Source organism: Mytilus trossulus, chromosome 14, assembly GCF_036588685.1.
Source record: "Mytilus trossulus isolate FHL-02 chromosome 14, PNRI_Mtr1.1.1.hap1, whole genome shotgun sequence".
Taxonomy (NCBI): Eukaryota; Metazoa; Mollusca; class Bivalvia; order Mytilida; family Mytilidae; genus Mytilus; species Mytilus trossulus.
The window spans coordinates 45337768-45481946 of NC_086386.1; the positions used below are offsets into that span (position 1 = coordinate 45337768).

A 144179-nucleotide genomic window follows, 5' to 3' on the forward strand; every position below is an offset into this window, starting at 1 on the left:
TCCTTTGCTGAAAGTAATATTTTTTTTTATCCCAGTCATGTTTCTATTATAAAAAGGGGGGATTCTAACTCTAGATCCCCCACCCCGTTATCCAGTGGCCGATCCGGGGTAGGGGTTCCGCGGGTTGGACCAGATTTAAAAGATCAATGCATTGACTTATTTGAACCCCGGCCCCTTTCTTGTGAGTTGGGGACATCTTCCGCAAAAGAGAGAGTTACGAAACATAAAATCTGTATCTTTGTATGCTGAGTGTGCCTGGAAGTCGGGTCTCTATTGCAGACACACTTATCCCTTTGTAGGTTTGAGTATGAATGTTTATTCATTCTCGAGAAGAGGGGGGCCTTTTTTCTCCCGAAAATATAGTTATGATTACCTTTATTAAACTGATACTGGTTAGTACTTTGGGTTATAATATTGCCTTTATCTTTTAAATTAGTCTCATCTACCAAATCCAACGCTTGCTAAGAAATGTCGTCCGTCTCATACCCTTCCATATTGACAACTGCATACAAGGAGCATACACGATACGGTCTACCTTGACCTGCTGATCTATATCAACCCAAGGATTTATTTGGAATATGCAAAACAACCTTGACATTGGTAAAACATACCCACTTGTCAAAGTGTGAACTAAGATAACAAAAAAAGGTTACTAGTGGGTTTTCATGTAATAACAAAAAAATCTTGTAAATCATGGTTTGATATTGTCAATAAAATATTTGCTATCGTTTTTTTTTTTTCATTTGATAATCAATGTTAACAGTATAGAGTTTAGAATGGGTGTAAGTTAGTTATACACCTCGGGATACGGCATGTCTGGATAAGAAACCATACCTTTCCCTCGGTGTATAACTATTACGGAAAGATTATTTGCAGTTATTTCCCTTTATCTTTTTTTTTACAGGGAGACGGATTAATATAGGGAAAACTTTGTTTCCGAATCCCTTATTACTATTGTATCACAGTATTTATATGTGTAAATAATGTTTAAATAAAATATGTTTAAAGTAAAAGGCAGTCGTAGACTATGTTGACCATTGACCATTGACCAGCGAATACTAAATTACCTTATTGACAACCCAATGAAGGGAGACCAGGTGGACTGACATGGATGAAAAACATATTTTCTTTTTTAACTACCATAAAAGAAAATGCAACAAATCAAGACCTTTAAAGAATTTGTAACCCAAAATTGAATTTTACATAATGATACTGCACACGATGATTTTGATTGGAATGAGAGAAACAATTTTTCCTGGTAAACACACAAGTTTGAAGTGTGAATCATGTTTATTTGTATTGATGGTGCTATGTGGCTCGATAACCAACATTGCAGTGAAGGCTTGCATCTCATATATCTTAGTGAACTTGAAATGAAGGATATAACCGAAACTAGAAGATCTACTACATATATTCTTCGACCTAAACTAAGAAGGACGACTCTAAAATTGAAACTATTGCAAATGTGATAATTTCAAAGTTCTAATTGTCAACTTTAGATTTGCAATCGGTAACCCACTACCAGTTTCATTGTAAGCGATTAAATATTTCAAATAATTATATCAAACTCCAGCATGCTCACAAAAGAGAGGCAAAAGATACGGAAGGGAAATTCAAACTCATAAGGCAAAAATATACTACAACAACGCCGTGGACAAAACAAAATAGAAAAAAAAATCCAAAAGACAAAAAGACAAACAACAGCATACAAACGCAACATAAAATATCTAAGACATAGAAACACGAACCCAACCTCAAACCATGTGCTCACGAATGGCAAAAGACCCTGCTCAGCATGTGGCATCCGTTGTGTTACTTATGATAATCTAAACCCAGTGATAAGACTAAATTTGTAGGTCACATTTGGGGAAAGGAGTAATGGTATTTGGAACATATCCATGGTCATCTTTGAACGGATGTTCCTTTGTAGACCAAACGCGCGTCTGGCGTAAATATAAAATCGTAATCCTGGTATCTATGATGAGTTTATTTTATTTATAACCATCAAACTACTCGTGATCCGTCACACTTTGTTTAATAGATTAATCATGAGCAGCAGACCTCAATTAAATCATGATAGGAAATGCAAGCTCTGTAATATCGTACCAACTGATAAATATATACTCCGGGCGCTGCTGGAATGATGCTACATAGAAAAAATACAGATTTGATTATGTCGTGTTGATTTTAGTCATTCTTCCTCATAACTATACAGTATTGATTGTCATTTTGAAAAAGTTAAATAAGAAAAATACCGAACTTCAAGAATATATTAAAATTGGAAAGTCCTGTATCAAATGGCAAAATCAAAATCTAAAACACATCAAACTTAAACGAATCGAAAACATCTGACTGCTTACAGATAGACATTTTCTTAGGTAGAAAATGGTGGACTAAACCTGATTTTATAGCTAGCTAAACCTCTCACTGAGCAGAAGTTTTCTAAGTTGGAGTAAAAAATATGAAACTACAGCGAATATATTTAGATGTATTAACAATTATCGTACATTTAAAAAGTAAAATCACAAAAAATACTAAACTTAGAGGAAAATCAATTCGGAAAGTCCATAATCACATGGCAAAATCCAATAACAAAACGCATCAAAAACGAATGGACAAGAACTGTCATATTCCTGACTTGGTACAGGCATTTTCAAATGTAGAAAATAGTGGATTTAACCTGGTTCTATAGCGATAACCCTCTCACTTTAATGACAGTCTCATCAAATTCCGTTATATTTACATTGATGTGTTAAATAAACAGACATAATAAATAAAATAGTCAAAATAAGGGTACATCAGTCATTATCGTATAACAATTTTAAAAGGAACAATTTAACAGAACACAAAGCATCTACTATCTACGAACACATTCATTGATTTGAGTGTCTGACGTCAGAATTTTTTTTCGTTCAATGTGCATACAAACAATTTTAAAATTTACATAGGCAATGTTAGCATACAGGGTTAAAAAAATCAAAAGTTTGTAAAAATAAATTTCAGAAATCGACCGAGATTTAAACTTGTCCAAAAGTCATATATAGAATTTATAAGAATCCACAAATTGTTAATTCCACTACGCGATTGAATAATTTTGACGTTTGTGGTACAACGTATTTTGTAGTTCATAATAGAAATATATCATAATGACAGACATATAATAGAACAATATCATACTGACGGGATCTTTTAAGGCACAGAGTCACGTTTTAAGAACAAATGAAATACAAAAAGTCGCATATACAAAACAAACAAAAAGCCAATACAAACACATTGACGAGATGTATAAGTACCGAGCCACGTCAAGCGGATATCACATAAAACCATTCAACAGTAAAAGTAATATTTATAATAGAACAAAGACAAATGAAAGAACTATAAAACACGTTGTTAAGATGATAACAACATCAGTACGCAGAATCTATACATCAAGACCATCGTGTATTATTTGAGAAGTTGATACGGGATATTTATCAACAAGGTCTTGGTACCTTCCGATGAACTTTGTTAGAAAAAGGACGAGACGTTCTTTGACATACCCCTGGTTCATCAACTTTCTACTCAGACACTGATGACGTTTTACAAAGTCTGAGTAGGAGCTGTAAGCTCGTAAGGCATTCATTTGCATATCAAACCAGTTGAGTGGTTAATTTATTTCTGCCGAACACTGTAATTTTATATAATGGTATAAACTAAATAAACAAAACTCCCTAGAGAGTATGTGTGTTACAATGGTTTCATCTTGATAAGTTCCTTTCTTTGTAATTAGAATTCAAAAGACCGAATTCAGCGTATTCGTATAACTCAGATGTTCAAGGTTGTAGAGAAATTAACCACACAAACACCAAGTATTACAGAAGATTTATATGCTTTAAAGGGGAGACAATTAATATAAAAATGTAACTTTAAATCTTGTTGCGTTTGTTGACAAACAGCAGATAATCAACATAAAGAATTTTTTTTTAAGAATGGGTGTTGTTCCAATGGTTGTAAAAGAGAGGGCACTTTACCAGAGGGATGTTCAAACTCATAACAACGACGATCAAAGACAAACAATAACATAATACATCATAGAAAACTCAAGACTGAGCAACATCAACCCTACCAAAATGTACTAAAGTGTATAGGTATTTTTGGTTCAGAGACAAGTACATATACCTTTAGGGATAATGCTAGGATTATTTTCTTTATTCTTAAGAGGATATTATATTAAGCATAACTCAACTTAATAAAGATAAAAATCGACAAGTAAAGAGCTCTCATCTTTGATGGTGAGACCAGAAACACCGGATGACTCTTGTTTCTTTTCTTCTTTTACATATGTGTAGAAGCGCATATGATTTTCTTTAAACTTCTTGGGTGTACTTTCTATGAGCTTAACGTGTCTCTTTATGAGTGTTGGCGTTCAATCTTTTATAATTTACCCAGTCGCTAGGGTTGTTGGTACGATTACCCGTACAGTGGGCTCTTTGTTTTCTTCTTGTCTGGGTATTTATCCTTGGATGTGTGTGTGTGTTCATTGTAAGTTTTGTTGGCACGTGCATTTCGATTAGATGTTTCAAAATTGTTTTAATTGCAGATTAACAGAATGTTTGCGCCAAAGGCCTCAAGAGAACTTTTTATTGCTTTAATATATGCAACTTTATTTCCCCCAAGACAATGTTTTTCAATGTTGGCTTAACTCCATTTACTTATTCTATAGTTTTGTCATACAGTACTGGTCTATATCATGATCACTTTTTAGTTCAATAGGTGAAAGTGACTGACAACGTATCATATATAAAAGAAGGATGAATTGCAAGGTGTTGAGTCTCGTTTGATAGTTTACCATTTGTTCTAAAGCCGTATCCCGTGAGATGTCAAGATATGTTTGACTTACCCTAAGTGGAGCAATGAACGTAGTAAACAACAATATATAGGTAAATAAAACAATAATTTTATATCTAGAAAAAATGTATGCATGGATATGGCTGGTTAATATAGATGCATTTGAAAATTTTCGATGTGAGTGTTGCGCCTCTGAGAATAGAAACTGATTGTTATGAAAGTATTATGGTTGAAAATATATTGTGTTTTCTGTGAGTTTTCATAAACAATGCAATGAAAATAAAATTATCATGGAGATGATCTATTGAACTGTATGCGTGTGCTATTTTATTAAGCTATTCTAGGTTTTTAAATTGTAGTTTTGTGAAATTATCTGCTGACGATACATTCTAGTTTTTATTAACTGATGAAAGTGTGATTTTTAGCCAATGTATCTGCTAGAATGTGTTAATTATTGAAAAAGAAAAAGTATTTTTATATACTTGTAGACTAGTGTTTTAGTCTCTCCTAGCTGATTTCTAAAGTGACTGTTGTTGATTATACCAAAATGTGTGAATATATGTAAATATTGAGGCGAGACTATAGTTTTAACGTATTTGTTAATTAATTAACCCATCATAGATGAGGGGGATAGGAGGGGCCCTGATCCCGAACTTAAAAAAGCGAAATCCCGAGGTCCCGAATTTAAATAAAGTAAATCCCGACGTTCCGAAATCTAAAAAAAAGGATTCCCGATAAAGGTCCTATCCCCCCTCATAGATACCCGGACTAAATTTTATTTATACGCCAGACGCGCGTTTACGGTCTACAAAAGACTCATCACTGACGCTCGAATCCAAAAAAAGTACGAAGTTGAAGAGCATTGAGGACCAAAGTTTTTTAAAACTTTTGCCAAATACAGCTAAGGTAATATATGCCTGAGGTAGAAAAGCCTTAGTATTTCAAAAAAATTTGTAAAGTTAATTTACACATATAAAAATATCAATGATAATTCATGTCAGCACCGTTTAGCACAAACAGTGCTGACTACTGTGCTTGTGATACCCTCGGGGAAATAAATCTTTCATTGTGTGACATAGAATATTTTCAACCAATCAATGAGTCCTTCATAGTCATAAATAACGAGCGTACTTGGGTTTGGACAAAGAGAGACAACTCCATCGTCATATTTTTCTATTTCTTCCGACAATCCTTCGCCTCCTGTACCAAGTCAGGAATACGACAGTTGTTATCCATGCATTCGATATGGTTCAGCTTTAGATTTTGCCATTTTCTTAGGGAATTTCCGTTCATAATTTTCCTCGGTGTTCGTTGATTGTTTTCCTTTCAACGTATAAAACGATACGAGACTACTGTCTGATCGACATTGTGACAACGTCCTGTTTGTTTTCAATAGTTGGATCAGACATGTACTTTGTTCATAAATTAGCAACACATTCTAATGCGTGCCCATTTCATATATCCGTTCAATTTCGTCATCATGTCCAACTTATTTTGTGCATGGCATCATAGCATGTGCTAGCCTGCGGTTATCATCATTTCAGTAAAATACTGATCAAATAAGAACAAAGTGAGTAGTAGAATAACAAGAGAGAAATTATTTTAAAGTGTTGTAAGTGTGTGTGTGCGACAGAAATGAGTAAAAGTTAAGAACAGATGAGAAACGTGTTGTTGTTGAGAAAAGTTTGTACAGAAAGGAAGTCAGAGGTTGCGGATAATTAGACATACGATCAGACAGAAATTACATACCTTTAACATTAAAATGAAGTCGGTGAAAACACGTGTTTGTTTCGTATCTTAGTGAGTTTTGCATTTATTTTTATTGGCATTTTTAAAAGTACACTTCTCTGGTTTAAATCTACCTATATGATTACTTAATTATAAATTTGAAATTTCAACACCATTAATCGGTTATTTTGGGCATTTGGGATAACGAGCTTAGTTCGATTCGGACAAAGAAAGACACTATAATACATTACTACGTTATACCTGAGACTACTAAACACATATTTCTGCGTTTTTGCATCTTTTGCGCCTGTCCCAAGTCAGGAGCCTCTGGCCTTTGTTAGTCTTGTATTATTTTAGTTTTAGTTTCTTGTGTACAATTTGGAAATTAGTATGGCGTTCAGTATCACTGAACTTGTATATATTTGTTTAGGGGCCAGCTGAAGGACGCCTCCGGGTGCGGGAATTTCTCGCTACATTGAAGACCTGTTGGTGACCTTCTGCTGTTGTTGTTTTTTTATTTGGTCGGGTTGTTGTCTCTTTGACACATTCCCCATTTCCATTCTCAATTTTACATGTGTATATATGTCTCTGGTTATACCAGAGATATATGTCTCTGGTTATACCAGAGATATATGTCTCTGGTTATACATAAAGTAAGTGTAAGTTGTTCGAGAGGTTGTTTTGGCTATTCAAAATGTATCGGTTTAAGACGTTTTGGCAACATACTGGACATGGTTATTATTGGTATGATGAGAGGGAAATATTTCTTTTTACCTAGAAAATATCGAAAATACCAGATATAACATAAGGAAGAATGTGTCATTCGTAGACGAAAGAAAGACCCATTCGAAAAAAAAACTATATATATACGATCATGTTACTGTTTATTCTAGGCAGATTGGGTTACTTTTTAGATGCAAGGTCGGTACTTTGAATGGCTATCCAATCAGCATGTTTGTCTGACACTACTATATATAACAGTAGTCTCAGGTTATAAATCATATGGAAATGTTATTAATGTGTAAATCCATGATATGCTGTAAGAAAGTATATATATATTATGTCCTCTTGTTTCAAAAATGAATGTATATAAATAATATATTAATATTTAGAACATTATAAACAAGAACTATGTGACATCATATGGACCAGAGTGATACCGTATTTTTGTTAATGTCCACTACGAAACGGTTCAAATCTCCTTTAGTATCTGGTTTTAAAATTTATGAAAAGAATATCAGTGCACAGCTTCGTACGTGCTTTGATTAATAGAATCATTTTTGTTACTTTTGCAATTTAGGGATTGTGGGGAAAAAATAAAACATGTGAAAATGTCCACTACAAAACGGTCACTTACGAAACAAGTATTGGAGATTTTGTATTTGTTCAAATATATTCGTGCAAAACAAATAACAAGGGTTAGTTTCATGTAATTTTCAGTATGTTATCAACATAGAATATGACCAAACTGTCTCTGGTGAATACTTAAGGTGGTATGGGAGTCTAAAATAAAAATGATAGAATTTGTTCATACTTTGCGAAAACGTAGTATCTATTGATACATGTAAAAAATAAAATAAAAATGATAGATCAATGCGCATTTTCTCAATCTACAGAACGGGACAAAATGACACTAAAGAAACGATACGTTTTTTCCGGTTAAAATACAAAATAGGAAAATCCCTTGTAGAATCCTTCAGAAAGTGCACTGTTTTAGAGTTACCTCCCCTTAAAATGCCAATTTAAAAAAAAAAAAAAGTTAACATTTGCAAAAATATTAATATTTATAAGTTATATTCTATTAAATTGGTTCTTATAAATGAAAATTCATATTAAATATTTGCATTCCTGCATCATTTTGCTAACTTGATGGAAAATCTTGACCTTTGGTTCTCTGTTTTTTACAATCCAAGATGGAGGAGACACCCATACCACAAGTTAACGTTATTTTTACTTCATTGTGGCATAATAGGGTATGGGCTAGAATTGAATCAGCAGTGGCTTCCCGGTGGAGAAATATCACATATAGCCACCTGCAATAAATGATTTAAAACAATATTATCTACATTTACTATGTTTTGTTCAGGATAAATCAATGTTTTTAACAGTCTTAATCACAAATCTGATGTAGGGTGACACATGCGTTTCGCCCGACAATTATTGCCATATATCATAACTTCCTTTAAAATTGCCTCTTCGCTCATTCCCATATTTTGTGAGATTCCTATTTTTTTTAGTTTTCTGTATTTTAACATAGTTTGTGTTTTTCCCATTTCCAAATTCCAAATTCCTCGAAGCTTGTTGAACCTTCCCATTTTATGATACTATAGTATGTAGCTGTTTTCATTAACTATTATTAATATATGCACAAAAAGAAATGTCATAAGATGTTGAAACGTGATTAATCCATCACCATAATTTAATCATGTGCTATCATATATACGTTTTTAGTGTCACTCACAATAAAACACTATCCAGTTACGATTATTTTCTCATTTTTCAATACCATAATTACGATCATCTTTTTTCCGAGTTACGATTATCATCCCGATTTTTTCAACGGCAATTTTCAAAGCGCCTAGACAATTCCAGTGCACCGTTACGATTCAAATATGATGTAATGGTATAGAAAAACCTTGCAGCTGAGTACCTATTGACAAAAAACATGATGCATTTGAGAAAAATGACTGTAAAGATTTTACCTATATCTGCCGTCGCCATATTGGGATAATCGTAATTGCAGTTACGACTATCTCTTTAATACCAGTGCTGTGGCACATCCAGAATATTTACATACCTGGAAGAATAGTTAGATGTACAATAAAATGTACTACAAAAATCAAACTTTTCACATGATAAAATTTCAATTTATGCTAGCATTGATCTTATAGATATAAGAACATGTGAAATGAGACAACTGTCCATCCAAGTCACAATTTTTAAAAGAAAAAAACGATTATAGGTCAAAGAAGGCTTTTCGACACGGAGCCTTGGCTCGCACCGAACAGGAAGCTATAAAGGACCATATAATTTGTCTAGTGTAAAATCATTTAAAAAGAAAACCCAACGGTCTTATCAATATAAAAAACGAGAAACGAGAATCACTTATGACTGGCCATATAAACAAACGACAACTACTGAACATCAGGTTCAAGAACACAAGGCAACAGTATTTTGACTATTAAAGAAACAAAATGCATAATTACATTTGTAGTTGTTGCCTTAGGGGACGACCATTTGATATTCTGGGGGGGGGGGGGGGGCCAGGAGGATCATTTTGAAAATAAATAACTCAGCCTTGATAATCACAAAAATAAATGGTTTGTTCTGGGGTAGTTTGAAAATAAATAACCTGACTTGCAATGTATTGAAAATAAATAACTTAGCAGGTCTATAGCTTCTTGGGCCTTCAGCGGTTCCAAAACACTTCAAATTTTTTTTTGCCTCGCTCCGCTCGGCAAAATATGTTGCACACTACTTTTCAAAAAGGCTAGGTAAACTAAATTAACTTTAATACTTTATATGTAGGCAATACATGTTTAGGCAGCCCATGTTTATTACTTTGGAATATATATAAATGATTCATTTCGTGAAGAAAATCATAAAATACTTAATCTAATTATACCAATTGTCTTTTATAATATACTTGTTACTATGTATTGGTGTTTCGTTTGTCCTGTATCGCTATGTATCATCTTAAAATGTTGTATATTAAATTGTCCTCTTGTACACAAGTATGTCTGAGGTTATGAATGAAATCTTGAATCTTAAAATTTCAGCAGGGAATTATGATCTTTTCTGATTAAATGGTACATAATGACTTGACTATACATGTATTATTCATAATTAACAAATATTTAAAAAAATTGTATGTTTTCGAATATCATAAATATAGTTGTGAAAATGAATAATCAGTCCCTTGCTTTAATGAAAATGAAAAATCTTGCTTCAATAGTGCAGAAAATGAATAATCTGTCCTCTCAGTTTACAAAAATGAATAACCGATCAAAAACAAATCCTCCTGCCACCCCCCCCCCCCCCCCCCCAGAATATCAAATGGTCGTCCCCTTATTTAAAAAAAAGTCTACAGATCATCATAAGCTGTGACCTTCTAAACTATAGTATAGACAGCTGTCCCCTGTCATAAGTACCGTGGCTGACTTGGAAATCACATATTTAACTTATACTACATTCCCCATAGCTTTTTTCCATTTTTGTTACAGTTCAGATTGATGTGTTGTTGGTAAAACTTTATTTTTATTTAAACCCCTTATTTCAAAAACCGAGAAAAAGGACATGATAAGGTTCGGCATTTCCCCATTCTGGAACGTTATATAACGTTGTTGTATTTACTTTCCACGTTGGTATTTACTAAATTTTTTTATTATTCCCGTCAAGCGTAGTTTACCGGAAGACAGCTGTACATGCGACACAGATTGAGAATTTTTTGGCGAAATATTGACACATGTTCGAGTCTGAAGCATTTATAAAACATTTCTTTGTCAAAGGAAAAAATAAGAAATGGGCAAACCAAAAAATAAAAACCGAAAAGGTCAAAATGACGACTTGTAAGTCAAAATTAAGTAAAAGATCTGATAAAAAGATGGCTTTCTGTTTTTTTAAATCACAAAAAAAATAATAAAAAAATATTAAAAAACTGTAAAGTCTCTTGGAAAAGCTTCTGTTGATGGACGGAAGGAATATTAAGATTTGTAGAGGTGTTTCAAATATAGCTAGTCATGATCTCTTGATTGTATACCACGTCTGTCACTTTGTTGTTGTGTCAGCCTTTTTTTTCGGTCAACATATTTCTACTTATCATCAATTGATTCTGGTATAAAAGAATGTTTTAATCCTTGATTTTATTTGCTAGTTATAAACATCATCTTAGTGTTTTTAAATTATATATAATTAGAAGCTAATTTCACAGAGGGAATACCACAAAACATACTTAATACACATGTATCCTACAGTGGAGTGGAGTTGTACATATGGTAGAAACTTAATAGTTGTGAAACATTAACCAGTTAACCTCTTATATTGTACATCTTAATAATATAGATGAATACAAAAAAGACTAACCCAGAAATATGATTGGGTTCTTTTTACATAAAGACTAATTATAGATTTGTGAAAGGTATAAAATTAAGTATTGCACCACTATCATGACTATTTCATCATATATCTCATACTACATCAGACTTAACAACAAACCACACACAAGCACTTGTAAGGTAATAACATCTATTTAGTTTAATTTATAAAAAAAACATAAGTTTAAAATCAGTTGTTATTCAAAATTCTTTTTAGGAGGGTGTTTTAATTTAAGCTTTTTTTTAAAGGGAACCTCATTGTCAATTTCAGAATTCCATTGTGGATTTCAGTGTGTGACAACCAGATTTTAGGATAACAATTTTTATGCAAGGTTGTTGTGTAGCAATAAGTGACTTGCCTTTTGCCATTTTGATATAAATGTGGACAAAGGAGGACATTATCTGATTCCATATAATTAAAGACAATACTAAATTGATAACCAATGTAATTTTTATGTGTCCAGTGTTTACAAATTTCTCAAAGTACATGTAGATGCCATAAATATATGTTGATAGCCATAAGAACCTTATAGGTAGATTAAAAACTAATAGTTTTTGTCTAACAATGTATAATTTGGGGTAAAAATGTGTGGCACTATTTGCACATGGCAATTGGTTTTTTTTACTATTTCTACATTTGCATGCAACCAACTTAAGAAGCTTTTTGAAATAAAAAACAAATATCTTATGGATTCATAATTCTGACTTTTTCCACCAAGGTTGAACAGGTTACGGGTCAGATTATTGCATTTTGCTGTTCCCAGGAAGACATTGATAACCCGTTTAAGGCCATTCCTTAATGTCTTTTATCATATTTATGTGTATCAAATTATTTACATGTAGATGGAGTTGTACATGTAGGCAAATGGGCATGTAATTTAAAACCAATACAAAATTTAATAATAGTCGAGATAAGTTTACATTCACACATTCACACAAATTCAACCTTCTCCCCCTTTCACAATCATAAATAATAATAAAAAACTTAATCTGGACAACATGAAGCAATCAAAGTATTTATTTGGTTGATAAGGATAAAATAATAAGTTGCAGATTGAATTTGCATCTTGTTTTAGAAGGCCATGACTTACTTTTCATAAAATTACAACTGTTTGACTTGATACATTTTATTATTTGGTGAAGAGTCTTCTTGTCATATTGACAAACCAGTTTAACTTCATAGCTGTGGATATGACTTCCTACAACACTTATGACCTCTTCAATAAAGTAATGATTGAAGGGGAAACGAAAGTTCTGCAACAATCTAAATTAATGTGCAAATTTTTTATGTTTGTTGAACATATCTTCGATATTGTAGATATACTTCTGATTAGTTTCAGATTGAAAACTTGTAACGTTACATATATTTGTATTTTAATTGATAAAATGGAAGTTTTAAACTGTGTTATCTGTTTTGTAGTGACAGTGACAACGAGGTTGATTTAGATCCTTTAGCTAACCAAGAATTAGATGAGCCAGCCACATCACAGAAACCTGCTGGAAAACATAAAAAGAAGAAGAAGAAAGACGATTGGTAAATTTATACATTATCAGATGTTTTAATAAAGCAAGACTCCAAGGTGATGGCCAGCACTTGTTCCTTTTATTTAAAGTCCTTTCTTCTCTTTCTCTTTTTTTAATTCAAATTTTGGTTTACCACAATTTCCTTTGATGGCTTAAATTTTGTGACCCCCCATGTAATAATGGGTTTTGTGGACAAAGTACTCCATTCATACCTGCCAACTGTCACTATTTGTGAGGGATTTCCCCCATGGAGGTTCCCAAATTGAAATTTTGAAAGAGCAATTTTGTACACAATTTTAAACAAAACAATTAATTTTACAATGTTTAAAGGCTTATAAAAGTATGAAGAAGCCAAAAAACAACATTAAAATGTATTTAAAGGCCCCCTTGAAGTTTTATAAAGACTATGGCAGCCATCTTGCACACAAAACCCCCATGGAGATTTTGAAAAGTTGGCAGGTATGTCCATTTTGAAAAGACAAATTAATACAAGTGGATGTGGCCGGGTACCGTACTTATAAATCCTGACACAAAAAGATACAATAAACAGATCTGAGTGATCTCACAGATATCTGACAGCTAGCTCAAAACCATTAACAACTAATAAAAAAATCATGCATCTAAGACTAAACCTGTATTTATTTATTGTAGGGAAGACGATGTTGCAGCAGAAATTGAGTCATTATCGATTGAATCAAAGAAGGGAGTTAACTCTGATACAGTTAATGAGGACGATCCACCTCCACAAAAGATAAAAGTAAAGATTGAGTTGTAGTAATTCATCACACATTTCACAGAGCATATGTATTCCATAGAGTTTGAGGTGATACCTAACACTACAGGGAGATAACTCTGTAAAATCAGCTGAACGTTTTAATGATGTTGTGTTCATAAGGGAATATTACGCTTTTCAATTATCAAAATAAGTGTTTGTTAAACTGCTATATAACCAGTGTAATTTTTCTGATAAAAGGGTTGGTTCAAATTTTTTGAAATTTTTATATATTTGTCAAAGGGTCAAAGTAAATACTTTATCAAAATTTTAAGAAAATTAAACGAGCCAAATTAATTTTTGTCAAAGTGTTAGGTTCCACCTTAAATTGACTTTTAACTTTTGACATTAAATCTACAGTGCAAAGGAAAAATATCAAATAGTGAAATACAAAATGTAACAACATAACAGAAAATTACATGTACCAATTATTAAGAAAAGGCAGAAGTTTTGTAAAAAGAGCTTATTTTAAAAAGGTCATGTTGAAATGAAATCTAAAGAGTGAAAAGTAATAAAGGATTTAGACGCAAAAATAATGAACCAAATTTATAAAATTGATACAACCAAAAACATTAATATAACTTGAGGTGATTTTGATTTGATATTTTAAAAATGTGAGTGAAACTGATTCAACTGTATATCCATACCTGCCAACTTTTCAAAATGCCCATGGGGGTTTTGCGTGCAAGATGGCTGTCATAGTCCTAAAAAATCTTCAAGGGGGCCTGCAAATACATTTTAATGTTGTTTTTGGCTTCTTCTTAAGCCTAAAGTCATTGAAAAATAATTGTTTTGTTTTAGTGCCAGTCTGCCTAAGAATCAGGCAGTGGTGAAAACATGACCAAAAAAACCCACCCAACTTGACATTGATTTCAGTTCATAATAAGTAGTTATGCACAAAAACAACATTCATTTCCATTTTCTGTTCTGGTAATAGAAGATACAATTTGGTTGAAATGCACTACAAATTAACGAATAAGGGGAGATAACTCCATAATTTGCTATCATTCTAACCAATTTTCTAACCAAGTTATTTGATATTACCAGACACACACAAACGAAAGACTAATACTTTTTAACTCAGGATGATGGTTAGTATTAAATAGCATGATTAGCTCGGTGGGTTTTTTCTTATCATGTTTTAAATTTTCCCTAAATTGCCTGATTCTTACAAAGACCGGTACTTTAAAAATTGCTATTTCAATTTGGGAGCCTCCATGGGGGAAATCCCCCGCAAATAGTGACAGTTGGCAGGTATGTATTTCCACAATTGAATTTTGTTGTGATTTACTAAGAAAGTAATGTGTAGAAATTGTCATAGAAAGTGGCATGAATTCAAAACAAGCAACGAAAACACTTTTAATTGAGGTTTACTTTTTTTAGTCAAAAAAGAAGAAAAATAAACACAAAAGTGAGTCTGAAGACGAAGGTGAGGAAATGGAAGAAGAAATAAAACAAGAGACAAAAGGAAAGAAGAAAACAAAACCAATGGCAACCTTTGATATGTTGATGATGGATGATGAGAGTGGCGATGAGATACCTTCTGATGTAAGGACATAATATTTTCATGAAAGATAACACTAGGCCACTGAAAGCTGAATTGTTAGTTCAGTCTAGGTGGCCGAGTGGTCTAGAGTGCTGGACACAGTGCAGACAGAATTGTCATAATTTTCTAACAGCAGGAGTCAAATCCCGGCGTAGGAAGAAAAAAAATTTGCTTCTGCAAATATGCAGATTTAGCATGGTTGTGTTGAAAATAAATCAAACTCAAGTCACTTCTTCATTCATACAACCATAAAGATAGTAAATTATGAAAATAAATTGTCTGAAAGTTTTGGAAAAGATCAAGAATATAAATTGTCTGAAAGTTTCTGAAAAGATCAAGAATATAAATTGTCTGAAAGTTTCTGAAAAGATCATGAATATAAATTGTCTGAAAGTTTCTGAAAAGATCATGAATATAAATTGTCTGAAAGTTTCTTAAAAGGTCTTAATAGAATCTTCTCTCAAAGAACTAAGCCAAATGTTATTAAACTTTAAGGGGATGTTTCTTGTGGGATGTAACTTGGAATTTGATCAATCCACAAAGATGTCCACCATTGCTAAAGGTGTGATGAAAAAAGGAAACTTTTTTATTTATTTTCATAGCAAAAACATAGTACACCTATACCCTTGAATTGTTTGTTCTCAATTATAAAGTTTTTTTAGGATGAAGAAGAGGAGACTCCAGTCATAGAAACCAAAAAAGAGGAAGTTGTAAAAGAAAAAGATAGTAAAAAGAAAAAGGATAAAAAGAAGAAGAAAGACCAGGCTGAGGAAGATATTGATGCACTTTTAGCAGACCTTGACAAACCTAAAGAGTCAAAAAAGAAAAAGAAGAAAAATAAAGGTAGGAATGAGTACAATATTTCAATGTTATCAATTGCAAGGAAAGGTTTCAATTGGGCTATATTTGTGCATTGAAAAATCCTACAGTGAAATACTGTGGATTTATTAATATTCATTGGATACTTATTTTCCTAGATTTTGTTGTTTAAAACAGAAGATCCACGAAATTAAATATTCAATGAATTCAGATTTCCAACAGTCTTTTATTTGGCAAAACCACGAAATCAAATATCTATTAAATTGCAAGTTTTCCTCATTCCACAAAAATTGGTTCCCACGAAGAAAAAAAATTAATCCATAGTATAATATCAACAAATTACAGAAAATAATTGGTGAAGTAGTCTTAACAAAAACTGTCATGTAAAAAATTAAAAAAAAGTAGATGTGGTATGATTGGCAATGAGACAACTATCCACAAAAGACCAAAATGACACAGACATTAACAACTACGTACGGCCTTCAACAATTAGCAAAGCCCACACCGCATAATCAGCTATAAAAGGCCCCGATAAGACAATGTAAAACAGTTCAAACGAGAAAACTAATGACTTGCCAAATAATAAAACAAATGCATCCACAGGTTAATTTAAATATCTGTTAGGTGACTTTAGCAGCCCCCAAAAAAAACCAGGACTTTGTAGTACAACCTCAATTACTTGTCCCTTAACTTAACTGACTTTCTACAAAAATCAATTGCTTTCAGATTTAGCCGGTGAAGAAAATGAGGAAGGCAATGAAATAAATGAAGAAGAAAAATTGGCAGCTGAAATTGAATCAAAGATGGCTGCTGTCAAAGTTGTCACTATAGATGACTTATATGATGATGATGAAGATGATAAAAAGAAAAAGAGAAAAAAGAAGAAAGGTAAAACTGAAGAAAAAGATGGAGAGAAGAATGAGGAACAGGAAGGAGAAGAAGGAACGAAAGAAGAAGGAGATGAGGATGATGATGAGTCAACAGTGAAAACTGCAGCACAAAAAAGAAAAGAAAAAAGAGATAGAGAAAAGCAGAAAAAATTATTAGTAAGTCACGTTGTAATAGGTATTTAGTTTTTTTCATGGAGATTAATACCTCGGAGTAAACTCTAGTTTAAATGGGAAGCAATTTTAAAAAGTTGGTTGATCTATTTTTATAAAGGTTTATGTTAAAGTTAGATTTGCATAAAGTTCCTTCCTATTATATTTATTTATCGTGGTCTCTTGAATAATAAAATAATGTTCATAATGGAGAATTTGGATTTCATTTAAACTTGCTTGCATTTAGTAAAGAAGGAGGAATGCATGAACATATTTGAAAATATGATTATTATCTTTTAAAGGATAAGAAAAAGTCCAAAGGTAAAAAGGAACCTGAGACTGGAGGGGAGACTGCTGCAGATGATGCCAAGCCAGACGGTTAGTCAGATTTTATTTAAGGTGGTACCCGACACTTTCACTAAAATTAATTTGGCTCGTTTAATTTTCATAAAATTTTGCCAAAGTATTTACTTTGACCTTTAATAAAGGTATTAAAATGTTAAAAATTTTGAATCAACCGTTTAGTCAGAAAAATTACACTGGTTATATAGCAATTTGACTAACACCAATTTTGATCATTGAGAAGCTTAATATTCCTTTTACAACACAATGTAATTAAAACGTTTAGCTGACTTTACAGAGTTATCTCCCTGTAGTGTTAGGTACCACCTCAAGTACAGTCAAAGCTGTGAAATGCATTTGTATGTGATTTCTTTATTTATAAACAAAATAATCCGCTACTTGACCTGAAAATATATTTGACAAATTTTCTTTTATTTTGAAGAAAACACATGGCCAATAAATGTCTAGTGTTTTTCTTTAATTCTAAATGCATGTCTCTGAAGTAATACAATTCAAGTTCCATGGACAAGACAATGTTCAAAGTATGAGACTAATACACTGAGGTTCTGTTAAACAAACAACTTAATTTATGCATTTATATTTAATACCAAAAGCCACAAGTCAAAAACATCAAAGGTCTTTGGAAATTTAAAGGTGTAAGTTGAATGCATATTGATTAAACAAATGTGTTTAATAAACTTTTAGAACAAATACAAATAATAGCATGCAACAAAATAGATACTGATACCAATAGTATATTCACCTGTTACCTATTACCTTATCTGTACGCTCCGCATCTAACAGGCACACCACCAAACGGTGTATTTAGAATTTTGATGTATACTGTTAAGTAAAAAATACTCCATTCCAGGCCCTTTTGTTTTCCAAATTATTAGTATTACCAATAATTGATAGGTTCCAGGTTGACGGGTTCAAACAGAAAGATTTTGAAATGAGAGAAAACTGCATCTTATAATCGGCATGACTTTATCAGATGACAATACCAATACTAAAATAAGGCATACACATAGTTATAAACTTTAATTCAGTCACCGACCTGCAATATCACGGGTGTGTTCTTGTTATATATAAAAAGCTGAACTAGTACTTTTACAATTCTATATTGCAGGAGAAAAAGGTGAAGATGAAAAACCAGCAGAGGAGGAGGAAGAAACAAAACCAGGGAAAAAGAAGAAAAAGAAAGGAGATGAGGAAAAAGATAAGAAAAAGAAAAAAGCACCAGTAAGACACTTGTTTAGATTGAGAGAAAAAAAGTTTTTAGAAAGTTTGAATTGAAACTAATGACAAAAGTAAAGTCACAAAAATATATTAAATTGATGTTTTTTTCCCATGACCTAATGATAATGGAATCAGATGAAGCAGTTATTATTAACCTAGTTTTATTTTGTAGGTTGCTATCATCAAAGCACAATTACAAGCACTGAAGGAAGAACAAGAAAGACTTCAAAAAGAAGAGGAAGAGAGAATCAGACTAGAGGAAGAACAAATAGCACAAATGGAGGAAGAGGTTAGTTACTCAGATCTACATTATAGAAGTGTTATCATTTATTACAAAAGTTACAGGTTTTTATGCCCCACCTACGATAGTAGAGGGGCATTATGTTTTCTGGTCTGTGGCTCCGTTTGTCTGTCCAGTTTCAGGTTAAAGTTTTTGGTCGAGGTAGTTTTTGATACAGTTGAAGTCCAATCAACCTGAAACTTAGTATATATGTTCCTTATGATATGATCTTTCTAATTTTAATGTCAAATTAGAGTTCTGACCCCAATTTCAGGGTCCTCTGAACATAGAAAATGATAGTGCGAGTGGGGCATCCATGTACTAAGGACACATTCTTGTTTGGTAATTGAACAGCACAGCTGTATTCGATGTTTATCCATAAGTGAAAAAGAGGCTAAAGATACTGAAGGGACATTGAAACTCTTAAGATGAAAATAAGCTGACAAAGACAAGGATTTAATGATCAATAATTCTCCCAATTGATCAACATACTGTGGGTTCATTACTATTCCCGCGATGCCTATATTGAGGGTCTCATTGGGGTGTTCCCATCCCGGATATCGCTTACTGTTTTGTCAGATTCCTGTATCCCACTTACACTATGTACGTAAGCAATTTTCATTTTTTGTCATTTCCCGGGTCCCACAAGACCTCATTTCTCGTTTTCACGCCACAATAATTTGACTTTCACGTGTCACACTTACAAAAAATAGGCAATCCCGCGTCATGCTTAGACCCCAATGAAACCCACTATATTTGTGTATTTCATGGGTACTGGTGAAACACCAATTTAAATGTTCAACACACTACACATATTCTTGAGGTGTGTATGCAGACTTTTAAAAAGTAAAACCATGACATCAAATTCATGAATAAAAAATATTTTCTTCAAAAAGAGGTACAGAAAATGTATTTAAATTTGGTTTGTTTCTGTTTTTTAAAAACTTGTTAACTCATTAGAAAAAACACAAGGGCTGTTCAAGATTTAATGCACAAGAATGGGAAGCACTTATTTTAGACTCCAACCAATCATAATATAAAATATCCATTTTACTTATTATTCTTGAAAAATATGGAAAAAAAATCTAACCACCTACAATTTGTAAATCCCCCTCCCTACACATGTTTAAATCTGGAACAGCACTAAGCACTATATACAATAGAGAATGGAAATTGGGAATAAAGCACTAAATACAATTGAGAATGGAAATTGGGAATAAAGCACTGCAGATAATGAAAAAGAAAGAAAAAAATGTGTTTAATACATGAACTACCATTGACCCCAAATAAGGAGTTGTAAAAGCAATAATTACAACTAAAAGCAAGTTTACAACCTTACTTTGTATTCATTATTGTTTAATTTACATAGAAAAAGAAAGAACAAGAGAAGAGAGAAAAGAAGAAACTGAAAGAGAAAGAGAGGAAAGAAAGATTAAGAGCTGAAGGAAAATTATTAACAGATAAACAAAAACAGGATAAAAGAAGAGCTCAGGAAATGTTGGAAGCAATGAAAGCACAAGGTTCGTATATAAAATTATTCCATCATACTACAGTTATAATCAAAAGTAACCCAACATTATTTTAGAATAAACATCAAATGGCAACTATACATCTTTTTTCAGTGAGAAGGTAAATGCACCCTTTAGCAATCTATTAATCCTAGTCTCTATTAAGTCTGAGTACACAGTTATCGTCCTTTGATTTTCGTTGTCCACGAATAAAGTCCTTAGTGTGGACAGTTTGTTACTTGCCAATTTTTGTTATACCCCTTCCAAATTTATTTATTTCTCCACGTTTTATTCCTCATATAGCAAGTAGGGGGGGGGGGGGGATGACACTGTAAAAAAAATTGGGTCATAAATATTAATGTAAAGTAGTGATTAGGTCCAGCTGAAAAAAGGTCAACAATTAGCTCTTAGGAAGCTGTCAAAAGATTTCAAGACCCCAATAACATAAAATTGTCCATATTTTGAGTTCGAGCTGATGAAGTTTTCTATATTTTGATATAATTTGTCCCAAAAGTAGTACAACACACTGAAAATATTATTGAGAAAGGGCAGATGGGATTTTTTATGCCCCACCTACAATAGTAGAGGGGCATTATGTTTTCTGGTCTGTGCGTTCGTTCGTCCGTCCCTCTGTTCGTTCGTTCGTCCTTCTGTTCGTCCGTCTGTTACACTTCAGGTTAAAGCTTTTGGTCAAGGTAGTTTTTGATGAAGTTGAAGTGCAATCAACTTGAAACTTAGTATACATGTTTCCTTTGATAAGATCATTCTAAATTTAATGCCAAATTAGAGAATTTATTCCAATTTCACTGTCCAGTAAACATAGAAAATGATGGTGCGAGTGGGGCATTCGTGTACTGTGGACACATTCTTGTTTTATTTTCATTTATTGTCTAAAAGAAATGCACTACGAAAAAACTGTTCTCGGACCTCATGTTGTAAATAAATTAACAATTGATGATCAGATCAAACTGAAGGCCTTCAGCATGCTTTCAGAATTTTATGTAAGAATGCAAGATACAAGAGCTGATTACTTTGCACATGTCGGAATAAAGATAAGCAAATTCATGGACTTCTTCATTAAAATTGTTACAGCTACTTCATCCATTTGAAAGTTTTTATAAATACTTTATTATTTTTTGTCGGTTTGTAGTGAAGACCACCTTCATCAATATAAAAATGATAAGATGTGGTATGATTGCAAATAAGATATTCAACTTTCCATCAGAGACCAAATGACATAAAAACTAACTTTAAGTCGTAACAAGTCCTCAACTTCAAATGAACCATGTACAAAAAGTCATACAAGAAAAACGAACAAACTGTTTTATGTAAAAAAACAATAAATGAAAAAGAAATATGATATACAGTATGAACAAAAGACAATCACTGAAAACTGACGACAGGCATATACTGTAGAAGCAGAAATTTTTGTGGATGATTTAATATCGTTTATTTGAATCCACGAAATTAATCCCCATGAAATCTTATTAAGACACAAAAACACGAAATTTTAACCCCACAAAAATAAGTGTTTCTACAGTATACAGAATTTGATATAAATGGTGTAACTATTTCATAGTGTCTATTAATTATTTATTATAGGATTTGAAATTCCATCTAAAGATGATGCACCTAAGAAAAGACCTGTTTATGACAACAAAAAGAAGAAAAAACAACAACAACAAAAAGCAGCAGGTAACTATATTGAAATATTTAGAGTTATCTGACTTACTTCATTCAAGCCATGATCACGTTTTGTTCTAAAACATTGTTGTTTGGTTTAGAGCAGACCAAACATTGAAAATGTATACTGTAAATTCAGAAATTAATGCGAGGTTTTTTATTATTGTGAAAAATGTGACTGAGTTGTAAACGCAATAATTTAAACTCTCGTTTTGAAATATTTTATATGAATTTAACAGGATTTTTCTCAAAATCATAAAAATTAAAATCGCATTTAAGGTCAAGGAACAGTAAATGGGCTATGTCGCAGATTTTGCTAAAAATTTGCATACAACCTTGGCTCGTTGAACTACAACTGAAAATCGAAAAAAATTATACATTAATCTCTTTTATTATCTGAAAAATTGCAGATTGATTTCTTTTAATATGGATGAACCATTTGTATAGAAAGCACATAAAATCGGCGAAAAACCTTCTAAAATTTGTCTTAAAATCGCCAAATCTCTAATTCTACTCCATAGATTTTTCTTAAAAAACTATATATTGTTGACACATACATTTCTGTTTTAATGATATAAAATAATCATAGGGTCACCGACTTTGTTTTCTGTCTAATAATCAATTTGATACCTTCTTGGTAGTGAAAAACGTCGAAAACCAATGTTTAACGGCCTGCAACGCGATAACGTTACGATTATTTCGACGTTTTGTTGGATTTTTTCACAAAGAACACAACTTTGAATGATGTATACCGTAAAAACGAAGTCGGTGACCCTATCTTTATTTTGCATCATTATAACGGAAATTTATGTATCAACAACATATGGTTTTTTAAGAAAAATCTATTGAGTAGAATTAGAGATTTGGCGATTTTAATTAATGAATGGCTATTATTTATTTTGATTTTATTGAACCATAAAACTAATTTTTGACTCTTCACATTGAATAATCCGCGAAGCGGATTATGTAAAATGTGAAAAGTCAAAAATTAGTTTTATGGTTCAATAAAATCAAAATAAATTATTGCCATTCATTATAAATAAATTTCTATAAAAAATAAGGCTCAAAGAACTTTTTATATTATTTATATTAACAATAACAACCGTACACACATGTTGGCGTATGAATACACAACGTCAGAGTGGGCGTGTCGCTATCAAAATTGACAACATTGGAAATAAAACTAATAATGTTAACCAATCAGAAGACAGTAAAAACACAAAATTTATTTATGACAAATTTAAGAAGGGTTTTAGCTGATTTTATGTGCTTTCTATACAAATGTTCACCCCTTTTGTATGAATTCAAACAGTAATATTTCAAATGATAATTGAGATAAATACATTATTTTTTCGATTTTCAGTTGAAGTAAATCGAGCCAGAGATGTATGCCAAATTTTACAGAAATCTGTGACATAGCCCATTTACTGTAACTTGACCTTAAGTCTAAAATGACAAAATCGCAATAATAAATGCATGCAATAATTTCTGAATTTACAGTATTAAATGAGATTAATTTGCAGTAAAGTTATTAGCCATTAACTTTTGGAATTCATTGGACATTGAATGTCTCAATGTCCAGCTGAAGGACGCCTCCGGGTGCGGGAATTTCTCGCTACATTGAAGACCTGTTGGTGACCTTCTGCTGTTGTTTTTTATTTGGTCGGGTTGTTGTCTCTTTGACACATTCCCCATTTCCATTCTCAATTTTATCTTTGAAAAAAACAAACTTTTCTGTTTTAAAAATACTCCTTCTCAAAAACCCTTGTGTGCAATGCATTTTAATACTATAGCTTAGCTTTATACAAAAAAAAACACCTTCTCAAAAACCCTTGTGTGCAATGCATTTTGATACCATGGTTTAGCTTTATACTATTATCTGCTTGTGTGTGTAATAGCCAATATATTGTATAAACAAAACAATCATTTTGTGCCCTTTTAACTCATGACACTGATATCATTTATCTATTCTTTATTATAGATGGGACAAGTAATTCTGGAAATTGTTGAAATTTATATAAAAAAAAGAAGATATATATAGATTATTACATTGATACAAGTGGATTATCGGATTTATCCAATCAAGATAGTTAAATTATCAATTTTAAAGTCAGAGCCTCAGCAAAGACTTTAAAATTAATAATTTAACTATCGAGATTGGATAAATCCGATAATCCATTTGTATCTATGTAATAATGATAAAAAAGATAAATTTTCCCTTTTTAGCTCACCTGGCCTTAAAGGCCATTTGAGCTTTTCTCATCACTTGGGGTCCGTCGTCGTCGTCTGTCGTCGTCTGTCGTCGTTAACAATTTTTATACGACCGCAAATTTTGAAAATATTTTCGTCGTATATTGCTATCACGTTGGCGTCGTCGTCGTCGTCGTCCGAATACTTTTAGTTTTCGCACTCTAACTTTAGTAAAAGTGAATAGAAATCTATGAAATTTTAACACAAGGTTTATGACCATAAAAGGAAGGCTGGTATTGATTTTGGGAGTTTTGGTCCCAACATTATAGGAATTAGGGGCCAAAAAGGGCCCAAATAAGCATTTTTTTGGTTTTCGCACTATAACTTTAGTTTAAGTTAATAGAAATCTATGAAATTTTGACACAAGGTTTATGACCACAAAAGAAAGGTTGGGATTGATTTTGGGAGTTTTGGTTTCAACAGTTTAGGAATTAGGGGCAAAAAAAGGGCCCAAATAAGCATTATTCTTGGTTTTCGCACAATAACTTTAGTTTAAGTAAATAGAAATCAATGAAATTTAAACACAATGTTTATGACCACAAAAGGAAGGTTGGTATTGATTTTGGGAGTTTAGGTCCAAACAGTTTAGGAAAAAGGGGCCAAAAAGGGACCCAAATAAGCATTTTTCTTGGTTTTTGCACCATAATGTTAGTATAAGTAAATAGAAATCTATGAAATTTAAACACAAAGTTTATGACTATAAAAGGAAGGTTGGTATTGATTTTTGGAGTTTTGGTCCCAACAGTTAAGGAAAAAGGGGCCCAAAGGGTCCAAAATTAAACTTTGTTTGATTTCATCAAAATTGAATAATTGGGGTTCTTTAATATGCCGAATCTAACTGTGTATGTAGATTCTTAATTTTTGGTCCCGTTTTCAAATTGGTCTACATTAAGGTCCAAAGGGTCCAAAATTAAACTTAGTTTGATTTTAACAAAAATTGAAACCTTGGGGTTCTTTGATATGCTGAATCTAGAAATGTACTTAGATTTTTTATTATTGGCCCAGTTTTCAAGTTGGCCCAAATCGAGGTCCAAAATTAAACATGGTTTGATTTCATCAAAAATTGAATAATTGGGGTTCTTTGATATGCCAAATCTAACTGTGTATGTAGATTCTAAATTTTTGGTCCAGTTTTAAAATTGGTCTAAATTAAAGTGCAAAGGGTCCAAAATTAAACTAAGTTTGATTTTCACAAAAATTAAATTCTTGGGCCTCTTTGATATGCTGAATCTAAGCATGTACTTAGATTTTTGATTATGGGCCCAGTTTTCAAGTTGGTCCAAATCAGGATCTAAAATTATTATATTAAGTATTGTGCAATAGCAAGTCTTTTCAATTGCACAGTATTGTGCAATGGCAAGAAATATCTAATTTCACAATATTGTGAAATAGCAATTTTTTTTTAATTAAGAGTTATCTTTCTTTGTCCAGTATAGTAAGCAAGAAATATCTGCAAGAATTTTTTTTAATTGGAGTTATCTTTCTTTGTCCAGAATTAACTTAAATCTTTGTTATATACAATATACAATGTATATTCACTTTTTACTACCAACTGATAAATTTAAATAATCTTTACCATTCAGTGATAACAAGCAGTTTTTTTTACATCTTAATATTTTATGATGTATTTAAATGAGTAGTAATTGTTGCAAACTCCATTAGAATATTTTAATTGAAATTAGTTTTGGAATAAGGGAAAGGGGGATGTGATTAAAAAGTTGGGTTCAATTTTTCTCATTTGAAATTTCATAAATAAAAAGAAAACTTCTTCAAACATTTTTTTGAGAGGATTAATATTCAACAGCATAGTGAATTGCTCTAAGAGAAAACAAAAATTTTAAGTTCATTTGAATACATTCATTCTGTGTCAGAAACCTATGCTGTGTCAACTATTTAATCACAATCCAAATTTAGAGCGGAATCCAGCTTGAATGTTGTGTCCATACTTGCCCCAACCGTTCAGGGTTCAACCTCTGCGGTCGTATAAAGCTACGCCCTGCGGAGCATCTGGTTCAAACATCTTCTCCTCTGAAACTATTGAATGGATTTGAATGAAACTTAGCATGATTGTTCCTTAGTATATCCTGCACAAAGTGTGTGCTTGGATTTTTGATCCGTCAAAAAACATGGCCGCTGTTACTTAAAATAGAACATAGGGGTCAAATGCAGTTTTTGGCTTATATCTCAAAAACGAAAGCATTTAGAGCAAATCTGACATGGGGTAAAAATGTTCATTAGGTCAAGATCTGTCAGCCCTGAAATTTTCAGATGAATCAAACGAACCATTGTTGGGTTGCTGCCACTTTATTGGTAATTTTAAGGAAATTTTGCAGTTTTTGGTCATTATCTTGAATATTATTATAGATAAAGATAAACTGTAAACAGCAAAAATGATCAGCAAAGTAAGATCTACAAATAAATAAATTTGACCAAAATTGTCCATTGACCCCTTAAGGGGTTATTGTCTTTTAAAGACAATTTTTCACAATTTATTCATCATATTTGCCAACTTTAAAAAATCTTCTCCTCTGAAACTACTGAATGGATTTGGATGAAACTTAGTATGATTGTTCCTTAGTATATCCTGCACAAAGTGTTTGCTTGGATTTTTGATCCGTCAAAAAACATGGCCGCCGTTACTTAAGATAGAACATTGGGGTCAAATGCAGTTTTTGGCTTATATCTTAAAACGAAAGCATTTAGAGCAAATCTGACATGGGGTAAAAATGTTCATTAGGTCAATATCTATCTGCCCTGAAATTTTCAGATGAATCAAACAATCCATTGTTGGGTTGCTGCCACTTAATTGGTAATTTTAAGGAAATTTTGCAGTTTTTGGTCAGGGCTATTCCAGAAAAAAATGTATGGGGGGGTTGGAAGGCACATTGTATTAATAATATATGGGTGATGGGTATCAGAGCAACTTTTCACACTATAATGCACTATAATTCTCAATTACAATTGTGTGGGTGGTGGGTGCTGACAAAAACTGCCTTCCAACCCCCCCATACATTTTTTTCCGGAATAGCCCTCATTATCTTGAATATTATTATAGATAAAGATAAACTGTAAACAGCAAAAATTATCAGCAAAGTAAGATCTACAAAAAAGTCAACATGACCAAAATTGTCAATTGACCCCTTAAGGGGTTATTGTCCTTTAATGACAATTTTTCACAATTTATTCATCATATTTGCTAACTTTAAAAAATCTTCTCCTCTGAAACTACTCAACCAAATTCAACCAAACTTCAACTGAATGATCAGTAGGGTGTATAAAATAAAATTTGTGCTTTATTTTCGTCAAAAAACATGGCCGTCATGACTAAAAAAGAACATAGGAGAAATTGATTTTTTTTTTGCTTTGAAGAAAATAGGACGATTCAAAGAACATTTAAATAAATTGAAAAGCCAAAATAATCATTGATGAGAGATTTAACCAAAAAAATTCAGGTGAGCGATTCAGGCTCTTGAGAGCCTCTTGTTTCTAAACCAAAATCCCCTTCTGGCAGCTTTCCACAAAGTTGTCAATTTCATTAACAGGTAGCTGAGAAAGGTTATGACCCTTTGACTCAGCCAATCATCTTCTGAGATCATCAGCAACCACACGTTGATTAAATTTTTTTATACAATAGGTTCGGAAAGGGATATATTTCCTTAGAATTAGAGAAATACTGGTATATGATATAATGAAAATATGACCCCCATAATATTTCCATTCATTTTTCTTAGAAGCACAAGAAGAAAGAACACCATCTCCTTCAGAAGAGACAACAGTAGAATCAAAGGATGAAGCAACAACACCAACTATCGAGGAGGTGGAACCAGTAGCCGATACCAGTACACAGGAGGAAGAGAAGGAAGAAGAAGGTGACGATATAAAAGATGATTGGGCGGCTGACAGTGAAGATGAAGAGGAAAAATTGAAGAAGACTGAAACAGGTATAGCTCACATGATGGTCCAAGTCAAAACATCTCTTAGGTTTGTATAGGGGTAGTGATGGTTATTCAATCATAATATTTATCTGCATTTTATATACTGTGGATTTCTTGGGTACAGGAGAACCACAAATTTAAATGTTCAATGAATTTACAAATTTTCAAATGGAAGGTATGCAGACTTTACCAAAACCACGAAACTTAATATCCACAAATATGCAAGTTTTCTTCAAACCACGAATTTTGATACCCACGAAAATAAATCAATCCACAGTATGTGTATTTTATATAGAAAATAATTCAGTTGTAATTCAGAGTGTTTTCAATTCAAGTCTTCAGAAATTACCCTATTTCACAGCTAGTTATTAACAGCAATCACACTAAAAAAAATTTGTCTAGCCCGCCAAAGCAAAATTTTGGTGTCTCAATTTCATTTGTTCATGAACACTTAGAGTTTGGGTTTACTGATACAAAAAGTGTGATAGATCATTACGGTAGTACCTAACACTACAGGGAGATAACTCTGTGAAGTCAACTGAACATTTTAATTACATTGAGTTATTAAGGGAATATTAAGCTTCTCAATGATCAAAATTTGTGTTTGTCAAACTGGTATATAACCAGTGTAATTTTTCTGACAAAACGGTTGGTTCAAAGTTTTTGAAATTTTTATATGACCGCAAATTTTGAAAAAAATTTCGTCGTATATTGCTATCACGTTGGCGTCGTCGTCGTCGTCCGAATACTTTTAGTTTTCGCACTCTAACTTTAGTAAAAGTGAATATAAATCTATAAAATTTTATCACAAGGTTTATGACCACAAAAGGAAGGTTGGTATTGATTTTGGGAGTTTCGGTCCCAACATTTTAGGAATTAGGGGCCAAAAAGGGCCCAAATAAGCATTTTCTTGGTTTTCGCACTATAACTTTAGTTTAAGTTAATAGAAATCTATGAAATTTTGACACAAGGTTTATGACCACAAAAGAAAGGTTGGGATTGATTTTGGGAGTTTTGGTTTCAACAGTGTAGGAATTAGGGGCCACACAAGGGCCCAAATAAGCATTATTCTTGGTTTTCGCACAATAACTTTAGTTTAAGTAAATAGAAAATAATGAAATTTAAACACAATGTTTATGACTACAAAAGGAAGGTTAGTATTGATTTTGGGAGTTTAGGTCACAACAGTTTAGGAATTAGGGGCCAAAAAGGGACCCAAATAAGCATTTTTCTTGGTTTTCGCACCATAACTTTAGTTTAAGTAAATAGAAATCTATGAAATTTAAACACAAGGTTTATGACCATAAAAGGAAGGTTGGTAATGATTTTGGGAGTTTTGGTCCCAACAGTTTAGGAATAAGGGGCCCAAAGGGTCCAAAATTAAACTTTGTTTGATTTCATCAAAATTGAATAATTGGGATTCTTTGATATGCCGAATCTAACTGTGTATGTAGATTTTTAACTTTTGTCCCTTTTTCAAATTGGTCTACATTAAGGTCCAAAGGGTCCAAAATTAAACTTCGTTTGAATTTGACAAAAAATTAATCGTTTGGGTTCTTTGATATGCTGAATCTAAAAATGTACTTAGATTCTTGATTATCGGCCCAGTTTTCAAGTTGGTCCAAATCGGGGTCCAAAATTAAACTTTGTTTGATTTCATCAAAAATTGAATAAATGGGGTTCTTTGATATGCCAAATCTAACTGTGTATGTAGATTCCTCATTTTTGGTCTTGTTTTCAAATTGGTCTACATTAAAGTCCAAAGGGTCCAAAATTAAACTTAGTTTGATTTTAACAAAAATTGAAATCTTGGGGTTCTTTGATATGCTGAATCCAAACATGTACTTAGATTTTTGATAATAGGCCCAGTTTTCAAGTTGGTCCAAATCAGGATCTAAAATTATTATATTAAGTTTGTGCAATAGCAAGTCTTTTCAATTGCACAGTATTGCGCAATGGCAAGAAATATCTTATTGCAAAATATTGTGAAATAGCAATTTTGTTTTTAATTAGAGTTATCTTTCTTTGTCCAGAATCAACTTAAATCTTTGTTATATGTACAATATACAATGTATATTTACTTTTTACTACCAACTGATAAATTAAAATAATCTTTACCATTCAGTGATAACAAGCAGTTTTTTTACATCTTAATATTTTATGATGTATTTTAATGAGTAGTTATTGTTGCAAACTCCATTAGAAATTTTAATTGAGATTAGTTTTGGAATAAGGGATAGGGGGATGTGATTAAAAAAAATGGGTTCAATTTTCTCATTTGAAATTTCATAAATAAAAAGAAAATTTCTTCAAACATTTTTTTGAGAGGATTAATATTCAACAGCTAGTGAATTGCTCTAAGAGAAAACAAAAATTTTAAGTTCATTAGAACACATTCATTCTGTGTCAGAAACCTATGCTGTGTCAACTATTTAATCACAATCCAAATTTAGAGCTGAATCCAGCTTGAATGTTGTGTCCATACTTGCCCCAACCGTTCAGGGTTCAACCTCTGCGGTCGTATAAAGCTTCGCCCTGCGGAGCATCTGGTTATATTTTTGTTGAAGGGATTAACTTTGACAAACTTTTATGAAAGTTAAACGAGCTAAATTAATTTTAGTCAAAGAGTTAGGTACCACCTTAAGAATAAATCAAATTGATCATTTACATTTTCTTATTTATGTCTTTGGTCAAGATTGGTTATCAGCAGTTCTTTTCTCTATATGTATTCAAGCATGCAACCCATTTCACTCAGTATTCTCTTTTTACTTCTATTTATTAGTTACATAAATTCACAGTAGAATCAAACATCATACATTTATACTTCTTTTAATCTCTAAATATTTCTATTATGAATGTTTTTACATCTCTTATTAATTTAATTTTGGATGTAACATGTCTTCTGATTGGCTGACGTTATTTTGTTATGAGCCCATAGACATAATTAAGTCAAGTGACCGTGACGTCATCAACGTTTTTTCATGGTTTTCTATGGTTTAAAATGGAATTTAGAATTAAATTGTAAGAAATGACTGTAATATTTTTTCTGTCTATTTGAAATAACATAAAAAATGTGGTGCACACGGTTAAATAACCCGCTAAGCACGTTATTTAGTGTGCACCACATTTTTAGCTATTTCGGGCCAAGTGAGCTTATGCCATCACTTGGCGTCCGTCGTCGTCTGTCGTCGTAAACTATTTCAAGAATCTTCTCTGAAACTACTGGGCCAAATACTTCCAAACTTCAACTGAATGTTCCTTAGGGTATCTTGTTTATAAATTGTATCCGAAGTTTTGATCTATCAACAAACATGGTCGCCATTACTAAAAATAGAACATAGGGGTCAAATGCAGTTTTTGGCTTATAACTCAAAAACCAAAGCATTTAGAGCAAATCTGACACGGGGGTAATATTGTTTATCAGGTCAAGATCTATCTGCCCTGAAATTTTCAGATGAATCAGACAACCTGTTGTTGGGTTGCTGCCCCTGAATTGATAATTTTAAGGAAATTTTGCTGTTTTTGGATATTATCTTGAATATTATTATAGATAGAGATAAACTGTAAATAGCAATAATGTGCAGCAAAGTAAGATTTACAAATAAGTCAACATGACCGAAATGGTCAGTTGACCCCTTTAGGAGTTATTGCCTTTTATAGTCAATTTTTAACCATTTTTCGTAAATCTTAGTAATCTTTTACAAAAATCTTCTCCTCTGAAACTACTGGGCCAAATACTTCCAAACTTTAACTGAATGTTCCTTAGGGTATCTAGTTTATAAATTGTATCCGAAGTGTTGATCTATCAACAAACATGGTCACCATTGCTAAAAATAGAACATAGGGGTCAAATGCAGTTTTTGGCTTATAACTCAAAAAACAAAGCATTTAGAGCAAATCTGACATGGGGGTGATATTGTTTATCAGGTCAAGATCTATCTGCCCTGAAATTTTCAGATGAATCAGACAACCCGTTGTTGGGTTGCTGCCCCCGAATTGGTAATTTTAAGGAAATTTTGCTGTTTTTGGTTATTATCTTGAATATTATTATAGATAGAGATAAACTGTAAATAGCAATAATGTGCAGCAAAGTAAGATTTACAAATAAGTCTACATGACCGAAATGGTCAGTTGACCCCTTTAGGAGTTATTGCCTTTTATAGTCAATTTTTAACCATTTTTCGTAAATCTTAGTAATCTTTTACAAAAATCTTCTCCTCTGAAACTGCTGGGCCAAATACTTCCAAACTTTAACTGAATGTTCCTTAGGGTATTTAGTTTATAAATTGTGTCCGAAGTTTTGATCTATCAACAAACATGGTCACCATTGCTAAAAATAGAACATAGGGGTCAAATGCAGTTTTTGGCTTATAACTCAAAAACCAAAGCATTTAGAGCAAATCTGACATGGGGTATTATTGTTTATCAGGTCAAGATCTATCTGCCCTGAAATTTTCAGATGAATCAGACAACCCGTTGTTGGGTTGCTGCCCCTGAATTGGTAATTTTAAGGAAATTTTGCTGTTTTTGGTTATTATCTTGAATATAATTATAGATAGAGATAAACTGTAAACAGCAATAATGTTCAGCAAAGTAAGATTTACAAATAAGTCAACATGACCGAAATGGTCAGTTGACCCCTTGAGAAGTTATTGCCCTTTATAGTCAATTTTTAACCATTTTTCGTAAATCTTAGTTATCTTTTACAAAAATCTTCTCCTCTGAAACTACAGGGCCAAATACTTCCAAACTTTAACTGAATGTTCCTTAGGGTATTTAGTTTATAAATTGTGTCCGAAGTTTTGATCTATCAACAAACATGGTCACCATTGCTAAAAATAGAACATAGGGGTCAAATGCAGTTTTTGGCTTATAACTCAAAAAACAAAGCATTTAGAGCAAATCTGACATGGGGGTGATATTGTTTATCAGGTCATGATCTATCTGCCCTGAAATTTTCAGATGAATCAGACAACCCGTTGTTGGGTTGCTGCCCCCGAATTGGTAATTTTAAGGAAATTTTGCTGTTTTTGGTTATTATCTTGAATATTATTATAGATAGAGATAAACTGTAAATAGCAATAATGTGCAGCAAAGTAAGATTTACAAATAAGTCTACATGACCGAAATGGTCAGTTGACCCCTTTAGGAGTTATTGCCTTTTATAGTCAATTTTTAACCATTTTTCGTAAATCTTAGTAATCTTTTACAAAAATTTTCTCCTCTGAAACTGCTGGGCCAAATACTTCCAAACTTTAACTGAATGTTCCTTAGGGTATTTAGTTTATAAATTGTGTCCGAAGTTTTGATCTATCAACAAACATGGTCACCATTGCTAAAAATAGAACATAGGGGTCAAATGCAGTTTTTGGCTTATAACTCAAAAAACAAAGCATTTAGAGCAAATCTGACATGGGGGTGATATTGTTTATCAGGTCATGATCTATCTGCCCTGAAATTTTTAGATGAATCAGACAACCCGTTGTTGGGTTGCTGCCCCCGAATTGGTAATTTTAAGGAAATTTTGCTGTTTTTGGTTATTATCTTGAATATTATTATAGATAGAGATAAACTGTAAATAGCAATAATGTGCAGCAAAGTAAGATTTACAAATAAGTCTACATGACCGAAATGGTCAGTTGACCCCTTTAGGAGTTATTGCCTTTTATAGTCAATTTTTAACCATTTTTCGTAAATCTTAGTAATCTTTTACAAAAATTTTCTCCTCTGAAACTGCTGGGCCAAATACTTCCAAACTTTAACTGAATGTTCCTTAGGGTATTTAGTTTATAAATTGTGTCCGAAGTTTTGATCTATCAACAAACATGGTCACCATTGCTAAAAATAGAACATAGGGGTCAAATGCAGTTTTTGGCTTATAACTCAAAAACCAAAGCATTTAGAGCAAATCTGACATGGGGTATTATTGTTTATCAGGTCAAGATCTATCTGCCCTGAAATTTTCAGATGAATCAGACAACCCGTTGTTGGGTTGCTGCCCCTGAATTGGTAATTTTAAGGACATTTTGCTGTTTTTGGTTATTATCTTGAATATAATTATAGATAGAGATAAACTGTAAACAGCAATAATGTTCAGCAAAGTAAGATTTACAAATAAGTCAACATGACCGAAATGGTCAGTTGACCCCTTGAGAAGTTATTGCCCTTTATAGTCAATTTTTAACCATTTTTCGTAAATCTTAGTTATCTTTTACAAAAATCTTCTCCTCTGAAACTACAGGGCCAAATACTTCCAAACTTTAACTGAATGTTCCTTAGGGTATCTAGTTTATAAATTGTATCTGAAGGTTTGATCTATCAACAAACATGGTTGCCATTACTAAAAATAGAACATAGGGGTCAAATGCAGTTTTTGGCTTATAACTCAAAAACCAAAGCATTTAGAGCAAATTTAACATGGGGTTATATTGTTAATCAGGTCAAGATCTATCTGCCCTGAAATTTTCAGATGAATCAGACAACCTGTTGTTGGGTTGCTGCCCCTGAATTGATAATTTTAAGGAAATTTTGCTGTTTTTATACGACCGCAAATTTTTTCAAAATTTTCGTCGTATATTGCTATCACGTTGGCGTCGTCGTCGTCGTCGTCCGAATACTTTTAGTTTTCGCACTCTAACTTAAGTAAAAGTGAATAGAAATCTATGAAATTTTAACACAAGGTTTATGACCATAAAAGGAAGGCTGGTATTGATTTTTGGAGTTTTGGTCCCAACATTTTAGGAATTAGGGGCCAAAAAGGGCCCAAATAAGCATTTTCTTGGTTTTCGCACTATAACTTTAGTTTAAGTTAATAGAAATCTATGAAATTTTGACACAAGGTTTATGACCACAAAAGAAAGGTTGGGATTGATTTTGGGAGTTTTGGTTTCAACAGTTTAGGAATTAGGGGCCAAAAAAGGGCCCAAATAAGCATTATTCTTGGTTTTCCCACAATAACTTTAGTTAAAGTAAATAGAAATCAATGAAATTTAAACACAATGTTAATAACCACAAAAGGAAGGTTGGTATTGATTTTGGGAGTTTTGGTCCCAACAGTTTAGGAATTAGGGGCCAAAAAGGGACCCAAATAAGCATTTTTCTTGGTTTTCGCACCATAGCGTTAGTATAAGTAAATAGAAATCTATGAAATTTAAACACAAGGTTTATGACTATAAAAGGAAGGTTGGTATTGATTTTGGGAGTTTTGGTCCCAACAGTTAAGGAAAAAGGGGCCCAAAGGGTCTAAAATTAAATTTTGTTTGATTTCATCAAAATTAAATAATTGGGGTTCTTTAATATGCCGAATCTAACTGTGTATATAGATTCTTAATTTTTGGTCCCGTTTTCAAATTGGTCTACATTAAGGTCCAAAGGGTCCAAAATTAAACTTAGTTTGATTTTAACAAAAATTGAAACCTTTGGGTTCTTTGATATGCTGAATCTAAAAATGTACTTAGATTTTTGATTATTGGCCCAGTTTTCAAGTTGGCCCAAATTGAGGTCCAAAATTAAACATTGTTTGATTTCATCAAAAATTGAATAATTGGGGTTCTTTGATATGCCAAATCTAACTGTGTATGTAGATTCTTAATTTTTGGTCCAGTTTTAAAATTGGTCTAAATTAAAGTGCAAAGGGTCCAAAATTAAACTAAGTTTGATTTTAACAAAAATTAAATTCTTGGGCCTCTTTGATATGCTGAATCTAAACATGTACTTAGATTTTTGATTATGGGCCCAGTTTTCAAGTTGGTCCAAATCAGGATCTAAAATTATTATATTAAGTATTGTGCAATAGCAAGTCTTTTCAATTGCACAGTATTGTGCAATGACAAGAAATATCTAATTTCACAATATTGTGAAATAGCAAATTTTTTTTTAATTAAGAGTTATCTTTCTTTGTCCAGTATAGTAAGCAAGAAATATCTGCAAGATTTTTTTTTAATTGGAGTTATCTTTCTTTGTCCAGAATCAACTTAAATCTTTGTTATATACAATATACAATGTATATTCCCCTTTTTACTACCAACTGATAAATTTAAATAATCTTTACCATTCAGTGATAACAAGCAGTTTTTTTACATCTTAATATTTTATGATGTATTTAAATGAGTAGTAATTGTTGCAAACTCCATTAGAATATTTTAATTGAAATTAGTTTTGGAATAAGGGAAAGGGGGATGTGATTAAAAAATTTCTTCAAACATTTTTTTGAGAGGATTAATATTCAACAGCATAGAGAATTGCTCTAAGAGAAAACAAAAATTTTAAGTTCATTTGAATACATTCATTCTGTGTCAGAAACCTATGCTGTGTCAACTATTTAATCACAATCCAAATTTAGAGCTGAATCCAGCTTGAATGTTGTGTCCATACTTGCCCCAACCGTTCAGGGTTCAACCTCTGCGGTCGTATAAAGCTACGCCCTGCGGAGCATCTGGTTTACTGATGAAATGTGCAAAGTTTATCGAGATTGAATAAAATAATATTTACTTTCAAGTATTCTAAATTTATGTATATGTCATAAATGTCATTGATTGCATTATTGAAACTGGACAACTAAAACGGGGGTTATTAATTATTTTGAACATATTGAAAAAATATTATAAATGTTTAATAAACACGAAATCACAGGCATTTTTTTAATGTGAAACATGTAATTTCTATCAATTTAGCAGATAAATTTTCTACTGAGGTAGATTAATCAATGAGTGATATATTTCTCTTAGAAGAAATTTAAAGGTCTGAGTGAATAAACTATACAGAGAACAATACCTGTTGTATTTGTTAGATGGGACAATAGAACTGCCAAAAGTTTAAATGGACAGGTAACTTGCAGGTGAATCTATAGAAAGGTTCAATAGGGTTCGCTATAAGATCAAACTAACCAAAAATATGGAAAAATTGGACTAAAATCAAAATTGAACGAATGACTCTTTTCGGCAGCGTACATCAACGGAATGTAACGAATGGACTATTTGGGTTACTTCGCACGTATATTCGACAAAAACTTGTCTGTTCGTAGTTCTCCGTGAACATGAAAATGACCGATAAGTGTCAGTGATTTGACCGATCAAATGCGGAGAATAAACTCCCATGCTAGATATTGAACCAATTAACAAGTTATTGAAAGATGGGCGGTAACGCAGATGAAACCTTTGAAGTGACGACGATGTTATTCCTTCCAATATTACTTCCATGGTTTGATTTTGACAAAAATTGAATCGGTTGGGTTCTTTGATATGCTGAATCTAAAAATGTACTTAGATTTTTGATTATTGGCTGAGTTTTCAAGTTGGTCCAAATCAGGGTCCAATATTAAACTTTGTTTGATTTCATCAAAAATTGAATAAATGGGGTTCTTTGATATGCCAAATCTAACTGTGTATGTAGATTCTTAATTTTTGGCCCTGTTTTCAAATTGGTATACATCAGAGTCCAAAGGGTCCAAAATTAAACTTAGTTTGATTTTAACAAAAAATTAATTCTTGGGGTTCTTTGATATGCCGAATCCAAACATGTACTTAGATTTTTGATTATGGACCCAGTTTTCAAGTTGGTCCAAATCAGGATCTAAAATTATTATATTAAGTATTGTTCAATAGCAAGAAAGTTTCCATTGCACAGTATTACCCCAACAGTTCAGGGTTCAACCTCTGCGGTCGTATAAAGCTGCGCCCTGCGGAGCATCTGGTTGGATATTATCTTGAATATTATTATAGATAGAGATAAACTGTAAATAGCAATAATGTGCAGCAAAGTAAGATTTACAAATAAGTCAACATGACCGAAATGGTCAGTTGACCCCTTTAGGAGTTATTGCCTTTTATAGTCAATTTTTAACCATTTTTCGTAAATCTTAGTAATCTTTTACAAAAATCTTCTCCTCTGAAACTGCTGTGCCAAATACTTCCAAACTTTAACAGAATGTTCCTTAGGGTATCTAGTTTATAAATTGTATCCGAAGTTTTGATCTATCAACAAACATGGTCACCATTGCTAAAAATAGAACATAGGGGTCAAATGCAGTTTTTGGCTTATAACTCAAAAACCAAAGCATTTAGAGCAAATCTGACATGGGGTAATATTGTTTATCAGGTCAAGATTTATCTGCCCTGAAATTTTCAGATGAATCAGACAACCTGTTGTTGGGTTACTGGCCCTGAATTAATAATCTTAAGGAAATTTTGCTGTTTTTGGTTATTATCTTGAATATTATTATAGATAGAAATAAACTGTAAAGTGAGCAATAAGGTTCAGCAAAGTAAGATCTACAAATAAGTCTATCTGACCAAAGTTGTCAATTGACCCCTTAAGGAGTTATTGCCCTTTAAAGACTTTTTTCACAATTTGTTCATCATGTTGACTAACTTTAAAAAATCTTCTCCTTTGAAACTGCTGTATCAATTTCAGCCAATCTTAGGCTAAATGAGTTTCATAGTATCTAGTATAAATTTTATATTTTATTTCCTTGTATGTCAAGAAACATAGCTTCTATGGCTAAAATAGAACATAGGAGAACATGATTTTTTTTTGCTTTTGAAGAAAATAGGTTGATCCAAAAACATTTAAATAAATTGAAAAGCCAAAATAATCATTGATGAGAGATTTAACCAAAAGAATAAAGGTGAGCGATTCAGGCTCTTGAGAGCCTCTTGTTTATGTTATTTCTTCATTGACAGAAAAAAAATATTACAGTCATTCCTTAAATATTATTTATAGTATAAAAGTTGAACCTTATATAATTTCATTCTGAATAGACGACTTTCAGAGTTTTCCTGTATATTTCCTGTGTCATAAAGCTTATGTCATTACGTAACAAAAAAAGGATTAAAAAATAAAGAATAGAAAATGTTGTCATTTATTTCAATTGACCTCAGTGTAACTCATTCATAATAAGCAACTTGAGAATGGTGTATGAAATATGACAGCTATTTTAAATCTTATCCCTTTTCTTTTCTTCAGAGAAACCCAAAGCAGCCCCAGTGACCGTGTCAGTGAAGACAGAGGAAGAATCAGAAGAAGAAGATGAAGAGGAGGAGGAAGAAGAGGAGGAGGAAAGTGGTGAGGAGGATGAATCAGAAGAAAGTGAATCTGAAAGTGAAGAAGAATCTTCTGATGATGATCTTACCCCAGTAGAGAAAGCTAGAGATAGAATTATGGTACTTATATTTGTGAACCTAAGTCTATTGTTGATTATTACAGTTTCTGTCTATCTATTAGTGTTCTGAGATATCAGGCAGAAACTTAAAAATTGGTCAAGATCTGTTATTCAAGGGCAATAACTCTAGTAATTTTGTTTAAAATATAAGTTAGGTGGATCTTATCATACTGAGTGTTTTTTAGAAAGATATAATTTTGTTTAAAATTTAAGTTAGGTGGATCTTATCATACTGAGTGTTTTTTCTAAAGATATTTTCTCTATTATGGTTTTCAAGAATAACTGCATTCACTATATCATTCTTAATGTAATGCCACTTGCATTATATTCATATTGATGAAATTCCTATTGAATTATGATATATTCAAGTACACAATTAAATTTACATGGGGCATATAGGAAAGGGTTTGGTGTTTTAAAATAATATTGCAATAGCTGATATTTTCATTTAGCTAACGACTGATTTTGGTAGAGTCTACTATACACAGAAATGTTTTTTTATAACATAGGATTTATTGGGTTGTTAAAAACATGCTTTATAAAGGAAGACACAATCACAATTCTGGAGTATTGCTTTTAACTAATGCTAGCACCATTTTTGTTGTTAAATATGCAGTTAGAAGATCATGATACACTTAATTGCATTTACGTCAACTATTTTTGAATATTTTGTATTTTAAGTAACTAGTATTCAATGTATTCAATGAATCTTACAGAAAAGAAAAGAAGAGGCAGAGAAAAATAGATCAGTTGACAATCTCAGGGCACCTGTTATCTGTGTATTGGGTCATGTAGATACAGGCAAAACTAAAATCTTGGACAAGGTATGGTTTCTTAGCTATTAAAGGGTTTATGAATTGTGTACAGGTAGTATTTTGTCTGAGTAGTTGATCATGAAAACACGTTTAGATAAAAAAAACAAAAAAAAAACATTTTTTTTTGTTCTGCCTATAATATCAAAATTTGAAGAAAGTAGTTCATCAGAACAATTTAAACTTCAGCCACATCAAACAATGATTTATTGTACAGAAAGCAACATACAGTAAAATAAGAAATTAATGGAATATTTTTATTGTTACAAAAATGTGAGTCTCAAGTTTGCCATTATAATCATTTGCATTCATAATTTTAGTCATGATTTTCCTTCACAAGTTTTGCAACCACATAGATCTCAAATTTTTGCAGAATCATGTGATTGTCAATAATATATGCATTCATTAATTTCTAGTTTTATTATGATACACAATTGCCAATGATTTCCTAGGAAGTAAATTGTTATCCAAATTAGGTAAACCGTAAATCCTTATTTAAGAATTCTATTGTTTATACTTACTTTTTAATTTTTCAGTTACGAAGAACAAATGTACAAGATGGAGAAGCAGGGGGAATAACCCAACAGATTGGTGCTACAAATGTTCCTTTTAGTGCTATTAAAGATAGTACAAAAATGTGTAAAGAGGTACAGATCATATTTTACAAATAAAAACACTATTACAAAGGATTAGAGATACACTAGACATATGTGAAACAGACTGCTACTTGTTGTGCAAATATGAAAACACTTATAGGTAGCAAAATATCAGAAAGAATTGCCTTGGTGGTCTTTGTAGTACCATTATAAATATGGGCAGTCGTAGGTTTGGCCTGCTCAAACCGATGACTTAGTATTTGCTGGAGTGAAGAGTAAAGTGTTGGGATAGTGTGACCTGTCTTCCTGTGGACTGTTACATTGTGAAATAGCATGTTAAAAATCCGAGCAGCTATCATCATCAATATCAGAAGGCATAAACTATTGTGTCATGATATAATTAACTACTATTGTAAATTCATTGATAACAGCTGTTTTGCACTAAAAATTTATTAGCCATATCAAGCAGATATTTTTGTATGCCTTATCAGTGTCTACTCCACATAAGACTTATATTTATTCATATTTATTTTGTAAAGCATTTAGTAGAATGAAATAATCATCATATCTTTTCTGCTTTAAGTCTTCTACAAACTATTCTACTTTAATTGAAAGGAGTAGGTCCGGTAAGGACCGATTTTGGCCTCAAATTTCAGTTTCATCTGACGTAAGATTTAGACCACTTTTTAAACACTTAAGTGTCTATTTCATATGATTCAATTAATTTATGTGAAAGATTTTAGCTTATTTAGTCATAAAAAACGATCCGATTCAAGCTCAAATATGAAAAATCTACCAAATATGCAAAAAAATGTCACTTTTCAGACAGTTTTTGTCGAAAACTAAAGTGGCCGCATCAGTGTTCATCCTCAATCTTTACATATGTTATGTATTATCATCAAATACAACTTCCATTTCAATATTTTGGATGAACACGAATGCGTCCACTTTCGTTTTACACGGAAAGTGTCTAAAATTTAACTAAAATGCTGGAATTGTGAAGATTTTAGTAATTTAGCATGACTTTATGGTGCTGGTACCCAATATATGTAAATTGTATTTTCAAAAAAAGCCCATATTTATGTAGCAGAACCATTCTACTATCCAATAAATAACTAAAAGTTTATATTTTAACAATTTTTTGTAAAAAAAAAAAATATTTTGGGGCCAAAAAGGGGTCTTACCGGACCTTCTCCTTTATCGTTCAGACTAAACTATTATTTGACACCATGACTTCTTTTAGTTTCAGAAAGCTGAATTGAAATTACCTGGAATGTTGATTATTGATACACCTGGCCACGAGTCTTTCAGGTAAGTAAACCAAGGTGAATCTGATTTCCTTTTAGATATATTGAGTTGACAATAGGGGTGCTAAACGACCTTGACTACCTATGAGAGTCTTGCATGGTTGGAATATATTTAAAATTGAAAATTGAAATGGGTAATGTTTCAAAGTGACAACAATCCATTCAAAGAGCAGAAAACAGCCAAAGGCTACCAATAGGTCTTTAACACAGTGAGCTGGAGGCTGTTTGCTTAACCGTAATGAGTAGAATTAAAAAAATCTGTTCAGTTAGCTTTGTTATTTCATGTCTTTAAATGATACATTTATCATACAAGAAAGCCTTTGAAGACATGAATTGGAACCTTCTAGGTAAAAAAGCCATCAAATCATTTAGTAAAATCTATTTTATAAAACACAGATGTTCAGATTTCTTAAGTTGTAGATGGTCTTTCACAGGCTTATTAATCCACATTATATGCCTGCTTCAATTTCTGTTGTTTATCTGCCAGACATTGAAAAATAATAATCTACTTATCACTAAGTGAGTTCTTCAATTAATTAGGGCCCTTTAGTGATCAGTTTGTCCGTCTGTCCGTAACAAATTGTGTCGACTCTATATCTAGAGAATTGTTATGATTTTAAATTCTATACTTGACATGTATTTTAACCAACACCAGAGCTATCATCCCACATTTATTTATGATAGCCTATAGTTTACCCTGTTATTTAATAGTAGATTTGCTAATAACGTTGGTTTTATTTTTCAGTAACTTGCGATCTAGAGGATCCTCCCTATGTGATATGGCTATTTTAGTGGTAGATATTATGCATGGGTTAGAACCTCAGACAATAGAGTCTATAAACCTACTTAAACAAAGAAAAACTCCATTTGTGATAGCTCTTAACAAGGTAAAGTATTGATATTTTTAATATATGTTGACAACTGTAAAATAAGAAATAAATGTGCACAATTAATCACTAGCTAAAATGGGAAATCTAATGCAATTGCAAAATATTTATAAAGGAAAATGACTACTAAAGTAATGAATGTCAGTTACTATGCCAACTTCTATAGAAGAGGGGCGTTATGTTTTCTGGTCTACCTCCGTGCATCCATTCCTTCGTCAGTGTGTCCGTTCATCCCACTTCAGGTTGAAGTTTTTGGTCAAGGTAGTTTTTGATGAAGTTGAAGTCCAATCCACTTGAAACTTAGTACACATGTACCCCATGATATAATCTTTCTTATTTTGTATGCCAAATTAAAGTTTTGATCCCAATTTCATGGTCCACTGAACATAGAAAATGAAAGTGCAAAGTTCAGGTTAAAGTTTTTGGTCAAGATCGTTAGATGAAGTTGAAGTCCAATCAACTTAAAATTTAGTACTCATGTTCCCCATGATATCATCTTTCTAATTTTAATGCCAAATTATAGTTTTGACCCCAATTTCATGGTCCACTGAACATAGAAAATGAAAGTGCGAAGATCAGGTTAAAATTTTTGGTCAAGGTAGTTTTTGATAAAGTTAAAGTCACATCTACTTGAAACTTAGTACACATGTTCCCTATGATATGATCTATCTAATTTTAATTCCAAATTAAAGTTTTGACTATAATTTCACGGTCCATTGAACATGGAAAATTATAGTGCGAGTGGGGCATCTGTGTACTTGGGACACATTCTTGTTTTACTCATTAATAAAAACCCTCGCAACAAATATGAATTGACAATAATGTAACTTGTAATTGTTTATCAGGGTAGTGATGAAGAGTCTTTTAAATGTGTTGAATTTGTTTATAATTTAATTGAAATTTGAACTTTAAACATTGTTTAACTTTAATTGACGTGTGTAACTAATTTAATTGATTGTTTCAATAAACCATAATTTAATTGACTTAAAATTTTAGAATTTTTAAACTTTAATTGATGTTTTTGCAATTCAGTTCAGATTGAGATTTTAAAAATGATATCATAGTGGGTTATTGTATTATCAGTCTACAAACAGTTCAAAGTAACAATAGTCAAGTATTGTTTCCTCTAGAGATCCAAAACAGATTTTTTCCATAGACTCAGAAAGGGTTGAGCACATACTTTGACTAGCTGTGATTAAAAGTCTTATTTTTGTTTGAAAGAAAATATTGATTAGAGACTTTATTCCCATAATTAATTGTAAGACATAAATGATAACATCAAAATTTTATTCCTGGTAAAATAATGCAAAATCAGCCTTCTTAACCCACCCCAAAACCACCATACATTTTAGTATTTCTTAATTAACATTATCTTTGTTTCTATTTATAGATTGACAGACTTTACCAGTGGAAACCTATGCCACAGACTGATGTGTCTAATGTCATAAAGAAACAAACTAATCAGTGTAAATCAGAATTTGATGAAAGGGCAAGAATGGTCATGACACAAATGGCGGAACAGGTAAAAACAACTTTATGGATACAAATTGATTTGTGGTATATTATCTTTGGTTTGCCTCAACCAAATATAATGAAACTTATTCACAATGCTTATTACAATCCGACACAATCAATGTTCTAGACTTATGTCTCTTTATAAATAAAATTGATGAATTTGTGGTATTTTTTCAAGCATGGGAAATTGGGATTCTGTGTCCCATGGACAGGTTCTTATTTTATTTAAAAAAAACACCACTTAGATTCATAGGTCTCATCTTAAGGCTACTCCATTAAAATGGGGGAGGGGGGAAGGAAGTGATTTTTAAGATTCCCCCACAACCAACACTTTCTTCAAATAATTTTGCATCCATGATCAAATGTTATATCAGTATACTTGCCAACCTCTGACTATGAGAAATCATGTCAAAAAGCATGTGAAAATGTGTGATGTAGAAGGGAACTTTTTGATAAGAACAATGTACATAATTTCACATTTATATACAGCCTTTGGCTATTGTTTGCTCTATGGTCGAGTTGTTGTCGCTTTGACACATTCCCCATTTCCTTTCTCAATTATATTGTTAATATAAAAAACATTTTTCTACTGTACACTTTAATTGTATTCAACAGTGGTCTGTTTCACTGCTTTTAAAGCAACACCACTAGGCACATATTCAAAACAACTGCCAGTTTGGTTAAATTTACTTGATAATAAGGCACACAATATATCATTGTCGAGTTCTGAACACAATTCAGTTTAAATTTCTTTATAATTGAATATGCTCTCTCACAGTCAGAATTAATATATATATAAAATATAGCTATTTTAATGTTTGAAAGAGTGTCATAATTTTATTTTTGCTATCTAAAATGTCATCTTTTGTCTCTGCCATTGCTCCCAACAAACTATATATGTTGTTATTGCCCAGTAAAAACTAGATAGTTCATCAGAAGACAGCTGGTACTATGAGAACTAATCCAACAGTTCCATGATATTTCCATATCCTATGGCCTGTGGAAATCTGTTTGCTAGATTTCAAACTGAAAAAGAAAAAAATATTTTGTGATTTGATAACCATTAAATGTGTTAAATGCTTAATTGAATAGCTACATTGTAGTTCTCCTCTCACATGTATTGTTACGATTGCAACATAGGGCACACAATGTGTTACTCTTCCCCTGATCATTTGAACCTGAACTTTTGAATATAATTTATAGAAATCTTGAATCTTGCTGATTCTTGTCTTTTTCGCTTAGTAGTTGCCTCTTTAGACGACAGCGCAGGTCCTGAATGCAATCTCTTTCTGTGGACATTTCCATTAAGTGAATTAGAAAGAAAGTCACAAAATTGTAAATACTAATCACAAACTTCTTACCTTAAGGGCTTTTTCTTTACGTCCATGTAGAAAAATGAACAAAGGAGACTCAACAATTGCTTTGAACTTTTTGATATTTATGGTTTAATAATGAAAAAAACAATCTAGTTATCACTAACGACCAAAATATCAAAACAAGGAAAAAGCATGTTATTGCTTGAAAAAATTATAAAATATATCCTGTTAACTAAATCCTTCTGCTGTTGTCCGTTCTTTGGTCGAGTTGTTGTCTCTTTGACACATTCCCCATTTACAGTCTCAATTTTATTGGTCTTCATATATTTATATTCATCAATTTAAGAATACATTTTCTTTTCCAGGGATTAAATACAGCTTTATTTTATGAAAATAAAAATCCCAAAGAATTTATTTCTCTGATCCCTACATCAGCCCACTCAGGAGATGGTATGGGAAATCTTATAGCATTGATCTGTTCCCTGTGCCAAACTCTGCTGGCCAAACGTTTAGCTTACTCAGAGGAATTACATGCTACTGCTATGGAGGTAAGTCAGATTTTTAATTTCATAGAAATATTCTACTGTTAAGAGAGATTGTTATAGAGTTATGATGAGGATTTATCACGATTATAGTTTTGTCATAATGGGGCATCCAAAATGATTAATATTAAGTATTCTTTTTATATATGTCCATTTCGTGTAGGAGGAGGCATTAAAAGTTTTATCTTTGTCCGTCCAAGGATTCCAAAATTGGTTTCTCTAACCGAGACCAAATGTTATGAATTAATACACAATGCTTATTACCACAAAACACTGGTCAAGTTTGAAATTTTGTAGCGACACTTTTAAAGTTCAAGAGTGATGCCCTTTACAAAAGGAAAAAAAAACTGTTCTGAAAATATAAATGTGTCTTTTAAAATCTTCTTTTAAAATTGGAGTTATCTTTCTTTGTCCAGAATGTTATTTGAATCAACTTCATCCAATGCTTCAAACAATGCAATATTCAATTTTACTTCCCACTGATAAATTAGAGCAGTCTTTACCACAGTTTGAATATTCTGGTAGCTTTTAAAAACCATATGAAGAATGACATTGACTTTGTTAAGCTCATATGACCTAGTGGAAACCTCTATAAACATTTTTTAGCAGGTTTACCACAGATAGTTGTAGGGCAATTTTCTCTTAAAGTTATATACAAAATGGCCATGACTGTATATCATATTACATTAATGGATATGCTGATATAGAACCAGTTTAATAGAAATTGTAATTGTGTCTGCCACATGTCTGTTTTCTCTTAAACCTTGACCAAGCTTAATAAAAGAAGATGTGGTATGATTGCCAATAAGACAACTATCCACAAAAGACCAAAATGACACAAACATTAACAACTATAGGTCACCCTACGGCCTTCAACAATGAGCAAGGCCCATACCGCATAGTCAGCTATAAAAGGCCCCAATAAGACAACGTAAAACAATTCAAATGAGAAAACTAACGGCCTTATTTATGTCAAAAAAATTAATAAAAAATCAATCTTCTGTAGACAGCACTCAAGCTGTAAAAAATTGAGTGAATGAGAAATATTTCAAGTTTAATGAAAACAAATTCAGTGGCATTTATACAGTAAAACTGTATATTTATACTATGTTTTGAATACTTCTTCAAAAACCGGATCAATCAATTCTGAAATTTGTGAACAGTATAAAATTTAAACATGACTTGAGCATGACTAAAGAAAAATGGATTAGTCCAACAGGTTTTAAAGGGTTATAAATTACTTCTAATTACCCTTATGATCTTTTCATTGTAATTCTATTTTTGGAAAGTTGTGAGATCATTAAGGTAATTGTTAATTAAAAAATGACAATTGCAGAGGCGGATTTAGGGGGGGGGGGGATCCCCTGTTTGGGAAAAAATTTGGTTGCTTATATAGGGAATCACTGAAGCGTGACTGGAGCGGGCCCCCTCTTAGGTCAGTCAGTGGGCCCCCACTTATGAAAATTTCTGGATCTGCCACTGAATTACAAAGTCATTATAACTTAGTGTCTTGGTAACTAGGATCTAGCATCCTAGGCATTATTGTAGAGGATCTCGGAGCAGCAAGGGCCCTAGAGATGCAGTGTGTAGGCCCATCGGCGTGTGGATACGCCCTTGCACTCATCAACCTTGTCCCAACTATGGGTAAATAGTACCACTGCCTTGTGGTAAGTTTTGGGAAAATCAAAGGCTATGGGAGCAGACCCAGAAAGAAAAGCCGGGAAGATTGAACTCGTCAGCCATGGTAGGCAATCGTCTATGGGAAGGAAAACCTAGACAACAAAACTCCATCCTACAGGTAGTAGGTTTCTCGTATGGCTAATCACCAGACAGAGTAAAAAATTGATGATTACGGAAACCCAAGATACCGTATAGCGGGTTATTTTCGCGGGGTGTAAATTTTCGCTTATTTTCGCGGATAGAACAAAATCGCCAAAATATATTCCGCCAATTTAAAAGTGTACATGCAAAGGTAATGTTAAAAATGTTGAATCCGCCAAAATAATAACCGCCAAAATTTTTCGTATACCTTATTCAATGAAAATCGCGAAATTTTACACCCGCGAAAATAACCCGCTATACGGTACATTAAGAAATCAGCATGAGGATAACACCTCTGCTGCACAACATGGTTTAAGGGACATGACGCTGGTGGATGAAAGCCCACGGGAAGTCCACAAGCTGACACCCTTGTGTACACCAAAAGATAATATACTTCTAGGCAGTTGGAATGTAAGAACTATGTATGCCACAGGTAAAACTGCAGAAGTTGAAAGGGAAATGGACAGATACAACATAGAAATATTGGCCTTAAATGAAGTCAGATGGCTAGACAGTGGAAAGCTTACACTTCAAAATGGTAAAGTCTTATTATATTCAGGCAGGCATGATGGATTACATCAGGCAGGAGTTGGAATGATGCTGTCAAACCGAGCAAAAAAGGCACTGATTGAATGGAAGCCAATCACTGAGAGATTAATGTATGCCAGATTTCACACAACAACCATCAAAATAAGTGTCATCACTGTATATGCACCAACCAACGATGCTACAGATGAAACAAAAGAAAGCTTTATAGAACAGCTAGATAGAGTCATAGCAGGAACACCTAAACATGACATCCTCTTAGTAATGGGAGACTTTAATGCAAAGGTTGGAATAAACAATGAAGGTCATGAGAACATCATGGGAAGGCATTGAATTGGAAGAAGAAATGAAAATGGAGAAAACCTCCTTGATATTTGTCAAAGGAACAACTTAGTTATTACTGGCACTACCTTTCCACATAAAGACAAACATAAGATAACATGGATATCACCAAACAAGAAAACAGAAAATCAAATAGACCATATCCTTGTTACTAGACAACACAGAACATCAATACTGGACACAAGAGCAATGAGAGGAGCAGACATTGGCAGCGATCACGAACTCCTCAAATGCAAATTAAGAATCAAACTTAAAAGACATAAAATAGTAATGGATGCTACAAGGAAGAGATTTGATACCACCAAACTGCAACGTCCAGAAGTAAGAAAAGCATTTTCAATCGAGCGTAAGAACAGGTTCCAACTCTTAGACGAACTAGAGGACATAGAAACATTCTGGGAAGGAGTAACAAAATGCTATAAAGAAACAGCAACTAAGACTTTAGGTTTCAAAGAGCGTGGGCATAAGCCCTGGATCTCCAATGAGTCATGGAAACTTGTAGACGAGAGAAGACAACTAAAGGAAAGAACAAACAACAGTAGATCAGAAAGAGTCAAGAACAGTTTAAATGCCAAGTATAGCGACAAAGACAAGGAGGTAAAGAAAAGTATGAGAAATGACAAAAGGCAATGGACAGACAACTTAATTGAAGAAGCAGAAAAAGCAGCAAGCAATGGTATGATGAAAACAGTATATGAGGTTACTAGAACAATTTGCAATGAAAAACAGAAACCACCTCAAGTCATCAAAGACAAGTCTGGAAATTTATTATCAACCCATGAAGAAAAACTTAAAAGATGGAAAGAACACTTTCAAGAAGTCTTGAATAGGCCTGAACCAGAAATAGCACTTAACATCAATTTAGACTATGAAATAGAGGAAAGAGAGATTGATACTGGCCCAATCAGAAAAGAGGAAATTACAAAAGCCTTGAAACAATTAAAAAATGGGAAGTCAGGAGGCATAGATGGCATAACAGCGGAAATACTTAAAGCAGATACAATAACAACCACAAAGTATTTGCTAAAGCTCTACAATATGATATGGATTGGAAACGAAATACCAAAGGAGTGGAATAAAGGTCTAATTGTTAAAATAGTAAAGAAAGGAGACCAGGCATGTTGCGACAACTACAGAGGCATAACACTACTCTCTGTGCCAAGTAAGGTATTCACTAAGATAATCATCCAAAGAATACAAGAAGGTATAGATGAAGAGCTAAGACAAGAGCAAGCTGGCTTCAGAAGGGGGAAAAGCACTACTGAACAACTATTTGCTTTAAGAAACATCATAGAACAATGTTCTGAATGGAATGCTCCTTTATACATCAACTTTGTAGACTTTGAAAAGGCGTTTGATTCCATACACCGGGAAAGCTTATGGTCCATCTTAAAAGCTTATCGCATCCCAGCCAAACTCATCACAGTAATAAAACTCTTTTACGATTCATTTGAGTGTGCAGTATTAGATGAAGGAATACAATCAGATTGGTTCAAAGTAAAAACAGGAGTAAAACAAGGATGCGTGATGTCTGGCTTCTTATTTCTGATAGCCATTGATTATGTCATGAAGCAAACAATAAAAGACCATGAAACAGGAATTAGATAGAAATTTACCACCAAACTAGAGGACCTTGATTTTGCGGATGACCTAGCATTACTATCTTCCAAATTCCAACATATACAGTTAAAAACAAGTAAACTTCAAGAAAATGCCAGCAAAATAGGATTAACGATAAACGTATCCAAAACAAAAGTAATGCGGATGAATACCACTAATAACAACCCGGTGAAATTAAATGAGAAAGACCTAGAGGATGTTGATACCTTCACTTACCTAGGGGGAATAGTTACAACAAAAGGTGGCTGTGACAATGATATGGACAACAGGTTCAAGAAAGCTAAAGGCCAATTCAGCAGGTTAAGAAAAATATGGAGATCATCGGTACTGTCTTTTAAAACAAAGGTCAGGTTATTTAACAGCTTAGTCATATCAGTCCTACTGTATGGATGTGAAACCTGGAAAACAACTGAACAAGACAAGAAGAAATTAAACACCTTTCAAAATAGATGTCTCAGACAGATATTGAAAATAAGATGGCCCAATACAATTTCAAATGAAAACCTCCACATAAGAGCTGGAACAAAGAAGCTAAGCGATGATGTTATAGAACGGCGTTGGAGATGGATTGGCCATGTACTTAGGATGGATGCCAACAGTATATGTTCAGTTGCACTGACATGGAAACCAGAGGGAAAAAGGAAAGTTGGACGTCCCAAAACCACCTGGAGACGGACTGTAGAGACAGAATGCACATCACTTGGATGGAACAGCTGGGCTTCAGCAAGAACTGTAGCTAAAGACCGTGTGAGATGGAAACAATGTATCAGGGCCTTAAATGCCGACCGGCATGAAGAGGATAGGTGAGGTGAGGTCAGGCCTGGGGTAATGGTAATTTGTAATTGTAATGCATTGTAATATTACATTTTTTTATGTAATGCAAAGTAATTTGTAATGCACATTTTCTGCATTACAATTACATGTAATGTAATGATTACTTTTGTTAAAAATCAATGTAATGCCTCCATTACTGTACATTACTTTTCCTTACAAATTTGTAAAATACATGAAATTGAAGAATATTGTAAAATAGAAATAAAATATTAACAAAAACACAAGAAAGTATTGAATAAAAGTATTGTCAAAGTTAATCACTGTATTTAATAAATTGCATCAAACATTAACACACATATTAAGGTAAGAAATATAAAATTGTTAAAATCATCTTGTCTTAATCTTGGTTTCTGATATTTGTATAAAAAGATATTGGGAATATTTTGATGTTTAGTGGTCTATGAAAAAATCTTCTAAAAAAAAAATTAAACAAAACTATATAGATGGATGGAAAAAATATGAAGATGAAACTTTTGTATTCTATACACACCTTACATGTATTTCAATGAAAGATTGAATATGTTAATCAATATCTTTACACCAAACTGTCTTTGTTGTTATTTACCTAATTAATATCAAAATGTTTTTATTGCAATCAAATCTTCTCAACTTATGTTTGTCTTCACAGAGCCCTTCAGCATTTAACAAGATAATCCTTTAATGACACATTTATTATATCTCTTTGAAATCCCTTTATGATGTCTTAATGATTAAGTGATTAATGATAAAAACAAAATTATATGATAATTTATTTATTTTTCACCACTGAAGAAACTTAAAAGTGACTTTTTCAGTTTCATGCCTCCTACTACTCCACTAAAGAGTAGACACAGGTTTGGTGCAGTACATGATTTTGACATTTACTTGTCAGAGCCACATGAGGAAATGTCAATCAATCCACTGGAATACTTGAAGTCAAATTCAGTGCATTTTTCTTAAGCTTATACAGCTATATCAAGTATTTAGTCATTTCCTCCACATCAGCTCCTGTTATAAGGCTTTTTAGTATTAATTGCCGGAGAGGTGTACATACCTTGTTCTCTTAATGACAGCATGTTTGAAACACTTATGATAATAAAGAGCAATGGACATGTAAATTTACCAGTATTTGATGTCTATAACACTGTATATATATGTAGTATTATGTACATTTACATGTACCCCAGTAATAATTTCTTATAAAAATCTGTTTTTGAAATGTTTTTAGTTTTTATATTGAAAAAGTAATGTGTAATGTAATGCATTACTCAGGCAAAGTAATTGTAATGTAATGCATTACATGTGAGAAAAAATGTAATTGTAATTGTAATTGTAATGGAAGAATCACAATGTAATTGTAATGTAATGCATTACATTGCAATGTAATGACCCCAGGCCTGGGTGAGGTATAACTTAGTGTCACTAGCCTTGACCAGCCTTGATCTTGGTTTTAGGAACAAGAATTGAAAATTTATAAATAAATGCAGCAAATAGCTGACTTGTATCTTTGTATCTTATGATAAAATTTTGTCTCATATAAATATAACAGGTGAACTGTCCCTATATTCCCTATTTCCCTTATGATTTACTAGTTCTGTTTGGTCACAAAGGGAGACATGCCCCTATTGTCTGAATTAGAAATTCAATATTACACCGTCTCAGAATCCTATTATATCCATCAATAGTGTTCCCATAGCCTCTAACAGTTTCTGAATATGAAATTGATGAAGTTGTAGAATTATGTTAACTTTGATGACTATTGTATTTTGATAAGGTAATTACTGTTCTTGGTGGAATACCAATTTTTGTGGGTAAATCTTAAAGTTTAATGAGGTAAACTTTAAATATTGTATACAGACAATGTGACAAAACCAAGAATTAATCCACAGTTATGCTTTTGGATGTCTATCAACCAACAAAGATATTGAAAGTATAAAATTGAATTAGAGTTGTCTCCCTTATAACATGTAATATTACATTTAGCATTTCTGAATAAACATTAAGTTTTCTGTAAATCAAAAATAGTTACAAAATTGCCTGAGTTTATATGTTAAAGAATTTAACGAAGGCATTCATATAGCCAAATACAGAAAATACCAAAAAGTGGAATGTGTCTGTGACTTATTTGACTTAAACAATACAATTTTTTTTAAAGAGAAATTTTCTGGATGTATGGATGTACAGGTATTAAAAGTTTTCTTCAGTCTGCTTATGAATTAAAATCAAATAATGCCATTTTGGTTTGCTGATTGCAAAAAAACAATTTACATGGCAGGATTTATCCTTAATAATTCTTTTTACAACCCCCTATTTTAAACATGAATGTATGCTGAAATTCCTCACCACTGAAATACTCATGTTATGATGTAACAATTGAAAATGGCTATAAGCTACTGAAAAAAAGCTTGATTAATTAAATTGTCATCATAAATGAAAAAAAACCAGTTATGTCCGAATTCATTTGGTGCTCAAATGGCATTTGTTTAGCATTACAGCTGGATACTTATGATGTCTGAACACTTTAGAACTTGCATGTAGTAGGGAAAAGTTATGTAAAATTTCTGCTCATAATGACCTTCATTCACAGAAAATATGAATAAGAATAAAAGATTATCATAAAAGCAGAGCCTCCATTTCTTACAAGTGCATTCCATATATTTTTATTGTCAAATTCAACATGTACCAGATAAAAATATTTTTTTATATCATTTACAAATTGAAGATGATTGCTGGATTTGATTTTTTCTTTTGACCAAGATTCAGTTTCCCATTTCTGTTCATCGTGTTTGTCTAGGATTTTCCACTGTACTTGTTAACATTCGGTGTCTGATAAAATCTTTCAAAAAATTTTAAATATTTTTAAGTTCTTAAAAATTCTCGATTAATTATTCCCAAATTCCCCATATTACTGCATAAACTGCATAATATTAAGGTTTAAAGAGTTTTAAGAGACTCAAGGTGCTATTTTAATTTCACAATTCAGCACTTAAAGAGGATTTTGTGCTACGTACATCAAATGTGTACTTCCTGTACGTTAAATTGATAGTTATAATTGGCCTGATTTTACATAAGTCTCTCTACTACAACAAAGAGAGTTTCCTAATCAAATTAGCACGACTATGAAAAGGTTGACATTAAAAGCCAGCTAATCAGCCAAATTTTCTCTCACTTATAGGGACCCCTCCAGGAAGTGAATGGGGAAAATTTATTGGTAAAAAGGCTTTAATCTTATTTTAAGTATCTTCAACAATATTATTTGAGTGTTAGTATTATGTTATACCTAAGAGGGGGACATCAAAGGTGGTTTTTTTAACAATATTTACAAAATGGTTGCATGAAGGTGTGAAAGGAATGAAGAAATAATCATTTCCTTACAAAATTCAATTTTATATAATGGTTGAAAGGGAGATTGATTATTCAAGTGATTTTGACAGATGAAAAATGAAAATACATAACCTTTTGACCCCTCTGACAGGTGATAATCAATAAGAGCTGAGGTGTTTATCACTTTTCCAAGGATACCTGGGTGTTTTAAATGAATTTTTCTGTTTGAATGAGTGAACCACCTTGTACACAAACAGGAAGTGGGAAGGGCTACTTGTCCTAGTTTTTATAATTTTTTTTTTAGATTCCTAACTTTTATCAAATCAATAATTGTATTTACAATGTGATCCATTGAGAATTTTACACCATAGTTAATCATGTATTAGCAAATATAAATGTACAGAATGTACAGGCTTCAATGAGAAGAATTGATTTTTATGTCTGTAAGGTGCGGTATTTAATGAATGAAAACTAGGCTCCAATCGATTAATGTAACTTATGAAATATTGAATATTAGAAAAACAGTCCAGGAGATGCTGGCAGGATCAAAATCTAGTAGTTAATTCAGTTAGGAGTGTCTGCAGGGGTACAATAGGGGTTTACAACTGTTGTAAAAGTACCGGTATAATATTTGAATTATTGAAAAATTGTAACTAGTTGATGACATCTATTAGAGAATAAATAATTCCTCTGTAATTTTATATAAGTAGTTTTTCTATTGGCTTAATTTGTTTCTATCAATTTCACTTTGATACTTTTAATACTCTGAAGTCCAATGTCATGAAAAAAAGGTGTTTTCCCTAAAATTATATACATCAAGTCCACATACAACAAAATGGTTGTAACAGATCTTGTATCTTAAGATGAATATAGAGGGGAGGATGGTGGTATCATTTCCTCAGAGGAAATTTTTTGAGAAGTACATTTGGCGTTTTTTTCTGGATTTCTTTCAATAGTACTTTTGATAGTCTGGCAATAAGTCGTAAAGTGTAAAGAGTTTATTGCTTTAACTTCATTATATATCAGACCATTTTCCAACAAATAATTTATGAGATCCAAAATTTATATCATATGTGTAATCTGGTTGCACTTTAAGGACTTCTTTCTATATAAAAAAAGATGGATACATATTACCACATTTACGCATTCTTGGAAAATTTAGGTTTCATTGGTTAAAAAAAAATTACATGAAAGAATTTGGAGAAATAAAAAATGACAAAAAATAGAAGATATATGGTAAACTGGAATCGATTTTGTCATAATTTCTAAATCAAGACATTAAAAGAGAATTCAGTGGGAGGGAGATTTATAAGATAAAACCAGATGTTGACGGTGAAAGTACATAGATCATTGGAAGGATATTTTGTCCTCAATTACACAAATATTTGCATTCTATCAAAGAAAGAGTGAAGAAATTGGTCATTGGCCGAATAGTTTTTGAGATTTCCCTTTAGGGAAGGAAATAATCTTACATTGTGATAATGTGGTATTTTGTTGTATAACATTTGTTATGTTTGCTCTTTCCCTCCATATGATTCTGAATATTAAGTCAATAACCAGGATAATAAGTTTAGGAAGTCTGCCCTGAAGTGTCATTGAAGGGGGATTTAAAATTTGGTAAATTAAACATCCTAAGTAGGTCAACTGGTGGATGATCCACTTATATTTGAATGGACGAACATTCAATTAAATACTTCACATTCTCTTCTAAGTTTTATTTATGGCCTTACTCAATCTTTCTATTTATGTAGATGGTTTGATGACATTCCGTTCAAAAATTGACAGAAAATTATTCTGTACTTTGTAGAATTTATGCACTTACTGAAAGTTTAAATTATCATATCCTTTATAAAATAAGTTAGTAAATTAAATATTATATAATGGAAATTCTCCTAGTTAAATTGGCAAGCAAATTATATCAAAATTGCTAGTAAAGTTGAAAGGCATTTAAGAATCTGCAAATTCTCGAGATGCACATTTCTGTATTGCATTCAGATTTGATCAACCATTAAAAATTCTTCTTCTTAAATTTGTTAAATCTGAAACACTTTTTCTAGATATAACTTCTTAGTAAACTCTCAAAACCAAAATATTAAGAGCTAGCTAGGAATGTAAACCTGTGCTTGAAAAACTATATATGACCAATAGAGAACAAAAAACACAAAAGTCAAAACCATCCAAGGTCAACGATGCCCATACCTGTAGCCAGGGGAGCAGCGGGTTTGGATGAACCCCTCCCCTTGCAAACAAATAAACACTGTTAAAGTCAATGTTCTGTTCCAATTGTGACTGTTAAAGTCGAGTCTCTTCAGCATTTTCAGATAAAAAAATATTGATTGATTGTTGGTTGTTAATTAACATCCAGTGGTAAGTTATATCATTACTGAAGACAGAAGATCCTGCTTTCAATTTTGTTGGGTTTTTTATTTCTGCACATATGGTTGTGTTAGCCGCCTTTGATAATCATTTATTCCAAAGTACAGATAGTCATTATTATTTCTGCACATATGGTTGTGTTAGCGGCCTTTGATAATCAGTCGTTCCAAAGTACAGGTAGTCTTTATTTAATACAGACTTTACTGTTATATAAATCTCCACCGGAAATGAAATCCAATCATTAAGGTTAGTAGCAACTCAATCTGATCTAGATTTAGATCTCTGTAGGAGTTTTTCATTAAATCAATTTACACAGCAAACCACTATTATATAAATGGTTATGATAACATTTATAACAAATATTCTGTTAACCACAGAATAGGGATATTCCCTCTGGAGTCTAGAATATTGACACAAAAGTCATGTGACTAGCATGGAAATTTTCAGAGTAAGGCCATTTGAAAGAAATTCTTTGGTTATCACATGTCAGGAACTGCTGTTTCGCTCTGGGTTTGTATAACTTAAAAAAAATTGATAAATTTCAAGATAAAATTTTGTAAGTCATTATCAAGGAGGGGAGGTTGAAGTTGGGATATTTTCAATGTTGTTGGGTTTTTTTTCCAGGAGAATCAGGGTTTAATGAAAAGAGATTTATGTTTGTAAAATAGTGAAAGGAATTGCAAACCTAAAAAATATTTAAATGACTACACTACCAATAATTTACCTATACTTTTTTGGTACATTTCTACCCTCGTGCATATCAGCACTGTTAGGAAAGACTGAAAACTTATAATGTTATACTTTCAATGAAATCAGTACTGATTTTGTCAGTACTGTTTCAGTACTGATTTTGATAGTACTGTTTTAGTACTGATTTTGACAGTACTGTTTTAGTACTGATTTTGACAGTACTGTTTCAGTTCTGATTTTGACAGTACTGTTTCAGTACTGATTTTGTCAGTACTGTTTCAGTACTGATTTTGACAGCAGTGTTTCAGTACTGATTTTGTCAGTACTGTTTCAGTACTGATGTTGACAGTACTATTTCGGTATTGTTATTTTCAGTACTGTTTCAGTAGATTTGGTGTTGTTAATCTTTTTAACTTGAATGTGTATTGTTTCAAAAAATATTTGGAACTGAAAACTTTTAAACTCGGTAAGTATAGTATGCTATATAATAATTTGTGGCATATTTTGTATCTTTTGTAGATATCTCTGATTAAGTGTTTATCATTAGAGAAGTTTTTACAATGTGCATCTCAGTACAATTGGTATCCAAATATAGGTTTGATAATTCTGTGACAATATTATTATTATCCTTTTTTAGCTGGTTACGTTTTTCTCTTAGACTATATCACCCTGCTGCGCAGATTTTTTTTAGCGACGTGAACATGACCAAGGAAAATTATCAAGTTTACTCTCGTCTATCAAAATACTATTGAAGCGAAGGAGAAAACAACAGAAATGAAGCAAGATAAGCAGTTTATCAGATTTTGCCCATTAGGAGCACCTGAATTCACTCCCGGTTTTTAATGGAGTTCGTGTTGCCTTTTATGTATTTTTCAAAGTGTTGTTGTACATGCCCTTTTGTTTTGTGATTCTTTGCTTACTTCTTGATTTTGGTTGTGACTGTCTTTCAGTGTTTATAAAAATAATACGCATTAGGAGCACCTGAATTCACTCCCGGTTTTTAATGGAGTTCGTGTTGTTTTTATATATGTAATTTTCAATGTGTTGTTGTAAATGCCCTTTCGTTTTGTGATTCTTTGCTTACTTCTTGATTTTGATTGTGACTGTCTTTCAGTGTTTATAAAAAAAAATACGCACTCGACATCAGGAAGATTCACACTGTGGTTCGAGGCTGATATTTTACAGTATCAATTGTATAATAGCGCATAATTTATATATATATCAAACAAGATTAGAATCTTCAATACTGTTCATTTTTTGGTATTTTGCTATTGCTTTAAATATGTTGTAATTAATGCAGTTATATGTTACTATGTTAGGCAATGCATTATAATCAACACAAAACAATCTCTCGATTACCTTATTTTTAATCATAACTGGAATTTCTTTTATTTATCATAACCATTTTTTAATATATAATAAAACATTCAATGTCATACCAACATGTGAAGTTTGTGGCAAAAATCTGTGCCATTTTTACGCCCCTTGGTTATTTTATGACCCTTTAAAGCTCATAAATAAAACAATCAAAGAAACAATTAATTTTGCATGTATCATGTTTCATTGCTCTCCCCCTATGTCATCTTTTCTTTGGAATGCTTTGTTGAATGTCAGTTTCCTGGCTCTTTTCCTCAATTCAGTCCCGGATATGATGTGTCTTTTTCCATGTACAGTGGTAATTCAAGAGGACACTTGAGTTCTAATATGAGCTCATTATTAGCATCCACCTTTAATGTTTTGGTACTTGACACTTGTACGAAACTCAGGATTCAATGGTTCATGATCAAATGTTGGTTTTTTTTCTGATGAGTGCCATATTGTCTAGATACATCATTTTGTTTATTATATAGGTCTTCAATTTTCACATCGAACATTCCCAGGTCTGCTCCTGTCTCCATTGCTGTTAATCATTCTGAGGAAAGAAAATGTAATGAATTTATAAATAATAAAATTGAGAATGGATATGGAGAATGTGTCAAAGAGACAACAACCCGACCAAATAAAAAACAACAGCAGAAGGTCACCAACAGGTCTAGGCTACAATAAATTATCTTATGTTAAAACTTTCCTCATTTCTGTGTTATGTAAAAATAAAAAGAATGCACAATTATGGATGGGAATGGTATGACATCAAAATTTACTTATTACTTTATATACTACCATAAGTCCAGTAATCACTAATGGACTGGACTTCTGATACTACATGTATATATAATATTATAATCAATCAAAGTTGAAATTTGTTTCTAAATAAAAAAAAAAAAAGAAGGAAAATATGATAATTTAATTCATCATCATCAAAGTATTGGTGTTTGCCAGTGGCAAGTATTTCATACACGTGTAGCTTTAACCATCGGTCTATGTATGTGCTCTTTATAATAAGATCCGTGAAACAACGACGAAAGACATTAAAATATATACTAACTACTTTATACAAAAGTACATTAATGTTTAATAGATTGAAGTGTAAATTTAATTTAATTGAAAATTTATCGTACATAGTCATATATGTAGCACCTAGCCAGAGATGTTATACATCTATCTATGGTAGCACACAGAAACGGTCAGGTTCCTAAAAATCGCGTCAATGTGACGTCAATGATTTGATAAACATGTCAAATTGCACTGGCATAACCACTTCTGCCGGACGCCGGTCGAGCAGTACCCTCATAGACATACATTTTGTAAAAAGACATTTATAGGCATCACCGGATAATATTAAAACAATAGAATTTACTTACTATTTATAAACGATGATTTAAACTTTACAAAACTTATTAAATGCAATGTTAATGATTTTTTTTTTCTAAATACGCATGACATATTTGCCACTGGACATTAAGTAATCAATAGTTAATTATGTGTTGTAAACTTAGCCTGCAGTTATGCTTGTTATGAATTACCTATGTTGAACAAACTAATGTTTATCAATGACATACAGTAAACGTGGTCAAGCACCGGGAATAAAATACAATATAAAATGTACATGATGTATTAGTTTTCTAAATTGTGAAGTACCTCTGTCTGAACTTTATAATAATAATAATCATATTGATAAAGAAAATCATAAATTAAAGCGCTTCAAATAAAAATAACTTTTTATTGTGCAATTTTTTTTTTTTAAACCAGACCTATAGTCTGTGTCTGCAAGCAGAAGAAAGCGTGCACAGTGTAGCATACCTTGGACATTTGTCTGTACGGATTACTAAACCTTTCCTCCAGATTTTTTTTTGGCACCTGCTTCGACTTTTTTTTCTTATCATTTACAATCCAACCGAACAATACGGGTTCTATCGTATCCCACACCATTAATAATGAATTGCGTTTTTACTTTAAAGCTTATCATTGGGGGTATACATGTATGAGTTTTGAAATATTCTGGCGTTTTTAACCGGACACATTCTTGAATTATCGGACACGTTTTTGAGATTGTAACAATACAAAAGAGGTTATTGTCTTAAGTCAGGAGTTTGGTATTCTGTAGTTGGTTTTCAAGTTTGAATGGTTTTACACTAGTCACTTTTGGGGCCCTTTACACCTTGCTGTTCGGTGAGAGCTCATGCCGGCACGGTGTTGAAGACCGTACTTTGACCTATAATGGTTTACTTCTACAAATTACGACTTATATGAACAGGAGACTTTTCTCATTGGCAGTTATACCACATCTTCTTATATATTAATACAACACTGAGCCAACCAACCCATCCACCCCAATTACTCGTTTGTGAGGGCTGCCTAGAGTCAGAGGTGGATTTAGGGGGGCTGGAGACCCCCCCCCCCTTTTTTGGAAAAAAATGGTTGCTTATATAGGGGAATCATTGAAGCGTGACTGGAGCGGCCCCCTCTTAGGTCAGTCAGTGGCCCCCCCACTTATGTAAATATCTGGATCCGCCACTGAAAGTGGTTACACCGGGCCAAAAATGCATCGGACTGAAACAACATACTGGTTGTGTGTACACTGACAATCAAATCAAAATTAAAATAATGCATAACATATTGTAAAAAATAATTTTTCATTTGAGTGCATTTACGTAACAATAACACAATGTAACCGTAGACATAAATATCATTGTTACACTCGTAAGTATTCTATGTAGTTCCTTAGTCAACCATAGGTCTGCATTCCGGCGATATAGCCTAAACTTCATTGTAACAATAACTTTTTTACGACTGTTAAATTTCAATGTAACCATAGCCAGTACCAAAATAAAATAGAAATTCAAATATTTCACAGACATCTTTATTTACAATATAAAAATAGGAAGACTGTTGAATGATTTTCAGTGGCGGATTCAGAGGGGGGGCGTAGAGGGCGTACGCCCCCCCCCCCCCCCTTTTGCTCGGACTTTTTTTTTTTTTTTTTTTTGTAAAATGATTAATCAGACTAGACTTCGTGAACTTTGCCATTTCCCGAGTATTTAATTTTTATACGACAATTCTTTACTTATAAAGACATTTTTCGCTGGCCGATATTTACTGATTGTCAAAGTCATGTGATTTGCTATGGTGGAGTTGACCAGTGCGTTGAAAAAACGGTACTCGGTCATTTTGAAATTCAAATGACAGAAATACACATTGCTTAGGCTAAGGTTGTCATGACAATCAGGAAACCTTCAAAGCGACACAGGATTGAACAAGAACGTATTGACTTCTATTTCATTATTCCACTAAACAGAAAGTAATGGTAAATACTCTATAGACTATTACACTCTCATGAAAAAAAGTTCCACAATATTATTTACCTACGAAAACATGTTTAACAAATTGAATAATGATCCCCAGTCAGTATAAGCTCTAGAAAGATTTCAAGTCTCAGGTACGAACCATTTGATTTGAGGAGGCAGTCTGAGATATTTGAGAGAAAAAAAAATGACTCTGAAACTTGCCTTAAACAAAAATTTTGGCCGTATCTGGATTGAAAACAATAGTCTTGTCCACTTTTTTGCTATTAAAAACTAAAATTTCCAACAAAAATATTTAGCATGAAATGAACATGATGAATAAAAACGGGCGTATTTTTTTGTGGCCGGGGTTTGCATGTCTGACTGGAATGTCTGTTTTGCCGGACTTATATATATTGAATACTTTTTTCAAGACCAGACTGCATGCAACCTGCCTACTAGGTGTGACTTTTATGTCTCCATTTTTTGACCGTCATTCATAACTTCGTTGTCATTTCAGACACGTTCGTAGTCTTTGTTGGATTTGGAACCCCTCACTTCGGTTCCCTAAGTTATGTTGGGTGAAACATATCAATCAAACATTTTGATAAAAACTGCTTGTTTGTCTTTTTTAACTCGTGTCGGTCGTATTGTAAATTTCATCTAATTTCCATGTCTATATTTACTGACAAGTCCTACATCAAATATATCAGTACATAGCTTTGGATCAATACTATCATTTTATGATAGACAATTAATAGGGAGAATACAGCATAAAAAATGTCCAACCCTTACACTTTACAGCAACTATACGTCGCATTCGGCTTAAATTCGTTTTTATACTGATATTTCCAATTTTTTTTTTGGCACATTGATAGTAAAAAGAAAATATCAGAACAGCAAATAGAAAAAGTAAATAATGCCCCTGAGGTCATATGCACAGAGTGGTCATATGTTATAGGACTAGGATAGAAACAAGTGCCTGTGGTTCCAAACACTCTGGATAAAAGGAAAAAGGGGGGTTCCAACTCAGTCCCCTAAAGATTTCATAATTATAGCGAAAAAAATGGGGGAAATAAAATATTTTAAGTAGTATTATATAGAATAATGCTTTGATTGTCCAAAATAATTTGGTGTTCCCACCCCCGGAACCCCAGGGGTCAACCACTGTGTAACGCGTATTCTGCTTTTTTAACTAACGTAATATGTTTTGAATTAGCTATATGCTACACTTTTCTCAGTTTTAAAATATTCAATGTACTACCATACCTTGATCTACCTTCAATCCCATTGTGGCATTCAATCCAGAAGAAGTTTGAACTGTTGAACTGTTGAAATGTCAGTGCGAGTGCAAAAATAACGTTTGTAAACAATGAATGACGTCATGTGTAAATCCAATCACATAAACGTTTTACAAAAGGCAATTGTATGTTCCATATTGACGCGCTTTTGTGATGACGATAATAACATCAACGGCAAAATTTGAGACAACAGCAGTAGATCAGCCGGGAAGGATAGGATACAGAAATACAGTAGAGAAAATATCGGTTTACCAGCCACTTGCAGAAATTCTTAAAGTTACAGAAAGAGACGATTGTTACGACAAGTCAGAGATGGCGGATCCTTTTCGAATCATTTCCGGATTGCTATTGTTCATGTATGTTTTACAAGTCAAATGTAGGCTATGTCTTCTTCCATCACAAGTTTTATTCCGTGAGCATCCTGTCAGATCATATATTTTGCCGGAATCAGCATTCTGTATACTGTGTCAACAGAATACAGAATGTTGATTCTGTATTCTGTTGACACAACATTCTATATTCTGTTGACATTTATACAAAAACAATGTCTTTCCCTTCAAGAATTTAGTTCAAATTTATGTGGTTCATAAGGGAACAGAACATTCGATTTAATAAACAAAGATGTCGTATTATTGCCAACGACACAACAACAACAGCAACAACATATATTTTATTTGCCAATCATGGCACCCAACATGAGCGGAATAATCACAACTCTCAACAACAGATCAGATGACCAGAAATTAACAAATATAGGTCACCATACGGCCATCAATAATGAGCAAAGCCATATCGCATAGTCAGTTAAAAAAGGCAACAAAATGACAAATGTCAACGAATTCAAACAAGAAAACTAACGTTCTTATTCATGTACAAAAATGAACGAACAACGAATATGTAACACACCAACAAACAACAACCACTGAATTACAGGCTCCTGACTTCGGACAGGAACATATATACAGAATGTGGTGAGGTTAAACATGCTAGGGTCTTCCCCTAAACCTGGAACAGAGTTGTAACAGTACTACATAACAACAAACTATAAAATTCAGTGGAAAAAGGCTTATTTTAATTTAAATAACAGATGAATGCAAATAGAAATACATCTCAGTAACAAAAAAATAATGGACGTTACCGTTACTCAACAAAAAAGGTCACTAAATACAGATCTGAGAGTACTTGCAGTTACTGACAGCTAGTTCAAAGCCACTCACAACTAATAACAAAAATCATGCATCTAACTTCAAAGACTTAGTTCATAGTTTTTTTTTATACTTCTGTTGATTATATTTAATCTTAGTTTTTTCCTTCTGTTAAAAAGAGATTAAATAACAGACGCAATGTTCAACAAATTTGTTTAAAGATGGCAAATTTGTGTTACATTCGTTTAATTTATAATAATACACACAAGCTAAAGAGACAGAAAGACAAAGTTTGTCTCCAACGACAAGCAAGAATAAACCAAGAAACAGAAAACAGACAATTTTCCAATGTCCTATTTGCCTGGCTTTCATATTATTCCCATTGTTGTTATAAAGTAGACAGAAGCAATGAAGAATCGATAATAGTGTGGTGCTTGAATATGAAGAAAAGAGAATAACAGGCAAAATTAATAATAAAAAGTGAAAAATGATATAGAATATTACAGAATACAGAAATGAAGAAACCACTTCCAGACCAGACCCTTTTATAAGTTGCACATTTTTTTTATTTTTTTTTTGCCTTTTAAATCTTTCTGTTCGGACACCATATTGGTCCGACACCCCAATAGCCTGACGCCCTATTTGTCCGACGACCCATTGGACCGACACACGAATACTAGTAATCCGACACATAATTATTGAGCAATACTTTGTATGAATAATATTTATATTTTAAGAGGATAATCCCCATAGTTTAAAATGATCCTACTGAGATTCCTCAAAATAATTACATATTAGAGTACATATATTAAAAATTTGCTTAATGTTCAGTGGCAAATATTACCTGCATGTTCAAAACAATTGTTAAATAAGTTCAATAGGTAAGTCCTGTAAAAGATGTCATCTGGGGTGAAAGAAGGTCAATGAAACTTGGACTGCCACTGGACAACGAAAGTATATTGAAGGTGGACAGGAATTTGCCCTGCTGCATATTCAGACAAAAGGCCACCGACGGCCTCTCAAAGAGTTGTTGCAATAGTTATTAACCTGCAGAGATCATGGCACTCTCTTTCTATACATGCTATATGAGGCATCCGATTAAAGGTGACCAATCTTACATTTGTTGAAAATTAAACATCCCGCACAATTTTACTACCAATGGTTTTATTGTTTTTACTGTATCACATAAACATTATTCGTTGTGATGACTGACTTGCACTTCTGGTGACATTTTCTTAGTGAGAATGTGTTCACATATGGAACATATCTTGTCCTTATGTCCCACGTAAGTGTCATCAATAACTCCTGAACCACTTTACAGAATTTTGTAAATCTTCGATACAAACTTTATCTCATGATGTATTTTTTCAAAGGACTATTTACAAAGTGTTACGTCCATAATTAATACCATAACATGCATGTTGGGAAAAACAACTTTTTATAAATGCATGCAAAGTATTGGATGCAGTATGATCTATTGTTATAGGTATCTAAAAATGGATCCCACCAGAACACAAAGACTAAGTCTATGAGGAAAATAAAGCTTTAGATCAACGACTAAAAATTGTCATGAACAGATAAAATATGAGATAGAGATAGAACTGGTATGAAAGGTGACAGTAGAACATTGAAATAATTTGAAAGGTAGGTATATATATAGTTTTACACTCAATTATGATTTTTTTAAAGTAAGTATTTGCAGTTATTCCTATAATTTTATTTCAATATCATGAAATGTTGTAGTGTGTTCATATGACAACAAACCAACAACGAGCAAGTTCAAAAAAATAAAGAGTAGAAATACAATTCTTCAACAATTGAAATATATCATTAAAGTTAACAAAGAAGTCTACGGGAAGTACATATCCGTACACACAACTTCTCATTTAACTGTTTCACAGATTGCATTGATATTGTGCTCGAATAATCAGATTATATTAATACATATGTGTTTTGTTGCCGATCCAAAGATGTCAGAGTGTTACAGCAGGACATAGTTGAACTTAGGAACCTAAAGGAAATATAAACAAAGATCTCCTTCTCTGTAACCGAATAACAGATTTAAAAGATAGTAATTTATTATAATGAGAATTTCCACTGGTACTAATAATGAAAAAATTCACAAAAAGAATACTTTTATTTAATTTTTAAACGATTGCATATGTATAAAATGATAACAAGTTGTAGGATTGTCACTAAGACAACTATCCACCAAATTTGAGACGATGTGAATGTGAACAATAATATACAACTGTGCAGACTTCAACAATGAGAAAACCCATACCGTATTGTCGGCTACAAAAGACCATGACATAAACAATATATGAAACAATTTAATTCAGAAAAATTAACCATGAACCCAGACTTGGGACGCTAAAATTCTTCTCCAAATCGTTTAAAATCAGGCCCTGAAGTCATACAAAATTTTCTCAGTGCCCGGAGAAAAAAAATCGTGGTCGAAAATTGAAATCCAGCATTTTGATTGGTTTATTTGTTGATTTTGGAGTTTGCGTAAATAACTGACTCGAAAGTTTAATGACTTCAAGGCCAGTTTTCAAGTAGGTAAATCACATTGTTCCATTTTCTTTCTTTCATTTTTCTCCCTGTATAATATAAACCTTGTATAATTAACGTTATACCACCTTTAGCAATACATGTACACTGATTCACATTATGTCATGGTTGACCTATGTTTAATCTTATTATTGGACTTTAACAAAATGATAAATGTTATAATCCACTTTTTCCTTTCCAGAAACAAGTTGGCAAAGATATATATCACATGCATAGGAAGAGCAGTGGAAAATAACATTGAAGCAGAATTATGAAACAGTTATTAAAAAAACCCATTAAATTGAGAGAGAGAAAAACACATTTTTTTACTTTTTAATGCTGTTCATTCTAATAAGATTACTGTTTATTGTATTTCGATGGAAGTTATTGCAGTTGATAAGAAGATAGAACAAAAATTTGAGTTCTTCAGCTTGTTTTATTCAGTCAATAAAAATTAATTTTGAAAAGCAAACCATATATGTTCAAAAATCAAAAAGGTTAATTATGTACCAAATGACCTCCGTCAGACATTAATCAGTCTGTTGGAAATCTTTCTTTAAATTTTTATGCTTATTTTACAAAATGTACCTTTGTTTGTATGTCTATAAGATTCAAATCAATCAGAGATTTCTGAGGAACTACAAACCAAGAGTTTCTGAAAGTCACCAGTCCTCATGTGAACATGCTATACTGAGTAATGTAGTTCTTACCCTTTCAACTCCCCGTTAACGGGATGCCTAAATATTGTAGCACTAAATTTCATATATTCTTTTCGTAAAATACACTCTGCAGTTTTATAGGAAAGAGTACAAGAGTTATGCATACATGTATTTAAGTTACTATTCACAATACACTCATTACAAGTGAATGAAATTGCAGCATGATTAATGCATACAAAAAAAAAAGAAATCTGTCAATAAATGTATTTAACCATTTAAAATCTTACATTGAGCATGTGATTGGAAATTTATTTATGAGAAGTTAGACTAAAAAAAGTGGTCGTATTCTGAATATTCGCGCAGCTCACAGTAAAAGGAGAAAAACATACACTGTTCAGTCTGAAAGTACCTGTTCATGTAGGGGGACATGTCTTATAGCAGATTCTCTCCTTGTGGTGAACTAGCATGTTAAAAAGGAGCTCAGTGCATTATTGGTCTAGTTCTGTACAAAATATGTTAATTACTAGTACATTGTATTTATATATGAGTATCATGTCCTCTTCCTGCACTTAACTTGCCACTGGATCACATAACATCAATCCATCCACCCATATTCTCAAAAGTAATATATCGAGTTCCAATGTTCAATATGTTCTGATTTGTCTCAAGCAAGATATAAATACATGTAATATGGTATTGTCAAATAGAAGTATTAATAAGTATTAAAAACATAAACCTTGTAGACCACACAAGATGCAATTCTGACAATAAATATGACATAAAGCCAGAATATTTAAAAAAAAAAAGCTAAAGTAACTGTCGAAGAGCTGGATCTAAAGCTGAACCACTTCAGGACAACAAAAATCAGAGAAATGAAAAAAACCATAACGAAAAAATTAACATGTCATAAAGAAAATGAATGGAAATGGGGTAAGTGTCAAAGAGAACAATTAACCCATCCCAAATATACAAAACAACTAGGCATCACTATACAGATACAGTCTGATTTAAAAAGTGTTATAATGAAACAGTACTGAAGAAATTAGTAACGAAACACTACTTACGAAATCAGTACTGAATCATTACTGACGAAATCAGTACTGTCAAAATTAGTACTGAAACAGTACTGTCAACATCAGTACTGAAACAGTACTGTCAAAATCAGTACTAAAACAGTACTGTCAAAATCAGTACTAAAACAGTACTGTCAAAATCAGTACTGAAACAGTACTGACAAAATCAGTGCTGATTTCATTGAAAGTATAACATTATAAGTTTTCAGTCTTTCCTTACAGTACTGATATGCACGAGGGTAGAAATGTACCAAAAAAGTGTGGGTAAATTATTGGTAGTGTACAAGGTCTAAATTTAAAGAAATGAGAACCTAAATTGTCAATAAAATTGGGTGGAAATAAGTTTCAATATTGCAAAATATGTGATTCCATCTTCTGGACCCTCTTTTGTGGTTTATTATATAATGTGATGCCAACGATTAGGCAGGTCTAGTATTAAACTGCTCCACTTTGTCCATCCATCTGTCTGCCCTCCTCTCCCAAAGACCTTGGGTAGAAAACTTCCAGAAAGATTTTTTTTACTTCTATGGAAGGGAAATTTATATTTGGTCTGAAGCTGCATAATGTTGTACTATGTTAACAATTTAACAATTTTTATATCAACTGTGCATTCACTTCAAGTTTTCTAAATGTTTGAAATATATCAACAAAATTTTCATCAAGCTTTTCTTGGTTTCTATATGGAAGGGAATTATTTTATGTTTGATCTGGAGCTCCATAATGTTTAGTTATAGTGTGTCAGCAATTTTCACATTTCCTGTGCAACCTTTTCCTGACTTGTACAATGTACATTTATAAAAATAATTAATCATTTTCAACTTCAACTTTAACTGCAGAAAATTACATAATGGGTATTATTTAAAAAAAATCAAAGAATGTGCAGAATTTTGAAAAAAAACACAAAACAAAGATTTTCTGTGGATTTGAAGTTGAAGTAATTACATACCGGTATTTTTTAATTTTTATTTGTTGAATTCTGACTTTAATTTTACCAATGACCTTAGCTGTTTTCCAGGTCATTTTTTTCTACTTCTGTCGATAAAACATTCTTCAAATATTTTATAAGGTTAATTTGTTTGTTTGAAACATAAAAAAAAAATCTGATATAAATTTTCAGCATTTTTAAAATGATATACATAAAAATATCCTCAGATGAAACCAGATGTTTTTATTCACAGCTTGAACTTGCATAATTTCAATGATGAGCCTTGGAAAGATTTTTTTGTGATATATTTATGTCATTTTTAATGATATTTGAATCTAACTGACAAGATGTTACAAAGAATTTCTATGTTGTTGAGTACAAAATTAATGAGCATCTTTCATTTCCCTAATGTTATGGAATTTTGTTTGATGAATTTATGCCATTTCAAAGAAATGAAAATAATTTTATTGATATTTACTATGGTATGCTTTTATACAATTTGTTACAAATCGGGTCATGTACGTACATGTATTCTTATTCACTCTATTTCTAATTTGTCCTTGGCATCAAGAAAACTTTACAATTAAATCCACGGTTGGTTTTATGAAAAAATGTAATAAAATGTTTTTAATGTACCGAAGTTAGGTGATTGTTGCATTTTAATGCTAATAAATTACAAACTTAGTACTTTTTATGCCAACCACCACTGTTGCTCCTGTTAGTCTACTTATCTGGAATGTTAAGGGTCACAGGTTCCATCCCTAGCTGTGAAACAAAAGACTTGGAATTTACTACATCTCTGCTTACATTGCAGTATGTATTAGGGGCATTATGTTTTTGGGGTCTGTGTGTCCTTTCTTTTGTACCTTTGTCCATTTGGCAGGTCAACATTTTGGCCAAAGTATGTTTTTATGAAGTCCAATCAACTTGAAACTTAATACACATGTTTTCTATGATATAACTTTCTAACTTTTATGTCAAATTAGAGTTTTTACAACTATGTCACAGTCCACTGAACATAGAATATGATTGTGCGGGTAGGGCATCTGTGTACTATGGAAACATTCTTGTTCTCAATTGCAATGAACATCATCTAGTTTTTAGTCTAGATGTGGCAGCAGCATCTATTATTTGTAGAAAGTTGACTATAAGGAAGCTAAGTACTGTGGATTCATTTTTAACCGGATTTTTGTGACAAAAATGTCGGTTATTGATTTGGGGATGCTTTCGGCAATCAAATGTTGTCCGTGCATTAACTCATGAACCGTATAACCAAAGCTTTTAAAATTTTAATATGTTGTTACTGACAACTAAATGAAGGTCAAGTTCAATAATGGCGATTTTGACTTTTACTGTTCAGGAGTTATGGTTCTTGAAAGATTGAAAAATGGCGTTTCCAGTCGTGTCCGTGCATTTTCGCATGAACTATTCTACCAAAGCTTCCCAAATTTTTATATGTTGTTACTGGTGACAAAATGGAGGTCAAGTTCAATAATGACGATTTTGACTTTTACCGTTCAGGAGTTATGGTTCTTAAAAGATTGAAAAATGGTGTTTCCTGTCGTGTCCGTGCATTTTCTCATGAACCATTCAACCAAAGCTTTTCAAATTCTAATATGTTGTTACTGATGACAAAATAGAGGTCAAGTTCAATAATGGTGATTTTGACTTTTACCGTTCAGTAGTTATGGTTCTTGAAAGATCGTAAAATGGTGTTTCCATTCACGTTGTTGCATTTACTCATAAACCATTCAATCTAAGCTTTTCAAATTTTAATATGTTGATACTGATGACAAAATAGAGGTCAAATTTGATATAGACGATTTTCACTTTCACCAATCATCAGTTATGGTTCTTCTGATATTGCCAGGACACAAATAAATGCTAATAATTCCGGTTTGCTGTCGTTGTGACAGCCTCTTGTTATTCGTTGGATACCAATTTTCATGGTTTTCGTGGGTACAGTTGAACCACGAATTATAATGTTCAACGAATTACACATTTTATATAGGATATGTATGCAGTGATTACTAAAACCACGAAATCAAATACCCACGAAAATGCAAGTTTTCTTCAATCCACGAAAATTTATGCCCACGAAAATAAATGAATCCACAGTAATCAATTTCTTGCAAATAAACCTCCTTTGCTGAACTTACTATCTAGCTTAATATTTTCAGTTGTACTTGACCTCATTTTGATGGTTCATTAACTCATTAAAATCTTAAGGTCAGCTTCTAGGTTACTATAAGTTAAAGGACAACTATACTTAGTCTTATAAATCAATGTATGTTGTACACATCTGTCTAACATGAGTAATAGGTCAATTATATTAGTTCTATATAAGCTTTTTCAGATGTACAAATCTGTATGACATCAGTTTCATGTTCTTGACATCATTCAATAGTTCATTGATCAAGATTGATATTTTAGAAGTATGTCAGTTTCTAAGATGCTTTATAGATTGATTGTGAATATGAGCCATTTTAAAAGGGGGTAGGGGGACTTCCTTTACAAGAAAACCAAAAACATTTACATAATTAACAGAAAAGGAAACAAAAAGGAAGAAAAGGAAGGGTTCCTACCCTCAGAACTCCTCCCCCCAAGTAATTGTGATTTAAAGTCCAATTGCATATTCAAATATTTCATGGGTATATCTAGCGTTTATGTATCCAGTATTTCTAAAGATTGTTTTTCTATTTTTCAGGTAAAATCCTTGCCTGGTTTAGGAACTACCGTAGATGTGATATTGGTGAATGGTATACTGAAAGAAGGTGATACAGTTATTGTACCTGGTACTCAGGGTCCTATCGTTACTCAAATCAGGGGACTTCTCATGCCACAGCCTATGAAAGAGTTGCGAGTTAAGGTAAAATTAAGCTTTAATTGACCTTCAAATGATATTGTAAAATCAGCAGTATTAAAATAAGAGCAGATTGAAAAATACCAATTTTTGTAGTTTACATGGCTGTAGATTATACACATTTAGATGTCCAATATTAAACGTAATAGTTTTTATAGGCTTGTATGCATAGTTTGGCAAAACAACAAATTCAATTATCCACCAAAAAAACTAAGACTTTTCCTGAATCTAAGAAAATTGGTAACCCCAAATATAAATGAATTCAAAATATTCTTACAGCTAATTTCCTAATGCATGTAAAGCAAAACTTTGGTTGGCTTGCTTGCTTCGCTTGTATAATTGTTTATACAAGCTTTATAAATAAGATTACATCTTTAAACAATATATATAGGCAAAGTTTAAACTGTATATTTAATATTTGAATTTAATTGGGTGTTATCCTAATGATTGTACAATATAAAAACAAAGCAAGCAAGCTAACTAAAGTCTTGATCTACATGCTGTTGGAAATTAGCTGTAATTTTCATATAAAATAATAACTGAAGATAGCTGTAATGAAAACAAACTCTTGATTAATTTGATAATCATAGTAATAGTGATGTTTTTTGTTATTTGTAGTCTCAGTGGGAACATCACAAAGAAGTGAAGGCTGCCCAAGGTGTTAAGATCATTGCCAAGGACTTAGACCATGCCTTGGCTGGATTACCAGTGTATTCATCTAATAAAGAGGATGAGATAGAATATTATAAGGTATAGAGGTGTCTTGAAAAGTTTTGAATAGGGGGGACTTGTTCTTGGGGGAAATCAAAGTTTACAATATTATAAGGTATAGAAGTGTCTTGGAAAGTTTTGGATAGGGAGGGGACTGGTTCTTCGGGGAAATCAAAGTTTACAATATTATAAGGTATAGAGGTGTCTTGGAAAGTTTTGGATAGGGAGGGGACTGGTTCTTGGGGGAAATCAAAGTTTACAAAATTATAAAGTATAGAGGTGTCTTGGAAAGTTTTGGATAGGGAGGGGACTGGTTCTTGGGGGAAATCAAAGTTTACAATATTATAAGGTATAGAGGTGTCTTGGAAAGTTTTGGATGGGGGGGGACTGGTTCTTGGGGGAATTCAAAGTTTACAATATTATAAGGTATAGAGGTGTCTTGGAAAGTTTTGGATAGGGAGGGGACTGGTTCTTTGGGGAACTCAAAGTTTACAATATTATAAGGTATAGAGGTGTCTTGGAAAGTTTTGGATAGGGAGGGGACTGGTTCTTGGGGGGGAATCAAAGTTTACAATATTATAAGGTATAGATGTGTCTTGGAAAGTTTTGGATAGGGAGGGGACTGGTTCTTGGGGGAAATCAAAGTTTACAATATTATAAGGTATAGAGGTGTCTTGGAAAGTTTTGGATAGGTAGGGGACTGGTTCTTAGGGGAAATCAAAGTTTACAATATTATAAGGTATAGAGGTGTCTTGGAAAGTTGGGGAATGGGAGGGGACTGGTTCTTGGGGGGGAATCAAAGTTTACAATATTATAAGTATTGAGGAGGTAAATTGGATATAGAAAGCAAAACATCCATGTAAGACGAATTCAACATGTAGTTAAGTGGACATATATGAGAAGTGATGCCCTGGAATTTATTGATGCAAATTGGATTACCTTATATATGAGCCTTAATTGGGTTTAAAGACAACAGAAAAATGGACCCCAAAAAATGAAAAGAGAAAAATTGGGTGCTTAAATTTAAAAAATGGAGAATAATGCACAAAAGAATAGAGAAAAAATAAAGAAATTGAAGAATGTCTATACACTCTTATCAAAACCTAAAATAAAAATAAAGAACAGTGTGATTATTGGTGCTGTTCTTTCCCTAACTATAAGTTTTGTATCATAACTGAAAACATGAAAACTTGTCTAGAACTTTGTAGCAAAAGTTTTCAGTCAATTTTGGCTGTATGTTGAAAATGTGACTTAATATGACAGTCAGGTTCAAAGTACAATACATTCATTCCTCATTCAAATGTTCTCAATCCAAACATGCATGCAATCTTTTCTACTTGACACAAAAAGACCATCATTTAATTCAACTTTATCTTCTTTTTATTTACAGGAAGAATTATCAGTGGCTTTGAAAGAAGTTTTAGGATCTATAAGATTAGCAGAACGAGGAGTATTTGTCCAGGCTTCAACTCTGGGGTCCATGGAAGCTTTACTGGAGTTCCTAAGAACTTCTAAAATTCCTGTAAGTCATTTAAATTAAGAACTGACATTTATGGAGTATATAAATAAAATATTAACTGATTTGGGGTATAATAAATTTCACACATGAGAAGAAATGTGTCACATATATTTTAAAGCACCTGCTTCTACTTGTTATCATGTGCCTTGAAGTATGCTTTATTTTGTCAAGTATATAGATGGTCTGTTGAAAATCTCTGAATTGTGAAGGACCACTTAAATTAACTTAAAATATTTTAAAATCTTGACATTTAGAATGGGGCAATAAAAGTTCAGATTCAATTTTTTTTTATAAGTGAATATGCTTTTGTACTCATACTTCATTTTTTGAAAGTTAAAAAAAAGTATTTTCACACTGAATATGCGTAAATTTATTTCTTGTAAAAATTTACTAATAGTTAGCTTCTCTGCAATGTTACTGATATTGGAAACAACTATAGCAAGAGAAAACAATTCTGAAAATACTTGTTAAATTAAGCCCAATGTATATGTCCTTACTAAAGCAATATTAACATTGACAGATCTATTAATAATGGCATCAAATTGGTTAAGTTATATAACTGTTTTATAGATTGTATTCATATAATTACAAAAGAATGGACCTTGTAATTCTTGTAGATTGTTAATTGGTAAAAGAAAACTTTACCATTTCCATGGAACTTAATTTCGAACATGTAACTGGAAAAAAAATGCATTCAAATCCACAATTTTTTCTACCAATGAAATCCATAAAAGTTGGTATCCTACATCAATGAATCCACAGTATGCAAAAAGTGTACAAATAAAATGTTATTTTAATGATACATGATATTGTAATATTTCAGTATGCTGGAATTAATATAGGACCTGTACATAAAAAAGATATAATGAAAGCATCTGTAATGTTAGAGCATGATAGTCAGTAAGTATGGATTTTATATAAAAAAAAAAAAAGTCATAATAAAGAGTCCTTCATTTCAAAAAACAAATTAGGACAAACATTAATAGCACACCATGAATTTTTATTCAGTATACAATCAATTGTTGATTCGATGCACAAATCTTTGACTTACTTTTACTTTTACAAATTGTGACTTTAATGGAGAGATGTCTCATTGGCATTCATACCACATCTTCATATATCTTTTTAATATGAATGTAACAAGAAAACTAACTTGCTGACCAATGAGTACAAAATGTCATATATGGTAAGGGATATAGTTGTAATTAATATTAGGAGGAAATGATATAAAAAAACAAGATGTGGTATGATTGCCAATGAGACAACTATCCACAAAAGACCAAAATGACACAAACATTAACAACTATAGGTCACCGTAGAGCCTACAACAATGAGCAAAGCCCATACCGCATAGTCAGCTATAAAAGGCCCTGATAAGACAATGTAAAACAATTCAAACGACAAAACTTACGGCCTCATTTATGTAAAATAAAATGAACGAAAAACAAATATGTAACACATAAACAAACGACAACCACTCTCACATATACATATATGTATATATATATGTTCATTCCTTTTGTAGATATGCTGTAATTCTGGCATTTGATGTAAAAGTGGAGCGTGAAGCACAAGATTTAGCAGATAGTTTAAATGTGACAATTTTCACTGCGGACATAATATATCATTTATTTGACAAATTCATTGCCTATCGTGATGAACTTAAAAAGAAGAGACAAGAAGAATTCAAACACATAGCAGTATTCCCCTGCAAATTACGTGTGTTACCCAACTGTATATTTAATTCTCGTGACCCCATTGTGTGTGGTGTTAGTGTGGAAAGTGGATTCGTTAAAGTAGGAACACCAATCTGTGTACCATCACAACAGGTGAGTGGTTGTAAAGTTAATACGATATAAGATGCTGGATGTATGAAAAGAGATATTTGTTCTAACCTTTAAAAGTTAAAATGACTTATGTTTAGTTGCATGGTATGATTTTCAGTATAGATAATTTTAAGTACGGTAGTTATCACGAAATGGGTGTACTTTCAAAATAATTGTTTTCCATATAAGCACTGAATTGTCTTATGAAGAAACCTGGGTAGCCTAACAAGTTCTCTCCTTTTCATTTGTGACATGAAAAGAGAGTCAAAAGATACCAAAGGGATATATTCAAACTCTTATGTAATAAGTAGTAACAAACTGACAATACTGTGGATTCATTTATTTTCGTGGGTACCAATTTTCATGGATTGATAAAAACTTGCATTTTTGAGGACATGTAAATTCGTTGATTTGGCAAATTCTGCATACATTCCTGTAGAAAATCAGTATTTTGTTGAACATTTATATTTGTGGTTGCCCTGTACCCACGAAATCCACGAAAATTGGTATCCAACGAATATTGATGATTCAACAGTACTTTTGCAAAATAATGAAAAATTGACCGAAAGACACAACAGTACATAAAACACAATAGAGGAAAATAAACCATATTCATTTAGAAGAACCTTTTAATGGTAAGCTTTTGAACGTTACCTGGGTTATATATGCAAAAATAATACAATACTTAGATAGTGTTTGTTTTGAAATTTCAACACAAGAATAACAAAAAGTCAGGTAAAATCTGTCACTGAAAATCCCTTTTTCTCTGTAGAGTAGTTCTTTGGTATAGGCTTCTACCTAATCCAATTTAAAATTGTCTTTTTAACATTGCATGGAAGCAGAATAGTTAATTTTGAAAATATGGGAAAGTCTGAAAATCAGGCCTTTCTTTGCAAATAGGTTTCTACCCAATCCAATCCTAGAATTGTCTTTTTGACAGTCGATGGAAGCAGCATAATTATGTTTACATTTTACAAATAATAGCGGATGTTTTGTAAACAAGTTATCTTACTGATCTATACTTGGATCCATCTAGTCACACAGGTGATCGTTACTATAGAGATAGATAAACAATTATGTATATACAAATGATTATTATTAGAAAATTGGTCAAGGGTGTTTGCATAATTATCGAACTTTTTAAGTTTTGAAGATTTCCTGTACTTCTGGTAAAATGGTATTGTTGGTTTATGCTGAATCTACAATATATCAGTTTAACGTCAGTCATCGAACTTGGTCAAGGATGGCTGTTAAAAAAAGTTTGAAATTTTTGTTACTAAAAATAGAAATTAACAGATGGTTGTGAAGCAAAAAAAATAATATAGAGTTTCTAACAAAATAGTGATGTCAGTGGGATTTAACAAAAGAAAACAATAGAAATAGACAGAAGGTCAAAGAAATTTGCAAAAAATGTATGATATCTTCTAAATGCACTTTCACATGTTAGACATATGTAAAAGATAAGGTAGATAAATCAGACATTATTGTTTCATTTCAAATTTTTAAAGTTGAAAGATACAAATTGAGCAAAATGTTATACATGTTACATATTGAAAATCAAAGAAAATGGGGATATGTTCTATAAGTTTATTTAAGAATTGAATGCTTCTTTTTGTAAATTTATTGGGGTGTAAAAGCGCTGACCGAAGTACATTTTGTATGAAGCGCGGAATCACTTCATTCTAAAAATGTATGCACGGTCAACACTTTTACAACCCTATAAAGTTACAAAAAGAAGCATTCAATACTTATAATTACATTTTTTAGCTAGGATTATAAAAACACGATTTTCATGAAGTGTAATTTTTAAATTCACCTGTGCACTTTATTGTGGGACCTCGTGTCATTATGAATGAAATGTTATTGTCTCATGCAATTGCTTATGGAATAACATGTGATGTGCACTTAGCCAATCAGAATAACGTCTTATGATGAAACATACATCTTATGTAATTAATTATAAGTGGAAAAAAATTGTAAATTTCTGATTTTCCATAGTTTGTTATCTGGATAATTCTATTAACAAAGATTTGTATATTCATGCCAGATTTTTAGTGCCAACTTTTAAATATACATTGGTAGAGATATTTGTCTATTGTTAAAAGACCATATGTTGCCTTCCAAAACTCTTTTTCATGTTGAATAGTAGTTCCTTTTGTTGAAAGAAGAAGTATCTACCTTACATTTTTTGAATTCAAAACATACTACTTACACATTATTTGCAATGATAGCTTCCATATCTTTCCGGTAAATTTCTGAAGTTTTTTCAAAGTTTTAATCAACAATATTAATTACAAAAATTAATTAAAAAAACTTCCAATTTTGTTTAGAACAGTTATTTGGTTGAGAATGTAATGGTTAGAAAAGGGGTGGGAGTAAATTCAGATAAAATGGAAAATTTTCACTTTTTTTTGTGCCATAATATTGAATAACTTTTTTTTTGCAATGGGGGTATGAAAGGGAGGTAACTTCAGATCTAATGCACCATTTTCACTTGGTTGTACCAAAATAATGGCTAATATTTTCAAGATTTTATGAACAGGGACAAGTTGTTTAAGATTATATCAGCCATAAATAAATGAGGCTTCCTTATTTATTGGTGAAGTTACAAGTACTGACATGAAAAAAAAATGATAAAATGTGAAAATACTTTCATAAATTGTGATGATGTAGGTACTGACTTATCATCAGACTAAGATGAAGATCCCCGTCCACAGGTGGCAGAGATTTTAGTTTATTGCAGACAAGATAATTTGTCACAGGTGGAAAAACCATTCCAACGGAAGTTCTTTGATGTTTTCACACAAAATATAATCCACATTAAATCTTCATTCTGCAAAATTGTCTATCGCTCAATCAGTAGCTGATGGTTGACCTCCGGTGCATCTAAAGTGAGGCATTTTGGGTAATTAATTGCGTTTATTGATGAGGAAAACAGCCAAGATAGGATTGGCACATCCTCTTATGATGAAGCGATAGTTTTTTGTATAGATATATGTACGTTAATGACAGGATCAACAGCCTTTGATTGGTGAATGAATTCGTTTCTGATTCATTAGAATGGGGAGGGTTCTTTTGTATAATTAAACCCATATTTTTAATTGCTGTCTTATCAAGCAAATCTTGTACATGGAAATATTGGTATATTAAAACTTGGCACATTTGCATGTATATTCTCTTATCTGCTTGAGATAGAGGATGAAAACTAGTCTGTGAGAACAATTGCTTGTCTGTGCATACTTTAGGTTTTTTGAATGAATTATGTTATTCTTATTCTGCAAAATATAAACATGTACACAATGTAATCATACTCTAGCTAGTGATAAAGTTAAGGTATATAAAGTGCAGGGTTTGAGTGTTTGTTTATCCCCAAATCGTATACTGTGGATTCATTAATATTTGTTGGATGCCAATTTTTCGTGGATTTTGTTGGAACAGGTGAACCACAAATTCAAATGTTCAACGAATAACATATTTTCAATAGGCCTGGTATACAGAGATTGGCAAAACCTTGAAATCAAATATCCATGAATATGCAAGTTTTCAGCATTCCACGAAAATTGATACCCACGAAAATAAATGAATCCACAGTATCCTAGATTCCTACTCTCCCATATGCATACAAAACTCATTTCAACCAATGAAACTTTTACAGATCTCCTGCAGTAACCTAATACCAATGTCTATTATTTTTTAAAAATTTTTTAAGTATGAATAATGGCATTTTCAATAGTAAGGCTGGTACTTTGACATTTTTTAAGCCCCTGTGTTTGGTCAGTAATAGATCAGATACTATAAGCAACAGGTCAACTGTATGTGTTGTATGGAATGATTGTGAAAAGAAAAAGTCTCTCAGGTCAGGTTCATCTAGCCTTGACCTCATTTACATGGTTCATTGATAATGTTATTTTGGTAAAACCGTTATTTTCAAGATGAAATCAATCATGATTTGTTAAGCATGCATGATATTTCAGTGTGTGTACTCTCATGTTATCATATCAAAACATGAGCATACTTTTATAAGATGTACTATCTAAAATCTCCTATTTTTGTAGTTAAGCCCCATGTTAGGCACCAAATATAACCTAGAGCATGATTCTTACTAAAACTAAAATATGACATTATAACCTCTGGAAATTAAACCTGGGACTTCTGTGTTTAAAGTCTGCTCTCTTAATTACTGTGTTAAAAAAGTACAAACTGTTTATTTTGCTTTTGTCCTTATCTATCAAAATAATATTAAAGATTGTTTTGTTTTCTACAGTGAAACCTTGTTTGGATTTACCTTCATGCATTGTATATGTATAAAGGAACTATTCAAATTGATATTCTTCTATTAAAATGCATGTTTACATCTTTATAGACATTCATTGCTGGTATAAATGGACTGCAGAGAAACTGGTAAAAGCAATTTTTTCTGTCCGTGCAAGGGCTGTATAGCCAGTCAAGGTCGTTAAAAACTTCCATTTGTTGGTACAAGCAAATAGTAAAAGTATCAACCCTATTGCTAATAGGAATATAAAGATTATTCTATATTTGGATAAATAAACTCATCGTAGATACAGATTGTGGACATTATTGTTTTGAAATGTTGGGCTTTAACTCAAATTCATTTTCGTAATTTACTTGTTTCTCATTTTCTTTTTTATGAATGATTGTTGAGCGTCGTACCAAAATGAACCCAAGTAGCCCTGCCTAAAATACTTGTGTAATGGCTTCAATCAGCAGCTGTTACACTTCATAGGTTCTGACGTCAAACAGCTGAGTTCTGTGCCAAACTGCATCAGTACAATTGGCACATTCCATCTTACAAACTAAGGGGAGAAAATCTTCGTTTTTTGAAAAAATACAGTAGCTGGAAATAATCAAACTCATCCGTCAAAGTTTTTTTTATTTTGTAATCAGCATTTTTTTTTATCATCAGAAAGTAATAAATGATTAGATATGATCTAAATTAATATTTCCTTGGAATTTTTAATTCATCTTTTCTATCAAATTTGTTATCCCAGTTTTTAGGACATTAATATTTGTCAGGTTAATGCAATGATATGTAATGTGTATTTGGAACATGGTGTTATCTTTGAAATAATGATCAATTGCCATTGATTACATTCTCACATGTCAGTTTTCACTGATCACAGAATTCAACTTTTCTGTGCTTCGAAGACTTTGTATTTGACATCTCTGCACTGTTTTGGTTTTTTTTAGAATTTGAATTTTAAGGTATTTGAAACTAATTTGTAAATACATTGAAGGCTAAGTTTAGATCAGTTAATTCATATTTAATTTTTGACTACAAATTTATAATTACTTTTGAAAGAGGCAGTTATGAGGAGAAAAATCACAAACTTAAGTACACATGCACCAATTTAGCAGTAAACTAAACTTGATATCCTGAAAATTTCATCAATGATTCAGATTCTCAGTAGAGATCTTTTACTTTTACATTTTATTGACAATTTTTTACCCCAAGATGGTACTCAGAATAAAATCTCAGGCGCGGATCCAGGGGGGGAGGGTTCCGGGGGTTGGTAACCCCCCTTTTTTTGGACGATCAATGCATTTGAATGGGGACATGTAGTTGGAAACCCCCTTTTTAAAATGGCTGGATCCGCCCCTGAATCTTGTGCTGATTTGATTGGATGATATACTGTCTGAAATGCCCTTTTCCATCGTAGCCTAAAATTATTTTTTTTTTCAACTGAATTTTAGGATAACATTTATCATTTGACCATATGTATATTTTTGACTGTTATTAAATTCTGACTTTTCTAGTAACTGGACCTGCCATTTTGTTCTAGTTTAGTGTGTTTTCTTCAAAAAATAAATTATTGAGCAGTGAATGAGCACTACTGTCACCCTATTGGAAAAAAAGTAAAATCACAAAAATACTGAAATCCGAGGAAAATTCTAAACTTAAAGGCCCTTATCAAATGATAAAACACATAAAAAAAATGGACAACAACTGTCATATTCCTGACTTGGAATAACTTTATGAATAATCGCTGTCTTGTAACCTTCAAAAAGTATTTTTCACATATCTAATACAGTAGTCATTGTATATCAGTAGAAACACATTTTGCACTGATGATATATTATGTAAAACAAATGAACCAGCATGTATTTGCCTATTGCCCGAGTTTTAGGAGGAGATAGTCAGTGTTCTTTGATAGATGAGGATATTTCTGCACTTGCAGCATTATCTCGTGTAAAAATAATAAACAGATGCATCCTAAGAGGTAAACACTGACTTCCTACTATGACTGGTTAATAGTGTGTTTGGCACTGATATAAGGTATTGATAGGCTCAATTAAAACAAGAAATCAGACTTAGGCATTGTATCAAGATTTCCATGCATTTCTTTATCTAATAAATCGCTGAAAATATGAGAATTTCTCCTCTTTTTTTTGTCCTTGGGAAGATTTGGAAACAGTTTCAGTCATTAATTAGTACAGGATAGACATATGTCATGCATTTTAGTTCACATACTAGACATGCCAGCCATAGTAAGATATAACAACTTATAGTCTTCATTCTAGATTTTGGCTCTGGAAAATTTATGTCAAGAACAAAAGTCTGAATTGGTTTTTGTTTGAAAAGAAACTAGAAAAAGTGGTAATAATCATTCATCTTTTGTGGGGGAGACAATGGTTTCCCCCTCCCTGTGATGTAAAATAAATTTCCCACTTAAACAGAGAGAAACTATTTGTTTCATCAACATGCAGAAATAAGAAAACAGTTTTGAGTTATGTTGCATTATGCATATTCCTAAATATATGCTTTGCCTACGTGCAGTTTGTTGGGGAAAAGGGAATTCTTTTTATTTTCAGCCTAAATAGTTGCTTTGCCTACGTGCAGTTTGTTGGGGAAAAGGGAATTCTTTTTATTTTCAGCCTAAATAGTTGCTTTGCCTACGTGCAGTTTGTTGGGGAAAAGGGAATTCTTTTTATTTTCAGCCTAAATAGTTGCTTTGCCTATGTGCAGTTTGTTGGGGAAAAGGGAATTCTTTTTATTTTCAGCCTAAATAGTTGCTTTGCCTACGTGCAGTTTGTTGGGGAAAAGGGAATTCTTTTTATTTTCAGCCTAAATAGTTGCTTTGCCTACGTGCAGTTTGTTGGGGAAAAGGGAATTCTTTTTATTTTCAGCCTAAATAGTTGCTTTGCCTATGTGCAGTTTGTTGGGGAAAGGGGATTAATTTTTATTTTCAGCGTAAATATATGCTTTGCCTATGTGCAGTTTGTTGGGGAAAGGGGATTACTTTTTGTATTTTCAGCATAAATAGTTGCTTTGCCTACGTGCAGTGTGTTGAGGAAAGGGGATTACTTTTATTATCGTTTTTAATTGAAGGAAATGCATGATGCAATGACAATTTAATTATACAAGTGGTTGCTATAGTAAGGTATGATAATAATTATTGCATTCATGTTATGACATTGACACATGAAAGATATTTTATGGTAATTTGAGGAGTACTTTACTGTATAAAGGGTAGGGGAGGGGTTTTACAAAAGAAGAGTTATTTAATAGGACAGTCACATGATAATTAAAGTATGATGGCATCCAATTAACGAAGAACTTAGAATGAAAAGTACTTATTACAGATAGAAATTAGTTACTATGATAATAGTATATCACTTCATTAAGACTTACATTAGTACCACAGTATTAGGGAGCTACCATTTGATTTTTATGGGGGGGCTAGGATAAAATTTGAAAAAAATAGGCAGGACAGGAGTTTTGAATAAAAAAAAAGGCAGGATGAGACACTTGCAAAAAAAAAAAGTCAGGATGACAATTACTGTAAAAAAAGTCAGGATAAACTAAAAAAAAAAAGCAGGACCGGATAGAGTGAAAAATAAAAAGGCAGGACAGAGATTACAACTAAAAAAAAATGCAGGACAAAATTTTTCATCCTAGCGCCCCCATAAAAATCAAATGGTAGCTCCCTTATGTAAAATGACTGAAGCATTCTACTGACTGATGTCTTCTGTACAATACCACAAGTTATTGCCTACTTGTATGATGGTAAAGTACCCCTTACCCCTCTATTGTGGAAGTGCCAATCTCAATACAAATGTCTTTTATTCCTGCAAGTGATTCTATATACCATTTCATTGACAGATTTATTGCATTCATTGTGTTTTGATGCATTATGCATTATGTATCCAAACAAAAAACATCAGACACTGAACAGAAGAGTCAAGGTCAAAAGCTATTATGAATGTGTCTCTATCTAAAAGAAGTTTCTGGTTATGTAATATTGCACCATCAATACCCTTAGTACCCCCATAAACTATATACACTCATGAATGACAGTGTTTTAGTATTGGTATTTTGTGTTGAGAAAGACTACTAAACTACCTTCATTGACCTCTAAAAGCTTTTAGGTTTTCTATGTGGTTGGGTTGCTATTCAGGGGCTGATCCAGCCATTTTAAAAAGGGGGAGGGGGGCAACCCAGGACAAAGGGGGGTTCCAACAATGTGTCCCCTTTCAAATGCATTGATCGTCCAATAAAAAGGGGGTTCTGACCCCTGGAACCCTCCCCCTGGATCCGCCACTACTGCCTCATTGGTATTTGCTTAAATGTCCACTTTAATACATAATGAAATGTTACAAGAAAAGTGTGGCTGTTAAAAATCTGAAATCAAATCTTATTAGAACAGAACAAGAACCCAAATATACAATTCCAGCAAACAGCTTAATCTCAAAAGAAATATATATAGAATGTTGACTTTAAGAAATGGAAATGAAGAGGGTAAGATCAATGAAACAACAATAAAATTTAATTTTGAAAGAGCCAAAAGACATGAATAAGGCAACATATAGTCTTCAACTATCAATAAATAAATTTGGTGTATTTACCGTCTTCTGATTGGTTAAATTATTAGTTTTATTTTTAATGTTGTCAATTTTTATGGCGCCACGCCCACTCTAACGTTGTATATTCATACGCCAATTTGTGTGTACGTTGTTATTGTTAATATAAATAATATAAAAAGTTCTTTGAGACTTATTTTTGATAGAAATTTATTTATAATGAATGGCAATCATTTATTTTGATTTTATTGAACCATAAAACTAATTTTTGACTCTTCACATTTTACATAATGTGAAGAGTCAAAAATTAGTTTTATGGTTCAATAAATTCAAAATAAATAATAGCCATTCATTAAATATATCAAGATATATAGAAAAGTGGTGAATAGATATAACAGAAACTATCAAAGATGTCCTTATTATACCCTTGCTTTAAAAAAGGGGGGGTAAACTGTTTTACCTCTGTCTGTCAGTCCGTCCGTCCCATGAATATTTTTCGTCGCATTTTTCTCAGGAACTACAATACAAGGATTTCTGAAATTTGGTTTCAGGGTTTTCAAAGTCAGCTATACCGTGTGATGCGTTTTCAGATTGATCAATTTGACAACTTCCTGTTTACCGAAACACTTGTATGATTTTACACATGATAGCCAAGTTGAAAATTTTCGTCACATTTTTCTCAGGAACTTCAATACAAGGATTTCTGAAATTTGGTTTCAGGATTTATATAAGTCAGCTATACCGTGTGATGTGTTTTTCAGATTCATCACTCGACAACTTCCTGTTTACCAAACACTTGCATATTTTTACACTATTAATATTATTTACTTCCGGCGGGGTATCATCAGTGAGCAGTAGCTCGCAGTTTCACTTGTTTAAAATAGTTTTGCATTATTTCTGTGACTACACAAATATACAGACATGCATAACTAAGATCCTGTTTACACTGACAAAAAAGATCGATCTTAGTTAAAAAAAGATCGATCTTTGGTCCAGTATAAACTGGTAAGATCGATTTTCAATCGCACTTAAAAAGTCTACCTCTAGAGGTGGCTTTAAAAAAATGGGGATTCCATATATCGTCAGATTATTGGAATTCCAATGGGGACTAACTGTGCACCACTTATTGCGGACCTGTTTTTTTATTGTTATGAGTTACAATTTATGACAAAAATAAGCAAAGACCCATCAAACAACATCTGATAAACAAATTTAATAATACTTTTAGATATTTGGATGATATTTTGGCTCTCAATAATGACTACTTCAGTATGTATATTAAAGAAATTTATCCTGTTGAACTTACTTTAAATAAAGCTAATACTAACAATGACCACTGCCCTTTCCTCGATCTTGATATCTATATCACTAATGGAAAGCTGAATACTAAAATTTATGATAAAAGAGATGATTTTTCATTTCCTATCGTTAATTATCCATTTTTAGATGGTGACGTTCCCTTGTCACCATCTTACGGTGTTTATATATCTCAACTTGTACGATTTGCTCGTGTATGTTACAATGTTTTAGATTTTAACGAGAGAAATTTATATATTACTGAAAAATTATTACACCAGGGTTTTTCGATATCACAAACTAGTCAAAACATTTACTAAATTTAATCATCGGTATAAGGACATCATTTGTAAATATAGCTCAATATGCAGACTTCTTATACGTTCAGGTATTTCACATCCAAATTGTTAGTCTTGTATTATTTTAGTTTTGGTTTCTTGTGTACAATTTGGAAATTAGTATGGCTTTCATTATCACTGAACTAGTATATATTTGTTTAGGGGCCAGCTGAAGGACGCCTCTGGGTGCGGGAATTCCTCACTACATTGAAGACCTGTTGGTGACCTTCTGCTGTTGTATTTTTCTTTGGTTGGGTTATTGTCCCTTTGACACATTCCCCATTTACATTCTCATTTTTATCTGATTTGAATCGATCTTTATTTTTAGTGTAAACGCTAAAATAGATCGTGATCGATCTTTTTTCAGGTGTGTGTTATATTTAGATAGGAAAATAAAGGTCAGACCAGTTCTTTTTAAGTTGTAGTGTAAACGCACTGGATTTAATAAGATCGATCTCTATCAGTCTTGCTTGTGCAATGTAAACACGAACTGGTCTTTTTAAGATCAATTCAAATAAAGACGATCCAATTTCATTGCCAGTGAAATGGGGGTCTAATTTGATTAAAAGTACAGAGTTGTATTTTCTTTTACTTTTAGTGGGACTTACCCACAGTACTTTTGTGCAAAAGAAATAATACACTGACCACACAGACTTGAGATCTGACAAAAGTACATACAATTACAAGTTTCAAGAATCTGCAGGATCTTCTACGAAAATATTCTTCATTCGCAAGAGTACATCCTACTAATTACTGTGGGAATTTTTTACATCTGCTGTTACGGAACTGTCGATGACAAAATTCTGTGTTACATGATATTACATCACAATAAAACTTCCTGTTCTACAGACCTAGTGTCCAATAGTATAATTGATAGGAAATGTCTCTCGATCAAGTTACAAAAACCTCGTGTCATACAAGCACTTCAATACAAGTCCTTGGGTAAGGTTCTCAATTAGGTACCATTGACAAGTCACAACTTTCATGACTTTGTTTAAGTTACATTATAATAATAAGGTTTATTATTAAAGAGTAGTTTTGAAGGAGGATACTGTGGATTCATGATTAGTGGAGTACTAATTTTAGTGGATTAAATCTTTGTGTTCAATGAAATTTTAATTTTTCATTAGTTTTGTATGCAAACTTTACCAAAAATAAGTACACACTCAAGTATCAATGAAATAAACTTTTCTTCACTTCATGAAAATTGGTTGGGACAAAAAAATTAAGCAATCCATTTAGTAGTGATATTAGTACATGCATTATTGTTTTCTCATGTACGTCAGAAGAAGGTTTATAATGAAGTATTAGCTCATGGAGATGAAAAACTAACCTTAGTACATGAATATGGCAATTATTGAACTAAGCAAATGGGTCAAGGTCAAGTGACTGCTGTCAGTCTGGTATTCCTTACAACAAAATATGGTTGTCTATTTAAACAAATTGTTATTTAGAGACTGACCTAAGTCTGGAAGTTATGATTGATTGTTGGTTGCTTAATGTCCTTTGGTTAGTATTTGGTGTATGTTCAGGACAATAAGTTGTGTTTAAGGGGGGGAGGGGGGGTCTTTTAGTTAGTCAGTTGTTCCCACATCAGGTTAAAGTTTTAAATTTAAGGTAGGTTAAATTTTTTGTTTATGAATGTTAAAGGTCACATCAAGAAAATGATTACACATGTTCATTATGAAGTGAACTGTTATATATAACAAGGAAATGTTAGAATATAACTGTGACTAGGGCATGGAGGCATATGGACAAATAATAAGGATGAATTTGTTGTGACAGAATTTTCTACATACAAAGTAAACAAAAATACATATATTTTTTTTGGAAAGGGGGGGGGGGTATGTTTGTACTTGAAAACTAGTATCTTTGAATATAAGTACTTTTAAAGAATTTGGTATCAAAATTATGTCGCATGCCATTATAGAAAATTTACAGAATGATAGTAATTTGAATAATAAAGACTTATATACCATGGTAAATATGGCAGCAGCACTGTGTGTTTCTGTTAGATTATTGTCTCGGTAATATGTAAGTTAACTAAGAAGTAAGGCATGGCTTTTGATTTTCCAGGTTAAAAGAAGTTGTATTCAGTTAGTGTCATCATAAATTGTCTATATGTATAGTAGAGAAGAGGGTGTGTTGGATTCCTTTCACAATAATAGAAAGTTTGTCAGCCATGTGTACTCTCAAGTTCTTTCAACTTTGAATAAAATGATTCCAAAGTAGTCAGCATCATAATTGTTTAGCAATGATAAAGACTACTTCCTTGGTAAATATTGCATATGCACTGTCTGTATCCGTGGATTATTGTCACAATAATATGTATTTTGTATAAGAAAAAAGTAAGGCATGTCTTTTAATTCTCCGCACTGTCTGTATATGTTCAATTATTGTCACAACAATATGCAAGTTATCTAAGTAAGAAGTAAGGCATGTCTTTTGATTTTCCAAGTTAAAAGGAGTTTTATTCAGTTAGTGTCATGATAATTTGTCTACATGTATTATGAAGTATGGGGTGTGTTTGATACCTTTCACAACAATAGAAAGTTTGTCATGATTAGCTATGTGTACTTGAATCAACTGATCTAGATAATAAAAGCAGGGTTGACCTAGTACTCATATTCCTAGCTGTGATAGGCATTTATGTACATGCACCAAGTCAGGTTTCTTGTCTCTAGTTGTTGTGGTTACATTTTTATCTCATCTTAGACCATGTATACTTATGCCATCACATGAATATAAAAATAGAAGATGTGGTATGATTGCCCATGAGACAACTGGCCACAAGAGACCAAAATGACACCGAAATGAAGTTACACAAAACATGTAGTTTAAAGCTTGTATGAACCTTAATCCGGAGACGACATAGATTTTGAGGTAATGTGGTATGGCATGTCCTCTTCAAATGATCTTTATTTTATTCATTTCATATGAAAACATGGCCACCATATGTAAAACAGAACCCTAGGTTCAAAGGAGTGTTTTATTACCTTTGGCCACCCTTGTTTTTAATCAAGACCACTCTGCCCTGAAATATTTTGAGTTATTCCCCCTGAAATGTCGATTTTCTTTTGAAATTTCACAATGTTTTGCTTAATTATGGAGAAAAAGTAGTTGAAAACTTGTGTGTAGAAGTTCAAATTCATTGTTTCACAATTAACGGATTCTGACTTTCGCAAGTCAAAATATGAGTAGACTATGATTAGTCTGAGCTTTAACTGTCAGGGTATTCCCAGTAATTTGCTAACCACAGTAATCTGGGAAAACACTATTTTTGAGACCTTTTTCAGCACCGTTTGTCTGCAGTGAATAACAAACCTTTATATTTATCATTTGAACTTGTCTTGATAGATTTACCATCAAATGTTTCATTCCTGCGGCCAAATTTTTACTGATAAAGGAATAGCTGTGGTATACCAATGCATGAAATCTTATGTACTAATTGCCCTTGACTAATTACTGAAATGACATCATTACTCTGATTGTACTTAGTCTAAGACATAATCCATAGATCATACAATGTTTTTACGATGTGATGATGATGATGATGGTACTATTCTGAGTAGGTGGTCATTTGAGTACAGTTTGAAGGGAATTCTGGGAAGTTTTTACGATGTAATGAAGAAATTATCAGGGATTTGTCTGTAAATGTAAAGCTTATTATAAAAGATACTATAAACCTTGTTTCTTAATCTCAAAACCACAAATGTTTTTAGTCTGTCTACTTTATACTGTGTTAAGGAAAGGTTGGATTTGGAAGGGGATAAAAAAGAATGAACATTTTTGTTTTCTTTCAGACAATTGGGCTTGTAGAATAAAATCGTCATCATTAATTGCATGGTCTTTGAATTCAGAACACTGCAAGACATTTATCTCAGGCCACAAAATTAGTCAAGGTGTAAAGAATTAAATGTTTAAGGATTGTTAAGTTTATATCAGCTGCATATGAATATTATAAGTAGTAAATTTAAATGTTGCTGACATAAGTATATTATTGGAAACTATCAATAAATTGAACAGACAATGATTACAGACACTTATCATTGGGGAATGGGACCAATGACATTTTTTTGTGCTTTTCCACATTCAGAGCCCTATAATTCAGTGGTTGTTGTTTTATTTGTTCTTCTTTGTTATTTTATAATAAATCAGCCTGTTGTTTTTTTGGTTGAAGTTTTTCACATTTGTTCATGTCTTGACCCTTTATAGATTACCATACAGCATGGGTATTGTTGCTAAAATCACTGGTGGAAGGTTGTCTCATTTTTAGCTCACCAGTAAAGGGCCAAGTGAGCTTTTCTAATCACTTGAGGGACTCCGGCTCTTTAGAGCCTGTAATTTTATAGTTCAAAAGCATGTTGTGTTCAATGTGAATTTTATTTAACTGTAATGCTGAGATTACAGAGTGTTATAAAACCAAATGAAATTGTTATTAAGTTTTGTTAAGTTTATCCTGACTGAAATGTTTTAATTTATTTTCAGTTTCTTGATATTGGTAACATATCCAGTATAGAAAATAACAACAAACCTGTGGACATTGCCAGAAAGGGAATGGAAGTGTGTATAAAGATAGAAGCTGTCTCTGGTGACTCACCTAAAATGTTTGGGCGACATTTTGACCACACAGATCTGTTATATAGTAAGGTAGGTCAATTGGTAAAGTATATGCCTGCTTTTCTAAAATGAATTATGATTAGGTAATTTTGACTTTCAATCTGCTCCATGGTGAGATATTTTAATATACCAGGATATTTAATCTTATGGACTCTTTTGAGAAACAACAATATTTACTTGTAGAAAATATTTCTTAAAAAATATTATGAACTGGGTTTTTGCAAAGCTTGTTCACTCATTATTTGTTTATTTTCTTTGAAAAACACACAGTATAAAAAAGAAGATGTGGTATGATTGCCAATTAGACAACTATCCACAAAAGACCAAAATGACACATTAACAACTATAGGTCACCGTACGGCCCTCGATGAGCAAAGCCCATACCGCATAGTCAGCTATAAAAGGCCCTGATAAGACAATGTAAAACAATTCAAAGGAAAAAAACTAACGGCCTTATTTATGTAAAAAATTAACGAAAAACAAATAAGTAACACATAAACAAACGACAACCACTGAATTTACAGGCTCCTGACTTGGGACAGGTACATAGAATGGACTATTCTGTCATGTTTGGATCTAGTATAGCTTACTATATGGCTGATCAGCAGAAATTTACATTGACCTATACTCCTATAGCTGTTTACATCATTGTCCTTGGTCTCTATTAGATAATTGTGTCATTGGCACTCATGGCACATCTCTTTAATTTTATATCAGACTAATTAATAAAATTTAGAAAAATATTTCATCAAAACCTAACATTTATAGACCCCTTATGTATAAGAATTTATTATCAGTGTAGACTACATTCTTATTGCATGTTTGTATGTGTAAAACATGTAGAAACAGTACAAAGGAATTTAACTAGATCTTGTTAGTAATGTTCTAGTTAGTGAAAAGGATTGACAGGATCAATTACATACTAATATACAAAACTGACACCGTTAAGAAATGTTTTAGATATTTGATCATTAATTTGTATTTCCTTTAAAATTAACTTTTAAAACTGACCAATCATCGATTATTGATAAACAAACAAAAAATTACCAAGGATAAAGTAAAATAACAAAAACAATGAACTCCAAATAAATTTCCAAATGAAAAGTCCCTAAGGGACTAAGGGACGACATCTAAAGATCAATGTAGGATAGAAAACTTAAATCAAATAGTTTTTTGGTTTTTTTTTTTGGGGGGGGGGGGGGGGTCAACATTGCTGCAAGTTTTGTTAATCTAAAATCGATTTTACATATATCCCTTTTGGTCAATCAATTTTTCTCAAATTAAGTAAAGAGGGGGTGTGGGGGTCTGAAAAAACTATTTGAATTAAGTTTTTTATCCTTCATTGAACTTTTGATGTCCTCCCTAATCAAATGGCAAAATCAAAGGATAAAACACATTAAATAAATGGACAACAACTGTCATATTCCTGACTTAGTACAGACCTTTACAAATGTAGAAAATGATGGATAGAACGTTACCTGGCTGGTTTTATAGTGCTAAACCTCTCACTTTTATGACAGTCGCATACATTTTTGATCTTGTTTACTATTTTCATAACATGTTTCCCCTAAGAACTGGATATTGCAGTCAACTGTTACCCAATGTTTTGTTCTCACAATAATAAAATAATTTCAAGGGGATTCATTTGCAATGACATATTTTCTTCTGTTTTGCAACATTGGTTTTGTATAAATACATTTCTCTGTAAAATGTTGCTTGGCCTCTCTTTTGTTCTGTGACTTTGTTTGTGTATACAGCTTTCCATCTTGAACACATAATATCGGTACTCTGACTTCGAGTCAGTTGATCTTTACTCTAAATGCTAAAGGATTAACAGGATAAGCAGAAAAGCAGCAAATAAAATCTTTAGTTTCACCAGTTCAGGGTTTAAGCGCATGTCCTTTTAACACAGGAAGCCAACATGCTACCTCAAAACCTCTGAGGTGGTACACACATTTTTTATGGGGGACATTGATTCTTTACACAGTTTGCATTCAGATCATCAACTTATCTAATTCTGTTTCTTTCAAAAGTAAAAACTATGATGAACATGAAAGATTTCCTTTTAAGCAAAGAAAACCTGTTGTGGTTGTTAAAAAAACTAAATTAGTGAATGGTCTTACATGTGGAAGTAAATACAAGTATTATTTATTATTTCTATTGAAGTAAACTATGACTAATAAAACTCATCTAATATTTTGTCAAATCATATTGTCTAGATTAGCATAAATCAGTAAATTAATAAAATCATGTGGTATATACAAATTATGTAAGGCTAAGATTGACAAGTGATTGAAGGTTTTAAAATTACACATGGTTTGTTAAAGTTTGTTAAAGGCAGGCTCATATCCTTTGGAATGACAGTTTTGAATGAGACTTAATCAAACAAGTGGTTAATTAATTATTAACGAAAATTTGATGACATGGCATGCCAGGCGATTTACTGTGTGTACAGGTAAAATACGAGGAAATGACAGGAAAACTGTCACCATATAGTAGGATAATGGACTCCTCTTTACTACATGTTCGACACATGAATGCTCCTGTCGAATTTAATTATGTGGAAATTAAACACAAAAAACGCCAATAAAGAACTATTTATATACCTGATTAGATTTTTTTGGGGTTCGGTGCGGAAGTCTGAAGAATACCACACTTGTTGTCTAAGGTTTTACAGTGTCATATAAAAATGATTTGTGAAGAAATATAATTCATTGAATATTTTATTTTTTATTTAACCTCTCAGTAGTCAGGATATGAGAAAGTTTCTTTGGTGCGTGCATTATCTTAAAACAGCAATGTCCCCAAAGCTATGAACATTTTGAATGGGCCAATGAAAACAGTTCCAATACTTTTAAAAAACAAAACAAAGGCCCAGAAACATATATAGCTCGTTTATATTTATTCTTAATATCTCTGTCTCAACTATGTAACAAGGAAAATATTTTATTAAGGTCTGTCCATCGTTTATTTTGGCTTTTTGATGCTTCTTAGTCTGATATCCTATTGTAGACCTACTTGGATATATCATATGGTCAAGTTTAATTGGAGGAAGTTTCCTTTCGATTTTGAGATCATTTGTTTAATGTCAAGGTCATAGTAATGATTTTGAGGTCATTTGTTCTAAGGTCAAGGTCATAGTAACAAAAAATAGACTGAAAACTCTTCAGAAACTTGCATGGTATTGGAACCAAACTTGGAGATATATGTTAGAATATTTTGGGAGTGAGATGACTTTTAACGTATAACTCAAAAATCTCAGGTCAAGGTCACTGTGACTACAAATTCAGTATAATTTTAAATCTTCCTGGGATAGGACTTTCACTTTTATTGTTGTAAGACAATAAATCATAACAAAAAAACTAAAGAGTGAAAAGAAAAGACTATCTAGCATGTCATTATAAGCTCTCCCCTTCTATAAGGGGAATGGGGGTTGCAGATGAGGTATGCTAGAGTGCTCATTAAAAGGTTCTTCAAGTTTAGATGTTTACTTTTAATATTATCTATTTGCAGAATAAGATGGATATATTTTGTCACTATACATATAAGATTTTATATCAAATAAAAAAAAAAGTCAACATTTACACTTGACTTAATCATCCTGGTACATAGCAATTAAACTGATCAGCTCTCCATTTAATTTGCTCAGGCAAAACTTCACAATAACTTGTTAAGCTGTGGTTTAATTTATAGTACCAATTCCACTTGACTTTTAATCAGAATATTACTGGAGATCCCAGATCATTCATCAGATGATAGTCTCAAGAGTATATGATGTATAGTTATAGACATAAAATATTTTGTCCCTGTTTGCCTTTTGCACAGAAATAGCAATATGAAGTGAGATATTACGGGAGATATTATGTTGATTATAATAATAATAGTACTGAACTATGATTTGTCACTGATACGAGCCATGTGTACTGACTTGTAAATTGCTTCAAAATGTCAAACAACTATATATTACCAGATATTAGTACATACACAGGTACTTATCGAACTATTGGGTGCAGAATGATAAAAGACACATATGTCATTTATCAACTAACTTTAATTAGATTGTTTACTACTGTATACAAATTGAAAAAATAAAAATATACAAATAGACATGTTTGTATAGATATGCAGTGGCGGATCCAGGGGGAGGGTTCTTGGGGTTGGAACCCTCCCTTTTTGTTGGACGATCAATGCATTTGAATGGGGACATATAGTTGGAACCCCTCCTTTGTCCTGGGTTGGGAACCCCCCCTTTTCCAAATGGCTTGATCAGCCGCTGATATGTCAGTTCCTTGATAGTAAAGACTAAAGATGCTACTAAATATGATAGGTAGTTGCAGATTCAGGAAGGGGGTAGAGAATGTTTACCCCCCTTAGATTAGAAAATATATCATCTCCTTTTCTCCTTTCAAAAAATTGGTATCTGTCTCTGATAGTAAATTTGTAGAAGCTAAAAGTCAAAATAGGGGACAGAAATGTCTAAAATAATGTAATTTGGCAAAACATTATAATTAGAAAAGGTGTACTGGTTTTCACTGCAAGAAAGATCCTCCTTTTTACCTCCAATCCATAACGCTTTGGCATTAGTCATTTTTTTTTATTAGTGTCCACAAGCACACATTTTTGAATAAAAATTACTTATATACCTGAATATATTAAGGTATTGTAAAGTTTTGTAGGCATTTTTTTCTCAAGAGATGATGGCCTTTGTCTACAAAAATTGTGCAATTGAGTTTTTCCCATTGATTGTTCACAACATCAGAATGATATTTTGTGAATCAAACGTCCTTGTCCACGCTGTGAGAACTCACTCATCTCTTTCTTAACATTACGGAAACATTAATAATGATCCGCCCTTATTGCCCTCCTATAGTGTACCTATGGTGTAAATAAACTAAAACTTAAAATATTGGTGCACAAGCATAAATTATAGCTTCCTCCACCTTAGTCCCAAGCACTTTGTAACCTTTCTCTGATATTAACCAAAGGCTACCTGCACTGCTTGTAATTTAGTGTTTATCTTATTCAAATGTCATTCTTCATTGAGCAAAACAGACAATTATCTCTTCTAAGTTTGTTATCAAATATTTAAAATTGAATAATTTCTGATATAATTGCAGAGACATTTGTATAAATTTTTCAATATCCCATGGTAGCATTAAGTACTAAGTACTTTGTAGGGAGTGAGTGGGTGTGAAAAAATCTGTTGATTAGTAAATATGTACAAAAAATGGGTTGTTGCTCTTATTTGACATACTAATTAATTTTAATAATGCATAGATGTTAATGGACCTGAGCAAATAGAATTTTATTGTATATAGAATTTTTTTATTAGTAATGTCATGTTCAAATGTTTATTTTTGTATTTGATTAAAATGTTCATCATTTTTATGCCTAGCTTAAATAATTTCATCATAGGACAAGGTTAGTCCCTTCTTAGAATGACTGGCAAAATTGTTCAGTTTTCTACCCTTATTAATTTATATCCATAAACTTGAAAATTCTTGATTTATGTGTATAAAACTTGAGTGATAACATATAGATACAAGGAAAGGATCGAGCTGCATTAATTGTCCCATTAATAATATATGAACAAGTGACGCACTTACTATGATCTTCTTAGGCAAGGAGTGGGAGCCAATTTAATACTTGATAAAATGTACAATAAATATTAATTCAGTACTAATGTAGTAAATAATTCGACTTTTTATCATCCATATGCTTCATTGTAACACAATTATGGAATTTATACATAAATTTAATCTGTATGTGGATGTGTTACACACAATTTATGAAGGGCATTTCCCTCAATTCAAACTACCAGAAAAATAACACCATCTTAAAGGGTTCTTTGGTACTTTTAGCTGCGTTATTAGATTTTATTTAAGATTTCATGATCTGTTGGATAATAACAGAGTACTATACAATCTGTTTAGGAAAAAGAAAAGTTCGCTGTGGAAATTATTCAAACAGGATTAGGGTTTATAGGAACTTTGTGGTTTTCTTCAGCCCACAAGTAATGATGTCATTAGAGTACTTCTTGTCCGGGATTTAGTCCACTTAAGAAATTTGTGTTCTAAGAAGAATAGAGTTGACACCGGTGATCATATCTGGGATTTATTTGATGGGTCCTTTTTGTGCACCTGTGGTCTTAAGTGTTTTTATTCTGAGGCTGTTCAGCTTGAGTAATTTTATATTGAAAAGTACTATTAAAGATACGATTATGTAATTCTTTATAGCAGACAAAATCCTTGGGATAACCTTTCGCTTGAATATATGCCTTGTGATTTCAAATGTAATATTTAAAAGTTATGTAATAAAAAGCACCAGAGGGATCTAGCATTGAAATTTTATCTGAAATTCAAATTGCTGAATTCCAAAAAAAAATATACCAGTAACCACATGGTTTTATTGCCAAGGTGACACCTATACACCATTGACCAAAGGATTTAGATATAATCAATTATAGATCACCTTATTCAATGGTCAAGCTGATTTCTTGTAAAATACTGTAATGGGTTAATTATTTTTTGTGTTATTTCATGGCACTACCTCAAATCCAATGTACTTAATTTACATTTAAGTACAGTCTAGTTTTGAACACCAAAAAATGATAGAACTTCATTTATCGTGAGAACTGTTTAACCAAGAGTTTTAATCCTTTGACGGCAGCTTCAGATAGAAATGGTTAATTTTTATAAATCATGAATTTTAAGAAATGTGAGGAGTTTGTCTTTAATTTGTTTCGCCAATCACAGGGTCTAAAATTTATTGTTAATGGATCTGAAGTGAAATTTTAATATGAGGTTGTATAATATTAGGTCAATGTGCATGCCCATATCCAGGGGGGTTCGAGGGGTTCTGACGACCCCCCCCCTTGGAAATTCCTGGCTTCGGCCTGATGTGTGTTTCATATTCAAGTCCATTTGTGTTCCATTTAGGATGAAGGTTAGGTTAGCAATACTATTTAGGACTAGGACTATTATTAGGATTAAGTTGTGGGTTAGAGTTAGAGTTAGATTTAGATCGCAATGGGAAGTTCGCTCTCACCCCATATTGAAATTACTTATATAGTATTAGGTCACTAGCACACTATGGTTACTAATAATATCACTCGCTCTTGAAAGTAACTTAAAAGCACCATTAAAAGACATTTTGCTGCAATATTCAGAAGTCTTGTGCATAAATTTCAGTATAGAGATCGATTGAACTGATATTCAAATGAGTTCCTCAGTCGTGAAATAGTGTGCTACAAAATTTAAAATAAAAGTTACTATGTATTTGGTACTATCTGAATCACTGGTTTTCTAATGATCATGGTTAAACTACTTAATATTTCCAAGTTGACAGATATGATCTTACCAATGGCCTAAATGCACTGTTTGGAGATATTGTCCTTGATAAAACAACAATATCTAACCACAAACCATCATTTTGTCTTTAGGCTTTTTGGTTAGCTTGCAGGGGGACATCACATTCAGTCTTGTGTATTCAAAACATGTTTGTTAGAGAATTAAAGTCCGATTAAGTCAATGTAGCCAGTCTTAGCTTGAATGACGGAGTCCGGGTGTTTAAATAAACTTAAGAGATTTGACTATTCAGCGATGATATTGACACAGTTCAATATTTACACATTTAGGATTAATGTCATTTTGATGTTTACAACCCCCACTGCTTACCTATCTAAATATAGGCAGTTTTATTTTGATTTAAGTATACTTTGGTTTTTATATGACCTGTATATATCATTGTGTATTCATACTGAAGTTTTTAAGTGCAGATATATACTATAAATTTAGATTTTTTTGCAATGTTGCATAATTAAAAAAAAACATCTCGCGTTAAATTTTTGAATGCATTATTTGTATACAGCATTATCTCAAATTATAATCATTAATCTCACATTTTTGCCCATTATGTATTGGAACTCTTCTGAATAAAGGAGTCCATCCTAATACACCAGTTTCACATTTAACTGCGCATGTCTAATCTAATTAGCAAAAACTATGAAATCACTCGATAATACTCGATAATACTCGATAATACTCGAGAGTTTATCAACTGGGGGCTAATGGTTGTAAGCAGTGACCATTAAGTATTGGAAAAACAAGCATCTGATTGAGTGTTTGCGTTTACATTTCTAACAGCATGAGCATCATTTGATTCAAAATATAAATTTTATATTGACCAGACAACTTCAATTATTAACAATTGACACATTAAACGTAAAAAATTAACGAAATTTATGAATTTTTGAAGTTTGACTGTCCCTTTGGTATCTTTCGTCCCTCCTTTATGAACCGTGATCAAGTTCTCATTGGGTATCACAAATTGAATGTTCTTATCAGCCCTTTATAACTAAAAGTATTGAATTCAATAAATTAATACTGATGCAGAATTTTCTGTCTTGATCCTGTAACTTTTGCTACTCAAAACTGTACAATAAAAATACTGATACCATGTAATAATCATGGTGTTACTTAGAAACACCCAATTGGGTTAAAGCCTTCATGGGTGTATCTAATACATACATAAATGTTACTCCTAGGGATTTGTGGAATATCACTTCTGATAAAATTTTATTTCTTATCTTTTTCAGATATCGAGAGCGTCCATTGATGCTGTGAAGGACCATTTTAGAGATGACATGCAGAAGTCTGACTGGCAATTAATGGTTGAACTGAAGAAACTCTTTCAAATTTTGTGATTTATTGATATCATCAATTCTGTAAAAACGTGATCTTGTGTATCTATTTTAATGAATTTCTACAGAAGTTCAAACTATGGTTTAAGAATCAGCAGGGAAAGAGAATCGCAGGGGCCCAATACCCCAGGCTACTGAATATTTGGTTGGGCCCTGAATTTAAGTTGAATATCATGCCCAAAGTGCTTTTGTTTATCTTTCATATTCTGGCAGGTTGGGCTGCTGAATGGAAAATGTTAAGTTTTGTTTCCCTCAATCGCTGTTCAAGCATCAAAACTAAGCTTCAATCAGTAAAATATAAGTTTAAAAGATCAAAATTTTACTGCATGAAGTCCTTTTCCAATTTTTTTTTTGTCAGGTCATTTATGTTGGCTTTGAAATGAAATATCTTCAAACATTATGACTAAAACTGTCCATACAAGGCTGAAGTCAGGAGGTGCACACACACACACAAAATATGTTTTTAAATTTGCAGATTTTGTTTCTATTTAAAATTTCAAACGAACAATTTGCTTCACAAATAGCCTGATTTTGTGTCTTCTAAATGGTTCTCCCTCCCCAGGCCTCAACACACCCTCACCAATAATATTGCACCATTTTTGTGAATCCTGCCTCTGCCCTGTAATTATTATCAGTGTATTATATATTATTTAAGATCAGACAGTTCTTCAAACACATTTTATTTTTTTTTAAATCTTTTGTTAATGTCACTAAAGGAAAAACAGGCAACACAGTTAGCATCAGTGAAACAACATGGGCATTACTGATCTTAAACGCACTATTTATTTTAGCATAAGACTTTCAGAAATAAATTATTATACTAATTACTACTTGTCGATATTGTGTAGACAATTTTTGTTCCTCCCACACCCAGTATTATGACGTCTTATATTCCCTTGGGTGTACATAATGAATATTAAAATATTGAATATTTGCTATATTTAACTTAAAAGATCGACAGTTAAGAACTAATCTGAACTCTGTGGGTTGTTTGCCTGCAGTTCTTATTTTAATGAGTGTTTTTTGTGTTAATTTTTAAGCGTTTGCAAAAACAGTATATATCAGATCATGTTCTAGATATGTGATAAGTTTTTTGATTTTTTTTGTCTAAACATAGTCTCAAAAGTCCTTTTCATTAGAATCATGGGAAAGTTAAAACATGTATCATATGAACTGTTAACCCATCATCATGCATAGACCTTATCCCTATTTGGGAATCTGCAACACTTGACCCAAGAATCTGCGACGCTTGAATGGTTGAGGTCCTACAAACACTTTATTGTGGTGTAAGACATTTTCTATTGTGACTTCAAAATTTGATGTGAAACTTTGTGATGTCCAGATATTTGGCAATAAGGTGTATTTAGTCTTGTAAGTCTCAAAATATGAAATATTGCATATTTTTCTGATTGAATATATCGAACTGGTTCATGTTCTGTAGTCTTGCTCACTATCCACAACATTTAAGGACTGGATGTTGTTTTTTTATGTAAATATTTTGTGGTTATTCTTAAATGTTTACAACACAACTTCTTTTTCTCATAAGATATTTTGTGACATGACATTCAAATGTTATTTTTTGGCCTTTGTCAAATGTCTTTTTTTCTGATTAGTAGCAGCAAAAAGTCAGGTCTTAAAAGTTTCTGTTTGTTTAAAAGATGGTTTTTGTCAGCTTGTTTCGTGAGTGACTGTCTAGAACTGAAAGAAATCATATTGGTATTCATTGTACTTAGTGTCATATAATATGCATCTCTTGAATGTCAATTTTTGTAAAATTTGCACAAAAACAAATCACGAATTTAAAAGTAAACGGAAGCTTTAATTTTCATCATATTTATCTGCCTTGTTGACATTAAAGCATCCCAATCATTTTCTGCTGCCAAAATAAATTATTTTTATAAAGGGAATCAGTGTTAAGAAAGTAGGACGTACAGTATATGGGAAATTATGTCAGCATGTGGTAAGTTATACAACCACCACACCCAATGCTGTTCAAAAAAATAATTAAAATAATTGATGAATTTTTGTCAAACATCTAATATTACTTGTTTATGAGAGAAGTTATTTATTTTGTCCTTGCATGTAGATGTTGAACAGTTTCCTTGCCAGTGGTGGATCCAGAACTTTTCCTAAGGGGGGGCCCGCTGACTGAACTAAGGGGGGCCCGCTCCAGTCATGCTTGAATGATTCCCTATATAATCAACCAAATTTTTCCCACCCAAAGGGGGGGGGCCTGGGCCCCTCAGGGTCCCCCTGGATCTACCTATGCTTGCTTTACCTGACAGCCATTATCATATCCCTTGTTGATAGATAGCCCACAATTTGGAAGTGAGAGTGAATGGCACATCTTAAGTGATATAAGTACACATACATTTTTTGGCCTAAAGTTATATAATTAAGATAAAAGTGTCACAGATGTTGCAGGGAATAAAGATCAGATGAAATTTAGTTCAACATGTGTTATTTCTATAAAGGTTATCAAACAATTTTATTTTTTAATTTTAAATTTATCGGTGATTTTTATCAACTACTTTAACACATGAGTGGACCATTTATGCATATAATGCAGTTTGAGTAAATGTTAAAAATCATACTGGTTCAGAAATGTTCAAATGATCTGTGAATTTTACCTTCATTCACATGTCCTGTATATGTGTAACAAATAAAACCTGTTTTTCTTTAAGTCTGGAATAGATTTAAGTAAAGACAATGGGTATTTTTTTTTAAATCATTCTAGGTTTGCATGCAAACATTTTGATGGTGAAAAATCAGTGTTATTAAAAATATAAGTGCTACTCTTTATGTCAATGACATTAAAAATATATGAATAAATTTATTTTGTTGAAAGCTGTTCCTGTTATTATTGTGTCCTATTCAAAACAGAGAATAGTAACCTGTTTTCTAGTCCAAGAAAACTTTGACACACACAGAATACTCTTTTTTTCTATTTTTCTAATGTAGAGTTGAAACAGAAAAAAAAACAGGTTTTCTTGTCCAAGATAGAGTTGAAACAGAGAATATCTGTTGACTAGTCCAAGATAGAGTTGACACAGAGAATATCTGTTGACTAGTCCAAAATAGAGTTGACACAGAGAATATCTTTTGACTAGTCCAAGATAGAGTTGACACAGAGAATATCTGTTGATTAGTCCAAGGTAGAGTTGACACAGAGAATATATGTTGACTAGTCCAAGATAGAGTTGACACAGAGAACATCTGTTGATTAATCCAAGATAGAGTTGACACGGAGAATATCTGTTGGTTAGTCCAAGATAGAGTTGACACGGAGAATATCTGTTGACTAGTCCAAGATAGAGTTGACACAGAGAATATCTGTCGATTTGTCTAAGATAGAGTTGATACAGAGAATATCTGTTGGCTATTCCAAGATAGAGTTGACACTGAATATCTGATGGCTAGTCCAAGATAGAGTTGACACCGAGAATATCTGTTAATAAGTTCAAGAAAGAGTTGACACAGAGAATATCTGTTAATGAGTTCAAGAAAGAGTTGACACAGAGAATATCTGTTGATAAGTCCAAGATAGAGTTGACACAGAGAATATCTGTTGATCAGTCCAAGATAGAGTTGACACAGAAAACATCTGTTGGTTAGTCCAGGATAGAGTTGACACAGAGAATATCTGTTGATAAGTCCAAGATAGAGTTGACACAGAGAATATCTGTTGATCAGTCCAAGATAGAGTTGACACAGAAAACATCTGTTGGCTAGTTCAAGATAGAGTTGACACAGATAATATATGTTGGCTAGTTCAAGATAGAGTTGACACAGAGAATACCTGTTGACTAGTCCAAAATATAGTTGACACAGAGAATATCTGTAGACTAGTCCAAGATAGAGTTGTCAGAGAATATCTGTTGATTAGTCCAAGATAGAGTTGACACAGAGAATATATATTGACTAGTTCAAGAAAGAGTTGAAACAGAGACTATCTGTTGACTAGTCCAAGATAGAGTTGACACAGAGAATATCTGTTGACTAGTCCAAGATAGAGTTGACACAGAGAACATCTGTTGATTAATCCAAGATAGAGTTGACACAGAGAATATCTGTTGGTTAGTCCAAGATAGAGTTGACACAGAGAATATCTGTTGATCAGTCCAAGATAGAGTTGACACAGAGAATATCTGTCGATTTGTCCAAGATAGAGTTGATACAGAGAATATCTGTTGGCTATTCCAAGATAGAGTTGACACTGAATATCTGATGGCTAGTCCAAGATAGAATTGACACCGAGAATATCTGATAATAAGTTCAAGAAAGAGTTGACACAGAGAATATCTGTTGACTAGTCCAAGATAAGAGTTGACACAGAGAACATCTGTTGATTAATCCAAGATAGAGTTGACACAGAGAATATCTGTTGGTTAGTCCAAGATAGAGTTGACACAGAGAATATCTGTTGATCAGTCCAAGATAGAGTTGACACAGAGAATATCTCGATTTGTCCAAGATAGAGTTGATACAGAGAATATCTGTTGGCTATTCCAAGATAGAGTTGACACTGAATATCTGATGGCTAGTCCAAGATAGAGTTGACACCGAGAATATCTGATAATAAGTTCAAGAAAGAGTTGACACAGAGAATATCTGTTGATAAGTCCAAGATAGAGTTGACACAGAGAATGTGTTGATCAGTCCAAGATAGAGTTGACACAGTAAACATCTGTTGGTTAGTCCAGGATAGAGTTGACACAGAGAATATCTCTTGGTTAGTCCAGGATAGAGTTGACACAGAGAACATCTGTTGATTAATCCAAGATAAAGTTGACACAGAGAATATCTGTTGGCTAGTCCAAGATAGAGTTGACACGGAGAATATCTGTTGACTAGTCCAAGATAGAGTTGACACAGAGAATATCTGTCGACTTGTCCAAGATAGAGTTGATACAGAGAATATCTGTTGGCTATTCCAAGATAGAGTTGACACAGAGAATATGTTGACTAGTCCAAGATAGAGTTGACACAGAGAATATATGTTGACTAGTCCAAGATAGAGTTGACACAGAGAACATCTGTTGATTAGTCCAAGATAGAGTTGACACAGAGAATATCTGTTGACTAGTTTAAGATAGAGTTTACAGAGAATATATGTTGGCTAGTTCAAGATAGAGTTGACACAGAGAATATATGTTGGCTAGTCCATGATAGAGTTGACACAGATAATATCTGTTGATTAGTCCAAGATAGAGTTGACACAGAGAATATCTGTTGACTAGTCCAAGATGGAGTTGACACAGAGAAGATATGTTGGCTAGTCCAAGATAGAGTTGACACAGAGAATATCTGTTGACTAGTCCAAGATAGAGTTGACACAGAGAATATCTGTCGACTTGTCCAAGATAGAGTTGATACAGAGAATATCTGTTGGCTATTCCAAGATAGAGTTGACACAGAGAATATCTGTTGACTAGTCCAAGATAGAGTTGACACAGAGAATATATGTTGACTAGTCCAAGATAGAGTTGACACAGAGAACATCTGTTGATTAGTCCAAGATAGAGTTGACGCAGAGAATATCTGTTGACTAGTTTAAGATAGAGTTGACAGAGAATATATGTTGGCTAGTCCAAGATAGAGTTGACACAGAGAATATATGTTGGCTAGTCCATGATAGAGTTGACACAGATAATATCTGTTGATTAGTCCAAGATAGAGTTGACACAGAGAATATCTGTTGACTAGTCCAAGATAGAGTTGACACAGAGAATACCTGTTGACTAGTCCAAGGTAAAGTTGACACAGAGAATATCTGTAGACTAGTCCAAGATAGAGTTGTCACAGAGAATATCTGTTGATTAGTCCAAGATAGAGTTGACACAGAGAATATATATTGACTAGTTCAAGAAAGAGTTGAAACAGATACTATCTGTTGACTAGTCCAAGATAGAGTTGACACAGAGAATATCTGTTGACTAGTCCAAGATAGAGTTGACACAGAGAACATCTGTTGATTAATCCAAGATAGAGTTGACACAGAGAATATCTGTTGGTTAGTCCAAGATAGAGTTGACACAGAGAATATCTGTTGATCAGTCCAAGATAGAGTTGACACAGAGAATATCTGTCGATTTGTCCAAGATAGAGTTGATACAGAGAATATCTGTTGGCTATTCCAAGATAGAGTTGACACTGAATATCTGATGGCTAGTCCAAGATAGAGTTGACACCGAGAATATCTGATAATAAGTTCAAGAAAGAGTTGACACAGAGAATATCTGTTGATAAGTCCAAGATAGAGTTGACACAGAGAATGTGTTGATCAGTCCAAGATAGAGTTGACACAGAGAATATCTGTTGGTTAGTCCAGGATAGAGTTGACACAGAGAACATCTGTTGATTAATCCAAGATAAAGTTGACACAGAGAATATCTGTTGGCTAGTCCAAGATAGAGTTGACACGGAGAATATCTGTTGACTAGTCCAAGATAGAGTTGACACAGAGAATATCTGTCGACTTGTCCAAGATAGAGTTGATACAGAGAATATCTGTTGGCTATTCCAAGATAGAGTTGACACAGAGAATATCTGTTGACTAGTTTAAGATAGAGTTTACAGAGAATATATGTTGGCTAGTTCAAGATAGAGTTGACACAGAGAATATATGTTGGCTAGTCCATGATAGAGTTGACACAGATAATATCTGTTGATTAGTCCAAGATAGAGTTGACACAGAGAATATCTGTTGACTAGTCCAAGATAGAGTTGACACAGAGAAGATATGTTGGCTAGTCCAAGATAAGAGTTGACACAGAGAATATCTGTTGACTAGTCCAAGATAGAGTTGACACAGAAAACATCTGTTGGTTAGTCCAAGATAGAGGTGACACAGAGAATATATGTTGGCTAGTTCAAGATAGAGTTGACACAGAGAATATATGTTGACTAGTTCAAGATAGAGTTGACACGGAGCATATTTGTGGACTAGTCCAAGATAAAGTTGACACAGAGAATATCTGTTTAGTCCAAGATAGAGTTGACACATAGAATATCTGTTGATTGGTCTAAGATAGAATTGACACAGAGAATATATGTTGACTAGTCCTAGATAGAGTTGACAGAGAATATTTTTTGACTAGTCCAAGGTAGAGTTGACACAGAGAATATCTGTTGGCTAGTCCAAGATAGAGTTGACACAGAGAATATCTGTTGATTATTCCAAGATAGAGTTGACACAGAGAATATCTTTTGATTAGTCCAAGATAGAGTTGACACAGAGAATATATGTTGACTAGTCCAAGATAGAGTTGACACCGAGAATATCTGTTGATTAGTCCAAGATAGAGTTGACACAGAGAATATCTGTTGATTAGTCTAAGATAGAGTTGACACAGAGAATATCTGTTGACTAGTCCAAGAAAGAGTTGACACAGAGAATATCTGTTGGTTAGTCCAAGATAGAGTTGACACAGAGAATATCTGTTGATTAGTCCAAGATAGAGTTGACACAGAGAATATCTGTTGATTAGTCCAAGATAGAGTTGACACAGAGAATATCTGTTGACTAGTCCAAGATAGAGTTGACACAGAGAATATATGTTGACTAGTCCAAGATAGAGTTGACACAGAGAACATCTGTTGATTAGTCCAAGATAGAGTTGACACAGAGAATATCTGTTGACTAGTTTAAGATAGAGTTGACAGAGAATATCTGTTGGCTAGTCCAAGATAGAGTTGACACAGAGAATATATGTTGGCTAGTCCATGATAGAGTTGACACAGATAATATCTGTTGATTAGTCCAAGATAGAGTTGACACAGAGAATATCTGTTGACTAGTCCAAGATAGAGTTGACACAGAGAACATCTGTTGATTAGTCCAAGATAGAGTTGACACAGAGAATATCTGTTGACTAGTCCAAGATAGAGTTGACAGAGAATATCTGTTGGCTAGTCCAAGATAGAGTTGACACAGAGAATATATGTTGGCTAGTCCAAGATAGAGTTGACACAGATAATATATGTTGGCTAGTCCAAGATAGAGTTGACACAGAGAATATCTGTTGACTTGTCCAAGATGGAGTTGACACAGAGTATGTTGTTGTTGGCTAGTCAAATACCGAATTTGACACACATGTAGGGAATGTCACCTGTTATCGAGAGCTAGGCTTGAGTCTTGTGTGAAAATATAATGTATCTGTTGGTTTTTTATACGAAGATACAAATGACACATAATACTGTTTAAAAGTGTACAGCAAGTCCTAAATAATAATGACAAAGGGAATATCTGTTTTTTGGTTCAAGATATATAGAGTTGACAAACGGATAATAGATCATAATACTCTAAGATCGAGTTGACACACAGAAAACTACATATTTTATATAGCTAGTTCTAAATGAGTAGACACACAGATTTAGTTTAGACAGAATTGACACATAGAAAATTCTCTGGTCAGTCCCAAGATCCATTTGACGACAATTGACTATCTGTTGTCTGAAGCTAGTCCTAGATGGAGTTTAGACACACATAATTTCTATGTTGTTAGTTCAAGATACCGAGTTGACAGACAAATAGTACTATATTTTCTTTAGTCCAAGATAAAGTCGATACACATTGAATACTGTATATGGTGAGTCTGACATGTCCAAGTAATAGCTTACAAACATAGAATATAGCAGAAGGTTTTCAAGTTAAAGAATAAGACTTTGACATGTATGTTATCAGTCGAGTCCAACATTATCACAGTTATGTTCCTACTGTTTCATCTTTTCACAATGATTTTGACATCGTCGAAAGACTAGTCATTGCATTTGTATTTCATGATAATAATCTTTTATTCGTAAGCAATACAACTTATAGAATATAAATATTACAAATATTCAATTACATCAGTGAAATATATTTACATTAAAACAATTATTCAAATAATCATTTGATCATATAAGTAAGTACTCCCATATAACAGTACAGCAGAGTATGATAAAACATAACACATATCAAGCGTTTATAATGATGAAATTATATCATGAGTAACGCGTACGACATGCTTACCCTTCCAGAGTACATTAGATTACCTTGCGTTTTAGTGGGGTTCGTATTGTTCAGTATTCAAATTTGTATGCAGTGTTTTGTGAACTTGTTAGTCTTGTCAATTTTTCCTTAATTAATGATCTGACCTTCCCGGTGACTGAAACAATATTTTGATATTGTCAACCTTGTGGCTTAACTTCAAAGCGTTTACATATAAGGGTCAAAATTATTTAATAGTCTTGTTACTAATGACACCCTTTTTAAGTGATTACATGGGTAAAGACCTATAAAGTATATATTTTTCAAACTCAAAGTACGTTTTAAATCATGATTTTTAAGTATTCATCATATTTTATGCACGACTTCAGTTATTCGCTTGACACGTGGAGAAATTGTCAGCACTTTTTAATAAGCTTGACGGTATAAAATAGGCAAACCGGTCATCAACCTGCGAATTTATAATTCTTTTTTCTTCAAATGTTATTTCATTACTTGTGATTCAATTGCCTCAGGCAATGGTTTAAAGGGTGAAAGTCCTGTTCTTGTGTTATATTTAAAAAGTGCACGGTCAGATAACTCACCACAGTCGCATGTCACTAAAACCGTGGGAAAATGTAAAAAAACTTTAACTTTAAGATTTACTAATTACCTAGGTTATAAAGTTAAGCATGTACCCTCGTCCATGCTGACTCTATCAAATCACAAACATTTTTCTCATTAATCGTCTGCTGTGAGAAGCAGGTGCGCGCGTGCTTCCTTAGCCATTCGCCCAAAGTCCTGCCACGTTCCATTCCCACGCCACTCTTTCCGACCTTCTCCTCGGCTAGGCACCTGTCTCGTGAACTAATTGAATGGAAAAAATCAACAATGAATACTGCCAAAGGTAAAAATACTTGACAGCCATCTATTAACTGATATTATAGTTATTTCTTTTTAAGGTAAACCAACGAAAAGTCACACGAAAAAATCAATACCAACAGATGTTATCCGATGCAGTGTTAGTCTATTGAATCCATGGGAACATTTGCAAAATTTGTCGCATGAAATTAATGATAAAAGAAATTCAAATTTCAATTTTCGGTATTTAGTTAGACTTAGGACAAACATTTTTGGCGTCCTTTTGTAGTAGAGTCGATGAGGTGAACGTGGGAAAAGTCTACTTTTTCGATATAACGCTTTACAGCTGGAAAAGATTTTCTTAGTTACTCAATTTGAATTTAGATAACCTTGAATACAGTTGTTATTGCTATTTTGAGTATTTTCACAATAAATTTTGCATATTTTGCTCATCTGGACCAAAGTGCGAGTTCACGTTATTTCATGATTTTAGTCCATCCAAATTTTATTTTTAATTTGAGCACAACCATCTTTTTGGGTTTCTAGATTTAAATTACAGTGATCTGATTAATCAGCAATTATCACCGACAATCAGTGATTACCTGTACTTTAAACACAGCCTCACTGACTTCGAGATGAAGAACAGCAATAAAACCGCCATTCCTTTGCTTTTTGTGTTGTCTTGGATGTACTGATGTTGTATACGATTTCAGTATAGTCGGTACGAAGTCCCCCACAGCTCATGGATGTTTGCATGCTTTTCCTAATCAAATTAAAGTTTTCTATTTTATTATATTCTATGGTGATGTTGGTAACCTGTTGTTTTCAGATACAATTATATGCATTCTGATTAATGATTTCCTTTGAAACAAAATTTTACAAAAGCATCGAAGTATAATTTCAATATTTTCAACATAAATATTGTGTTTTTATAGAAGTTGTTGATACAGTTTCTTGTTATAAACACTCTTTAATATTTGAATTTCAGTATTAGGTCTTTTAACGTGATGTCATCTTTCTGATTTTGACACTGTCATCATTTATAAAGAAACAAATGGGGAACATTATCCCTCTTCTGCCTTCAACTCCCAGGGGTATAAATGTGCATTTCATAAATAAATATAAAAGCTGAATGAACTTCCATCCTGTCGACTTAAGCAGAGATATATAATGCAATATGTCCCTGGTTTCAGTCACCTAAGTCATAGTTGACAAAATTAATAAGGACAATAAATTTTCAAAGCACGTGCTGGGGATTAAAAATTTGTGATTTATCGTAACATAGGTGACGAGTTCAATTTTGACAACAATGCACATCACTTTTTGTGATCATAACCCATATACTCCTAATCAAAATGGTGCGCTAGGTCAAAATAATAATGTAATATTTTTTCTCGGCTGACAATTTTGACAAGAGAAGTCTTTTCAGAATAATAACCTTTTATGTGGAAAATTGCAACGACTTCCTGTGAATTTGATCCGAACGTGGGATAAAATAATTTTAAATTGTAAGATAAATTGGGGCCTTCTCGTTCGCATTGTTATTATATAACCTAAGTTGTCACACCCACAATTTATAGGTTCCGGGTATCCGTCGGGCAGGTGTGTTGTAATTATACAGGTGTCACAAACACATTTGTTCTTTTATATCAAGTTAAATTTGAAAGGAAGTAGCGTTTCGTGTTGTTGTTCAAAGTCATCACTCTTTTTTCTTCGGTTTGTTTAGACTCACTTTTTTTTAATAACAATGTAGTAAGTACAAGTACTTAGTTTATAACTGCTAACTTCAAACCAAGAAGTTTAACTCAATAGTCATTTTTATCACAGTTTGTTCTTAGTTTAAACATATTTATTTATAGTGGATTGGGAAATAAGTTTTGCAACTTATATTAATCCCTTTCCACATTGTTCTTACGCTGTACTGCTATACCACTGTCCAAGGTTATGGGGAGGGTAGTGCGCCCGCTATACCAATTACATGTGTAACCCCGCCGCATTCCGTGTACTATATATGCATGTGCCTGTCACAAGTCAAAAGCCTATAATTCAGTTGTTTTCATTTGTTGCTATGCTAATATTTTTTTCGTTCATTTTTTTATACTATTAAATTAAGTCGTTAGTTTTCTCATGTTAGTTTTACATTTGTCATTTCGGGCCCTTTGTACCTAACCATACGGGTTAAGTCACCGTTTTCATCAACTACTGCATAAGGAGAATCATAAACATCAAATGGTTTGACAAATTAAAAAGCGAATACCCACGAAGAAGAGCTGAACAAGAACATATTGAGATCCAAAAACAAGAAAAGAAAATGGGTATGAATAGGCAACAAACTGTTGAAACCAACAGGCAGCTTTTCACCTGAAACATTTTAGAAAAACTGACACTAGATAGAGATACAGTCTAGATGGAGGGAGCCTCGTCAATGGCCTATGCTCCACAGCTAGAGGAGCAAAGGGTCTAATAAGTAAGTAAGGCGGTATGGCCTTTCCTGATTGTTGAAGGCCATATGGTGATCTATAGCTGTTAACCTCTGTGTCATTAGGTCAGTCTTGTGAAGAGTTGTCACATTTGCAATCATACCAAATCGTACGAAATACAGTGACTGCTATTTAAAGACTCCCTTCGCAACTCGGCGCAATAAGACGGTTTACTCTTTTGTCGGGAAAATCAGAGAAGGGCGATCTGAAGAATGGAACCATTTGCTTCTAATGGGTAAATCATTCTGTAACTCATTTAAAAATATGTAGGCGTGTCCGTGAAAAAAAGGGGGGCAGGGTTCTTCATTTATTTTAATTTTATTAAAACTTTATGCAGTTATTTTTTCTCTTTTCTTTAGTATTCCTTATTGTTAACACTATTCTGTAGTATTTGAAATATCCTCTCACTGTTATTCTCTATTCTGAAAACCCCATCCAGAGCTGAGACTCTCGTTTAAAGAGTAATCATGCAAGTCTGTGTTGGTTCGCTAAATTAGTAAGTACATGCATGTATGCGGCATGTTTGCACTAGGTTTACAACTTATGGATATCTGCGGATGTGCAGTAAACATCACAAAAGAAACGATGGATTTAATAGAATATCTTCATTCGCAAAATTGGGGACCCAGGAGAGTATATATAACATACAAACAATATCATATTAGACATTATAAACAACAACAAACGCAATACACAGCCAATAGATATGTGACATAACAAAAAATAACTACAGGAAACAGAAACACAAAGTATTAATCAAATAAAAAAGACAGAACAATAAACATGTTTAAGATTATAAAAAATAGATTTTTGATATGTCGTAATAAACTGTCAAGCATATATAACTAACTGGCAATGAACTCTTCTTTTAATATTGAACGGGGTACTGTGGTCAACCGTTTAACAATTTATATCTGCTGCCTGAGATCCACGTTCATTGATAAATGGCTGTGCGATCATAAAGCTGAAGCGATTGGACAAGATCAATATGCTATTGAAAATTATTTCTATAGATATTCATTCATGCGAAAATACCTTGTTTATGGTTCGGATTTTAGTACACACAACGTATGAATGAATGAATGAAATGAGATCACGTGTTTATGCTGTTCTCCCCTACGCTAATTTACGAGTAGACTGTTCCAAGAGGTCAACGTGTTGGGTTACGAATCAATAGCCAAATAGGGATTTTTCATGTGTAAGGTAAGATTTTGTCAAAAAATACAGTTTGAAAACATTGCTAGTGACAAATATGTAATGCATGATAATAGTTGGATGTAAATAACTTCTTCGTGCAGAAGATTTTATGTGAGAAAAGTCCGGTCCATTTCTCGTTCATTCATAATTACGTTGTAGCTGGCTGCGGCTAAAATTATGTGTATCGTGTATCGGTAGTTGAAGCAGTGATGTTTTACTGAGCGGGAATATACTTTCGACAAGGATTTTTTCGCATGTGAGTTTGTTGATCACGTAAATGTGATTTATAGGATTGACTTTCGAACGGATTTTGAGAATTTCCGATAAAGGATGGTTTACAATTTCTACCGGATTATAGTCAAGTGTTGGAAGTAGGCTCAATAAAATAAAGAGGGTGAATCTCTAGAAACATATGTGGATTATATTTATGTGATCGACCTGTATTTATTTCACTGGATTCTGTAAAATTATTTCTTCATTTTCTATGATTTCAGAGATTGGATTTATAAACGTGTAAAACACAAGTTTTGTGAATGGATTTAAGATTGACGTGTGAGAAATAAAATTGGATTTATTGTGATGTTTATCACTAATTACAGGTAATTGTTATTAATGCTAATTATCCTATTGTTTATTTGTTAATTAATATAATTTGAATATACTTTTACTTGATTACATTATAAAAAAACGGAAGTTGTGGCTCCCGTTGTTTAATGATTGAATTAAGCTGTATATTGAATCCCAATTCATTAGTTGAATATATTGGGTTCGGCATGTGTAGTCAGGTTGAAGTTTGTAAAAATAATGTCTGTTGGTAGGTTATAAATTATGTGGAATTCCGAGATATCTGTGAATTCTTAAAGCATTTGTTAATTGAGAAAATATTTGGACTGGTTGAATGCATATGGAGTTTGGATGGCTATTGAACATATGTATTAACTTTGGCATCATACATGCAATAGAACTTAGAATGAATTTTAATTGATTTTCAATGTAGGGAGAATTAAAGTTCAAGAAACTACTATTTCTATAAGACATCCCCCAGTCCTCTTGCTCTGACAGTTTTTGACCTTATGTAGTAAAATGTCAGTGTCAGATCATACTTAGTTTTATTAGAAATCATTAAAGTTTTGTAGATAAAAAAAATCTTAATGAATCATGTGGCACATATAAATAGCTGTGATGAACTTGTTCACTTGATCTTTAATGTAAGGTTTTCATCACACTGAAGATCAATCATAAATCCAGTAAAAAGAACTGCATGGATTAAAAAAAAAGTGGCAGTATTTAGTTTTTGATTAAATGAATGAGCAGAAAGAAACAGACACCCTCCATGTAAATTATTTCTTGTGTTTCTGAAAAGATGCTAAGATTAATCCTTTAAAAAATCCTGCCACCTTTCTGTAAATCTCACCTTAATAAATGTATATTGACCAGATTTAAAAGAAAAATCCCCATTATTTCAATAGGGGTTCCTGGGAGGGGGTATTTTTTTACATCAGAAAAGAGATGGTGAAGATACAAAAGGGACATTCTAACCTAAGAGTCAAATAAATTAAAAATAACGAAAAAAAACTGAACATCATGTCTTTGAAACACAACAAACAAAACTGAAGAATTAGCAATACAACGCCATCAAAATTCGTGGATGAAATTGTTTGGGAGAATGGCTGTAGTATATTTTTTCAAGAAATAACAGTACAGCTAAAACCCTGGCGCTATTCACTTGTGTTTGTAAACATACTTGGCTAGTGCGGGCTGGTTTAGTTTTCTAGGCCTGAGTGAAATTTAGCTTGATTTATAATTGAAGTTTGTTTCTCCCTTGTAAGTCAATTGGCAAATACATCCTATACCTAATCAGGAGGAGTTATTATATATAAAATTTAGAAACCTGGAAAAATATGACCGAAAATTAATTTGTTAACTTATACTCCTTACATTTCAAATTTTATTAAATGGGTCATACATGTAGCTTATATTGGTTACATGCAGCCTAACCCTCTGGACTGGACAGGAAATACCAAATCTATTTGTAAAGATAAAAAGGTTGTGGCAGAAATTCATAAAGATTTGAACATTTCATTACAAAATAGATACAGCTGAACATTCATGATTTTATTGGACAGAAAAGAATATAAACAATAACAGGACACATTCTCAAAAACTAGTGTTATTGAAATTTTTAACACACATGTATGTGACTGAACTTTATTCCATCAGACAAAATCTTTCCATGTTTGATAATGCAATTTGTTAATTGTATATCTTGACATTTTGTCTAAAACTGATAAATTCTGTCTAAGCATTTCAAATTTTTAGTACTGAGTGTGTATATTAACAGAGAAAAACATGTTAAACATATGTACATGTACACTTATAAGATACATGTATCATTTTCAAAAGAATTGCCCATCAAAGTGCTGTACTAGTGAAAAGATATTTTTGTTTTGTAAAGGCATTACCCTTCTCCTGTTGGAAAAAAAATCTCATATTTTTACAACATCAACAAATGTATTAAAAATCATGAAGATGTTATACTACATACATGTACGTGTACTGAACATCTTTCATTATACATGACCATGAAAATAATTTTACAATTTCTCATGATCACTATTTATAACATTTATGTTATACAAAATGTGTTTTTGAAAACAATACGGAGAAGGAATATCTTTTATATGTACATGTAGTAGTGGGGGAAAAAAGTATGTACTACATGTACATGTATGTCAGTAGAAAATTTGAATAATAATTTTTTAATGGAACATGTTCTACCTTTGACTTTCAAAATTTTATGGATGAGTTTTTAAGCAATAATGAATTAATATTCAACAATGACACGCTATGAATCTATCAAAATCTGTCTACAGGGGCAAGATGCACATGTACATGTGTATATATTCATGAATGATGTGTTGCGGATGTGTTTTCAGTTGTATCTTTTTTTGAATTTGTATACCAACATTCATGAATTAGTAAATGTAAATCTGAGATGATGGGAATTTAAAAGAAAAAAGAATACATGTAGATGAACCAAGTATTTTATAGTTTCTTCTGGATACATGTAGCTACATGAACATACATGCATGTCTAAAAAAAAAATCCCACTATAAAATCCATTCAGTGGGTACTTGTACTTATTGTAATGCATGTACAATTTATATTTGTACTATGTAATTGTTTATCAGCAATTTATATAGCTCTGATCTTTGGCTTTATACATAAATGTACATGTACATTTAAAAAGAAAGTCAAGATTTATGGACACATGATTTTGAATGCATTTGTTTTACCTTTTACTCTACATGTAGATCTTTTCAGGATGACCATAAGAAAATCTTTTACATATAAATTGTATGCATATGAGTCCCAACAACCTAATTATATTTAAAAATATAGAGTTAAAAGGGTTATAAGCATGATAAGAATGACCTAAACATACAAAATGAACCCCCCCCCCCCCGCTTTTTGGATCCACTCCTGGAACCTGTAATTCTGTGGTTGTTACATTTTAAGGCTGTTGGTTTTTCTCCTTTGAATAATATTCAAAAATGACATTGTTTCATTGTTAATCGTACCACATCCCTTTATTTATATAAGCTGAGCTGATTTTATTGACTGTTGACCTAGCTCTCATAAGCAACTGATAGTGACTGTGTAGACCTTGCTCAGTTGACTTGATGTTAGGCACTGTGTAGACCTTGCTCAGTTGACTTGATGTTAGGCACTGTGTAGACCTTGCTCAGTTGAGTCTATGTTAGGCACTGTGTAGACCTTGCTCAGTTGAGTTGATGTAAGGGACTGCAATGACCTTGCCCTCTTGTGATGATGTAAGGGACTGAGTTGACCTTGCTCTCTTGTGATGATGTAAGGGACTGCGTTGACCTCACACAGTTGAGTTGATGTTAGGGACTGTGTTGACCTTGCTCTCTTTTGATGATGTAAGGGACTGAGTTGACCTTGCTCAGTTGAGTTAATGTTTTGGACTGTGTTGACCTTGCTCTTTGTGATGATGTAAGGGACTGAGTTGACCTTGCTCAGTTGAGTTAATGTTTTGGACTGTGTTGACCTTGCTCTTTGTGATGATGTAAAGGACTGAGTTGACCTTGCTCAGTTGAGTTAATGATTCGGACTATGTTGACCTTGCTCTCTTGTGATGATGTAAGGGACTGAGTTGAACTTGCTCAGTTGATTTAATGTTTCGGACTATGTTGACCTTGCTCAGTTGAGTCCATGTTAGGCACTGTGTAGACGTTGCTCAGTTGAGTTGCTGTTAGGCACTGTGCAGACCTTGCTCTTTTTCGATGATGTAAGGGACTGAGTTGACCTTGCTCAGTTGAGTTAATGTTTTGGACTGTGTTGACCTTGCTCTCTTGTGATGATGTAAGGGACTGAGTTGACCTTGCTCAGTTTAGTTGATGTTTTGGACTGTGTTGACCTTGCTCTCTTGTGATGATGTAAGGGACTGATTTGACCTTGCTCAGTTTAGTTGATGTTGGGGACTGCATAGACCTTGCTCAATTGCGTTAATGTTCTAAGCTGAGTTGAACTTGCTCAGTTGAGTAAATGTTTCGCTTTGGGACTGTGTTGTCAGGACCTTGCTCAGTTGAACTGATGTTCAAAACTGTATTGAACATGCCCAGTTAGGTTTCTGTTAAGGACTATATTGACATTGATCAATTGCAGTAAGTTCATTACCAAGATGAAATAATGACAGATCTTTCTTTCTGGGAGTACATGTATGTACCTGTATACATGATATTCATATGATGAAGATATAATCTTTCAATCAGTGTAATTGAGGTCTGGGGCTGGCATGTCAGTTAACTGCTAGTAGTCTGTTGTTATTTATGTATTATTGTCATTTTGCTCATTTTCTTTTGTTACATCTTCTGACATCAGACTGGGTCTTCTCTTGAACTGAAATTTAATGTGTATATTGTTATGTGTTTACTATTCTACATGTGTACATTGGCTAGAGGTATAGGGGGAGGGTTGAGATCTCATTAACATGTTTAACCCCGCAGCAGTTTTGCGCCTGTCCCAAGTCAGGAGCCTCTGGACTTTGTTAGTCTTGTATGCTTTTAATCTTAGTTTCTTGTGTATAATTCAGACATTGTCAGAGTTTATTATGACGTCCATTATTACTGTACTAGTACATATTTTTTAAGGGGCCAGCTGAATTAAGGTCGCTCACAGGTGCTGGAGTTTCTCGCTACATTGAAGACCCATTGGTGGCCTTCGACTGTTGTCTATTCTATGGTCAGGTTGTTGGTTGCTTTGACACATTCCCCATCTTCTTTCTCAATTTTATGTATATTAGTAATTTCTTGAATTAAGAATAGGAACTAGATGGGTTTTGTTTTGTCTCTTGTACCATCCTTCTCTTTCATTGCACTCTTCGTTATATATATTTGAATTGTCTTTGATGCATTTAGATTCATATGCATTTTTCGTAGAAATGTATTATAATATATACATTGTATATAATACATACTTTGTATATGAAAAGCATAACCAAATCTTCCATGTACATGTCAGAATAGAAAGTGTCCTGGGGAATATCTTCAAACAAAAATATCCAGGGGCAAAATGTACGCCTCAGGCCTAAATTAAAATATTTTCCCAATCCCGACCCTGCCAAGCCAGGTGTGGGTAGGTAGGTAGGAAATAATTTAATTTTTTCCAAAAAGCGTGAACATTATCGGACGATCTGGCAAACCTGAAAATCCAAAATGAATAAAATAATATTTGACTTAGTTTTGACAATAAAATTTTATGAGTAGCACCAATTTTGCAGGGTCGGTCGGGATTGGGGAAACCTACAATATTTTATTTTAGGCCTCATATGCAATGTTTCGACAAAATCAATAATCATGTACATGATGTATATCTCTTATAGTATAATACTGCAAGCATTATCTGAAAGCTTCCTTGTATGCAAAATTTCTACAGGCAAAATGTACTTTACTACAATTATATATTGTCTTCAAACAGCTTATTCAATAAATCACTCATATGCCAAAATACTTTTTATAATATTGACCAAGTGGCACCCTCAAGTTAGGTACCCACAATTTACCTTTTATGGTTGGGGGTGTATTCTTGTATTTTTTAAAATCAAACAACATGCTTACTCATTTCAATGTCACATTGATATTTTTCTTTAATTTTTTTGGAAACTTTTTTCTCTCTTCCAATCTAAAACTTGTTTCAAGAAATGTAGAAATTAAAATAACATTAATTTGAAACAAGTCCCAACAACAAAATAAATGGTAGGTTTCTTTAAGGCCACTCATTTACGGTGATTCAAATTTGGAATAGGAATTTAACTGAATAGAGACTTTGCACTGATAGATTGAACCTTTTTTTACAGCATGCCAAATCTAGCACTGGTTTTTAACATGAACTCTCCCTTCCAATCTATCTGTGTATCTGGAGCAAAACTCCCAATATAACAGTTGCTATTCACATTTCACAAGCATATTGATATAAATGAACTATATACATGTATATATTGGAGTAATTTGTGAAAGATTCAAGAAAATATCATTTACACATAGTGACTCCAGTGATATTGTTTGCCTTTAATTACCGGAGAATAAAGGCTTTTTCCCCTGGAGAAGAATTCCAATTTGAAAAAACAACAAGTATAAAATTATTCCCCCAAAAGACAACTTTTTCCCCAAACAGTGCAGTCTCAGTAGTAATTGTGCATGAATACAAACTGAAAAACACTCATTAAACATTTTTCATGCCTAAAATGACTATATGTGTGCAAATTTGATTGTCTATTTAAGTGTCATCACTGATAATAAGGGGTCTTATTTCAAATGAGGGTTTATCTCTTAAAAGGGGGTCTGCAAATTGAAGTTCCAGTCAAATTCAGGGTTATTATAAATTTCCCAATAAAAAAGGGTATGGGTAGTTTTGAAAAAAAGCCAACAATATCACTGGACTCAAATCCTGTGATGGTCTACAAGGATGCAGCATTCTGATTAAGCCAATACCACAATGGTAGGGGTTAAACACCATTGTTACAGAACCCAAACAGGGTCACCTAAAGTTGGGAATATTGGTGTTTGATCAACCTAATCTATATATATATACATGCGTTTTGTTTAAATACACTTTTTCACTTTTTTGGTCTTTTGGAAAATGTTGTTTGTGCTGTTTTTAGACCCTTCTACAACGAAATTTGTTTAACATGCACACATATAAAAATTGCGGTTTTTATCCAACGCAATCATAGGTTTGAACGTAGTTTTCAATTTAGACTCGTATATATATATATATATATATAAAGCAGGCCACATATGATTATAAGGAAATTAATCCTTCCTTTTGAATTAATTCATGTGAAAAAATATTTTCTGTTTCTCTGTATATTCATAGCTACATGTTGGCAATGATCGATGTACATTGCAGTATGATATTTCTATTAAACACTTGAAACTTAAAAACTTCCAAGTTTGATAATTTAAACTGTTTACACAAAAAAATGTACATGCTAAAAACATGACTCTGGTTGATATTTATTGTGGGAATGAAATGGCAAAAATCATAAAATGCATTCTCTGCGACACTGTTATGGTGTGATTGAGCGTTACCAACTGTGTGAAAGTCACCTTCACGTACAAAATGAACACAAACTTCAAAGTTTTTGTACTTTAAAACTTTGAAATATTGTTAAATTAGATGACTAAGATAGTTTAAAAATTTCTGAGTGTCATAAACATTTTTTTTTTACCTGGTACAATACAGCTACAAGTACATACTATAAATATTGATCAATAGTTAAATGCTCCATCAGTGTTTTTGCCAGCATGTGCCCTAGAGATAGATTGTTTCAATTCATGGATCGTACCAAGCAGATGGCAGGGCGATTTGAGTCACAAAGTTTTATATATATATATGTATGAATTTTTAATAGAAAATCGATGTCGAATAGTTGGGTAACAGCAGCTGGAATACAAATGAGATTACTTTTACACATCAGTTGAATGGCACCACGATTTAGCTAAATATAACTTGTTAACAATTTTTTTTTTTTTTTTCTCCATTCAATTTGAAAATCAGACTGTATATGCATGAAAGAGATTAAACCAATATATGGTCATGGGGTGCTTTGATCAACAGGTTTATTGATGCAATAGATAAGTAAACATTTATGAACCAGAATGCAAAATTTGTTATCAAGATTTTTGAAAAAAATGCTACATGTATCAACATTTCAAATCTCTGCTTAACAATTTTACAAATATCAACATACTGTTTTGATTTGAATTTATAACAAACAAGATTTAGTAAGTGCATGTATTTATACTGACATAAACTCAGACTTGCTTTTTTTTAAGGGGATAATTCTATTAATTTCTAACAAAAACAATATTTATGAAGTCCTGATTTTATACTAGATTTTATTACCAGACCTTTTACTATAACAGAAAAAGTGGCTACATGTATTTTGGTATGATTTTGTGGTGTCAAACCCTGACATATAATCCTAAAAATATTAATATCTGAATACTAGTCAAACTTATGCACATTTTAATATTGAAAAGAAGCTAAACCTATATCCTAATAATAACTTCTAAGTTATATTTATATAAGACTCTTTAAGGGACGACATCAAAAGATCGATGTAGGATAAGAAACTTAAATCAAATAGTTCCTGGGTGGCGGGGGTCAAAATGGCTGCAAGTTTTGTGAATCTAAAATCGATTTTCCATATACCCATATAGGTAAATTAATTTTTCCCAAATTAAGTTAAGAAGGGGGGTAGGGGGGTCAGCGAAAAAACTATGTGAATTAAGTTTTTTATCCTACGTTGAACTTTTGATGTCGTCCCTTATAAACTTGTTAACAATCCATCCATCCACATGACATACTGTTATAAATTCAGAAATTATTGGTACATTTATAATTGCGATTTTGTCATTTTATGCTGATATACAATTTTAATTTCTGTGATACAAAAAATTGTATCAACAAAAATTTTATTTAAAATTCAGATAATAAATTTCAAAATGCGAGTTTAAATTATTGCGATTATATATCTGGCGCCATTTGCATTTTTCACAATAATAAAAACCTGGGAGTAATTTCTGAATTAACAGTACATATATATATAACATTGGCAGATCCAGGGGATAGCCGTTGGTTGGAACCCCCTTTTTTTGGACGATCAATGCATTTGAATAAGGACATATAGTTGGAACCCCCCTTTATACTTGGTATGGAACTCCCCCTTTTTAAAATGGCTTGATCAGTCCCTGTATAATGTATGCTTTTAAAGTCTAAGAAAATTGTTACACATGATGAATTTACCAATAGCTATTTTGTAATGAGTTATACATTCACAATGACATTTTATAAAGTTAACATTGTTACACTTTGAAAAAAATATCTTTGATGTTTTAAACAATTCACAATGTGTATCAATTTAGTACATAGTTGAGTTTCCCTTTAATTGTGTTGCTCTCTGTCTCTTTGATGTCTTCAGATGATTCCAATTTTACCAGATGTTTTGACCTTATTATACTCTATAGATATTGAATGAATTCAGTGCAGATGCACACCTCACTCCAATAGTGTTTTTCCCTCTTGAAATCCTAGAGCTCTGTGCACTAATTTCCAGGCATAGATAGAAAAAAAATGGGCCTTACTCAAATATGTGTCTTATTCTCAAAATCTTATTTAATTATTACTACCATTTTAAACTAATTTTAATTAATTATTTCTTGTTTACTTTCAGATTTAAAGAGAGATCATGAGCTGAAATCTGTGATCAAATACTTGAAATATGACTATAGACTCAAATATGTTATGAGATCGAGTCAGCTTCGACAGCCTCGGCAAACTTTACCTCCTCCTGATGCGGGAGGATTTATAACTCTTGATCAGATACGACCTCACCCTCGGGTTCAAAATGACTATATAGACAGTCCTCCACGACCAAAACCCCCGGGCAATTTGAAAACCATCAGCTCAGGGGGAAGTGGTATTGTTTCTACGCTACGAGAGAATCAGAATAACCGAACGCGAGGACTACGCAGTTTGAACACTCATATTATCAGTGCACCACCATTGACTAATGTTTCGCCTCCATTGAAAAAGGATCCGGTTATAAAGGAGGATGATTCAATTATTTGCAAAAAATGCCACAAGTGTCGATGTGGAGCATGTACAGATCCACAGGAGTTACCGAGTAAGTGGCTATGTGGGAACACGTGTCACGTCAGTGGACAATGTTGTATAGAGACTGCATCATGTTATTGTTGTGTACAGGCAGTGTTTTATCACTGTGGTGGGAAGGACGAACAAGACGCAGACTATGACTGTTTGGCTGATCCGTGTGCTTGTTGCAGTCAGCCTAATTGTGTTAAGCGATGGACGTGCATGGCACTAATGGCTCTTTGTCTACCATGTCTCTGTTGTTACTGGCCAATGAAAGGGTGTCTAAAGTGCTGCACAATGTGTTATAACAAGTGTCGGAAGAAAGGTTGCCGGTGTGCAAAAAACTCCAAACCTAAAAAAATTGAAAACGGGTCACAGTCTCCTAGAAGACTATTATTGATTGAATCAGACTCGTCTAGTGCGTGATAATTGTGATATGTTGTATTTGTTCTATTGCATTCTAACATGCTGTGTGGTGAAGGGGAAGGACATGATGTGATGATGCATTTTCAAAACAGCTTCTGTGATGTGACGTTCATTGAGAAATAAATCCTTGAAATTTCTGTTTTCCAAGGCTAATTTATACACAATAGTGTCGTTGTGAACAATAGTCTTAGACTTAAACCTCGTTGGCTTTAATTCAATAAATTCTTTTTGACACCCAACAAAACTTTACCACTTGTAAAAATAAAATTAGCAAAATTTTTAGACAATCCAATAAGTATATATTGCACATGTACAAATTATATACTTTCAAATTCAAATTCATTCAGAAACCACTGTGAAATGTACATGTCCGATTCTCATTTTAAGGTGAGCCCACTTTTTTCATATTTTCAAATTTATAATGAACTTTACTTTGATAAAAAAAAATCCAGAATATTGAATTTGCATCATTTTTGAAGTGTCATATCAGAGAATAAAATGATTTAGTTTGTGTTTCAAATTAGTTGATAGTTCTGATTCAAATGGCTGAAAATATGGTCATACTGCGTGGACCATCAAGATGCACTGAAAAATTATCGTTTATTTTTTTTTAAAATAAATGGATTCAAATTGATTTATATGTTTATCTTTTTTTTTTAAATCATACAGAAGTACTGTAAACTTTTTTTAATTGAAAATTTTAATTTATCAAAAATATTTTCAATTTTTTAGACAGTTTAGAAATGTTATCTGTTTATATTATAATTGAATATCTATTTTTAGTGATGATGAAATTGAATCCAATTATTTCCAAAAAATTTGACAAAATGGCATATACTGTGATTTGTTGTTTTTTCTTTTTGTTTAATTGTTGTCTAGTGTTGTTTACATTTTAAGTGTAGAATCTGCATTATTTTTTCATACAACAAATTTAAATGTAGAAAAGATCTGTTTAACTGCACAGTCATTATTTTAAAGAATCAGAAAACATCAGAATAGTTGTTGATTTGTATTGCGAAAGCCATTGGTGCATTTATTTAGCATGTCTTTCCCCTTTCCTAAGGCTACCCTTCAGAAAAAACTTTTGGTCTTTCAAAAAAAAGAGGTTTTCTTATGAAAGGGGAACAAATAATTCAAAGCTTTTTGCGGTTAGTTGATTCTCTGTACATTGAAATTTGGGCAAATATGTATTGTTTTCGTTAAAATATTTTTTCGTTAAAGTCAAATGTTACAAATCCTATTTTAATGTACAGATAAGCATAATACTGCACTGTTTGAAAGAAAAGGGATTTAAATAACTAATCTAGTCTCAGGTACAGTTACTTGGTTGCATAAAATGTGTTTTAGTTTGTTTATTTTTATATAAGTAACAAAAATATGTATAATATTATATACTTCTTTTTTTTTTGGCAAGAACATATTTCTTTGTGAGCTTAATTCTTTTCATACTACTAATGTATTTTATTTAAGTTCTCATGGGTCTAATGTCAATTTCAGAAAATTACTTTTAACCCCTTAAAAATTCTACACCCATATAAAAATAAGTCATTCTAAAATAAACCCATAATTTATGCACAAAAATGTATGTATTGGCCAGCAGAGCCTGTTAAGAATTCACTGTTTCATAATCTAAAGAATATGGGTAATTTCAATTCTTAGAAGATTCAACCAATCAAACAACATTTTGTGAAAACAATGGTACACCATTGGTTAACTACCTATTGCTTGAAGGCATTGTCAACCAATCATAACCTTCTTTGAAAATTATGTTACACCATTGGTTGAATAACCATTCTTGGAGGCATTGTCAACCAATCATAACCTTCTATGAAAATTATGTTACACCATTGGTTGAATTTATCCTTTCTTGGAGGCATTGTCAACCAATCATAATGTTTTATGTGTTATCTAACTAAATTAATACCTAGAATATATATTAGATTCTGAAACAATGAATTAATGATTCTGTTTTTCTGTTATTAGTGTTAGCTTTAATTCTGTGAGACCAATCTTGTGTTCAGGTTGTTCTTTGTGGTTTTTAGTAGAATCACTGCCATGTTTTTCTGAAAACGACAGATTATAAATTATTTTATTAATGATTATAAATTTTTGTTTTGTTTCAAATGTGATCAATTATAAAAATGGTGTAAATTTTCTTTGAGAATATTGTAAATATATCTGTTAGTTTGTACATAAGAAATGCAGTAATGTTGTCTCTATGGATGTGCCAAGGGGTGCGATGTGTGCTCCTTAACCATGCTTTCAATGCACAATTTAGTTGTATTTCTTTTTTGAGTGTGCTGTAGATATAAATGTTATGACTACATGTAAACAAATCATGAAATATAAACTGTACAAAATGTCATGGTTAAATTTATTCATATATTGCATCTTTTTTCATTTTGAATGCAAAATTTATATATGCCAAAATGTATTTGTAATATTATTGAACAAAAACACACAAAATTGTGGCTGGAACTTTTATACTGAAACTTTATCTTGCAATGAGAAATTTCTTTATATCATTATATATACTATCTTAAACTTCATCCAAGAAAAGAATAGAAAATTTATTAAAAACTTGTTTTTTTATTGTTATTCAAATGGACTAGAATTTCAGGACTAGTGCCCTACAATTTAAATTTTGTGGTAAACTTTTATTAGGTGATTATAGCAGTAACTTTCCACTGGGTGTTAAGTACTATCTTTCAAAAGTAACAAAATTTACAAGTAGGTATTTAAATTATTATTGTATCAAGTATTGGACCAAATCAATAGAATCAATTAGACATATTTAAATAAGAAATTAACAAATTTGCTGAATGAGAAATGTAAATGGTGACAAAATGATTTGGTCCAATAGTGAGTTGTCCTTTTTGAGTAGAGTGGGTCTTCCGTTGTTATAAGGAATTCCCCCTGTCACGATCCGCGCATTTTGACACTTAAGTTCTAGGTCTTAGTTTTAACTGCCAACATTTGAGTAGGGCAATCCAAAGATATACCTCACATAAGGAAGATTTATCATGTTAAAAATGATATGCAAATTTAATATTTTTATATATGTTGGTCCAAATTTAAACTACAGCAAATATTCCAAATACTGATTGTAACTTTTTTCCCTGTGATATGATGCACGCAATATAGAATTTTTTTTAAGCAGGATTTTTTTCAGAAAATTCAAAAGTAACAAACATTACTTGTATTTAATTATATTTCTATTGTTACATTAAATATTGAACAAAAAATTGAAAGTAAATATGACCAGTTTTACGTATAAAAATTCATGTTTTTACGTCATATCCCATACAGAAGTTGTATTAAAGCCATGCTTTATATTGTTATGTATAAAGATCTGTGGTTAACTGAAGGTGTATTCAATGAATGCACAATGTATTTTTTTCGTGATAGGAATTCTCATTGTTAACTTTGATTTTTTTTAAGGGGAGATAATTTTCACCTTTGAACTTTTTTGCATTGATAAAAGAACTAAATCTCCTTATTCATGATTAAAAGAATAAGAGATGAAACTGGGTTTTTATGCTTCATAATAGAAGTATAAAATACAAAATTTCCAGGGCTCTCTGTCATTTTGACTTATCATGAAGGTCCCCCATTCTACAAAGAAAGCCAACAATTTTCAGTTTTACTACAAATGTACAATGTAGCTAGTCTCTCTCTCTGATAAAATTGGCCTACAGTCAACCACAGATGCCTCCTTGTTTGTTAGAATCAAATTATTGTTATATTGTTATAGCATGTACTGTACATACTATAGTGTTTGCTTTGTTGTACAGTCGACACAAATCATATGATGAAATTGTGGCTGTATATAAAGAGAAAATATAAATCGTATCATAAAAGCTGAATTGGTCTTATTTTTTATATCGAACACTTAATTTCTACACTATGAACACAAATGATCATGCATATGCAAGTATTAATACTTAATTTTTTTTATTGTCCCTTTTAGAAGAGGTGCATTTTGTTTTCAGGTCTGTTGGTTCCATATCAAAGCTAAAGTTTTATAGATTCTGGTCTAATCAAATTGAAACCAAGATGTTGTATGATTGTCTATGAGGCAACAATTGTTCATTATGAACTGAAACATTTTACAATATATGCGGAATTAGGGTACTGTAAATTGATTGTTGGTTGCTTAACGTCCAGTGGCAAATATTCCATGCATATTCAGGATTAATGGTACTGTAAATAGAAATGTGTTGGTGTGAGCAGGTCATGAGATCTATGGTTGTTTATACTGGTTGGTACAAGATTGGGATTATAAACCAAAAATAAGGAGATATGAGTGCCAATACGACAAATACCTGCTAGAGATTGAAGGTCAAGAATTTTAATTAAACTATTGGAAACTGCATGGCTTCAACAAAGAGCAAATATCATACTGTAAAGTAAGATATGAAAGGTCTGGGCATGAGAGAATTTGAAAGATTTCAAAAGAGAAAAAAACAAAAAACTGCCTGATTTATTCTTAAAAGAACAAATGGAAAACAAATAAGACATGCAATATGTAGGCTAAACATGTTCAAACAAAGAGATGTGTTTACCCAACAAAACATTTAAATACGTAACAAGAGCAACACAACCGGTGCCACATGTGGAGCAGGATGTGCTTACCCTTCCAGAGCACATGAGATCACCCCCAGTTTTTGGTGGGGTTTGTGTTGATATTTCTTCAGTTTTCTATGTTGTGTCTTGTGTACTTTTATGGCCATGGCGTTGTCATTTTGTTTATGATCTGTGAGTTTGAATGTCCCTCTGGTATCTTTTGCCTTTCTTTTACAATACCTAACATGCTGTTCAAAGCAGAACGGGGAGACATGGCATACCCAATGAAACTGAGGCATATTATTACAAATACATCACTGATACATACAATGAAGGGCGGTAGTTATCTCATTCGAATTGTTTTACATTGTCATATCGGGGCCTTTTTATAGCTGACTATGTGGTATGGGCTTTGCTCACTGTTGAAGGCCGTACGGTGACCTATAGTTGTTAATGTCTGTGTCTCTTGTGGACAGTTGTCTCATTGGCAATCATACCACATCTTTTTATAATACTATAACCAATTAGAACACTGAACCATGTGATAAAAAAATATGTATATATTAAACCAAATAGAACAGGGAGAAATGGTATCTCAAGCAAAGCATTGTGTCTTATAATACCAAAAACGAAGAACATTGAATAATGAACACGAAAATAAACATTTAAACATGAACAATGTAATACCAAACAGCATTAATTTGACAGGTTATACCAGACAGAAAAGCGAGACATGTATTTTGGTCATACCAAGCAGAACACATGTGAGACATGTAAAACAAAACATACATGTAATACCAATAGACTTGTGAGACTCATAATACAGTACAGACTAGTGAGACATGTAACAACCAAAGAATATCTAGACATGTAATACCAAACTTTCCAGTGAGACATGTAATACCAAACGAAACATTGAGACATGTAATACCAACAGAGCATACAGACATGTAATACCGACAGAGCATTAAGACATGTAATACCAACAGAGCATAAAGACATGTAATACCAAACGAAACATTGAGACATGTAATACCAACAGAGCATAAAGACATTTTATACCAAAACTAAACATTGAGACATGTAATACCAACAGAGCATAAAGACGTGTTATACCAACAGAGCATTAAGACATGTAATACCAAAACTAAACATTGAGACATGTAATACCAACAGAGCATTAAGACATGTAATACCAAACAGAGCATAAAGACATGTAATACCAACAGAGCATAAAGACATGTAATACCAACAGAGCATAAAGACGTGTAATACCAACAGAGCATAAATACATGTAATACCAACAGAGCATTAAGACATGTAATACCAACAGAGCATTAAGACATGTAATACCAACAGAGCATAAAGACATGTAATACCAACAGAGCATTAAGACATGTAATACCAAACAGAGCATAAAGACATGTAATACCAACAGAGCATAAAGACATGTAATACCAACAGAGCATAAAGACATGTAATACCAACAGAGCATTAAGACATGTAATACCAACAGAGCATAAAGACATGTAATACCAAACGAAACATTGAGACATGTAATACCAACAGAGCATAAAGACATTTTATACCAAAACTAAACATTGAGACATGTAATACCAACAGAGCATAAAGACATGTTATACCAACAGAGCATTAAGACATGTAATACCAAAAACAAAACATTGAGACATGTAATACCAACAGAGCATAAAGACATTTTATACCAAAACTAAACATTGAGACATGTAATACCAACAGAGCATAAAGACATGTTATACCAACAGAGCATTAAGACTTGTTATACCATACAGAGCATAAAGACATGTAATACCAAAACTAAACATTGAGACATGTAATACCAACAGAGCATAAAGACATGTAATACCAACAGAGCATTAAGACATGTAATACCAAACAGAGCATTGAGACATGTAATACCAAAACTAAACATTGAGACATGTAATACCAAACGAAACATTGAGACTTGTAATACCAACAGAGCATAAAGACATGTAATACCAACAGAGCATACAGACATGTAATACCAACAGAGCATTAAGACATGTAATACCAAAACTAAACATTGAGACTTGTAATACCAACAGAACATAAAGACATGTAATACCAACAGAACATAAAGACATGTAATACAAACAGAGCATTAATACATGTAATACCAAAACTAAACATTGAGACATGTAATACCAACAGAGCATAAAGACATGTAATACCAAACAGAGCATTAAGACATGTAATACCAAAACTAAACATTGAGACATGTAATACCAACAGAGCATAAAGACATGTAATACCAACAGAGCATTAAGACATGTCATACCAAACAGAACATCGTGTCGTGCAATAGCGAAACAGACCAGTGAGACATGTAACACCAACAGGAACATTTAAACATGTAATATCAATATAGTGAGACATGTAGTAACGAACAGACTAGCAAATTGTGTTTTTTTTTTATTAAATATTGAGGTTTGACTTGAAGTATAATATATGATATGGTATTTGATAAGAACGTTGGTTTTCACTCTTTGTAATTACTCCACTTGTAAATTTCAAAGCAATTCCTGATTTCCTGGTCCTAGCAGGTCACATGATAACCTATACATATATTTCATATATATATATAATCAAGAAAATAAATGGGTTTCGTCAATAAAATCCAATATGAACAAACCAGAAGATCAGAGAAGGGTCCATATTCTAACTAGCAGTGTTACTGAAAGGATACAACTAGCATTGTACAGTTTATGATGTGGACACTCGTACAAGTGGGAGGTTTAGCGCTATAAAACCACATTTTCTACATTTACAATGCCTGTACCAAGTCAGGGATACGACAGTTGTCAATTCGTTTTATGTGTTTTATCATTTGATTAGGGACTTTCCGTTTTGAATCTTCCTCGGAGTTCAGTTATTTTGTGATTTTACTTTTTATTCATGCATGTTATACTTGCATGAATGAGTTTCTGGGTACATTGAAGACCCATTGGTGGCCTTCGGCTGTTGTCTGCTCTATGGTCGGGTTTTTGTTGCTTTGACACATTCCCCATTTCCTTTCTCAATTTTATTGATCTTCTATTCTTCAGAATGCAAATCTTGCCATTTGAATTATTCCCCATATGAACGGAAATAATACAATACATCAAAAGATTATATTGAAAAATGACATGTATTTCCATCTTGAAAATAGAATAAAAAAGACCTAGATATTGTACAAGTACTAAATGTTCTTTTTCCTGATCACTGCATTACCATGCAGTTAGTCTGTGTCACCATCTGTGCAAAACATCGTGCAAGAAAATAAATTATATATGTACAAAAAGGTCTATAACACAGCTGTAACTTTCAATGATTTTCTCTATCAATTGTTAAAAAGCAAAGTGGCTTACTGACCCGGGAATAGCTACATCATAATATGTCTATATACTTATAATATGCAAGACAGACCTTAAAAAAATATGTATATATATTTATAATATGCAAGACAGACCTTAAAAAAATATGTATATATATTTATAATATGCAAAACAGTCAGACCTTAAAATATAAGTAAAGTACTGTCTAAAGTCCAGAAACTGGTCTGTCTGGGTTTAAGGTGTTCGGCCCATAATAAGGTCTTAAAAAATAATGAACTGAAACCAGTGCAAGCATGCATGCATTTCTTATAGTAAAGGGACAAGGTGGCAGCTGAACATATTACTAAATTTTACTCTGAATCATGGATATATATATATATATATATAAACGAGTCTAAATTGAAAACTACGTTCAAACCTATGACTGCGTTGGATAAAAACCGCAATTTTTATACGTGTGCATGTCAAACAAATTTCGTTGTAGAAGGGTCTAAAAACAGCACAAACAACATTTTCCAAAAGACCAAAAGCGTGAAAAAGTATATTTAAACAAAACTTTCCAAAAGACCAAAAGCGTGAAAAAGTATATTTAAACAAAACGCATTTGACTATAACAGGTCGAACAACTGATGTTCTTTAACCCTGCTGACTGCCATTGACGATTGCCAAATAAAACTGATCACAAGATGTTAATATAAATTTAATACGTCACAGAAAAAAAAAATTGTTAACTTGTGGACAGGATGTTGTGCCACAAACATTCGGTGTCAATATTTCTTTAGTACACCATATCCGGATTTCGACAATAAATGTCTCTTCAGTGATGTTAGGGATCGAAACGGTATTTGGAAGGCCATATAAAAAGTACCCTCATTTTTTAGAGAAAGTACCCTCATTTTTAGATTGACTCTTGAATTTTAAGAGTCAATATATAGGATGAACGGATCATATAAACCGGAGGGAAAATATGATACATGCCCAAACAAAAAATATAAACGAGTCTAAATTGAAAACTACGTTCAAACCTATGACTGCGTTGGATAAAAACCGCAATTTTTATACGTGTGCATGTCAAACAAATTTCGTTGTAGAAGGGTCTAAAAACAGCACAATCAACATTTTCCAAAAGACCAAAAGCGTGAAAAAGTATATTTAAACAAAACGCATTTGACTAACAGGTCGAACAACTGATGTTCTTTAACCCTGCTGACTGCCATTGACGATTGCCAAATAAAACTGATCACAAGATGTTAATATAAATTTAATACGTCACAGAAAAAAAAAATTGTTAACTTGTGGACAGGATGTTGTGCCACAAACATTCGGTGTCAATATTTATATATATATATATAAACTGTCTAAAGTCTGGAAACTGGTCTGTCTGGGTTGATAAACTTTAGAGCTTAGTTGAAGAAGGGCTAAATAAATGAATGGACTGAAACCAGTGCATGCATGCATTTCCTGCAGAAGTGACGAGGTGCCAGCTAAACATATACCCACTGAATACCAGTCTCCTGAGTTTGGACAGACACACATAGATGTGGCGGGGGTTAACAATGGTTGTGACTTCTTGAACATTCCAGTAACCCGGGACAGTGGTCTAACAGCTGAACATAGTATTTGAGAAGAAACTGTAAACAATCTAAAATGACCGGACTCGTGAAATTGACACGAAAAACAAAAACAAAACCAACAAAACGACAAAAGGCAAAAACTACTATACTCAAGTCCAAAGACCATGCATAATAAACTAATAGATAAATGTTGCTCTCCTAGTATAAAGTTGGTTAAGCAGCTGCGTTGCATGTGCATGCTGTTCTGTTTTGTGCTGTGCTGCTTTGTTGTGTTATGTTGTGTTGTGCTGCTTTGGTGTGTTGTGTTGTACTGTGTTGTGCTGCTTTGGTGTGTTGTGTTGTGCTGTGCTGCTTTGCTATGTTGTATTGTACTGTGTTGTGCTGCTTTGGTGTGTTGTGTTGTACTGTGTTGTGCTGCTTTGGTGTGTTGTGTTGTGCTGTGCTGCTTTGCTATGTTGTATTGTACTGTGTTGTGCTGCTTTGGTGTGTTGTGTTGTGCTGTGCTGCTTTGCTATGTTGTATTGTACTGTGTTGTGCTGCTTTTCTGTGTTGTGTTGTGCTGTATTGTGCTGCTTTGCTATGTTGTATTGTACTGTATTGTGCTGCTGTGATGTGTTGTTTTGTGTTGTGTTGTGCTGCTTTGCTGTGTTGTGTTGTACTGTGTTGTGCTGCTTTGGTGTGTTGTGTTGTACTGTGTTGTGCTGCTTTGGTGTGTTGTGTTGTGCTGTGCTGCTTTGCTATGTTGTATTGTACTGTGTTGTGCTGCTTTGCTGTGTTGTGTTGTTTTGTTTTGTGTTGTGCTGCTTTGCTGTGTTGTGTTGTGTTGTATTGTAATGTGTTGTGCTGCTGTGTTGTGCTTTGAAATGTTGTGTTGTGTTGCTTTGCTGTGTTGTGTTGTATTGTGTTGTGTTGTGCTGCTTTGCTGTGTTGTGTTGTTTTGTGTCTGTTTTACTTTTGTTTAATTACTCATTCTGGTATGGGCTCATAAAACAGAGGCCCACCCCCCTTTTTGTGGAAAAAAAATGGTTATTTTTTTACGGAAATATTTAAGCATGACTGGCGCGTGTTCCATTTTAGGCAATCAGTGGCATGGGTCCCTACTTATATAAACAAAATCTGGATCCGCCATTGAAAGAATTGAAATAAGTCCAGCTCTTTTCAGTTCTCACAAGGCTTTTCCGACTTCAACTAAACGATCGTTCATCTCTTAAACAGTCGTGTTAATATCTGTAGCGTGATGTCGTTGAATGCATACTTCTTGTACAAATATCAAAAGGATGGCAATTATCTTTTTTTTTCTGCAGAAAATCCAGACTCTATGCAATAAAGTACATAAATTATACATTTCCAGACGAGAAGTAATTATAACTAGAGCCGCTCCAAAGTCTTATTGATCATGTACATTGATTTTCTAATTCACCAGGTGAAATGTGTAGGCGTCTAACGTTTGTCATTCTTAATTTGATCAAACAAGGTCAAATATCCTAATATGACAGCTAGAAAAATATTGAACTTATTAAATATGAATGAATACATTCATTGACAGCGCAGGGGAGAAATGGGGAAAGATCGACTTAATGTTACATATACACACAAACCCTAAAGAAATGAATACATTATAATTTACAGAATAGCGATGAAAAAGCTGAATACATACAAACACGCACACTCACAAACACACATACACACATAGATTATCTCTCAGTACTTTAAACAGAGACCTGTTAAAGATGAAATAAAAATGTACAAGTGTTTTTCTAAATACTAAAGAATCTAAAACAGGTTTCTTGTTATTCCAAAATTTAAAGAAACTTGAGTGAAAACAGCTGTTTAATATCAAGTTTCCGTTTCACAAAAAGTTCATTACTATTTACGAGATAGTTGGTATGCTGTATGAATTGAACACGTGCAGCCAATATGAGCCATGATTTATTTCTAATACCCGCACATGATATAAAAAAAAGGAAATGTAAACTAAAAGGAGGGACTATGTAATTAATCTAAGGTCTTTCACATCAGTGCGGCCGTTGATGAGCACAACAAGGAAATAATATATTGGCGGATCCAAGATTTCAAAGGTGTAATCGGAAGGCTAAATGAAAGATAAGGAGTATAAAACACAATAAAATTAAAGATGTCTTGGAAACACCTCACTAATTTTAGGGCCTCTTAACCCTCCCTCCTGGATCCACCCTATGTACTCGACTAATCTAAATTTACTGATAAAAAGAAAAACCTTCGTGTGCACACCATAGTTGAGTAATAAATGGGCTAAAGAACAGCTAAGTTAGGACTTACTATAATAGGATTAAAGATTGTACCTACAAAAAAGGCAATGACTCCAGGATTAGAATAATTGTTGAATTAACTTTTCATTCAAAAGTAGGATAATATTAGGTCTACTTTTGAGTCTAATACTCCGGCCTGGTACGATTTTTTTCAAGTACTTCCCAACATCTACGTTAAGTCAGGGATCTGTAATTATAAGATTGAATTCATAATTTGGAGTTTTTTTTTATTGATAATGGACTCATTTATTCTATTAATAGATCGAATTTAGTCACTTCTATATCAAGGCTGACATGTGTTCGAGATACTGGTAATATTACCTTTAATTTCTTCTATTTATCATTTGTTGTATTGTGGGATTGCTGTTTCATTGATGCATGCATACATACGGTAACACCTCCTTTTAATCATATTTATTCTAGATAATAAACCCTTGATTTTGAATTGCGAGACCTTGCATTCACCTTGTGGTCAAACATTGAATGACTGGTTAGTATCAGGCAAGTTCCCTAAATGCATGTTAGTTTCAGTAACTATTTTTTTTGTCATGGATGAATCTCTAAGTTTGGGAAATGGGGAACACGCATTTTTACGCAAATCTGTTTTTTTCAAACAAATAATGCATACGTTTCTGTAGGGACGTCAGGGGACACAATAGACATACTAGGCATGCAGTCCGTAAACGTGCTGAAATAATGACTTGCGGGAGAATGACAAATGTTGACTTAGAAGACGGGTTGTCCGGGTGCTATCAGTTTACCCCAGGAACTTACGATGATTTGTTTGTCTTGTTTATCTGTTTTTGATAAGTTGATATCTGTTGATTGAGTAGTAGTTTGTCTGTATGACAACCATCCCGCCTTCGGTCAGAGTTATGTTACTAGGAATAAAATATTTACATCTTTAAGTATTATTATGTAAAATTTCCGCTGGTACTTTTCGTTTATCAGAATTCTAATTTAATAGGTATAGATAGATGATCGAGTTTTTTCCCCCCGTTTATATCTGATAACCTAATTTTACAAATTATTCGCTACTCATGTACTAAAGATCTTACTGCAAAATGGCAGTGCTAAATTTCAAGCTGAGCACTGAGACGCTGATAACAGAAATATCCTACTAAAACAGCAGATAGAATATCAGAAATGATTAGTACGGTGCTAACTGTTGTGACTTCACATTGAGACAACCGAAAGACCCGTTTATTATAAGTAGGAAAATCTATTTACCCCAAGGGATAAAAATAATAGTTCAACGTCAGGCCTTGCTTCATATGTTAATGAAATATTTATCTTAAATCAGTTGGATGTGTCCTGATTGATGCTTTATTCTGAACAAAACATTTTTTTTCGATTTCAATTTCGAAAGTTGTAATTGGCTTGGAGCTAGCTTTTAGTAACTATAATTATCCTTAAATAGGTATTTTGTGTTTTTTTGTTAGCTGTCTTTTAGTGTTTCGTGCCGACCTGATGAGCCAAGTCATTTCAAACCTATTTGTGTTTGTTCTGATGTTGTGACAATACTGTTAGTTCAAAAATTATTGAGATTGTTGAGCTCTCTGTGCAAAACGTCTTACTCTACGACACTTATAATGTGTCTGTTCCAAGTCAGTATTCAGCACTTTTAATTGGTTCTTACTTTTCATATTTGTTTTTTGTTTAATGTTTTGCCATAAATCAGGTCGATGCTTTTCGCTTTGAACTCTTTAACATGTTGTCATTTTTTGGCCTGTTATAGTGGACTATACGGTATGGGTCATACTCATTAATGAAGGTAGTACGATCTATAGTTGCCGGCTTGCACCCACTTCATTTGATGGATATGTTCCATACCATATGAGTATTTGGACCGTATACGTATACTCGTACGGTCCGACCGTATGAGTATACGCGTACGGTCCAGCTGAGCATGCATGTTTTGGGATCATATGGGTTTAATTTAAACAAAAATTTATCAAAATCTTTATTTTTAGTTATACAAATTGTTATTATTACAAAATAGATGGATAAAGTGAATAAGCGAACAATTGAAATTAAATATTTGTTTAATTGTATATCCGTGAATTCTATTTTGTTACTCTGGCCGAAGGTGACACTTGCTTCTAATAAGAACGTCGTATTTTTGGCATTTACATGTTTTGTTAATGCATGTTCCTTTGCGTATGCATTTCTTTTGTAAAGTTCATAAATATTCTAAAACAATTGTCCTCCCACATCATATTTACTTCCAATAAAATCAATTTCAATGAGCATACTGAGCTGCAATTAATGGATTACTGGCCTGCAAAATACAGGAGATTAACAGATGAAATAAGCGTGATCTTTTTAAATAGTTAAAATATAAAGTTTTTATGTCAAATGCTGTTGAACTTTTGATATTAAAAATATAAGTTATGTCGATCTGTTATATACATTTGTATCTAATAAACTTGACCATCTTCTTTATATCAGTCAGACCGTATACGCGTACGGTCCAAATACTCATATGGTCTGGAACAGATATATTTGTCCCATTGTCAATCATATCACATCTCCTTATTTTTTTAAAAAGTGCAATGATGCTTATCTAGGTTCCTTAATTGGAACACTAAATATTCCTCTTCATCTTCTTTCCCGCTTTTTTATAGGTGGTTGTTTAACATCCAGACGACTTCTTCTTAAAATATTATTCCAATATATCAAGTTAGATTTTAAGACATTTCAACAAGTTCTACAACTAATTGTATAGTTTGTGGTAATATAGATCTTTCACTATCTAAATGGCTTTAAGATAGTTTTCTAGTAAAACTTATCGATGATATATATATACCTAAAGTATGTCTATAGACTAAACGGCTAGACACAAAACATTGATATGCAATTTAAAAAATACATATATTATTTTCATTATTTTGTGTGAAAATAAAGTTTAGCTTGTGGCAGTGTTATACAAAAACTTTTTTTTTTAAAGCGGATGTGTACTAGTAAGGTAGTCGTACTTCGGGCACTACATGTGGACGCCATACAACAAACATTATATAATGAATAAAACAGAATAAAGTCATAAATTTGAAACAAATTGAAACATAAAGAATAATGCACACTCAGTGCTATATATATACCACATCATGTACTCTTCTTCCTAGCTTAGGACTGGATTCTTAATAGAATGAACTACTATTTAGGTTATCTTATTCCATCAAATTTAATAATTATACTTCTTAATAGTTTTATTTACACCCTATTTCTATTTTCTACCACGAGGCAACATTTTTCACGATATATGCATAATGAATGGAAATATAGGGAAATATTTCAACACGTTGTTTATTTAAACATGATAATATATTCAAATGTACTTGTAGGATAAATGCATAACACCGTAAACAAAGGGTAAATTTTCACATATATATAACATCCCAGTCTATATTTCTAATTATGTTGATCAATGGTTTCTACAAATAAAAACAAGCACGACAAGCATTCCCACACAAATATTCCATCTCAGCCTAACTCAAACCATATGTTGTGTGTCAAGGATTACTGAATCATCTTTCTAATGCGATGCGAAGCATTGAAGCCAGATTTTTTTCAACCAGTAGATAAATGTAAATACTTGCAAATTTTCAAAGAACAAACCAAAACAAAAATCTGTCTGGGAATAAGTTCAAGGAAAAAAATGATATGATGTATACATTGGTTCTCTTATCTAAATCGAGGTCACGTGAGTGACAGAAAATATAAATAATGATTTTAGTATTGACTCTTTTTATAGTAATTTGTTCTATTTTCAAAGTGTCCTGGTCAATTGTTTGTGAAAAGAAATCTTCCATTTATTCTATTAAATATCATAGCTCTTATAATGGCTGCAGCTGGTATAAACAGCATATGAACCGTTTGCGACCTCTGCTTGATAAACGACAAACAACGAATCAGAACTGCATTATTCTGCAAGGATTGAATTAACTCAATACGAAAGTCGACACACCATATCCAAAGTTTGCAGTAAAACAATGATGCGGGATGTGATCTCAGTACCCTCAGTTGAAAGATAACATTCTAAATGATGACAAAGTACATGTATGTAGTAATTTATATCATTGTAAGAAAAAATAGTTAGCACAGGATGAAAGACATCAACTTAGGGAGCTACCATTTAATTTTTTTTAGCTGTAATCTCTGTCCTGCCTTTTTATTTTTCACTCTGTCCGGTCCTGCCTGTTTTTTTGTTTTTTTTTTACCTATATTGTCGTCCTGACTTTTTTTTTTGCAAGTGTCTCATCCTGCCTTTTTGTTTTACTCTAAACTCCTGTCCTGCCTATTTTTTTCAAATTTCATCCTAGCCCCCCCCCCCCCCCTAAAAATCAAATGGTAGCTCCCTTAAGATCATCAATGTCGATTTGAACAACTCCCAACTATGATCAACTATGTATGTTTTAATTTCAGTTTCTTGTGTTGTGTACAATTTGGAAATTAGTATGGCGTTCATTATTACTGAACTATTATATATTTGTTTAGGGGACAGCTGAAAGACGCCTCCGGGTGCGGGAATTTCTCGCTACATTGAAGACCTGTTGGTGACCTTCTGCTGTTGTTTTTTTCTATGGTCGGGTTGTTGTCTCTTTGACACATTCCCCATTTCCATTCTCAATTTTACGTTGTACCTTTGGTTATGGCCATTCCTCATAAACGTTCAATAATAAGATTGGCCGCGGGCTGGGGGAGGGTCGACAACGGATTGCTCACTCCCCACGTCACATTTTCGAACTATATTCCAATTTTATACGTTCTTTTTCCAAGATCTCATTTGTTTCTTTCAATATATATTTCCACTTTATGTACCCCTATATCCCTGACCCACATCTAAAAAGCGTGCCAACCCTCATATATAATACTAAATTTAATCATTTCTCACATCATAAATTTTCACAGTGTTTGTTGCTGTTTTGTCACGTTATCGTTGTCGAAGCCATGTGATGCAATGTAGTAATAGAAGGAAAACAAATTACACCAGAAAGTATGTCAAAGTTTGTGCTTTTTTATGATTAGAGCATGTGCAAAAGGAGATACAAGAATGTATCGTGTCAATTATATAGGCGAACAAATAGTTCCACCAAAATACAGATAACAGAGTTACTCAAAATAAAGGTCCGTCAGTGTTCATGGAATAAATGATTGCAACGAGAGTGTAGAGGATACAAACGGATAGGTATTTGATTACAACATTTACTCAAACTCTTCATTAAAAAAAACAATATCGCCATTTCTGACATATATTGTTCAGGTAAAGATAAATATGAAGAACCACTCTATAAAATACTTACTTGTATTTGGTATCAATGTCTTTTTTAAAAGACGTATTTTATTCTTAAAATAAGGCTACTGGTATACTAGTATATATTTGTTTAGGGGCCAGCTGAAGGACGCCTCCGGGTGCGGAAATTTTTCGCTACATTGAAGACCTGTTGGTGACCTTCTGCTGTTGTTTTTTTATTTGGTCGGGTTGTTGTCTCTTTGACACATTCCCCATTTCCATTCTCAATTTTATTATAGTTATCAAAGGTACCAGGCTTATAATTTAGTACACCTGACGGGCGTTTCGTCCACATAAGCCTCATCAGTGACGCTAATTGCAAAATATTTATAAAACCAAACAAGTACAAAGTTGAAGGGCGTTGCGGATCCAAAATTCCAAAATGTTTTGCCAAATACGACTAAGGTTCAGTAGTCAGTTTATCCTAAAATGCAACAAGTATGAAAGTCTACTGACTTAATTCTGCCAAAAGGTATCGAAATACATTCGTTGGTCAAATGTCAGGTAGTTCAATTTAAGTAGAACAAACGCGAAAGTTGATACTAATGACTAGTAAGCCTACAAGAAAATTGCAGCGTCATTGGTGGGATTGAAATTGATTTGATAAGTGGCAAGTTTAATCATAATTGACATAAAAGATCGAAGTCAACAAATTCTACCTAAAAATATCAATCGGAAATAAACATATGTAATACCGAAAATATTGCATAACAGAAACTTATTGAAGGGAACAACTATTATAGAAGAAATTTAAAGTACATAAGGGTGTGAATTGTATCCAACACAGTAAAATGAACTCCCTGCTCGGTTAGTTCTGAAGAATGCGATTAAGATAAAAATCACTCGTCATTTTCCCTCCTTCTTTTATTTTAGACCACAAAATGCACTTACAAAAGAAATGCTTCATCACTTCAGCAAAAGCATTGTTTATTTGTAAACAAACATGGGAGTATAACGTGACCTATATATTTGCATCAGAGATTTTTTTATTAGCTTGTCGTCTGTTGAGATCCGTATCACACCTGTGGAATTATCTTTTGATATATGATATAGGTGGAAGTGAGACACGTTCATTTTATACTCCTCTTTTGTTCAATCGGTAATTAGAAAAAGCTCAAATTTCTGATACACGTGCACTTTTCTTTGACGAAGTGGGTCGTTTTTAGATCTTAATTTAACGTTATTGGCCCCCGAATAGATAGGCGTCTTTTGGTGTGTTCTTGTGTTCGAAATGTTCCAATCCTGATTTACCTTTCAAAAATCGTTTAAACATGGATGATTTTTTTTTTCATACGTGAAGCAGTAGATATTGTAAGTTGTATTCGATATTATGAAATATAAATACACATGTATATATTAAATTAAGTCGCTAAATCATTGTATTTATTCGGGTTTTTACGCTGCACAGGTGCCACGTGTGCAAAATGATCTGCTTTACCCTTCCAGCGTATATGAGATAACCCCCAGTTTTGATGGCTTCATGTTGCTCACACTTAAGTTTTCTATGTTGTATTTTGTGTACTGTCTGTCACCGTGGTCTTTCTTTTTTTTAGTCATAGCCCTGTCAGTTTATTTTCGACTTATGAGTTTGCATTATCTTTTGTGTCGTTTGCCTCACTTTCATTTAACAAAAATGCTGAATTTCTAACGCAACTTATACAATTCAAATAAGTAAAAACAGACAAAAGCCTGACTTCATACAAGATTA

General features: G+C 32.7%; 2 protein-coding genes and 1 long non-coding RNA gene across 4 annotated transcripts; all 3 read left to right on the forward strand.

The window, feature by feature from the left end:
* The first annotated feature begins 10947 nt into the window (after positions 1-10947).
* LOC134696622 (eukaryotic translation initiation factor 5B-like) lies at positions 10948-101434 on the forward strand. The gene is made up of 26 exons (XM_063558492.1): positions 10948-11123; positions 13069-13182; positions 13824-13929; positions 15328-15492; positions 16153-16333; positions 17036-17355; positions 17652-17727; positions 18821-18933; positions 19103-19219; positions 20580-20730; positions 22321-22413; positions 28383-28592; positions 39549-39745; positions 40461-40568; positions 41093-41203; positions 42396-42463; positions 43205-43346; positions 44737-44868; positions 46543-46725; positions 73276-73437; positions 74050-74181; positions 75533-75664; positions 76485-76561; positions 77187-77490; positions 92430-92591; positions 101158-101434. The coding sequence occupies exons 1-26, from the start codon at positions 11077-11079 to the stop codon at positions 101263-101265; spliced, it is 3711 nt and encodes a 1236-aa protein (XP_063414562.1). The 5' UTR covers positions 10948-11076; the 3' UTR covers positions 101266-101434.
* Positions 64435-68652, forward strand: LOC134696877 (uncharacterized). The gene is made up of 3 exons (XR_010103029.1): positions 64435-64569; positions 66845-67002; positions 68114-68652. It is a non-coding gene; the product is annotated as an uncharacterized LOC134696877 (long non-coding RNA).
* Positions 101435-114640: 13206 nt separating the features above from the next.
* LOC134696763 (protein sprouty homolog 2-like) lies at positions 114641-125734 on the forward strand. Of its 2 annotated transcripts, none has more exons than XM_063558697.1 (3): positions 114641-114774; positions 115263-115367; positions 124529-125734. In XM_063558697.1, the coding sequence occupies exon 3, from the start codon at positions 124600-124602 to the stop codon at positions 125374-125376; it is 777 nt and encodes a 258-aa protein (XP_063414767.1). In that variant the 5' UTR covers positions 114641-114774; positions 115263-115367; positions 124529-124599; the 3' UTR covers positions 125377-125734. The 2 variants fall into 2 exon arrangements, with proteins under 2 accessions (XP_063414767.1, XP_063414768.1); XM_063558698.1 differs by having other exon boundaries at positions 114665-114769.
* Positions 125735-144179: the final 18445 nt, after the last annotated feature.

Excerpts from the sequence above, each read along its gene's own strand:
- LOC134696622 (XM_063558492.1), top strand. The coding sequence starts at position 11,077 with ATGGGCAAACCAAAAAATAAAAACCGAAAAGGTCAAAATGACGACTT. Across the intron at positions 76,562-77,186 it reads ATGTTAGAGCATGATAGTCA|ATATGCTGTAATTCTGGCAT; the intron begins GTAAGTATGGAT and ends TTCCTTTTGTAG. Across the intron at positions 77,491-92,429 it reads TCTGTGTACCATCACAACAG|TTTCTTGATATTGGTAACAT; the intron begins GTGAGTGGTTGT and ends ATTTATTTTCAG.
- LOC134696763 (XM_063558697.1), top strand. The coding sequence starts at position 124,600 with ATGAGATCGAGTCAGCTTCGACAGCCTCGGCAAACTTTACCTCCTCCT.